The sequence below is a fragment of the Trachemys scripta genome, chromosome 3 (genome assembly GCF_013100865.1).
Source record: "Trachemys scripta elegans isolate TJP31775 chromosome 3, CAS_Tse_1.0, whole genome shotgun sequence".
In the NCBI taxonomy this organism is placed as follows: Eukaryota; Metazoa; Chordata; order Testudines; family Emydidae; genus Trachemys; species Trachemys scripta.
In genome coordinates this window covers 52,708,576-52,852,754 of record NC_048300.1, presented here as the reverse complement: position 1 = coordinate 52,852,754, position 144,179 = coordinate 52,708,576, and the positions used below count along the sequence as shown (strand labels likewise).

Genomic DNA, 144,179 nt, shown 5'->3' with positions numbered 1-144,179 from the left:
CTTCTGCTGAAGCAAAACCAGCTGGGGGCATGTTGTATTTGCTAAACAGCTGGCAGATGTTAACAGTTTCTCCCTATAGAAGAAACCTGTCTGAAAACAATACATATTTTTTAGAGAAGGTGAGAGGTCTTTTATTTGAAGCTGCTACTCTGGCTTTTAAAATGTTTCCCTAATCGTTTTAATCTTTAATGTTTACAGTAGGAAGACTGCTTTTTTCTGTATGCACATCAGTGCAACCCTCTAAAATTCAGCCAGGGTCACAGTTCGTTATCTATAGTTATATGACAAGAGAAGTGTCTCAGCCTATCACAGCACAGGACAATAAAGCTACTCTATTTCTCTTCCCAAACACAGTATCCTTCTTGACTACCCACTCACGTCATTCCTCTTCTACTCAGGCCACTCCTCTGCACAATCTTTCACTGGTTAGTCTCTCCCATAGAAAATTTATCCAAGGTCCTCTCCTTTTATGCGGCATTGGTGGAAAGTCAGAGAAATCAAAGGTTTTCGGCCTTTCAAACCCTTACAAGGTAGCGGGTGCTGGATTTTTCTGATGAGGCTGGTTCCTTGTCACATAATAGGAACAACATTCATGGCAGCGAAGTATATGGAATAAACAATTCCAGCACTTCAGTTCCTCCGCTTGGCTTTGGCGGTCAACCTCAAAACAGTGCATTGCTTTGTATATTCCAGTGCCACAGAATACCCCTTACTTACTAAACACTTCCTACTTGCTGCACAAAAGATGTCTGAAAATGCTTGTGCTATATCAAGGTAATCTGGCTCACTATGTGGAGTTATTACTTTGAAATTTAGACATCTGCAATGAAGAGTTTGTCATGTACAAAACTGAACCACTCAAATATTGGTTCATCATTGCAGACAAATCCTTTTTCTTTTAAACCTCAATACTAGGCATGTTCTTCAGTGCGTTTGAATCTAGGGCCACTGTTGGATGAAATTGCCTACCTATATTTAACTGTCCCTTCCAAGGTGACAGCTGTTTTTAATCCCTGCTCATAGCGACTAATTAGTTATTATGCACAAGTACTTGAAACCATCTGTTTTACTCCATGCATTTTTTTAAAATCTTTTTTCTTTTCTAAAAATGGCTTCTAATTGAGGCTTAAGTCTCGTAACAAACTTCCTCTTGTTATATTTAGAAATGCATGAATAAATAGCTTGATGGCTGGCATTGCGCTGTCATGAATGCAGCAGCAAAGGACAGTCTTTCTGCCCTGGGGGGGGGAGGGAGCGTTTTGAATGCAGTTCCACTCTAGCAAAAATATGGTTGCTGTTTACATTTACATCCCATCGTTTTCTTTAAGATAACACTCAATTTTGGTTCAACTCCCTCCACTTCCAGCTATCTCACATCCTGCAATGGAAAAAAAAAAAGTCTTTTTTGTCTAATTTAAAGGCTTTTTACCTGTCCAAGACTTGGGCTCTTCATTCACGCCTGTAATAACAATGATTGCCTGCTCTTAGAGCCGTAACATAGATCCCAAGTGAGGATTGCAGAGCGCAGACTTCACATCACTAACACACAGACCAGCTGCATTCCTTTCTGCCCTTACATGACATTTGGGATGTCATAAAGTGAATCCGAAACCTAAACTGGAGTCTTGTTCGCTCACATCTCTACTACATTTTTTAAGTCTATTTTGTTACAGAGTTAGAATTTTGAACAGTGGCCTTTAAAGGGACACTATACATCCCATTGAGGCCAAATTTGAAATATATCCTTACTGTGGGAACCAACCTCCAAATTGTAACTTGAATTACTCTCTCTTTCGTGTATTCACCATTGTGTCTTTTTTTTTTTTTAATGAAAAGCCACAAGTTTAGTGGCCTGGTAAATACTACATTTTAGGATTGCCTGACCCAACAACACAGAGTTGCACAAGTTAAGTAAAAACCCCACTTCTCACAAGCAGAGTTGACCTCACTTCTGAGACTGATGTACAAAGGTGGAGATTAACCAAAAAGCCACATCTATTTCTAGATCAATTAGAGACGTAAGAAGGAAAAATTGTTTGGAGCCCAGGTAATAAAAAAGGAGAAAGTTGGTGGGAGGCAGGAGACACCTTGCTCAATAGATGTAATCAGAAAATGGGGAAAACTCTTTGGGAAAATGTTCATTTTCCCCTTCTTATTGAAAATTCACTTTTACCTGGCCATCTTCCAAGAGACATTTTTTTATTCTGCCTTGTTTGTTTAGTTGAAACTCCACACACACAAAGTGCTAGACCGCTCTCTTTTTAACATCTCTTTCCTTTGAAATGTTTTCATTACTGCTGGATTGGAAGGCTCTGGTGCTCTAGGAATCAAACACACTGATCTTTCAAGGGAAGCATATTGGCAGCAAGAGACCTCTCACTTCATTAGCACAATTTCTCAGAGCTACTGTTCTCTTTCCTCCCAATAGCTATGCCTTGGTGCGTTTTATAGTCACTCTACTGGGTTAACATGTCCGTTAGATCACACATTTCTTGAGATAAATGATGTGCTTAACTTGCCTTTAAGGGTGCTGTTCATTTTCCTTATTCAAATGTTTCCTTATCAGAATTGTGGATCTGTTTCTCTTTGCTCAGACAGAAGGTTGAACTGCTCAGTCTGTGTTTGTCACCCAGCTCGTTCATCGGACTGAGACTGATCTTTTTTGCGTTGAACGTTAGTAACACAGGAACCATACGTGGGTCTGCAAGGTGTTGTGTTGATCATACTAAATGTAGTCTGTAATTCTGTGCACTACACCAATCTCAGATGTTTCCAAAAAGGAATCTGTGTTTTTATAGCTTCGTTTTATAAGTGCGTTGTATGAAAACAAACACTGGGATACAACAAATCTACAGAATAGCCTTAGTTTTCAAAGTCCACCGATACGTTAGAATGTTTTAGCCATGTATCTGTTACTTTCTGTACAGCAACAATAAAGACTTAGCACATTTACATGTTTCATTTAATTGTTTTCTGAGGTGTAATATCAGTTCTATCAGGTGAAAGTATTCCACATACATCTCTAAGGGACAAACCTTCTCTCCAGTCCTGCAGCCTTTTATTAACGGAGAGTGATTGCTATTAAGGGCTTCAGTCAATAGGGTATGGCTGTTGAAATATTTCAGGGGTCGGCAACGTTCGGTACATGGCTCACCAGGGTAAGCACCCTAGCAGGCCGGGCCAGTTTATTTACCTGCTGACACGGCAGGTTTGGCCGATCGCAGCTCCCACTCGCCGCGGTTCGCCATCCCGGGCCAATGGGGGCGGCGGGAAACCGCGGCCAGCACATCCCTCTGCCCGTGCCGCTTCCCGCCGCCCCCATTGGCCCGGGATGGTGAACCGCGGCGAGTGGGGGCCGCGATTGACTGAACCTGCCGTGTCAGCAGGTAAATAAACTAGCCTGGCCCGCTAGGGTGCTTACCCTGGCAAGCCGTGTGCCGAACGTTGCCGACCCCTGCGATATTTCATTATATACCTTCTGCGGCGTGAGGGAGACCCTGGTGCACGTGTATCTGGAGTGTGCCAGGTTGCAGCCCCTATTCCAAAGAGACACGATCTCACCTAAGGTCTTCCTTTTAACTTGTTTGTGGAAACCCAACACAAAAGAATACACAGCATCCCACAATCACAGATCCAATTTTTGAGTTTTGTTCCCAGGACTGAGACACCAACACTGCTAGGAAACAGCTGTGGCCTGGAAGAACGTGCTGGGTATCGGCATACAGATCTCGTTTCAGACTTATCCTATGCATGAGACTTCAATATGTTTTCACTGTGGGATGTTAAAAAGGTCTTTCTTCTTGTTACCAGTAGGATCAGGGACAAAAAATAAGTCTGACAAAAGGTTCTAAAATCATTAAAAATCCATTTTTAATTCATTTTAACTCGTAATTAATTTACCTGTAAAGTCTCAGAAAACTAATTCAGTACTCAAAGAGTAAGTGCTTGAGGAGGATACACTGTGTTCTTTGTATGAAACAAAGGGGTTGAATCTCTGTGTCAAGAGCAAAACTCATCCTTAGCCGCAGCCGTGACTGGCAATTCCACACTAGAAGTGTCCTGCCCCCTCAAGTAGCCATATACCAGATTGAAAATGGAAAGAACGGGGACCTCCTAGTTATTTTAAAAACAGGTATAAAATTGAATGACTTGGGACTTTTTGACAGGTTCAGAGCATTCAAATAACACAAAGCAATTGCTGCTACACCGTTGACTGGGTTGTCACCTCTGAAAAGATATTGCTACCTCCCTTTCAGCCTAGATTCAGTTTCAAGTAGCATCTTGGATGCTGTAGGTCATCTGCTTCACATGACATTCAAGAAAACGGATGTAGCCCGGGGGTCCCGCTTTCCACAGCCCCAAACTCTTCTTGTTGTTAAAATTCCTTGCTGCTATCCCAGTAGTAGATGAGCCCTTCAATCCCCAGGACCGTCAGCTCTGACTGAAACTTGTTAGGTCAGACGTGCTTCCCAGATGAATTTTTAGATTTTGGTCTCTGCACACAGGAGTTGGTTGCTTCCCGACGAGGGAGGAAAAAATTGGTTCCTATTAGTTGCCCAACCACAGGTATGTGCAAGAGTCTGCAGCCAGCTGGCAGCTAAACTCCTACAAAGGTGACAGCGGGCCTCCACATCCATCTCTAACTCGGTTGGAAAGATTGCCTAGATTGTCAGGACGAACAAGCCACTGAGACTGACAACTGTCCTGTATTCTAAGTATCGCCAATGGGGCTCCAGTAACATTTCTTTTAGTTAAACAAACTTTGCCACAGCATTAAATATGAAAAAGGAAACTAACCTTTTCCTTGACTTATTGTAAGGGAATAGGGCATGAGCCAGACACTTTCTTACCTGTTCTTTTCATGCCTCACTGCTAGCTCAGAATTGTTCCCTATAGTTAATTCCCATGTGCTTTGCATTCTTGTTTTACATGGTCCACAACTTCCCTTGGGAGACTATTCCACAGCCTCATTGATTTCACCATTAGGAAACTTTTACTAATAATCAGCCTAAATTTTCCTTTTTAAAAAAAATGTAATACTTGGCCCTACTTTGTAATTCTTTATACTATGCCAAGAGAGTCTTCTCTCACCTTTGGTCAAGTAGCTATTGACTGTTATGTTTCTGCTTAGTCAAACTATACATATAGAGGGCTCAGTGCTGCTGTTCTTGAAATCTCTGTCAAAATTCCCAGTGACTTCAGTAGGAGTTGGACCAGGTCCTCAATTTTTACATATATTTCCTCATAAGTCAATCTTTCCAGCCCCTATATGTTGCTTTTTTTCTCGGTATCCTCCACTGTGTGTCTCTCTGTAAGGTACTGAGGTTCCCAGAACTGTGTGCAATATTCTAAAAGCATCCTCACCAGAACCAGTGAGAGAGGGACTATCTGACGTCCCCAGGATGTGCTACCTCTGCATGGGAGTTGGGGACAGGTGCTAGCAGGCCTGGCACTCCTACAACAAGGATTGCTCACCAACACAGCATCAGGCGGTGAATGCATTTTCTTCCATTCCTGCCCCGAACCCTGCCCAAGTATGTAGCAGGTTAGTGGGAGCAGATCCTGGGCTGGAGGGAAGTGAGAACATGTGGAGACCAGTGCTGAGTGCAACATTTCTGGCGGCCAGAACCAGTGGGCCTGAGTTTCCATCTCACCTTGTCTGTTAGTGGGGAGGAGAAGAGGGCAAGAGAAAGCTCTTCTTGCAGACCAGGGGAAGCTAACCCCCTGGTCCTTTAGAGGGAAGGACCAGGCAGGACAAAAGCTCCCCACTGCTCTGGCTCCCGCTCCCCATCCCCTAGCCATCAAAGGGAGACAAAAGCTGCTTTGCTCCATTGTGTCTCCATGGACAAGGATCCAGGGGGAGGAGGAGGAGAAGGTGGATGGAGCAGGGAGTGAGATGCATTGTGGGATTAGAAGGGGAAAGCATGAGTAACGCTATCTGCCACGTTCCTCAGTGACTGGACTCTGGAATAACACCCCGAATGATTTTGTTGCCCTTACTTGCCTGCAGTGGTCCCTCCCCTTAAGTCACTTTCCCTGCAGATCAGCCAGCAAGAAGAATGCTTGATGATAAGCAAAAAATACTCTGCTGGTTAGAAAAATGATTAATACAATGAAATAAACAGATTAATAGTTAGAGCTACTGAAAAAGCAAAGTATGTGGAGGAGGTGAATGAGGTAATCAGTGGCAGGGGAGGACGAAAGGATTCTAATTCTGCGTCTGGCCTTCATCTTGTCTGTGGTTTTGCTGCTTCTTTTTCAGCCCCAAATTTCATTGGCCTCTTGAGAGGCAGAGGGGTCTAGTAGACTGGGAACACGCCTGGAGGCCAAAAACCTCCCAATTCTAATCCCAGTTCTGCAATCAACTGTGTGACCTTGGACAAGTCACTTGGACCCTGCTTCAACAGCACACTTAAGCATGTGCTTTAATGTTTTGCTGCACAGGGCTGGACTTTAACATGTGCTTAAAGTTAAGCACCTGCTGATCTGCCTTGCTTAATTGAGGCCTTAATTGCTCTGCCTCAGTTCCACCATCCTTAAAATGGGGACAAAACCAATTCCAGAAGTGTCATGAGAATTCATTAAAATGTTCAAATGCAGTGAAGATCCTGGTAAGGATTCAAATTGTTTGTCTTGGCAGTTCAATTCTTCGAGTGATTGCTCATGTGTATTCCACAGTAGGTGTGCGTGCTTGCCACGTGCACCAGTGCCAGAAGTTTTTCCCCTAGCAGTACCCATAGAGGAGCACCCCAGCAATCCCTGGAGTGGAACCTATATGGCGCAGTATAAGGGGCGCTGCGTGCTCCCCCCACCCTCAGTTCCTTCTTGCCAGACAACTCTGACAACTTCTTTGAGTGATTGCTCATGTCTATTCCACAGTAGGTGATTCCAAGCAATATCTGTTGGAGGTGGGTAGGAGTTCCCAAATTCTCGGGACGGAGCACAGCCCTGCCGAACCCTGCGTCCTCCCTGGTTTAGGAGACGATCGCATAGTGCAAGGTGAACATGTGAACTGAAGACCATGTAGCAGCCCTACAAATGTCCTGGATGAGGACCTGGGCCAAAAAGGCAGCCGACGAGGCCTGCGCCTGAGTCGAGTGCACCTTCACAATTGGTAGCGGAGGATTCCCACCAGGCCATAACAGGTACAGATGCATAAGGTGATCCAGTTGGAGAACCGCTGAGTGGAGATCGCCGACCCTTCATGCGCTCGGCCGAGACGATGAACAGTTGCGAGGACTTTCTGAATGTCTTAGTTCACTCCAGGTAGAAAGCCGGAGCCCATCTCACATCCAGCGTGTAAAGGTGGCGCTCCTCACTGGACGAATGGGGCTTGGGGCAGAGGACCTGCAGAAAAATGTCCTGAACCATGTGATGCACACCTACTGTGGAATAGACATGAGCAACACATATTGAAGAACACCAGTTACGGAAAAGGTAACTGTCTTTTTTTTTACGCCTAACAATCTAGGCAATGTCCCTTTCTATTTGCTCCTTTTCCCCCTCTTTTGGTAGGCAAAAACATGTTCCTGCCTCTTGTATGCAATGATTTGCACAGGAAATTGGGGGCGAGAATAATAAACTTTAGCCCATTACATTGTTACTATCTGACTTGGAAAAAAAAATCTGTAAGATGCAATATTATTAGCAAGATCTGGAAAGAAAATGTCAAGAGGAGAGGAGGCAGGGGGCCTTACTACCCAGCTCAGTGGAGACAAAGGCAAAGTGCTTCATCATTTGCTAGGTCTCCACAAAAACAATGTCCAAGCTGGGTGCCTGATTTGGAAAGGCAGATTACAATACTGTGTTGACAATTACTAGTGTAGATGACCGATAAAAGCAGCACCTTGGCAGGTCATCATTAATTATCCATGTACATTTATGTAGCAAGCTTAAAAAAAGGTTTGCTGCTCTGGGCTATGTGTTGTCTCCATAGAAATGTAGGCTGGCGTTTCCAAAGAAACCTAAGGGAATTAATCACTTACTCCCACTGACATGTCATTGAAAGACCAACTGTCCCTAACTTCCCTTTGAAACCTCAGCTGCGGTGTTCATCGCTCAATGACTTGGCAGAGTACAGCTGTTGTACTTCGGGTCTGAGAGAGAAGCTCTGACCCAGGCCCTTACGAAGTGTTGCTTTTCTTCTTCTCCCTTCTTGTTGTTGTGGCTAAACTTCTTGTACAATTTCAGAGACTAAGTTCCTGCCCCAGTCTTTAGGGAAGAATAATAGTGGGGGAAGGGTAGAGAGGGAAAGGAGAGTCCATCCCCGAATTGAGGATTAATCACTGGGAACTAGATAATCTTTATTGGCCTCTGCAGCAAAGCTGTGTCATAGCTAACTGTGATCTCATAAGGATGCAAGGGAAAACCTGACCTCAGGACTGTTCTGACGTCAGAGTCAGTCAATAACTGTATGTGGGTAATAAAGAACAATGAATCAGCAAAGGGATAGTGTGCTATTTCTGCAGCCTTAGCCCTACACATGGTGAGTTCAGCACTTCTTACAAGCTAAGCAGGCTTGGTCACTGCTTGGATGGCGATCTCCAAGTGAACATCCAGGATGCTGCAGAAAGTGGTGTCAATGCCCCCCCCCCCACCCCAAAAGAGGCAATATTCCCTCTAAGTCAGTATTGAACAAGTGCCCAAGGGTCAAATTAGGGAGCAACTGTGGTGCTGCCTTTCAGGGAATGTCTACACTGCAGTCACGGGGTGTGACTGCACCTTGTGGATACCTGAGCTAGCTGTACCCTAGCTAGATCATGTCCTAGAGCAGTGATGCTGTGGCAGCACGAGCTTCCGCACAGGCTAGTCCTGTGCGTAATTACCCAAAGTTCCCAGTGGGCTTGTACAGCTAGATTCTGAGCCACTGAGGTGGCACTGTTGTGCGGTAACACAGCTGCAAATGCCCCGGAGAGAATTCCCCTGGCGGAAGGGAAGTCCCTGAATCATCTATGCTATTTCCAGGACCTGCGCCTCTGGCACCACCTCCCTCAGCACGGGGGCTAGAGAAGGGGGATGGCAGAGCTCCTCTCCACCAACCCTCCACTGGTGTAACTTAGAGCTGCCTGGCAGCAGCGCTACACAGGGGCAGGGCTGGGCCTTGGAACTTGGGGAACACCCTTTCCTTCCACCTCTCTGGTACAGAGAGAGCAAATATGCCCCATAGACTAAATAGACAAGCCAGATGTCAAGTGTCTTCCAAATAGGCCAGACTATTGCACTCTAGGTGGCTGAGAGATTGTTTTCTTTGCAGGAGGCATTAATAAGGTGTTAGGTTCCTGGCTCTGTCGCTCACTGTCTAAACTGGTACCTCAGCATCACCATTGGCTCAATGGGGGGGTAATGATACTTCCCTACTTCACAGGGCATTTGTGAGGCTTGCTGGCTTAATGTTAGTCAAGCATTCTGAGATCCTTAGACGAAAAGTGCTCTAGAGGCAGATACTACAGTGTCCTCCTGGTCCTAGCTGTGTATCTTATGCTTGTCCAAGCTGCCCAGCTTGCCTGTGTGTCTGGAAGTTATTGCCGGTCACTTTTCATTTCAGCTGCATTTAAAAACAGGGAGTGAAATCAATCTTGGCCTAGTAGAAGTAGACAAAGGGAGGTAGAGGAATTGTATTCCCAAACTCGGGAGAAAGCATTTCACCGGGGAGTTTAGGGAAGAGTGTGGGGAACCCTACAAACAAACAAACACTCAACAGGGTCCCTGTATGACACTTGAACTGTAGTCAAGTATCAGAGGGGTAGCCATGTTAGTCTGAATCTGTAAAAAGCAACAGAGGGTCCTGTGGCACCTTTGAGACTAACAGAAGTACTGGGAGCATGAGCTTTCGTGGGCAAGAACCTCACTTCTTCAGATGCAAGATCTGAAGAAGTGAGGTTCTTGCATCTGAAGAAGTGAGGTTCTTACCCACGAAAGCTCATGCTCCCAATACTTCTGTTAGTCTTAAAGATGCCACAGGACCCTCTGTTGCTTTGAACTGTAGTGTTTCCATTTTCCATCTTGCTGTCAGTCACCCAGCTTAATCAATCAGCTTATAGAATTCATGGTCCCGTTCCAACATGAGCTCTGCTGCTCCTGCACAGAGCACAAAGATAACTCTGAACCTGGAGTACTGCCAGAGATGCCGAATTTACTGAGTCATTAATTAGGTAAATATGACAGGAAGTCATAGAAAGTGTAAGGTATTTGAAAAGCCAGCGAGGCATCACTTCATACGCTTGGCATAGGTACTTCCCATTTATATTCCCCTGCACGGCGCACAGAGCATGGAAGGTGCTTATTAGGCAGGATATTAATTAAGCGAATCTATATTTATCAAGATTGCATAACACACGCAGATCGAAAGTCAAATATCCAGCAATTGGGAAAATGTTAATTTCACACGTTGAATCAGCACAGTGGAGAATTTAAACAGGGGTTTAGCTTCCAGAAGGACACTTCCTAGTGCGTAGAGCAGGGGACTAGATGTCAAGACAACTCTGGGTTCTAGTCCCATCTCGGGTACTGGTACTTGGAGCCACGGCGAGGTCACTTAGGTGCCCAGCATCTCTGAAAAATGAGACTCTAAACTTCTCTGGGCCTTATTTTGCCCATCTATAAATTGAGGCTAACCCATCTCTTACACGAATGTTGTGAAGTTTGATCGATGTTCATAGACATTAAAGAGGAAAAACAATCTAGAGGTTCAGACGCTGGACTGGGACTCAGGAGCTCTGGGTCCAATTTCTGGCTGTTGCACACACTTCTTGTGTGACCCTGGGTAAGTCGATTAGTCTCTTTGTGCAGCAGTTCCCCAACTGTCTAGTCTACTTAGCTAGCAAGCCCTTTAAGGTAGGACAGTACCTTGCTATTTGTACCCACCCAGCGCGATAGGGCTTGTAGACACTACCATTATACAAATAAATACTCATAAAAGCGCCTTTGATGAAAGGTGTCATAACTGTGTTTCCATTTCACCTCTAATCAACTTCTCCCTTTGGGGGGAAGACAGAATCACAGCTCTTTGCAGGTTCTCCAGGGCTGAATTATATGCAGAGGGAGTATTTACCTGTGTACTTTTTGACAGTGACTAAGTGAACCAGGGACATGATGCTGTTATATTGTACAATTCTTGGGGGTGGGGCACCCTAGATAGTGAGAGAAAACCATTTAGTATCATCTTGTTTCCTGAAAACAGTCAGGTTGCCCATCTACTAAGGCCATGGAAGTCTTTAATGTTTCACACCTACATCAACTGATGGCACACGCTTGCAAGAAAAGGGCGGGATTTGCCTAGTTCTTAGGAACATAGGAAGTCTCATTCCTGATCAGACTGGTGGGTTTATCTAGTTCAGTATCCTGCCTCTGACCAGTGGCCAGCACCAAAGAAACATGTAAGATGCCTGAAGCATTGTACTAATAAGTCTGCTGGAGATACTGGTATGGTGACTATATCAGTGCCACAGTGCCTGTCGCTCCACATCTCAGTGCAGATCCCCAGAGGAAAGCCTGTAGGTTGTATTTCCTCTACAGAACACAAGCTGCTGACCCTAAATAGAAATGGGCCATGACTTTCTCTTTAGGCTGTGGTACCACTGGGTATGATTAATCTCATTTAGGAAATACGACAGCCTTTGTTTCATAACAAACATGGAAACTGATTAGCGCCATCTATGTTCCTTTCTCCTAACTTTGTTGACAGGAAACTTTTCATTTTACAGCATCCTACATCTTGCTATGACTTGATCTAGGTAATGCATCTGTCTACTCTCCTCCTCATCCTGTCATATTGGGAATGCCGTATGACCTACAGAGACAAGGTGAGTGAGGTAATATCTTTTATTGGCCCAGCTTCTGTTAGTGAGAGAGACAAGCTTTCGAGACAAGCTCACCAACAGAAGTTGGTCCAATAAACTATATTAACTCACACATCTTGTCTCTCTAACATCCTGGGACCAACACGGCTACAACTACACTGTATACTATAATCTACAGTCATTTTGACAGCTGCTCAGACCAGTTGGAAGGAGCCACATGAAACGAGAAGTCTGATCAGGTTGCATTTGAGAAGATACCATATTATGAAGACTGGTACGGCCTGTTTACCTTGAAGCTTAAGGCCTGTAAGTCAGTTATGCAGCTTCTGCCAGGCTCAGAGATATGATAATATTCCCTGGCCAAGAAAACCGAACAGGAATTTGTTGTCCCCTGAGAAACTATAAGGAGCAAGAGTGAGGAAAGTGCTGTAACCAGATGCAACCCAGTAACAGGTGAACAGGGATCATCTCAAGGTAGGATGTTGTTAACCTGCGAAAAACAATATATGGGCGAGAAGACAAAGTATCCAGGGAACTGCCAGATGGGAGGTATGGCGCTAGCTGGGACGCAGAGTGTGTATAAGGAAGTAGATGAGCCTAGAACGAAGTTTTGCCCAGCAGATTGGCAGAGAGTAAAACCACCGAATCCAGGGGAAGCATCTGCTCTAAATGCTGACCAGAATAGGAGCAGTATGGCCCCCGAGGAACACTGGGTTTTATCTGGCCAAGGTTCAGATGATCCCTTGTTTAATAAGGGCCCACTTAAAAATGCATTGAAGTCAATGGAAAGACTTCACTTGGCTTTGAATCAGGCCTTACAACAGAGTGCTGCCTGTGGACCAAGACTGAATCCAAACTGCAGGCAGTGGCTCGCAGTTGCAGGGGCATCTCCATTATATTGGAGAGTTCGAGTTATTTCCCACACAGAAAGGTACTCATGGTTGGGGCTGCAGGAACTCTTGGGGCTTTCAGAATGGCTGGAAGCAAATAATCAATTCTCTCTCTTTACTTTGTGGTGATGGTGTTGAACACGTATTGCAGTAGCTCCTAGGAGCCGCAGTCATGGATCAGGATCCCATTGTGCTAGGTGTTATACAAACATAGACCAAAAAGCACACCCCCCTTTGCAGTTTTATATTGTGCATGTGTAAGCAGGAGAATGGTCTCGCTATTGTGGGGAACTTTCCTGGCTTAGTTAGTGAAAGGATCTGAGTCCTCGCTCCCACCCACTTCCTTTACCCAGAGCCCTGCCTGAGCTCGAGGGCTCCCCTTCCACTCTCCTGTCTGGCAGAGTCCTTGTAACCCCAACAAGGCTGGGCCCAGGATTCCTGGGGGGCTCAACCCCCAGCCTTGTTGTGGTCACTTAGGGCAGAGGCTAGGGTGTCTCAACTCCGGGTGCTCTCTCCGCACTGGATGCTTCCCTGACCCACTGATCGTTACATACAGTTCAAAGCAAATACAATTTATTAAATAGCAATCAATTTAAAAACATAAGGAAAAAATGGGAAAGGTTAAAGAAAAACATCACACCGCTCTGTGGCACGGGGACATCACAACCAGCGTCTCTGGAATGTAAGGGAAGTTCAGTCTGTTCCTCATACGTCCCAGGCCTCCTGCCCAGGCCCTGGCTGTGCTGCAGGGATGCTGCGGGTCGGACACTTGCTCTGGGGGTGGCCACACGCTCTCGGGCTCTAGGTGGCAGGACCCTTCTTCCTAGAGTTGCCCCCAACCCGTCGCGGTTACGATCCCTCTCCAAGTCTGGCCTGCAAAGCCTCTTGGCTAGGAGTGTCTCCCTGCGCTGGGCCCATTGCCCAGGGTCCCCCTCACTCTCCCCAGCTGCTCACCACACCCAGCTCCGGACTGCTCCAGCCCCAGCTCCAGCTCCAGGACTCTCAGTTTCAGCTCCGCTCTGCCTCCAGCTCCCTGGGCTGCGTCTCTGGCCCCTCTGGCTCTGGTTGCTGCAACTCTGCTCCCAGCACAGGTCTGCTCTGTGGGCTGTTTCTGTGACTCTGCTCCCAGCATTGACCGGCTTCCTGGGCTGCTCTCTGGCCCCTCTGGATGTGGCACAGCTCTGCTCCCCAGCTCAGCTTGGCCCCCGCTTTCTCCTTAGCTCGGCCCCACTCTGTCTGACCCAGGCAATTCCAGCTCACATGGAGGACGGGACCCCCCTTGGCCTGCTGACTCCCTGATTAGCCTGACCACCCTGTCAATCAGGCTGACCTGGAGCACTGGCCTCTGCACATTGTCCCTGGGGAATGTCAGTCCCATCGACCCTTCCCCTTTCTTTTGGTACTGGGAGCTAGCCAACCAAAAGACCCCCACTGAGTTTTAGTAAGGGGACAAGAGTCCCCTTACACATGGGCAGTTTCTAGTGTCTGAAATGTTACCTTTCAAGCTTCCGAGAATTATGCTTGCACAGAAACATATACTGGGCCAAATTCTGCCTTTGATTATACTTGGCCAAACCCACTGACCTCCGAGCTGTGACAGAAAGCAGAATCTGTGAGTCTTTGCTAATCTTCTAAATCTCTGTAAGACACTGTACATCCTTGTTCTTCTGTCAGTAATTTCTTCAGCCATCTGAGCTCAAGTGCCACTTAACTAATTTCAACATCCTGCCCATCACAGGGGACAAGCTGATGAGTGTATTTATTAAAGATGGTTCAGATTTGGTTATGCGAGATACATGGCAGCACTAAGCCATTCATTGCAGATGTGCAGTGAGGCCCTTGAAACACACACGCATGAAGGCGAGGCACATTGTACTACCATTTGGTTAGTTACCTGTCACAACCCAACTGGCATTAGACACCCCAAATGTTCATTGCTATTTAGGGGATACAAAAAAAAAGACTCCAAAACCTTCATCGCAAATTCTGGCCAAGCAGGAACTGCAAATTCTTTTTGAAGTTTAAAAAAAATTTGATCTTTTTTTTTTTTTAAGTGTTTGAAAATCAGTCCTGCCTCATGAGTTTCAGGGTGGAAGGGAGCCCCCATAAATGATCAATGGGGACCGCCCCCATCTGTGATTACTATTGTTCATTAGTGCCCAGAGAGAAGGGCCACATTGTGCTAGGTGCTGTTCAAACAGTGTAAGACTGTCCCTGCCCCAGATAGAAATCAGAATAGCAAGATTGTGACCAGCCCAAAGTCACAGAGGGAGACCGTGGGTAGAGTTGGGGATTGACCACAGAGAGAGGCTGGTCCAGTGCTTTGGGCTCTAGCCTGGAATTGGGAGCCCTGGGGTCAATGCCATGCTCTGACACAGATGTTCCATGTGATCTTGGGCAAGTCACTTGGCTTCTCTGCACCTCGGTTCCCCGTCTGTACAATGGGCATAATAGCACTGCCCTACCTCACAGGGGCGTTGTGAGGATAGATGCATGAAGAGTGTGAGTTGCTCAGAGCCTAATGTGATAGGGGCCATATAACTAGCTAAGCTAAATCTTCTAAATATTGGCCCTACACCTTAGCCACAAGACCGTCTTTCCTCTTCACTGTGGAAGTCAATGCCATCCTTGGCTGCTTCGTGAGGTATGACGATTTCAGCAAGCTGTACTAAGCATGCAGACATGTCTGACTCCTCCTGAGGGCTCTTCCCCCCTCCCTGTGGTGGGAGCGTCCTGCTCTCCTACTTCAGCTCTCTTACTTGCTAGCTCCCCTTGCAGGCAGAAGAAAGGGGATGGAGAAGAGGTGGAGTATTGCAGATGGACGTTCAGAAGGCCTTCCTAGGCTCCTATAGAGCTCTGTCGCTCTGCCATTGTTTGCCCACGATCTGTACTGTACGGTGTCAGCAGCACCTGCTGAAGTCAGTGGGACTCTTTCCATTCGCTTCCGTGGGTATCGGCTCAGGTCCTCGTTGCTGTTCCTAGAGCTGCTGTCAGCACCGCACCAGAGCAAGGTAACCTGTATTTTCAGTGATTTCCAGGACTGCGGAGGGCGCTCAGCGCCTGCCAGGCTTGGACTGTGCTCAGTGCCGCCATGACTCTGCTTTGCACAGCTCCCTCTGTGCACTACAACTGACATGTCGGGCCCAATCCTGCGAGGCTTTAAGTGCCCCTCCATTTCCCTGGATGTGCACAGGCCTCGAGGCTGCTCAGCATCTCACGGGATCAGGCCTGTGAGATCTGAGCCTTTTTCACTGGCGTCAACGAGATCGTTCCCACTGACTTCAATGTGCGCAGGGTTGGTCCCAGAGTGACGAAAGAAAACGCTTGACTCCAAAACAGCCACAGAAGCTGTTCTGTAGGTTGCATGTTTCTTGGGGAAGGTGATTTATCCTGAGGAAGGGTTGTTCTTGGCAGCATTCTTACGGCACATTTTTCTCTTCCCTCTCGGTTCTCTCTGTAGATAACTCAGTTGTTCTCCTCTCCCTCCCGCCGCCCTTCCTCCACTCTTTGTCAGCACGAGGCACCGAGGCACCGTCCTTTCCTGCAAAGGCTGCTGAAATTGCTTTTTATATTTAAACCCCTGGGCTACATAAGAGCCCCCTTTATTGTTCTCCTGCGGCCCCTGCAGCTTTGTGTCTCCGACAGACACAACTACGGCTCATCGAAAGGGAGGTGACACACACGAGGGCAGAGGGAGACGTGGTTGCACAATGAACACACAGCTGGCCCCAGTTCCCTTCTACAATAGAATGTGAATTCCAAGAGGCTGCCTCATCCCTTATGGGGTGTCCGTCCTGAGCAACAAGAATGACCAGCCTGTTCCTCTCCCCTGTAAAGGGATGAGGGGAGGGGAATACATTCTCACCAGAGCCCTGTGGCAACAGGCAGGTTTTCTCCTAGCACTGTACTTAAAAAAAAAAATGGAGTTAATAAAGTTTCTGCAGGGAAAAGAGATTATAAACTTTGCAATCTTATTTTCTATTTCTAGGCCGTATTTCAATAATCCCCCTTTTTAATTTTGCAGCCTACGCACTGACGCAGGAGTTCTTTCGCGCTCATCGGTCCCCTTCCTTTCGTCAGCGTTGGTGCAAGGAGATGCCTGCGGGAAATGAGTTCTGATGAACGGTTGGATCCAGAACCAAGCTTGCCCCACGGTCAGTTGTCTTCGGATCTGGGGGGTTGGTTCAGCCCTGGTGTATGCAGAGAATGGCTAGCCACAACGTTTAGATCCTGAGTGTTTAGAGGCATTCATCCCTGGAGGTTTGTTTTGGACAAAATGACCCTGTCTCCTTTGCATGTAGTGGTGAATGAACGTGTGAGGTTCAGTTTGGCTGAACTAAGTACCAAACATTGCAGTTCATTGCAGCTGCAAAATTGGCTTCTACATTTTATGACAAAAGGCTTCCTGGTAAGTTTTCTCCTACTTCCTGCTCAGGATTATATTGTAAATACAGCTCGAGAGGATATGGGCGTGCCCCACGGCATTTGGGGGCTTTTGCTTCTGGCTGTGGCCAGAATCAGGACTCACCAGCTCTGCATGTCAATCAAAAAACAACGAGGGGCAAACGTTATCCCAAATTTCCTACACTTCAAGGACACTTTCTTTGAGTCTAGGGTGAAGGTTCAGGGAGGCCTCTGATTTCATCCAAACCATCTGTTTATCTATGGCATTTATATAGCACCGGTCACTGTAGGATGGACACTTCACTCATCAGTGCTCTTCTATTTTCAGCATATTGTGCTATATTCCTTTTCCCCCCCCTTCCTTGAATGTCACTCAGAGATCACTCACTTGTCACTTGGATATAAGACAGATGGAACATCAGATCTCCTCAACCTAGATACACACACAAAAAAGGCACTCGCCGTGATAAAAATAAGGGTAGCTGAGCTGATTTGGCTAAGCCCTGAGGAAAGAATATCACACTACGCTACAATAGGGGAGCAAAATGTAACCATTTAGGATAAAGAGAGTGCAGGGCCTTGGGCCCATACGCTGTATTCTAGAATATTCTGGAGCTGTGCCTATGGCTAAACTCAAAGTGCTGGAGGCGAGTCAGTATGTGGGCACTTCACTGTGAGTCTATAGTGGTCTAATCCATGAACCGACCTTTTTCCATCTTCCAGAAAAGGCTGGAATTTGGCTTACTAATTGGGTAAAGCTTCAGGATGGCTCTTGTATTATCCAAAGGAGTGCCGCCATCCCTAATTCTGCACTCACTGGAATGACAGAGCCTTTTGCTCCTCCTCCCCCAGGCTCTTGTGGCTGCAGGTGTTTTGCTGTCATACTCTGCTGTCTTGAGAATGGTGGGCTGTGCATGCTAGAAAGCCATCTGGCTCTGCCCATCTGTCTCTCCTGGGACTCCAGACTTGCCCGTAGGGCTGCTCGTGCTGCAGATGGTGCCAGACCTGAATTTACGAATGGCCTGTAGATTGCAGGGCGCTAGGCTAACACTACATCTCTGCATTGATCATGGCGTTCGTGTGACTGACATACGGCTTAAAAAATCCAAACCCTTCTGCTCTTTTGCCTCTCACTCAGTGAGAAGGCAGCCACGAGGAGAGACCTCATTCTAATTAAAACAGGAGACTCTGGGTGAAGGTGGCCTTTTTGCAGTAGCAGCTGCTGTGTGGAGGAGAGGACATCCATAATCTACTACTAGGATGATCATACATCCCGTTTTGGCCAGGACAGCCCCCTTTTTAAGCCCTATTCCAGACGTCCTGACTTTTTTTTTTTTTTTTGGCAGAATTGGCCATTTGTCCCATTTGCTCTTGCCAACTGATCATCAACTGATCATCAGTTGTTAAGAGAAAACGGGACAAGTGCCCAGTTCTGCAAAAGAAGTGGGGCATGCCCCCCTAATGGGGTGCTGAGGAACGTTCGGGGGGAGCGGTGTTCCCAGCCCCATGCGGAGGGACTTGAGTGAGCAGTAACACCAGGTGGCTCGGGCCAGACCCACATGGCAGAGCTCGGGTCAGCCCCGCACAGTGGGTGGACAGCTTGGATCAGTTCCATGTGGCGGGGATAGCTTGGGCCAATGGCTCGGGCCAGCCCCCCATAGTGTCCCATTTTCACTTTGAAAAATATGGTCACCTTACCTACTACCATTTTCCTCTTCAGCTCAAGTGGTAGAGACCTGAGTTCTTGATGCCGAAGGTTCCAGGTTCTATTCCTGCAGAACAGAAGGAGGGGAGCAGGTTAGTGCAAAGTAACTATGACACAACATTTAAATGAATTCCCCTTCCCCTCTGTAACAGAAATATTTCCCCCTAAGAATCCCTTGATTAATTCATATTGAAATTGACAAATCAAAGAAGTGAACGCACTAAATTCAATTGAAACAGATGAAAATCAAATTATGCCTGGTCTGATGCAGACAGCGATGTCACAGAACAAAATGACTGCAGAAAAATAGGACCTCGTCCTGGAGGAGCCTTCATTAAGATGTGCTGAGAGTATTATTAAGTAAAAGAACATTGATTTGGTTTGAAAGATTTGGCCACTCATATTAAATATCATCTCGGTAATGTAATCTTCGTAGTTGCTTTAAATGTCAGCCTCATTTGGCTACATCTGCTTGCTAGGACTGCTGCCCTGAAATGAAAACCAAAGCTTCAGTCTCCATCAATAATTGTACCCCATAAGCAGTTTGAAAGACTGTAACCACACAGGAGACAACAATTGCATTCATTTCCTATGGATATTCCTGGTGGAAATGCATACTGCGATAGTCCCAGTATGTGAAATGTGTGACAATAACAAAAATTAATTACAACTATCATGGAGGTAGCCAATGTAGAGGCTATTTCAAATGCAGCAATCTGCATGATCCAGTGTATTTTGCCTATATGTAAAAGGCATTTGACTGAACACTGGGTCACATTGTCTGCTGTTATAAATGAGAATAGCTCTGTTGACTGTACCTCATTATAACTAGAGATGGGCTTGAACCAAATATCTCCACACCAACACCTCTTATATTTGGAGCGTTGCAAAAACCAGTCTCAAGTTCACATCAACGTTTCACGAATGGGCCCTGTGTTTGTAACAGACCAAACCAACTTCACCATCAAATCAACCTCTCATTCTGGGATGTTTTAAATCTATATCCAGATCTAGACTGTCTCTTATCTGTGTGGAGCCTTGATGAACACATGGTGGGTCTTAACAGACTGAACAGCTCAGGAACCAACAAACTAACTGATATTTGGGCAGGTTCAGATGAATGCATCAAGTTTGGGAAAGGATCACCTCCTCCATCTTTTGGCATCGTGACACACTAGATGTCCTTTTTGTGACTTTGCAGCTTATTCTGTTGTCTAGTTGTTCTTACAATTAGAAATCCCATGGTATATTAAGTGTAGCAGATGCTCATGTATCAGTTACGCTCCGCTCCTTCTTCAAACTATAGGCGCGAGATGGTAGCACTATCATGTCTTAGTTGGGAGGGTATTCGCTGCTCAACAGCAGTGTCTTTGGAAACGGAAGGAGCAACGTTGACAGGCTTCAAAGAGCATCTCAGTCAATCATTCTCAACTAGGGGCATGCTGGGACTAGACTACATGGCCATCCAAGGTGGAGGACAGTGGGAAAGAGTTCAGAGTCCACCAGTGATACAAAGGACACCTTGTCTCACCAGGAAAAGTCCTACCTCACATTTAGGATCCATTATCTTTGCTTTCTTCCAATGAGACCCCTTGATCCACCACATCAAAGGACACTCACAAACCCACAACCAAACACCCTTATCAAGAAAAATAAACAACTACATATTCCAGCCAAGGCCAACTCAGTGTACTGTGTGGCCCAATTGAAAATGTTGGTATATATTGTTTTCCTGGAAGTGGTCTACATCTCTGCAATCGCCCTTTCAGGTTTCTAGGACAAGAACAGCAGGCTGGAAACTGAGATGGAGGGTCTGTGGTCTCAAGAGCAGTTGGAACAACATCAGAGAAGCCAATGGAGGATTTATGACTGAATGAATAATTGTTTCAGCAATTGTTTCAGCAATGGCAGGGTGCCCGTTTAGGCAGGCAAGCCGGTGGAAGGCAAGGGTCCAGAGAGCAGGTGGTCAAGTGCCTTCGCTGCAAACACTTTCACTCACTCTGATAAAGAAACGTCATGAAAGCCATCAAAACATTTTCTCTGTGAATTAGACAGTGCCCGCACAATTCACAGCTGAAGGCACCAAGCAACTGCGCTGTAATGGAGTCAATTTTCTCCTTGAAAGTACTAAATATAAATCTTTTCATAGGTATCCACCGGCAGAGCTATTTTCCCCCTGCCAGCTGTTGAAAACCATTTCTGTGAGTCCATATCCAAGCCTTCCCCTGCTATCATACAGCTTTTGTGCAAAGCTTGAAAGCATAGATTTCATCACTTATTGGAGCACTTGGGAGCTATATGGCACACAGGAAATCCACACTGCCATGCTTTGCCATAGGGGGAAGTTTCCAGCTAGTCCGCCAGCTGGCTAGACCTCATCAGTGGGTTCTTCTGTTATTGCTCTGTGTCAGCACAGCTGAAGAAAGTTCCACTGGCTCCACATAAAATGGCACAAGAAGCTTTGGAGATGATAAAATAGAAAGCAGTTGAGGTACCTGGTATAAAGAGATGGATAAAGGTACTCTACCAATATGTGCGACCTAGGTTCCATCTCATTTCTGCTGTCCTCCCACTGACTATCTCTTTGGAGACGTCATGATGTAATGCGCTGGCTGATAATGTGTACCACTGGCTCTTAAGGGACGGACCTCCTAAGTGTTGGGGAATACGTCTCCCCTGAATGGTAGGGATTCAAAGAGGTTAAGTCCTAATAGGTGTACAGCAAAGCTGATTTCATTTTTGAATTAAGTGCTGGTTTTTGTGTGGGTTGCTGCCACTAACCAGGCAGGGAAGGGCCAGGTTCAGAGCACTATTCCTCATGCCACATGCTGCAGGTGGGGTTCAGCTGGCATAAATGCACATTTATCTAATTAGCAAAAGGTTTTTAATGGATTCAGCCCTTCTCAGCAGTATTGTTGGGTTGCTACACCATATGAAGTTGAAAGCACTTACTGCATGCCAACCAGTAATTCGTTAAGAAGATATGAGGCCGGATTCTGATCTGACTTAAACTGAAACAAATCAGGAGGAACCCCACTGAAGTCAGTGGCGCAACACTGACATAAAGCCAGTGTGAATGAGAACCCACTTCCATTTGTTGGGAAAAGAGAAATGAGTACTAGACGCTGAAGACATCAAACTGGTTACCAGAAATAGAGCTGCTTCTGTAGCCAGGATGTTGGTCACTTTACATTTATGCATCAGTTTATTCAGTGTTTCAGAGTGAAAGTGGCTCTGCACAGCCTACAACGAAGTTGGTGAACCTCCCAGAGTTCCCTGTTAATCCCTGAGCAAAATCTGAGCAAACAGGTGGATCACTCACCAAGCCACTGCCCTCTCCTCATTCAAGTTCCCGCTAAAGATGCATTTCCCCTGTGATGGCCCTGGGGAATCTATAACACAGCTTCTGAAAACACCATGTTGCATAAATTGCTAATAAACCAAATCCTTCCTCTCTCTGGGTTTCCCAGTGCGTTCTGTCTTCCCTGGGTCTGTCTTGACATTGTCACCTCTTTGGGTCAGGGATTGGCTTTTCTTCTGCCTTGCACAGGTCTACAAAGATTGGGAGCACTTAACAATAAAGATATCTTTGCCGGGTCAGTCGGGGCTTAGATGCCAAGTGTCTTGTGCTCACCTACACAGGGTTCAGCTAGCTACTAAACTTGAGGCCAAGAAGAAATTTCCACGTGGATCGTTGACCTTGTGGTAGGGCAGGGACATTGCCTTTTCCTGCAGCAATGAGCAGAGATGTAACAAAAACAGCTACATCTGCTAGGATCCAGTAGGTGTGTCCCAATGGATCCCTCACCCATGAGGATGGGGTGCATTGAGCTGACTTGCAGTAGCTTGTGTTTTGGGGCTCCCTCTTGTGCTCCATAGTCTCAGCCCTTATTTTTAAGAAATGACATCTCTAGTCCTTATAGTTGATAAGATTGACCTCAAATGTGAGCTACATGTAACAGTGCTGCCAACTGTCGCAAGTTTATCAGGAATCTAGTGGGATGTGATGTTTTTCTTAAAGCCCCCAGGACGTGCAAAATGTGACTACCTCAGAAATTCAACCTTCATTTTTTTTTTTAAATAAATATGAGTTTTTAATCCTTTGGCTTCAGGATAAGCTTGAAAACTTAACCCGTCAGCTAGACAGCAAATAAAAAAGACCAAAACCATTATCTGGGGGGTGGGGCTGACCCATGATTTTGGAATGTTTGGGGTTAGCAACAATGAATCTATGGCCCAGAGCCTGAAATGCGAGCTCTCTGAGATGCAAATTGGTCAATTCATCCTGCTGGGTTGTTAACTCTGAGACCTATCTGTGATCATTTACATGGCATTGTTGCCTATTTCACTGCTGATCAAAGGAAGAAGAGGGACAAGTAGGTTCCCAAGTTCTGCTATGAGCTGGATCTCCTTGTGGCATCTCACCTGGGTGGAGCTTGGATTGTGGGCAGAGTTTAGAAAAGTCCAACTACTACTTCCCACCACCCCCCAGTTCAACCTCTGCCTGTGATGTGGGAGCACCTTGGTACATCTCATCTTCTTCGCTTTTGTGAAAAGCCGTAAAAGAGTTTCTTCAGTCCAGATCCCCCTTAAAATGTACTATTATTTAAAAAGCGTAGCCCATTCTGCTCCTAGTGAAGGCAGTGGAACCGGATTGGCCCAATGCCTTAGGTTCTTGCTCTACTGCCTACATTTTCTCAGTGGAAAGTGAAGAGCCTATTAAAAGGACAGGGTAGCAGAAGTCAGCCTATTGGGGCTGCATGTGGCTTTCTATGGTGGAAAGAAAAACACAGCCTCCCTCAGGACAAAAGCGGCAAGAAAAGAGATTTGTGTTGGTTGAGTGAATCTGGTAGTTTTGAAAAGCCACAGAGAGCAAAGGGGAAAATACACAGGGAAACCAAAATACAGACTCTTTGTATAATGCCAACAATTTTCCCTTTCTTTTCTGGGAAAAAAGAAGCATGAATGTGCAGTGTTGGGATTTGCTCTTTCAACAACTGAGTCAAACTCCATCTAAATTACACAGAGAGATGAAGGACATGTAATGACAATGTTTGTCATTCTTCTCTGGGACTTAGACGGATGTAGAAAGGGGGAAGGGAAAGAATTGCATTAGGATTCAGATAGGATTTTGATGGCAGCCATTAAATGAGATTTAGGGGTTATTTTTAAACCTAAACCATGTGTGCTGCTCCAAACATGAGTTAACTGGCAAACGATTTGAATTTTTCCATTTTCTTTATTCCTGGGGACATGCTTGCCACATATGCAGGCTCCGTACACTAGAGAGAGAAGATAAAGGAAGAATTAGTGTTCTGCTGTGTACCAGGGCACAATAAATAGCCACAGAGCAACAGCTGTTATTCATACTCCAGTACAAACATTCTTTGGGAAATCTCCTTTTCCTACCTTCCTTGGGGGCAATGAATAGGGATTATTATTTATCACCAGGAGTTTGCTCTTCCTGTGAGTTTGCACAGCACCTAACACAATGGGGCTCTGATCCTGAATATGGTCTCTGCAATACAAGTAATAACTATTCTTTATGTGGCCCTCATAATATTCTTTGTGCTGTATAAGACACTAAGGGCCAGCTCCAAAACCCACTGAAGTTAATGGAAAAGGGCTTTGGGTCAGGCCCACCATGAAGATGGGTCCTGCTGTGAGCAGTTTATGATTTAGAAGACAGACACAGAGGGGACAGAACCAACTAGGAAGACGAAAGGAGGAAATAACTTGGAGAATTATTGTCCCAGGGGTTATCCATTAGAAACATGTTGGTTTAATCTTGCACAATCACATTCCACCATTGGGAGGCAATTTCACTCTCAGAGAAGAACATCCCACCTTCTTTACTTATGAAGGAGAATCTTGTGCTTAGAGCACAGGATGGTGAATCTAGAAACCTGGGTTCTGCTACTGACGCCCTGTAAACCCTGGGCAAACTCACTTCACCTGTTCATGCCTCATTTTTTTCCCGTCTGTAACATGGCGAGAATCTGGAAAGAGGATGCCTGGATTGATTTTGTTTTTATTATTTTTAATATCTTATTTCAAAAGAACACCAGAAAAAAATGTTTCCCATTTTGAAATGGTTCTTTCAGGTGCAGCTGCTGCACTCCCCAGACTAGTGGTCTGTTGGCCAGGGATGTGCTGCCGTTCTGCTACCTCCATAACAAACGACGCTGCTGCACGTCTCGGAGCCGGAGCTGGATCAGAGCTTTCCCAAACTGCAGGTTCTTCGGACCTGGTCCAGCCTATGGTATAAATCAGATCCAGAAGATATTCAGATCCAAGGTGTTTGGATCATAGTCCCGCTGGGGTTTAAGTGATGCAGAGCCCGCAGGCTGCCTCTCTAACAGAGGTGATTTTCACCCCATGTAGGTAGAAAATGGACTACCTCTCTCTGAAACAGCTACAATTAGCCCACTTCTTTGTAACCTCAGGTGGCATGTGTCCAGGATTCATCACTGAATTTGGTCCGCTGATTGGATCATTAGCTTCCCCGGCCCAGGCTGGATACTGACGGGGAGTGCGACATGAATGCCGATCCATGCCCCCCATCAGCCCAGTGTCAGAGGCAGACCCAGTGGGGTCCTGGATGTTAGAGATGGAAAAGAATTATTAGATCATGCAGTCCATTCCCTGCAAACATCGACTGACCAACAGCAGCATTTCAAATGTATAAATATCCTTCCCATAATGTGGCACATCAGAACCACATTGGCCCTTTTTGCTGCCAGGGTTGCAGCCTCGTCTTTGATTTAACCTTTCAGATTTACTTGTTTTCAGGCTTCCCCTGCCCACTGAATCCCTGTAGTCTGGATTATTTTTTCCTCCACTTGCTCATGTTCAATCTGCATTTAGTTTCAAAACGCTCTAGGATCCAGTGCAGTGTTTTCAGTCACTCTAGTATTTCCCAATGTCTCCTGTTCTACTGTCCTCTGTAGAGCTGGTCAAATGTTAGTTGAGAATAAATCAGTTGATGAATTTAGCCTTTTTTTTTTTTCATTTGAACATTGATCAGGAACCGATTCTGATCTCTTCAGTTGTGTTCATGGCCAAAACGAGCCATCAAATGTACCTAGCAAGCTTTTCTTCTGTGTACCCTTCCCCCTTACTGCTTGTGATTCTTTCCCATCTTCAGACACCTGCAGCAGATACTCTTTATGCAGCGGATAGGAGCTCTGATGCTCGCCTGGCAAATGAAGAGAGGTGGGAGGATATTCAAGGTGTTTTCAGTGTTCCTCAGCTCCCCAGCAATTGTTTCCAATAGCTAGGGACAGTTACTGCGGGAGGTCTGTTTGACTTCTGCACGTGTCTGAATCTACACACACACACGCACACACACCAGCACGGCAGCAACTGGACATTAAGTACAGAATTAAGAATTGCATTAGTTGGTCCATAAAGGATCCTGCCTCTTCTGACTTCCTGGATGTAGGCAACTATTACAATTATATTTCATTACAGTTGCTTCAGTTACTTGCTGCTGCTGTTATTATTATGTATCAGTATTACATGGTGGGGGATTTAAAAAAAAAATAGCCTTCCCAACATACAAGATCTTTAAACATAAAAAGAGGAAAGCCACTGTTGCAAATTTCCCTATGAGTTACCAATAAATCCTGACCATGAACCAATTCTGTAGGTTGGGATAACCAGTTTTATTAAACCCTCCACAGAATTCCTGCATTTTAGGTGCTCAGAGGCACTCATTTGCCGTTCACATCCCTTAAAATTCTCATGGTGCCTATTAATTAATTTATAATTATTATTATTAGTAGTAGTAGTCTTATCCTGGGGAGCAAGCTGAGGCTGAAGGTATGAGCCCTGGGAGTGGGATGATTTGAGAGTGGGGAGGGGAAACTCTGCAGCATAAAGACATTATTTATGAGGCAATGACAAAAGAACTAGCCAGAAGACCTGTACTCTCTCTCATCCCTTTTGCTCATTCCTCAAGAGAGAGGCTGCAGTTTCATCCTCTTAACCATAAGCCTTGTCTAGACTAATGTTTTGCCTCAGTTTCAGCCATCAATATAGCTTTGTCAGTGCAACCCCGTAGCATTTCAGCCAGGGGTGACCTCCACTGGTACAAAAGGCAGCTCTGCCTAGGGGCTGCACTGAAGCAGCCAAACCCCTGGCTGTCCACTGCTGGCTGAAAAGGGAGCAGGCCCCCCCCAGTCTAGATAAAGCCCAAGGCTCAGTGGCAGTTCTGCTCAAAAAGATAATCAAATAATGATCAAGTAAAATACATTTACCTTCTTCCCAGTTCTAGGCACCATTTGTGGCTATTAGCTTCCTACTGTGTTGCTTCTGTCTTCCAGGTGAAGGATCCATACTAGGAAATTGGGGATGAACTAGTGCTCCAGTGCCCCAGACACATGAGGGGGTCTCCAAAGCAACATGTCAAAGTGCCAGCACTTAAGCAACCCGGCAACTGAAGCAGGTATGTTAGGGACACTGGCAAAAGCGTCTTTAGGTACTGAGCCCATGTAACTAACCCCCACCGGGGCTGACAGTAGGGTTGAAAGTGGGGGCTGTTAGACCTAAAAAAAAATAAAGCCTCCATCGCTCGAGCAGAAGGACTAGCAGGAAGCAATAGCAGACCTGTAAATCTCTCATGTGGAGCAGCCAGTAAAGGGGGACGGGCTCAGACTCTCTTAGCGTATTATGGCTCACAGCCTCAGCGCTGGGCACAGTGATTGGTGTCTGCATGCAGATACGGGTGGCTACAGTGTCCCGATTAACTGTCTGGCCTAGAGCTGCCACTGCTAGGGCTGCTATCCGGCCGTGAACCCCTGCGCTGACGCCTGCTGTGTGACGTCGAATAGAACCTGAAATAAAGCCGTTCTCTGCAGGGCTAGGAGAAAGTTATGAGAAGTGGAATAGCCAGAGAGAGTCCCAGAGATGGTGAAAAGAAGGACAAAATTGTGAATTAAGGCCCCTGCGCTATTAGTGGCATTTCAGGATATTCCTCCCTCACATCCATGTATGGAAATAGCCTACAGGCTGTGTCCAAAGTGCTGAAAGCCAAAAGCCTTACAGACCAAACTCCCTTGAGGTCAATGAGCTAAATCCCGAGTCTGTACACATCCCTCCCTGCTTAGCGTCATTAGATTGTGATTGCGGTTGTGCCCGTGAGGTGCTTTCCAAACTTGTAAGAAGGTCCAGGCCCTGCCCCAAAGAGCTTAGAGTCTGCAAGACAGAACCAGCCAAAGGGTGGTGTCAGGGAACACAACACACACACGGGATGGTGGGAGTGACAGCTGGAGCGCACTTCGGTTCTTTCCCCAACTGCCCTGCCTCCTGACTATGAGTCGGGTCATTTCCTGGAGGCTTCATGACACATCAGGCTTGAGGGAAGGGTCTGACCAATAAGAGGGAACCAGCCTGGTGTGGAAACTTGGCCTTCCCTGCCTACGGGACAGAGTGGAAGAAAAGGCAGAGACGACTGTGGGATAGTAGAATGAGCAGGATTTCAATGGAAGGGGGCATGGAGTGCCAGGAAAATAGACCGGGCCAGAGGAGTAGGGAGGGGCAGAGATATGGAGAGCCTTCTACAGGGTGACAAGATGACTGGAGTTTGATGTGGCAGAGAAGGGGGAAGCCAGAGGAGGGATTCAAACGGGGTGATGCAGTCAGGTCGAGGGGCTGGGAAGATGACCTTGGTAACTGCATTTTGCATGGATTATGGGGGGGGGGGGGCAATAAAAGAAGAGGTCACCGTAAATCAAGGCAGGATTGAGGATTAGAGTTTTTGATGTTTGGACAGAGAGAAAAGCTCAGATCTTGGAGACAGAGCTCCCATGGGAATCAGTGAGGCCAAATCCCTGAAGTCTGTGCTCAGTTTTTCACTAGTTATTACTCAGGTAAAACCCCACTGACATTAATGGGAGTTTGCCAGAGAACAAACTGGAGCAAGTACTTCCGAGTTTGGCCCAATAGGAGCACTGTTTTAAGTTGCAGTGTTTTGGATGGTAGAACTCAGCGGTATATTTTTATAAGGACCTTTTTCTGTTCAGCAGCTAAAATTCTTGTGAGTTCTCTCTCGTGTTCTCATGTGTGTGAAGATCATGGGACAGAGTCTCTCCTGTGCTGAAAAGCTAGTTGGGGAAGGGCTGTTAGGGAGTCAGTTATGGTTCCTTGATCCTCAAATTTTCCCTGCTCCAGTGCAAATTAGAGTTGCCTGTATGTTGCTGTAACTGATGACAGTTGGCAATGAGCCCTAAGGGACTGCACACCAGCTGGGAATTAGCAAGTGGAGCATCTGTCCCCAGCTAGCCGGTCTGCCCTGTCATGCCCGCTACTCTGAGAGGAGGGGAGAGTGGGTGTAGAAGCTAGCTCTGCCAACAGTATGGATGCTGAGACCCACACGGGAAGAATCCTCAACCAGCCAGCTGTGGCCAGATCCTGGATTCTTCAAGCCACTTAGGCAGCATCAAGGGGATAGAAGTAGGACAGAGAACTGGGCTCAGCTTTGGTCAGCAATATTATAAAATAGAAGCCAAAACTAAGATACAGCACATCTCTCTGTTTCTCCCCAGCTTTCCTTGGTAAGTGGCCCAAAAAGCCAAGTAAACATACAGATCCCCTGGGATCTGCTATCTTAGCAAAACCCACTGCCCAGAGGTGGGACACCCTTTCCTTCTCTCTGTCTTTTCTATTTTGGCCTGTGCACATTGACTTCTAGCTGCATTTATCTGATCTGTGTGTTGAATGGTGATGAAGTGACATCACCATGGCAACCGTGTTGATTTCCTGGTCCCTAGCAACCTGATGCAAGATGATGTAAAATGTGCGCTTGTTTCCTGTGCTGGCTGATCTCTTTTGATGTATTTATGAGATTTGGTGTTGTGGGTTTTTTCCCCTTGGCTGTGCCATGACATCAGAAGCATGAAGTGTGGTTTTATGGAGGGTGGAGCCAGTTCTGTATAAAACAGTTTATTTTTCTCTGAGATTAGTTCTGATCCCAAGTCTTATTGTGCTTAGGGGCACTAATATACCCAGAGCCCTTTTATAGTCCTGACTAATTTTTATCTTTTGTTTATTGTATTTATCTGAGGTAAAATAGAGCAGAAGCAGAGTAAAATACTTAAGTACCTTCAGTGGGTTTGTCTCAAAGCGTGGCTCGTGTTTACCATGGGAGAAGTAGAGTAGTGGACATTTTAACACTATTATTGTGCTTGGGTCACTTGTAAATGAGTCTCATTTTCTAAATATCAGCATTCTGATGGGCAGCTGCATTCTGAATTTGTGTGCACTATTACTGCAGATGGGATATTTGCATGCACAGATGGCCAGTTAGGTGCCTAATTGGCCATTCGCACATGTAGCCCACACTGATCATGGGAGTCTTTGTCCTCTCTGGTGGTTGGCCCAGAAGATAAAAGCAGATAAAGTCTACTACAGGCTGCCAGCTAGGGGAAATTCTCCTTTAATTTAAGCAGGGGAAGCTTATACCTGTAGTTCAGATGGTCACAAAGTCAAACTCTGATGATGGCCCAAGCATTCTGGTACCTACAGATCTAAAAGCATGCATCTCTAGCACTTAAGCTAAAGAAGTAACTCAGTCCAGAACAAGAGGAGGAATGTATAATTCTTCAGATTGTCCACTAGAGGGAGACATGATCACACAAGCTCAGCCAGTCTCTTACAGACGGATACACCATATGTTTTTGCACTTGCCATGTGGCATCTAGGTATTGAAAATCTGCCCTCAGAGTAAGGAGCAAAATTAGAAATATAAGAAGTGAGCTTAATACACATCTTATTTTAACTGCAAAACTGGGAGCAACATTTCTGGGCTTTCAGAGACCCCCACACATTTCACTCTCCAATGGAATGCCAAGCACAGCTCACACAACCAGAGGAGAAAAAGATAGGGACGTTACAACATGAGAACATACTCTGATTGTCTGGTCACATCCTGAGACTCTAACATTGAACCAAGTTCATACAGGCACAATTTAGGTGTCTCAATCTGGTCACAGAACTGGTACAGCATTGGCAGGGCAAACTTCTTCACACTTCTCATCAAAGTGTCTCCACCATGGTCGAGAAAGACAATCTGGAGATGATGGGGGAGGGGAGGCAGGGATTCTGTCTCCTGGCCCATCTCTCCTGAGACAACCAACAAAAGAAGCGACAGTGTCATGGCTCTTGTGCTTTGGGGCCCACCAACTTGTTTAGCACAAGTCAATAAACACTCATCAGATAGTAACAACTTTCAGTCATTATCACTGGATTAGAACTGGTGATATATTTCTTGCTTAATATTCCATTTCTCATTTCCTGAAACATCCATTTCCTCTTGGGTCTAGGACTTCACTGGTCTTGAATGTAGCATGAGCAGGAAGCTGCCCATTAGATCGGGAAGAGACAATTATTTTAGGCACAAATCCTATTCCTCTCCCCACCTGAGCAAGTGGGTCCTGAAAGGCAGTGGAGAAATGGGGTGTCATTGCAGGTGGGAAGGGGAGGGAGAGACAAGCTGTAGATAGTCTGCGTAGGGAGAGGCTGCAAGCCCTGAATGGAACGGAACTGTGCTCCATGAACAGTAGCTCAGAGGAGATGCGTTAGGCGCAAAGTGAAGGGTCTTGGTATGACCAGTAGATCCATAACTACTTGGATCAAGCAGCCAAATACCTCTGCTTAAAGGAGCCCACGAGCAGTGGAGGTGATAACAGTAGCTGAGGGGCAGTGCTCCAGCTTGTGGGTGGAAAATTCTGACCGCTGTGCAATAACAGAACAGAAAGCCCAAGCCTGCTAACTTTTGCTTTGCACAGGGAGGGAGGTTTGGGTCCTGACTGAATTATCCACATATCCCTGCCACAACATCTAAGGAGTGCTGATAGTAATAAACACCTCAAAGAAACTCACTTGCGGTTTCATCAATACGGAATGGCCTGACTGTGAGGAAGTGCATTAGAAGAGCCATGACAGATTTGCTTCTCGGGTTTCCCCTCATCAGATCCACATGCAGATGAAGGAACCTATAAGGAGATTGATCTGCAAGCTTTTATCCTCCCAAAGCTGTATTGAGTGGCTGCATGAACCATTTCTCAAGGACGCTGTGTGTTATTTAGAGACGGCATTCTCCAAAACAGCCCCTGCACGTCAGTGATGGTAACAAAGAAAGTCCTCATCGATGTTTGCTATCTGGCATTCACTCAACCATTTTTTATAGTGTTTGCTCAAAGGGCAAAAAAGAAAATTGCTCAAAATGTATTTATTTGCCAGGAAAATACACAGAAGCTTGAAAACCAGCTCAGCAAACCAGTGATGCTTTTTCTCAGTCAGCTGGGAGGCAAGTTTTCTAGGCACTGGCCCCGGTAGAGTTTCAGATCCTAATTGTCATTTCCTGTTAACATTTGCTTTGGAGCCAAGAATGAATCATCTTCTGACTCTACATGTTCGTTGCTGCTTTCCAGGAACCATGGTCACTCTGCAAGTTACTCATTTGATGGCTGCTCTGGGTGTATATGAAGTGGACTGGAAAAGCCTGCCTGGATATCTAGTTGTTGGCTTTCGGGTGTTGTGTATGCGAATACATGACCCCAGAAAAGCTCTCCTTGGGGACATGTCTCTAAGGGGTTCTGGCAAGATTCTGAAAAGCTGTCATTGGTTTGATTTGGTGGCTGACTCTTCTCCTTCTCCTCTCTCACCACACCCTTCTCTCCTGCTTTGAAAAGCTCATTCCTGGCTCCTCCTCTTCCTTCCCCTCCCCATTTCCACCTTATAATTCTTTTCTCTTATTTTTTTGCTAGAACCTGGAGTTTTCATCCCATTGTTTTGTTTCTGTGTTGATTTTGCACAGCCCCAGAGAAATATGTTTGGAGTGGCACCTGCTCCTGCTAATCAGCTCAGGATGCTGCAACGCTTGGCCCTAGTGGTTTGGATCAGGTATGCAGTAGTTACTAGGGTTGGTTGAAAATTTTTGATGGAAATTTTTTACTGGGCTAACAGTTCTGAAGGAGGCGTGCCTCTTTAACGTGCCTAACTCCAAGAGAGGGTTGGCAGCTGAGACTTGCAAACAGAGACAGGGGCCAAGCTCCGTGAGAAGGGCGGGGCTTAGCACACACCCCTCTCTTTGGCATCTCCCATTGTCTAGGTTAGGCCGCTCTCCACCTAGCAAGCTGGTTTTTGTGGATTGCATTCTAACTCCTCTCTCTCCCCATTCATTGTAGAGGGAGCCTGGGATCAGTGGTGTAGAGGTAATAAAAAAAAGAAGTGGGTAAATGAACCAGTGGTGTAGCTAAGAGTGGAAATTTGGGTGGACCCCGACTTTTGGACGGACGGGCAATGACAGACTGTGTTAGCTCAGCTTCTCCCCCGACATCACACCCTCTTCCTAGCCCTGCTGCCCCAGACACAGGGCTTCACCTGCTGAGCTGGGCACAGGCAGAGGGCGGCTCAGAAAATGGCAAGGCAGAACTGCCAGAGCATAGCTTTCTGAAGGGCGGGTGCATCGCTCCGTCCTGGATTTCAGGTGCCCGAGTGACGCTCCAGGCCGCTGTGGCAGCACTACACCCTTGCTCAGACTTGGGTGGGCCTGGATGCTAAGGGGCCACCCATGAACCTAAACAAAACTCCATGTTCCCCAAATGAGAAGTGGGTAAACACCATCTTCCTTGTTGCCTAGGCACCTAACTCAGGCCTTGTGGATCGCAGTGTTGTTCCTGTGATTTTTCTTGGTGCCATAACGCCCAGCATCACACCACCTAAGTCCATTTGTGAATTCAGGCAATGGTGACTAGTTCTAGGTTACCCACAGTCAAGTGGCAGAGCCAGCAATAGTACATAGGTTTCCTGAGTCGTTGGCCACTGTTCTACCCACTAGGCCACACAGCCTCCTTAGGAGGGGATGGCCCTGCCCTGAGGAGCTCGCAAACACAGGCAGTGGCTTAGCAAAATGGCGACAGTATAAATCTTACTTCCTTTTACAAGATTTTGATTCCCCTCCCCTGCTCTCCCTTTGTCCCACTGCCTCAGCCAATGCACTCTCTCCCCACCGGCCCAGCATGCCCTTCTCTGCCCTGCCCTCTCTAGTCAGCTTGTGTGTTTTGGTATTAATGCCTCCTGTTGTATTTGCCACCACATTTGTTTTATTATCAATTCCCACCTCCTATAGTTCCCAGCCTCTCCTTTCCTGGTTCACCCGTTCTCTCCTTTGCACATTCAGAGCTCAGCTCTGCTTCTATCAGAGGCTATGGAAAGCATCCTGACTCTCTACAGGGATGTGCTCACCCACGTGCTGCTGCTCTAGCAGCCTTTCCGGAGCACCTGGGGGGCTGTCCCCCAGGAAAGGAGGCTGGTAGGCTTTGACCTCGTGTTTCTGGGGAGAGACAGAGGTCTGGGAAAGAGTCGGGGTTGACCAGCTGGCTTGGCTTCTCCCACTGCCCTTCTTGTTGATGCCTTTCACTGATTTTGTCCAGGGAAGCAGGAATTTTGTGGGCTAGTATCTGGGGGAGGAGGTTGGCAGGCCCTGCCCATGTGTTCTGGGTGATCTGAGTCAGGGGAGAGGCAGAGGCCTCTAAAGGCCTATCGACCCTAGAACCTGGGGTCCAGGAGAGGTGGGGGGCAGCAAGCTTCCCCTGACTTACTGCAGCTGCCTCTCTGGGCCAAATTTCCCAACTACTGTCTGCATTTGTGTGCGTGGAAACTGGTTGTGCTGAGAGTTTTGGCTCCCTTTGACTTGGGTGGCCACTTGGGCAGCAGCGGTGGCACGCCAGAGCACCCCGCCCAGAGCAGCAGCCGCGGGAGCCCCCTCGCAGAGCACCTAAGTTTTAGTCAGGGGATATTTATATAGTGCAAGACATGGACAGGTCATGGGGTGTGACTTTTTGTTTATTGCCCATGACCTGTCCATGACTTTTACTAAAAATACCCGTGACTAAATCGTAGCCTTAATTATCGTGTGACAAAGCATTGTTCTAGAGGGGACTGAAACTTTATATCGTGGCCCTGATTTTCAGAATTGCCTCATCTCTGCCTCCAGTGTAGCACCTGCAATTTTGTCCCCACAAATGCAGGTAAACATCTTGTGGGTGCAATCAAGTCATTAGCAGCGACAGTAATATACAATCCATGGGCTGATTTGTAGGCACAAACCCCTCAGTTCTCAAAACCAGAGGCCACTTTTCAAAAGAGTAGGAGGGGTCTTTTCTATCTAATTTTATAGCTGGCTGTATACATTATATCCAAGCGATTCATAGTCTTTCTAGCACTCTCAGATTAGTTAAATGTCTGTGACAATATGTGCGAGGTGTATTTGTGTGCGTGGGGAACACACGTATTTACAACAGCTAGTCTCTCGGCGGTTATTTTTGGATGAATGGTTTATTCTTTCCTGTCTAATTGCTTTGCTGTCCAATTCATTCATAGAAATATTGGGAGCTGAATTTGTCTGCTTCCCCACTGGGAGTGACAACGGCAGTGCCCGGAGAGGCCAGAAATACATTTCCTGGGCAGGTCTGATATTTTCAGGGAGCAGATTTGTTGTTGTGTTTTTTTTTAAAGGACTTGTTAAAAAAAATCTTTCTGCTTCAAAATTAATCTGCTTGGTTGGTTTGTTTGGCTGATTGATTTCCTGGAAATCTTACACAACTGGATTCGAGGCCTTTGGGTTTTTGTTTTTTCTCCCAACACAACGTTTGTCTGGAAAATAAGCAGCATTTGTGAACTGAAGTTAACGATCCAGACAAAGAAAGATCCAGGCATCTCCTTAATAGATCAGCGGCTCCTTTGTGCACATTTCAGACTATTAGCATTCACCATCTGGTGGACTGCATTGTCCATGTTTGTTGTAATACCCCATTGCGCTTGTTTCTTCCTGGCTTCTTTTTGCAGCACAACATGCTAAGGCAACAAAACTTGAGTCATCCACTCACTGAGCTGTGCAATGCCACCATGGCCGAGTGGTTGGAGCAGGGCATTGGGAATCAGGACTCTTGGCTCGTATTCCTAGCTCTGTTGCTATCTCTGGCTTTGGGTGAGTCACTTGACTTCTGTGTCTCACATAAAATATGGAGATGATGATACCTGTCTCAGAAGGATGTTGTTATTACCATCGCAGGTAGGAGTCCCAGTTATAGACCACAACCCCATTATCTAGGTGCTGTACAAACACCAAACAGAAAGAGGGTCCCTGCGGCAAAGAGCTTGTCTAAAAAAGTGTTGTGAGGACAAAATCACTAACTGAAAGTGCTTTGAGATCCTTGGATGGAAGGTGCAAGAGATGAGCAAAGTATCATTCTAATCAGGCTGCAAATACTATGGGGAAAGCCTTTCCCGCGCAGTCCTGGGCAGAACTAATGAAATGCAGAGACTTACAAAAACAAATAATAACAATGATTGAAAAATTCAGCATCTCCAGCATTGAGCAAAAGTTCAGGTCAATTCAGTTCCATCTCTAAACTCGTTCTCCTAGCTCTTTCCTCTGACCCTAGAGCAATGGTGCCCAAACTTTACCTGTGCTGCCCCCACCCACCAGTAATGCATTCTGTCCATGCCCCAGGCCCCATTACTGCACAGTTGGCTTAGCAGAGGAGCTCAGGCTGAAGGCAGAGCTGGGGGCAGAACTGGGGATGAGGGAGGAGATGGGGCTAGAGGTGGAGCTGGCCTGGAGTTGGAAAGGGAATGAGGACAGAGTTGAGCTGGGACCAGAGTAGGCAATGGAGTGAACCTGTAGCTGGGGCCGGAGCAGGGCTAGGGGAAGGAAGCTGGAATATTTTTTATAGTGGGGGTGCTGAGTGTCCTCATGCTTCTCTGTGTTAAGACTGAAATTTTGGCAACTTTGTCAGCATATTATGATGGCAAATTTTGTGTGGTAGACACTTCTCCACTAGGATATAGGCTGAGACCGAACAAATTCATGCCAGTTACTGCAGACTAGGGCTGGGTTCAAGCCAGCCACCATTTAAGTCAGCACTTCCCAAACTATGGATCGCAGTGCCAAGCGGGGTAGCACCATCAGCAAAATGGGATCTTCCACATGGCATGACCTCACATGTATAGTGTGTGTGTGTGGTCACGCTGTGCGGAGGATGACATTTTGCTCTACAAAATGGCGACCTCCATGCTGCCTTTGGGGTGCAAGAATTAATAAAGTGTCAAAATGGGGGTCATAGAGCCAAAATGTTTGGGAACTACTGATTTAGGTGAAAAGCTCCTTATCCTATTACAGATTCCCTACCCAGTCATTTGTCAAGCTTTTCCCTTTTCCCAACGTGCAATATACATTCTCCAGGAGCTATGGGGCCAGATCCTCAGCTGATGTAAATCAGCCTAGTGGAGGAACCATCTCATTGTTCCAAATTGTTGATTGATTCCCCTCGGTGATCTGGCCTGTGAAAATATTCTCCCCCTCAGAGATGCTCTGTTATAGCATTGTCACAGATTAATCTGTTGTTTATTTGTGATTTTTTTTTCATATATACAAACTGAAGGATGGTTTCAAAGTTGAATTTCACATTGATTGTCTTCATTTCATTGCTTGATTTAACACTGATTGGGCAATTAAAGAAATGAAAGGATAATCACTTGTTCACTGAGGAAGTAGGCCAGCAGTTAGTTACTCATTCCCCTGTGCTTCTTCCTCTTGAATGGGAGGAAGAATTGTCTAGTGGCTAGAGGGGGTTGGGGTGGCAGGAGACCTGGGTTCTATTCCCAACTTGAAGCTACTTCTGTATTTATGCCATTGGTACCCTTCTTATCTCCAGGGGAGTTGATTGTACACATATCCAGAAGTGTGTGCAGCATAGTAGAGCAGGCAAGATCATTTAGATAATGGCGGGGGGATGTTTGCTACTTTCAAAGACAGGACCAAGAAAATGAGCTGCAGATGATCTGAAGTAGTCAGAGTTTTACTCACAAATTGTCCTTTGGACTGTTTCCCCCTGCCCACATCATAACACCCCCCCCCCCATCACAGGGCTCAGACTTCAGAGCAGGAACTATCTCTTCCTCTCTGCTTGGAAAGAGCCTGGAACAAATTGGGCACCACCGTAATCTTAACAACTGGTTCCGCATCCACTGTTGCATCAAATTCAAGCTTGTTATCACCACAGTCAAAGCTAACTCCACCCTTGACACGAATTGCTGTAGATTCTGATCTCCCATCTTAGGTAGACTAAAACGTGTACTTTCAATACATGACTGATCATTCTGCCATAGTAGTGATTTATAGTATATGCTAGCTTGGCTTCATTGTCTCCCACCCCTCTGCTTCATCGCTGCTATCTCTTTGTTAACTCTTTGTGGTGACGTCTCTCCTGATTAGCGTTCAGGGCAAACTGTGCTGCTCAATAGTACATCTTGACCATCTTCAGCCCAGAAGAGGAGGATTAATTATCTTCTCCAGTGCTAGCGGAAACATCAAAACCTTGTACAGCACGTTCTATCACAATAGATCGATCTCATAAGAGAGCTAAGGAGGTCATGATTTCTCTCCTAAGGCTGTTTGGAGACCACAGGATTGCTAATGACGCACAACAGCCCTATGCTTGTCCTCAACCTGGTGTAGTCGTGAAAAACAAGAAACTGCTTCCTTCCAGTGAGGGTGAAGCTGAGGAGGGACTTCTTGGGCACCTCACAGTGCAAGAGAATCACCTAAAAATTGCTCACGTCAGAATAAACAGTCACATCCTGTGTATTTCTGTATTCCTGTAGATCACATCCTGTGTATTTCTGTTTACCAAAGGTGACCCTACTGCTCCAAAACAAATGGGCAAATTCAAATATTTCTATCCTCAGGATCTTTTTAAGAATAATAAACAATGTTCTACATTTTCAGAAGTAACTAGTGATTTGGGGTGCCTCAATTTGCCTGACTTGAGACGCTCTGAAGAGGCCCGATTTACAGGGGGAAAGAGCTCAACACTGATGGAAACCAGACCTCATTAAAGGGTCTAAAGTGGGACACCCTAAAATTGAAGCATTTAAAGTCATTAGTCACTTCTGAAAATATAGGGCAATATATTTGGTGGATTTGTATAGCACTGTACTGTTTTTCCTGTGTGCTCCTCTTTTGTTACCTCTGCACTGATAAAATACTACTACAAGTAATAAATACTTAGCATTTATATATACCTGCTGACATATTTCCCTACACCAGCTACAGGAGAAAGCTGCTGAACAACAAATGCCCCTCTACATTGTCTTTCTCAACCTTAGTAAGGCGTTCGACTCTGTCAGACGCGCTTCCCCCTGGTGCCTTCTTGCAAAGTTTGGCTGCCCAGACAAACTAATCAACCTTATACTAATCAAGCTTCCATGGCAACATGCAGGCCCATGTATCCCCGGGTGCTAACTCATCTGATCCCTTTCCTGTAGCTGATGGGGTTAAACGGGACAGTGTGCGTGCCCCTACATTATTTACTTTGTTCTTAGCTGGAGTGCTAGAAGTCACAGCATGTACTACCACTACAGGTGTCACTCTAACAACACGATTCAATGGCAGACTTCTAGCTTCAAGGCCAAAAGCAAATCCCAGCAAAGTGAAGTAAAGGATCTACTGTATGCTGATGACTCAGCATTTGTCACCCTTTCAGAGAATGACCTCTAACATTTGCTGAATTCTTTTGCCCATGCTGTATCCCCCTTTGGCCTCTGTATTAATGTGAAGAAAACAGAAATCCTGTACCAACCATCTCCTGGCAGAAACCTATTACCACCATCACCACCAGAAATAAAATTGAATAGCTGCCAATTAAACAATGCCAAGTCCTTCTGCTACCACTTACTGACAACACCAGCATTGACAAATAACATTCTGCACGCTTACAGTCCGCTGCCTCAGCTTTCGGTCATCTACAAAAAGAACTATAGACAAGATGGGAGGTCGAAGTGCCCACAAAATGTCATGTTTACAGAGCTGTTGTGCTCTCTGGTCTTCTATAGTCATTAGAGACCTGCCCCCTTTATTGTTGCCATATCCAAAAACTTAACTGCCTGCCACAATGCCATCTATGCAGCATAGAATCATAGAATATCATGGTTGGAAGGGACCTCAGGAGGTCATCTAATCCAACTCCCTGCTCAAAGGAGGACCAATCCCCAGACAGATTTTTGTCCCAGATCCCTAAATGGCCCCCTTAAGGATTGAACTCATAACCCTGGGTTTAGCAGGCCAATGCTCAAACCACTGAACTATCCCTCCCCCCATAATGGGAATCAAATGGTCTGACAATAATCACCAACATGAAGTACTATGACTGGCAGCCATGGTAAGTGTGGAAGCCATGCTAGCGTGGAGGCAAATGACCTGGGTCGGCCATGTCATACAGATGGGTAACAATTGACTACCTAAGAGAGTTTGGTACAATGAATCTGAAAAATGCAGTAGGAAAGTTGGCCGTCCCAAACTCCACTACCAGGATTGCATCAAGCGGCACATGCAGTCTGCCGGGCTGGACTTAATGACCTGGGAGGATACGGCCCAGGACAGCCGAGCTTGGCACTCTGCTACAAAGGAAGCAGAACGAGCAACAGAATATCGTCCCGCCCTCTTGGCCACCAGTAGGATGGAACGTAGATGCCAGCTTGTCCTGGCACATCTCCTGAGTCCTACATGTGGAAACTGATTTCCAGCAGTAGTCATACTCTAATCGAGCGGCAGTCATTATATATACGTGAGGCTTTCAAAGCATCTTACAAAGCTGAGTAAATATTTTATCACCATTTTACAGCTGGGGAGGCACCAATGGCATGAATGTGACACTACTGGTTAGAGCTAGGAAAGGTGACCATGTGGTGAAGGTTCTACACTGCACCTCAGATTATCTGGATTCTAGCCTTGCCTTTGTCACAGGCTTCCTGCGTGGCCTTGGGCAAGTCTCTTAATCTCGCTGTCTCAGTTCCCCATCTGTAAAATGGGGGTTACTTTCTGTGGTGTCTATTTAGACTGAAAGCTCTTTAGTGCAGGGCCTGTCTCTCCTGTGGTTTTATACAGCACACAGCACAGTGGAGCACCAATCTCCATTTAAGAGTCTATGGGTAACGTAATGCAAATATTAATAATGCATTGTCCCCTCCTAACAGGACAGCTCTGAGTTGGGGATGAGGAAAGGACAGATTTATCAGCTGAAGTCAAGGGAGATGCACCCAGGGTGTAACTGGTCTGAGCTGCTTTCTTGACAGCTGTCAGTGAGATGCTTATACTTTGGGGGAAGTTGCAGGGTGAAGATGAAAGGAGTTGGGGAAATAAAAGATGAAAACAAGAGTAAGAGCAAGTGGCAGTTATTTACCTCCCAAGCTGTTCATTCCGTACATGTTTGAAAGCTGTCTTCAGATAACATATAGGTCTATATTTGTCCATGAGAGAGAGCGAGTCAGGATATTTTTGTACTGAGGTCATTCTGACTCACTCTCTTCAAATGGTAGCTCTTTTCTTCAAGAAAATCAATGCTCTCTCTCCTTCCCTCTCTCACACCAGCACCAGACTCATAGCAGAAGCATTGGATTTCTCTCTCTAATTACATTCTGCTTGTTTCAAGCTCTAAACCTCACTGCCCTGCTTCTCACTGGGGAAAAGTTCCTTCAGGCAATTCAGGTGGCACTAATCTCCTCTTCACTACCTGTTATATAAACCCATGATCCAGCAGGTCTCCCCTGTTTTCAAGGCAGGTAGGCAGTGTAATAAGAAAAGGGGAAGTAAAAGACCTCTCCCTAAGACAAGTTCCCAAGAGGCTTTGGCCTAGTTTAAGGGAGAAGCTGCTGTGACATGAGGAGTCAAAATGATTTTGTAAAATACCTAGGGTGCCACTCACTCCTAGCTGAGTGAAAGTTGTGGTTTGAGCTCATTTCCTATTCTGAGGTAATTTTGAAAGGTGTTTTTAATGAGGGGCAAAGTGTTAGTCAGTTACCTTACCTGAAAGTACTACTCAACGTAACCTGAAAAGTCAGTGAGATGCCTTGTTTGCTTCACGTTACCATGAAGAAGATGGCAGTGCAAAGAGGACTGGCCTAAAACAGAGGCGTCAAACTCATTTGGAGGAGGGGGACAGATTGTGTGTTTAATTATGGTCTGTGAAAATTGCAGGGCTATAAACTCCCACTATGTATAGGGACAGGGGAGTTCACCCCTCTATGTCATTGTTTCAGGCTGTCTGCAGACTCAGGCAGATCTCACTGTATTGGTTACCCTTGGTTCGCATTTGGAAGGTCATCATTGTAGTCATGAGGGCTAGAAATTTACTTGTTATTTTAAATGAAAGCTTAGATTCAGGTGAATCTGAATAGGTCGCGTGATCCACATAAATATATAGTGTGGACCACATCTGGCCCTTGGCTTGTATGTTTGTCTCTCCAGTTTAAAGCTAAAGATGGAGAAATTTGGGCTTGTCATTAGTCCTTGATGGTGTCAGAACTCAGCACTAGAACAAGCTACAACTGAGCATAGACCCATGATACATATGACCAGTCTGGCCAGATAGACTAGATAGTTGACCCTAAAACACATGCCAGTTTTACCTAAGATAAAGATAAAGGCACCTACCTCATCTTCTGCCACATTCCTTTATACTTCTCTGTACTAACTTCAGAAAATACCTCAAGTACTTCAGATACTTCCTTTGTTATCTTAGGCAAATGGTAAATTTTGAAGGGCCCTATTGTAGATAGATGGGTAAATACTGATAGGTACATATATATTGGGGGTGGGGGAATATTGATAGACCGCTATATACCAGCAGCTAGATAGATAGAGCATTTGGATCCAGTCAGGATTTTCCCAAAGTCTGGGGGAGTTGGGCATGGTCCTCTGGGACACCTGCAAAGTTTGGATCTGATTCCAGCTTCTGAACTTCCCACAAAGCTCAGGGAGGTGTATGGCTGAGGGTTTCAATGCAGGTCCCTCCCTAACAAGATTCCATTTCTAACATCTTCTAGGATGTCAAGAAAGCTGTGGTTCTTTGTGACACCAAGAAGCGGTGATGAACCTCTTTGTTTCCTCCTTTCTTGCCTTCCTGTCCCCAGTAGCCTGACAGCATTTTGAAACCCCCTTCCCTCAAGGAGAATCATACGGTAATGCTGACATTTCCCATCTTCAATGCACTGAGCCTACAACAATGCAAAGCTGCAGTTCTGCAAATTAAAACAGCTGCATTCTCCCTCCCTTTCATCTTACATTCAGGTTGTGACCCTTTGCGCTGAAGATTACATTAACATAAGAGAAAAGGTCAGGGATGAAAATTAAATCTCATCCTAGCCCAGCTTGCAATCCAGCAAGTGGCACAACCAACAAATCCAAACCATCAGTTTCCCACACTGAGCAGGGTATGTCTGAAAGAGTGAGAAAGGCTCTGAGAACAAGGCCATGATCTTCTTTGGTGTAAAAGAGAAAGCGGGCTGTTAGCAAAGACTACTGATCAGCTGAATTTCAAAGGTTTGGGGATTTGGTTCAGATAAGCATCCAGAGCTCTGGATCCCTATCCATACCATCCAAACAGCTTCACACTGCAGTGCACTAGGAATCGCATTTCAGCAAGCTTTCATGATATTTTAGCAATGCTGCTCCCAGGCCTGGCTAGGACTCAGAAAGGCACAATATGAATAATGTTAAAAAAGGTGATTTGAACATTGCTGAACCTCAGAAAAGGTCCTGCTTGACTTTAGGGTAAAGGTTGAGTCCGTTCTTCTTTTATCCCAATCAGGTCATTTTATTTTTCCTCCTACCTTTCTCTGGAGCAAAGAGATGAGGTCACTCTCATGCCCCAAAGCCTTTGTGATGCCCAGGCATAGAACTGCCAGCTAAATTGTACCACGGAGATGTTTCAAGACCCTTTTCTTCCAATACAAAGCAATTGTAAAAAAAATATACATAACCAGAGGGTTGTATCTCGTATGTGCTCTGGTAAGACACACCTTTGCATTTTGGGGTCTGTAGAGAACTGGGCTTGGATTGTAATTCCCCAAACCCACACCTGGTCATAAGGTTTTGTTTTGGGATTAGATCTAAAATGAGAACATGGTTCCAGTTTATATGAAGCCTATGTCAGAAATCTCATGAGATGGGTTGGTCTCTGACTGGGTGGACTAAACCCAGAGGCCCCCTGCTGGAGGCCTCAGGGTTCTGCCACACCCAACCCAGGAAAGAAGCAGTGGAGTCAAGTCTTCCAAGCAGTCTAGAAAGGCTGCAAAGGGCTAGCAAATCAGAGAGGCTGCAGGGAGCAGCCAATCAGGGCCCAGGAGGGCCATATAAAAAAGAGCTGCCAAAGGTAGGCAATTCCTTGCTGGAGCTAGAGGAGTGTATATGGTGCTCCTGGCTGACCAAAGGGAACTGCAGAACCATGGACAGCTCATTGCTGGCAGGGACTGGGGGAGCGAGGAAAAGCTCTTGGCTGGCTGTTGGACCTGAACATATAAGAGTTCTGAGGTAAGGGTGAAGCATTGGTGAAGGCTGGAAGTGGCCCAGGGAACTGCAAGCAGTTTTGTTAAAGGGACATGGTGGTGTGTGGCTTCTATTCTTAGGGTCCCTGGCCTGGGACCTGGAGTAGTGGGTGGGTCTGGGTCCCCCATATAGGCCACTGGGGAAGTGACCTACAATTGGAAGGGGTTCTGAGCCATTAAGAAGCCCACCTGGAAAGGTGGGGCCAGAACAGACCAGAGATGGTGAAACCATTGCCTCCAAGAAGGAAGTCCTGGGGGGTACAGCCTGATACCAGGGCTGGGCCTGTTTAAAGACTGCAGACACATCTGACCGGAAGTAGGTGCTCATAAGTGGTGGTTGACATGCGGTTACTGTCTCATAAATGTCTACCATGTGGTGCTGAAAGTGGATAAGATTTTGGCATGGTTGAATTTGAACCCTAGCCCTGACTCAGCTTCATCTGGAATCTGAGCATTGCCCCCTCAGTCCATGTTTAGGCATTACTCACATACACCTTCCTTACACTGGTAAGTGAGAGCCTGGCCTTGACCTTCTTGTATGGCCACAGTGGCTAGGCCTTCACTGCCACAAAACGGGTGTGTTACGTGTTAGGTATCCTGCTGTTAACCACTAGCTTGCTGTAAAATCCTAGGTGACAGGGACATCCCCAGAAATGGTTCATATGGAACACACAGCTGAACCATTCTCACTTGACTTAGCATGGCACTGCTCAGGTTTGAGCTGGCTACACCTCCATTGTGACATAGGGGCTGCTAGGCCAAATGTCAGTGAGTAGCACTATGACCTGCTGCATGGGGTTGCAGTATCACTCAGGCTTGACCTAGCAGCCATTCCATTGTGATAGAGGTGCCACAGGACCAAATTTCAGTAATCCAGGTCACAAATTACCCCTTTGCCTTCCCTGACACATTGGCTGCCTTGCTTCTGTCAATGGTATGCACTGTGCAGAACATGCATAAAGCTGTGGGTGCCATTGCTAGTGGAGACAAGGTTCTGTAGTTTTTCCTGCAGTGTAGCTAGGTGAGGTGGGGAGGAGGGGGTATAGTGGTGGTCTCACCTAGCTACACGCTGGTAAAAACTTCCTGTGCCTTGTCTCCACTAGGACTTTTTACAGTAAAAAAAAAAATCCACTTTTTTTTGGCAGTGAAGAGACAGCCCATGTTTCCATTCCAAGCCATCATCACAGTCCTCCTGGAAACTGAGATATTTTAGAATAAAAGGGGTGAAGCACATGGTAAGTGTTTTCCCCAGCAATGGATTTAGGCATATAAAATCTCTTGGTTTCACAAAGGGGAGGGTGGTGGTGGTAGTGTAAGGGGTTGTCTACAATGGTATACTTACACCACTACCCATGCGTCATTGTAATGTTTCGGTGTAGACACTACCTACGTTGATGGGAGGGATTCTTCCATCACTGTAGTTAATCCACCTCCCGGAGAGGCGGTAGCTAGGGCAACAGAAGAATTCTTTTGTCTACACAGGGGCTTCAGTAAGTTTAACTATGTAGGCCAGGCGTGTGGATCCCTGACCCACACAGTTAAATTGACCTAATTTTCTAGTGTAGACCAGTGACCCCTGCAGTTTCATCCCAATCTCACCCTTGGAAGTAATGGCAAAATCAGGCTCTGCCCAAGACACTCCCTGAAACATATGGGGTCCTGATTGGGGTCAGTAAGGACTCAGAAGGGAAACACCTCTTAATGAATCACCATCACCACTGCCAGAAGCATCCCATATTTTTGTAGAGCTCTCTCAGCTAAACTCTAATCAAACCCATCAGTGTTTTAGCTTGAGAGATCAGACAAGCTCAGGGCCCCTAGTATCACAGCTGCACTCAGACAAGGATCTCACACACAGTGGAGTTCAGCAAAGGTCACGGGGGACCTGACACTTACCTCCTTCCCCACCCCATCCCATTTCTTGTGCTATGAAGCTCAGATATGTTATCTGGGTCTGTTCTTTGTCTGTATCACATCAATCATGGAGGAAATACATCACACAAATCAGATATTATCTAATGCTTGCAAAAACAATATCCTGCATAGATCAGGGATTCTGCTGGTGTTTAATGTACAGTGTCTGCCTCACAATAATTGAGGGATGAAACTTAGTTTGTATAAATAAAAGAAATCGGATGATGGCCTGGAGGTTGTAACAGAACGTGAAACGGTATTATCCTGTTCCACCACTAGGTGGTGTCATGTGTCACAGACCTTACCTGAGCTGATACTAGCTAAGCCAGGAGTGCTTTAAGGATCTCTTGGAAGAGACAACTGGTATATTTCTCTATAAAGGAAGCTCTGGTATATGAGTCTGAGCTGCTAGTGGCAGCCCTTCAACCTACTGTGTACATGACATACATGAAAATGAGGCACATACATTTAGTGACCCCCTTTGAACATTTTGGTTTCAGTTACTTGCCCAGCACCACATAGCAACTCTATGTCAGAGAGGGATAGAATCTAGTCCTCAATGGTGTCATTCAGTTACCTTAATCATGAGACCACCCTGTCTCTCTTGCAATCCCCAGCCTCATTCACTACACACCTTCCAACTCTGACTCCAGTGCACCGGTGTGGTGTTTGGAGGCACTCTCATTGCTGGACATGGTTTCTCTGGTATGCTTGTTGCCTGATCTATGGAGTGTGTATTAGTTGTATTGATTACTTAAGACTTCCCAGTTAATACTCTGAGGTTGGATAGGTTCTTGTCCCAAGATCAGCCCCAGTATTAAAATTATTGGCCAGTGGGGAACCCCGATGTGCATAGTTGCAACACTCTCACTTAGGAAAACCCTTTTGTATTTGTAATGGTTTTAGTACAGTTCACAGAGTCACCAACACTCTAACCCATCAAGGCAGATACAGCTAATACAGAATGTACAGCTCAACAGCCATATACTCTCTCCAGCCCTGGCAAAACAACCTGAAATGTTAGTCACTATCTTCCTCATCACCAGTGCCTGTCATCCTGGCACTGCCCCCGCCCTGCACCTGCAAGGGCTACATCTCTCTCTCTCCAAGCACACAGGCTGGGATACAACTCTTATAATACGTTATGCTGGTATCACTATGCCTAATGTATATTTAGCAGGGGTTTCCTCCTCTTCCCTTATTTGTATTTCCTCACCCTACTAATGTTGGGGTGCCCTTATCCCATAGGTTAGATCTATTAATGACCTCCACTTATTATCATATGTCAATTTGTTACCATGGCACTCTTGTGATCAGATATCTGTGGATGTTTCTATTCTAAAATATCCAAAAGCTGGTATCAGTTCAATGTCCTTGTGGCTATTTGGTAAACCCCTAAACATTCCTTGCCCAGTTCCCCAACACTCAGAGTGACTGTCGGGCCATCTATCTGCACCAAAGTTCATAGGCTTAAAATAGTATGCTAATTGCTTAAGCTTATACCTCGCAGGATACAGCCCTGTAGGTTCCTTGTGTTACTGTCACACAAAATACATTTAAGCTAGCTCTATAGACTACATGCTGTAGTAATACAAGAACATACAGGCAATAGATATTTTTACAAGAAAGACGTTCTGGATTAGACTTTTTTTATTGTTTTGCTGTTTCTACAGGCAGCCGCTGTCTATGCTGAGGAGTAACACATCCAGCAGGGCCTCTGTTTGGTTTGGAAGGCATCTGTGTGGCAATTCCTTGCTCATACACTGAGCCCCGATGGGAGAATGTTACAGCTGCAGTCTGGAAATATGGCCAGAATGCAATTGTGTATCACTCACAGGACACTTGGCTAGATGCTGCCCATAAAGGATGCACCCAATGTCTAAGTGGCATGTTGCATGATCCAGGAGAGTGATCAGAGCACTTTTACTTTCATTCCAGGACTACAACTCATGGCTGGAGCAGTGAACAAGGACAATGGCTCAATATGATCAGTAATCAGCAATGTTTTAAACCAGTTGTTCTTAATGCAGGACGTGAACTTTTAAAAGTCTCCCGTCCCCTATTTCTGACCTGTTAAACAGAGTTCTCTGCTGCCTTGTTTCAAATGACTATAGTCTACTCATGTGTTGAGAATGTGTGTGGTATAGTGGTTTGAACAAAGGAGATTAAGACTCAAGACTCCTGAGTTCTATTCCCAGCTCTGAGAGGGAGTGTGATCTAGTGATTAGAGGTCTGGGAATCAGGATATTCTGGTTACAGTCCCAGTTTTGGCACAGGGGTTTTGTCATCCCTAGTTATCTTCTCCTTATGAGAAACATACAAACCTTTTTATAGTCCTGAGTTGGAGAGAACAAAACTCACCTATATCTGGCTATCAGTGTGAGTGAGCAAAACAGCCCTGCAGCTCAACACAGGGTCCCAGGACCGAGAGCCAGAGTCCTGTCACACCATTATTGCAGAAGTTGAAGATTAGGTGACAAGGTGCACAATTCCCATTGGGATAATTCCTTCCTAAAACTCCTTGTCCCACCCTGTCCTGCAATAAGTAGATACATGGTCCTTTTTCTGGTCCTGTCCTAAACTGTTGCATGGATTTGCTGCTAATTGCCATATGTCACCAAAGAGATGTCTGCATTCCAGCACTGGGGAAGTGATCCCTGGGCGGCACTGATGTGTGGATGGTTAAACAGCTGGCACACTTGACCTCAGAGGTGGCTGCATTTTAGTCCTGGATGAATTGATCCCTGACTTGAATTGAGTTCTGGGATCCCTCTGTCTGAAAAATGCAGGCTATTTGCTGTATTGTTGGTTAATGGGAGCTTCTTAAAATGAAGGCGCTGAAACTGCAAGGGCCTCCATACAATACTGATTAAAGTCCTGTTCTAACTTATGCTGGGCTCAGTGTAAAATCCAAAGGGTGGATTCCTTCTAGTTTCCTTTATCTCTCCAGCAGCTGGAGGCTCAGCCAGGCCTCCCGGCTACAGAGCTTCTCCAAGGGAAAATCCAAACTGGATTTCAAATTTTTAGATTAACAATTCAGTTCAATAATGTGTCTAATTCCCAGCTGTGTCCCAGGGCTGCATTTGATTTTTGGAGTGATTTCTACCCCCTCCTATCCCCCGCCAGCTTTGCTTCCCCTTCTGAAGCTTTTTTAGTGGTTGGTGCCCCTACAGGCATCAGGGAGAGAACTAGGCTGAGACAAGCCAGAGGCAAAAGGAAAAAGTTTGTCTCCTGCTTCACGTCCTTATCAGGTGTCTCACTACAGAGATGTCTCACTGTGTGGGCAGAGAACAGTTTTCCTCACAGCCCAGTACAGACCGGGTCACCTTGACTCCCTCCCTCAGGCAGGACAGGAGCCAAGCAGGATTGCAAAAGAACTGGCTCTGAAGCAAGCAGCCTCCCATCTCAAACAAAGTTTCCACACAGTTTGAGTTCCGCTTTTGTCTCCTTTGTTTACCAGGGATCACTGCTTGCTGGGAACTCCAGACAGAACATAAAGATATCTAGTGCTCGAATAATATATTGTAGTGAATATATCATTACACTGCCCGCCCTGCCTATTCTTGTCCCCAGCCATCACTGGGGCAAGCTCTGTTTACTCCGGCCCAGCCCACCCAGATTCTCTTTCCTTTACATTACATTAGTGCTCCCACTATTGCTACCAGCAGTACACATGCACGGGTGTCAATGCAAAGATGGAAGCTTTCCCAATAAAGTGTAGTGCAGATAAGGCAAAGGTGATTTTCAAGTAATCAAGGGGCTTGAATAAGAGCTGTAAACACCATACTTGCCTTTCATAGATGAGGCTTTAGTTAATAGATCATTTCTCTCCACCCCCTCCCCCCAATTTTAGAAGCTCCTCAGTACATGTTGTTGCTACCCTGGGAATGAATTGAAGCAAAGGAGACCTCACAACATTGACATGTGATTTTTAACAGAAGCACCTCTGTTGCTTAGGCCTGGTATAAGAACAGCAGGAATCTGGAGCAATCACAGCATTAGCTGCTGTCTAAGAGCCAATGCTGGGGAATATCACTGTGAGGTCTACTGGCGAGAGGGTCCATGTTCTATCCCTGACTTCTACTGGCCTGTAGATAATAATGTTCAGCATGTTGACTTGCAGAAAGGTCTGTTAAAGTCGCCTTAAACAACAGCGATCATTAGCTCTGTCCCCGGGTTCTGGCTGAATATGGATTTTAATCTTAAATACATGGATGTGATTCCCATAGGTATCGGAAGGCAGAACATGAGGACTTGGTAAAGAGTCTGTAGCTTTCATGGCTTCTGATCTCTTATAAGCAGGACAGCAAGCTGGCTCCAAGTTGGCCTCGCAGCCATATTTCACTTTTTTTAGGCTACTCTCACCTGTTCTGCTGTCAGTTAAAGAACCTTTTGTTTTCTAGTGACCAGCTCTTCTGCCTATATTAACTGTTCTCTATAAGCCTTATCAGATGGTGAATTCTTTGACCATTTCAACTTCAGTAATCGCAATTCTAATATTAACAATTACCCGGGTCCATTCAATATAGCTTTACATTTATATCATGGTTTCCCTTTGTAATGGGTTCGATCACAGAGACCCCCTTGGGACTGCTGCCTGATGTGCTAAGACTATCTCGGAACCTGTTTTTCCCTGCCAGCTTGGGACTTCAGTACCCTGTTTTGTTAAGCCAGACACGCTAGCCTGCTGCAAACAGATCCAGGTCTGAATCATGTCCCCCAAAAGTTGCAGACTTAACTGAAAACAGCTTAAGAAGTGCTCCTGTCTCTAGCACCCAGACACCCAGCTCCAAATGGGATCCAAACCCCAAATAAATCTGTTTTACTCTGTATAAAGCTTATACAGGGTAAACTCATAAATTGTCCGCCCTCTATAACACTAATAGAGAGATATGCACAGCTGTTTACTCCCCGAGGAATTACTTACTTACTCTGGGTTAATTAATTAGCAAAAAGTGATTTTATTAAGCATAAAAAGTAGGATTTAAGTAGTTCCCAGTAATAACAGACAGAACAAAGTAAGTTACCAAGCAAAATGAAACAAAACACACAAGTCTAACCCTAATACATTAAAAAACTGATTACAGATGAAATCTCACCCTTAGAGATGTTCCAATAAGCTTCTTTCAGAGACTGGACTACTTCCTAGTCTGGGCCCAATCCTTTCCCCTGGTACAGTCCTTGTTCCAGCTCAGGTAGTAACTAGGGGATTTCTTATGACTGGAACCTCCTTTGTTCTGTTCCACCCCCTTTTATAGCTTTGGCACAAGGTCTTTTGTCTCTCTGGTTCGCCACCCCTCCTTCTCAATGGTAAAGCACCAGGTTTAAGATGGATTCCAGTACCAGCAGGAAGGCTTGCAAGTAAAAAGAGCCATCTACATCAATTGTCCTGGTTAATGGGAGCCATCAAGATTCCAAAGCACCATTAATGGCTCACACTTTGCATAATTACAATAGGACCTCAGAGTTATATTTCATATTTCTAGTTTCAGATACAAGAATGATACATTCATACAAATAGGATAAACACACTCAGTAGATTATAAGCTTTGTACGTCTCACAAGAGACCTTTTGCATGACGCATATTCACAGTCAGCATATTTTCATAAAATCATATGGAGTGCAACGTCGCACCCTTTTTAACAGATCCCACACTGCTTAAACTGATCTTACTATTAATCACTCAGTGATGAAAGGCAGCCCTTCTAGTGTGCAATGTGGTAATTGTTTACCAGGTCACAACCCAGCAAGTCCCCTGCTGCCAGTATACACTGGCACGGAATGGCTTTGTGTGAGTGAGTGATCGCAGCATGGATACTATTGACAGGTAGAGAGGTTCTTTTCTAGCTGAAGTGTCAGAGGGCTTTAGTTTTGCTACCGTAGGAAAAGGGATCCAGTCCCAAGTCTTCATGAGTGTGATTTATATACCAGTAATGGTGACTTTTGTTAGCAGCACCTGAATTTCATTTCACTTCCCTCAACCAGTCAGGGAATAACAAACTCACTCCTAGGAAGCTTCCAATGGACATTCAGAGGCAGAACTCAGACATTCAGCAACGTGAGCACTAAGAGCCTTGTATGGATTCCTAGGCCAACAGTGCTCAACCTGAAGATGAGTTTCTAACGAGAGTGGAGGTTCTCTAGCAATTAATTACCACATTTTTGACAACAACAAAAAAAATCAAAGAGTTGGGACTACTTCTGATCTCACTTAAATCTGTTTAATACTGATGTAACTCCACTGAGTTACTCCTACTCTACACTGGCCTTCTGTTTTTATGCAGCAACACCACTGCCAGAAGAAATATTAGATGCTTTCCCACCTAAGTCCTGACCCAATCTACCACAGTTTAGCTGGGGCTATTTGACAAGCTCCCAGCCCCACCCAGCAGTGTTATAGGTTATTTTAGTGAAGAATCCAGCAGCATATCCTGTGATCGGCTCTAAACCCTGACAGTTATTCCCATGGTCAGACTAGATCAAAGGGGTTGGAAGTATGCAGCAAAGCAGGGGCTGGCAATTATGCAGCTAAGGGCTGCTCTAAATGACCAACCAAGCCTCGAACTGAAGCAGAAACGTTTGGTTAGCTATGTTTGGCCATGAAAGACCCTGGGCCATTTTTTTTTTTTTTTTTAGAGACTCAAATGTGCTCTTGAACTTTAGGGACACTTCTCTGAAGTTCATCCATCACTAAAGGGAGATTTTCAAAGGCACAATGAACCTGTTAGGTGACCAACTCCCACTGAAACAATGAGCCCACCGCTCATTAAATCAAAGAGAGATTACATATGCATTGACAGCCTGAGAAAACTAGCTCCCTTTGGAGGAGAGGATTGGCACCAAATATAACCCTATCCATGAGTCTTCAAATCACCCTAGAAGCCACACAATTCCCCAGGAAGAGCAGCATAAAGTATTCATGGCCTGCAGTGTCTCAGAGCTTTGTGTTGTGCAGCAGCTGCCTTGTTGTTTTGGCACCAGCAGGTAGCAAGCAAACAAGCAACATCTCATTTTGAATGCCGTGGCATTTTACAGACCGTATATTTCCCCCCCTCCGTTTGCAGTAGGCAGGCAAAGTGACACCGAACAAGGACAATTATAACTGTTCCTTAGACACACGCTTTCCCAGGAAGATGCCACTCAGTAATTTACCTTTTTAAAAGCTTCTGTATTCAGAGCATGAATAGATGATTGATGTTCCGATTGAAGGAGCCATGTCTAAAAATGTCTCCTGGGCTGGCAGTGATTTGGTGAATTGTTCTTTGCGTTTCTCTCTTTGAGCAGTGGCCAGAACCAGCCCAGAACCTGTTGCCTGCAGATTTTTTCCCCTTTAAATATTTTATTCCTGCAGAGATCAGTGGGTTTTATTTTAAAGTGCGAACCAGATTCAGTGCATGAGGAAGATGCTGGACTGATAGCTCCAGTGCCCGAGGCCCTGAATTCTCATTCTACACAGGCCCCTTTACACTGCTCTGGCTGTGCAAAGCAGCCTTAAAGGGGTGTAAACATAATGTGCTTCCACCTGAAAGTCACTGTATGCTACTTGAGCAGCATAAAGGGGATGGAGACTTAGGGCCTGGAGTGTTTTAGGGCAGGATGTGTTGTGTCCTAACTGAGCAGGAGCTGCTGGAAAGAATCACACAGACACTGTAAATAGTTTCAAATTAAGATTCCACAGACTACGTGTTTAATCCTGCAACTCGCAGAACACAGCACGCACCTTCCTGGGCCATAACTAGCTGAACTCCAATAAAAACCCAAAGCCTGGAATGGACTAACATGACCTAGCTGCTATACTCAGTGCTCTAAAAACAACCAACCAGACAAAACAACCCAGCATGAGTCACGGGATGAATTCTCCATAAACACTGCAGTATGATGCAATGGACAGGGCACCAGACGAGGAGGCAGGGTACCTGGGTTATATTCACAGCTCCGCTACTGGATTCCTGCATGGCCTTGGGCAAATCACTTCACTGCGCCGTGCCTCCATTTCCCACTCTGTAAAATGGAGATAATGATACTGACTTGCTTTGCATATTCCCTAGACTGTAGAGACCATCTTTGGATAACTTACTCTGCCTACACTACAATGGGGCTGAGCCAAAGATCCACTGACTTCAAAAGGCTTTGGAGCAGGCCCAGTAGGATTAAAAATTGTAGTGAAATGGGACCTAACTGTATCTCAAAGGTGGGTAACATTTTGCTTTTAACTTGATTCCAGAGACAGCTTGGTCCTACCTAAAGCTGAGCAAATAATTTCGTTTTTAGGGTCTGAACCAAAAAATTCCCCCTCCCTCTGAATTTGGTTTAGTTCAAACCAAAACTGATTTTTTTCCCCTCACCAAAACCGGACAAATGATTTGGGATTGTTTTGTATTCAGTTTTTCATTTCATTTAAGCTTGGGGTGTTTTTTTTACTTGTTTGTGTGCAAATGTAGCAATATTTAGTTACATGAAATGTTTTGGAAGGTGAAGTCAACACATTTTGTTTGGAAATGATCAAAAGGAACTTTTGACTTTTTTGAAAAAAATATTTTCCAGCTGAAACTATTTGCTGAATTCACAAGTAGGTTCTGTTCTCAGGAAAATGCATTTTTGGGGGGTAAATTTGCTATTTGCTAAGAAGAATTCACCCAGATCTAGTCTGGGTACACTACAGCTTTTCATGTGCTGCAGACAGGCCTGAAGTGCAGTGTATTGTAATACTGTATCAAAATGAAACAAGTCTACACCTGCACACTAATAACAATTAACTGGCTCTTCTCCAATGCCTCTTACCTGGAGATTTGAAAGTGGCTTACAAACATACCACCTTGGGAGGTAGATATGGGGTATTCTGTAGAGAAATACATTTGCTCACCATGAAAAATGCAGCAGCCTCTAGGATGGAATATGGTAGCTGTTTAACAACACACAGCCATGCTCCATGACCGTTTAGGACAGGAATTGAAATACTTTACCCATTTGAAATTGTGGGACAATTTAGCCAGGAGGAACATAGCTACTGGAGTTAGAATTTGACCAGTACACTAATGCTAACATGTTTGCTCTTATACATACATGCCCCTACACAGGCAACTGTATATGGATTTCAACACGACTATGAGAGATTTTGGGACTGCAGGATTAGAATGCTGGCTGCAGACAAATGCAATTATAAAACTGTAGTTCAATAAATAGAATTCTGTTCCCCCCCCCCCACACACACACAAAGGATTAGCCATGGGATTTGAGTAAATTTAAGATAATGCAAAATTGGGCCCTGACAGCGGAGATTATAAAGGACCTGGACAAAGGCCAGTGCATTCCGCAAAAGGAAAAATCCTTCTTTGCTTTCTTGATTTGGTCAGAATGCTTCCATGAGTTCCTTCAGTGCCGAGTCAGCACCGGACCAACGTTGAAGGCCAAGGCTGGACTAGAGAAGGGACTGGGCCTCTTTCCCCATTGGAGTGTAGATGAAACTACTGGACTCTGCCCAAGAGCATATGAGAAAAAAGAAAACATCAGTTTGGCCCGATTCTTATTTATCTTGGGGCCCATGAAGTTGGCGTGAGCATAAAAGCCCCTTTCCATTGCCAAAGCTGTGTAAAGGGGCCTGAGGGTAGATGAGAATCAAGCCTGTCTTTTTTTTTTTTTTTTTTTTTTTCTTGACAGTTTTCTGACCATGTGGGTTTTTTTCTCTAGCTACAGTACAGAATGAGATGAAACAGCTGATCTGGCTCACTATTAGTTTACTAAGTTGGACCAGAGTGAAGTGACCAGAAATATCTGTGTATGTTTATGTTAATTTTCTGTAATAACTAAGGAATAAATATGAATGGTTTGCCCTTTAATAGTGCCCTTCACCTGTGGTTCAAACAGCACATTAAAACAGTTCATTCTCATGGCACGCAAGAAGGGAAGTGATTCACAGACAAGTTAGCAGTCTTGCCTAAGGTCACACAGTGAGTCAGTATCAGAGAGTCCTGATTCCCAGTCTCATGCTCTAGCCATTAGGCCTCTGTGCCTTTTTAGTTGAATTTGGGCCTAAAAATAACTGTCCTGGGCTTTATGTGAAATGGCTGGACACTGCCCCGCTCCTTTCCTTCTCCAGCGTTGCACTGTGGAATGTTTCTTTACTCCTGTGGGAGGAAAGCTGGTTGTTACCAGGCCTTATACCCCCTCAGGTCTTTAGACTCTCCCTTTGCCAGCAACACCTCGTGAGCAGGGGCCACACACATCTCTCACCTCTGAGCACTGCTTAACCCTTTACCTCTTTCTTGATTCCCCCTCCTTCAGGGTCAGAAATGAGGGCCCTTCTCGCTGCGTGTCAGACATTGCATGTCATAATTAACACGCACCACTTCTGGGACTCTTAAGGCCAAGTTTGTGAACGACTCTCAATTTTGTTAGCCAAAGCATTGGGATTACGCATGCATGACGCACAAACCATGCATGTAATATGCAAATGTGTCCTTAACAAGGCATAATACGTGCACATTCCTTACATTAAACCTTGAATAACTGATCCATGCACGAGATGTGCATATTCATCAGAACAGCCAGGGGACAATGGGTTGCAAACCTGGTCAGCTTTAATTAAAAAAAAAAAAGTCAAATATATGCGAATAATCGCAAGTGGTCTTTGGCCAACGCCAGAGAGTGGATAAACCAGAGCAATTAATGATACAGTCACCTGCATTGTATCTAATCTATGGCTCCAGGATGTTAGTAACAAAAAAATGGTGCCAATAGTTAGTCAACCTTGTCACTTCACCAGCTAGAATGTTTCAGTGAGATGTTGCAGTTCCTAGTCTATTTATTTTAATGATTGCATTGTCACAGCACTGCAGCAAGAACAGCAATGTCTGGTTAAATAGGGGCACAGGCCCAGTTAATGGGCACCATTAATGGTTGAAAGCTGAGATGCTCATGTAATCACTTGACTCCAGGGGCTCAGATGTTAAGAAAAACACCAACTATCGTAGCGCTTATGATACACATAATGAGAGTTGGTAACCCTGCGTCCCTTGTGCTTAGATAATGTATTTTTCACAGGGATTTAAAGATCGCCAAAGGGAGGGGTGTGCTGAGCTTAGCTCACTGCTCAGTTTCGGAGATGCTGCCCATGTTTTTGTTGCTGTTGAAAGTATTTTGTTAGTTGCTGTGAGACCAAACGGGATCTGGGCACTGACTCTGCAGTTCAATTCTGCCATCTGCAGGTCATCTCTGAACTGCCAAAGGTTTTTGAATCTAGCCTAAACAAGCCATTATTTGTTCTAAAGAAAGTGTTGGTGTTAAAATGCTCAAGGGGGGAGATACAGGTTTTTTTTTGGTTTTTTTTAAACGAGCGTATACTGTATATACTGAAAAAATAATCGTTTGCCTGGCAAATGCACAAGGAGAGATGAAACACGCATAGCCCATTTCAATCATAAAGCAAACAGTGTTTCCTTGTCCCTTTGGAGTATGATCCTCATTCTGTCAAGCACTGTGTGGACACTGGTGCGCAACAGTATCTCCGCGTTAAAAAAAATCATGCACAGCTGTCTTCCATATTCATGTCCAAGTCCTGTGGCGATGGGGACAGGACAGTGCTGACCGGAAGCTCGTAGTTGCGGACTGGCACGCAAGCGGAGGCTGTCAGATGGTCATTTGGACAGAGGCACTAGTGCAACTCAGCTGCTGCAACTGTGACTGAACAGCCATTTTTAGGACCGACTGCTCACCCCACATAGGGAGGGGGCTAGAAAAAGTGCCCTAAACATAGTCTGCCTCGCCATCTCCTGACTGGACAGCTGCATCCAGAGGGATCACCTTTGAAAACTACAGAAAATGGGAAAGGAGGAAAGAATGCGCCACAGCCCGACTCACCAATCCAGATCTGCCCCTTCTGCCGGGAAATGTCTGTCCCAACTGTGACAAGATCTGTGGATCCTGGACAGTCTCATTAGCCAGCTGTGTATCCACCAGCAATAACTGGCTATCATTTTATGGAAGACAATCAAAGTGAGGGTATACCCTGAGACATGTAAGTGACATCATAGGCTTCTGGGTTTTGTTTCTCAGTGGCTCAAACCCGAATCTGCCCAGTGTACAAGTAAAACTAAAATGTTCGTTCCAACATCCCAGCTCAACCCTGCAAGCTCAACCTGAGATCTGAAATCCAACTGATGTGCTTTCTGACTCATGCAGTGTTGCTGGTCATTGTACCGATCTGGCATGAAACAGAATAGAAGCCTATTCACTCTCCCACATCATGGACTCTGCCAGAGTAAAAAGCATCCAACGTATTTTAATTGGTAAAAGAAGCAGATATGACTCTAAATGCAAGAAGGAGCAAAACAGTTTGATAAGGAGGTGTCATTTCCCCGTGGTCAATTTTCTGACCATAAATGCTGTAGAACATATTTTTTCCCCCAGCTCATGAACCCGTTCCCACGCAAAAAATGTTTGGGCAGCTTTTTCTGGAGAGATGGATAATCCAACTAGCTGTATCATCAGGAAACGTGGCCCAAGTTTCCAGACGTGACTAGTGATTTTGGGTGCCCAACTTGAAACATCTTAAAGGGCCCTGGTTTTCAGAAACTGTTGAGTATCCACAGTCTGAGAATCAGGCCTCTTTAAAGGATCTCAGTTTAGTCAACCAAAGTCACTTAGTCACTTTTGGAAATCTTGGCCCTGGTTTCTATTGCTGGCTCTGCTACTGATTTACTGTGTGACCTTGAGAAGGCTATGTCACTTTTCTGTGCCTCCATTCCCCCATCTTTAAAATAGTGATAATTCATTTGAACATGCTTTGAGATCCATGGATGGATACTGTTATGAAAGAGCTAAGTATATTATTGCATATATTATAACTTCTAGTAGTTCTTTCTTAGTGTCTCATTGGAAAAAAAACCCTGACCTCACAGGAAGCAGTCTAGCCATCATAAAGATGATTTTTCAAGAGTGACTCATGGATCCCTGTAAACTGGGTCACTCTTGAACATGTGCCAACACTTTGCATGGCACAACAATACAGAGAACACTTACTGAGAGGACCAGCTGGGATGGATCTGCATGCATGCATTAGTTACCCAAACCTTTCCTTCACCACAATACAAACAAGTAGATTATAGTTGTCTGATTTCACATTGACAGTTTTCAGAGTGGTAGCCGTGTTAGTCTGTATCAGCAAAAAGAACGAGGAGTCCTTGTGGCACCTTAGAGACTAACAAATTTATTTGGGCATAAGCTTTCGTGGGCTAAAACCCACTTCATCAGATGCATGCAGTGGAAAATACAGTGGGAAGATATATATACAAAGAGAACATGAAAAAACGGATGTTGCCATACCAACTCTAACAGAGACTAATTAATTAAGGTGGGCTATTATCAGCAGGAGAAAAAAAACTTTTGTGGTGATAATCAGGATGGCCCATTTCAAACAGTTGACAAGAAGGTGTGAGCAACAGTAGGGTAAAAATTAGCATGGGGAAATAGTTTTTACTTTGTGTAATGACCCATCCACTCCCAGTCTTTAATCAAGCCTAATTTAATGGTGTCCAGTTTGCAAATTAATTCCAGTTCTGCAGTTTCTCATTGGAGTTTGTTTTTGAAGTTTTTTTGTTGAAGAATTGCCACTTTGAGGTATATAATTGAGTGACCAGGGAGGCTGAAGTGTTCTCTGACTGGTTTTTGAATGTTATAATTCTTCACGGCTGATTTGTGTCCATTTATTCTTTTACGTAGAGACTGTCCGGTTTGGTCAATGTACATGGCAGAGGGGCATCGCTGGCACATGATGGCATACATCACATTGGTAGATGTGCAGGTAAATGAGCCTCTGATGGTGTGGCTGATGTAATTAGGTCCTATGATGGTGTCCCTTGAATAGATATGTTGACAGAGTTGGCAATGGGCTTTGTTGCAAGGATAGGTTCCTGGGTTAGTGTTTTTGTTGTGTGGTTGCTGGTGAGTATTTGCTTCAGGTTGGGGGGCTGTCTGTAAGCGAGGACTGGTCTGTCTCCCAAGATCTGTGAGAGTGAGGGATCATCCTTCAGGATAGGTTGTAGATCCTTGATGATGTGCTAGAGAGGTTTTAGTTGGGGGCTGAAGGTGACAGCTAGTGGCGTTCTGTTACTTTCTTTGTTGGGCCTGTCCTGGAGTAGGTGACTTCTGGATACTCTTCTGGCTCTGTCAATCTGTTTCTTCACTTCAGCGGGTGGGTATTGTAGTTTTAAGAATGCTTGATAGAGATCTTGTAGGTATTTGTTTCTGTCTGAGGAATTGGAACAAATGCAGTTGTATCTTAGAGCTTGGCTGTAGACAATGGATCGTGTGATGTGGTCTGGTTGAAAGCTGGAGGCATGTAGATAAGTATAGCGGTCAGTAGGTTTCCAGTATTGGGTGGTGGTTATGTGACCATCGCTTGTTAGCACTGTAGTGTCCAGGAAGTGGATCTCTTGTGTGGCCTGGTCCTGGCTGAGGTTGATGGTGGGATGGAAATTGTTGAAATCATGGTGGAATTTCTCAAGGGCTTCTTTTCCATCGGTCCAGATGATGAAGATGTCATCAATGTAGCACAAGTAGAGTAGGGGCGTTAGGGGACAAGAGCTGAGGAAGCATTGTTCTAAGTCAGCCATAAAAATGTTGGCATACTGTACCCATAGCAGTGCCGCTGACTTGAAGGTATACGTTTTCCCCAAATGTGAAATAGTTGTGGGTGAGGACAAAGTCACAAAGTTCAGCTACCAGGTTTGCTGTGACATTATCGGGGATATTGTTCCTGATGGCTTGTAGTCCATCCTTGTGTGGAACATTGGTGTAGAGGGCTTCTACATCCATAGTGGCCAGGATGGTGTTTTCTGGAAGATCATTGATGGATTGTAGTTTCCTCAGGAAGTCAGTGGTGTCTTGAAGATAGCTGGGAGTGCTGGTAGCATAGGGCCTGAGGGGAGAGTCTACATAGCCAGACAATCCTGCTGCCAGGGTGCCAATTCCTGAGATGATGGGGCATCCAGGATTTCCAGGTTTATGGATCTTGGGTAGCAGATAGAATACCCCTGGCTGAGGTTCTAGGGGTGTGTCTCACCATACTCAGTGATCCTGTTTGAATTTGGAACAGGAAGTGAAAATACCTTCTTGAGTTGAAATTGTAGAAGGTTGATTTAAATTAATAGAATGCATCAAGCCTGCTGAAACTGACACATCTACTTTTACAAAAGGGCCATTTAATGGAAAGGGTTCAGGTCTGCTCTTTTACATCACATCCAAATTTCACTGCTTATATTCACTCAGAACATTTGACTTTAAAAGCACGTTACCCTATGTAAAAATGTTCCTGCAGCCCTGTTAGGGAGATGCTTAACTTGCATAATCTGCTGTTTAATGGAAAAGAAGTAAAAGGTCTAAGCAGCAAAGGTTGGTGGCAGAAGATGCCTCTATCCTCTTGCCATGCAGCTCTGTCACATTGTAGATATTCTTTGCAGGGCCTATAACAGGATGGCAGGATTTCTGACCACACATAAGATCTCCTCGGTTCTCCACCCTGTTAGCATAAAGCTGTTGAGTAAATTCTGCTGACTCATTGTGGCAGGTGTAGCTTGTTGATTCTAACTGATTGAAAAAGAGGAGGGCGTGACTGTTTGATTTCAAAAAGAGCTGGGGCAGTGATGGATGCTGTAGGAAACCCTCAGAAAAAGGTCAAGGTTTGTGCTCTATTATTACTGATTTGCCAATAAATCCTAGCCTGAGGAAGGGAGTAAGTTTGACCTTGTAGGCAGGGGCTGGGGTCTTTAAGAGAACCTAAGGGAGTTAAGTTTTGCACCATTTGAATCCCCAACTATGGGGTGTAAGCTTTGTTTAGAGCAGGTTGGGAATGGCACCTGATTCTCCTCTTCCTTACAGTAGTTACTCCAGTGAAGCCAATGGCGTTAGTGTGTGAGAGCAGACACATGCCTGAGCTGTCTCTCTCTTGTTATCTTGGCTATTTCGGCACCACTCCCCTTGCTGCTGATCCCTCCTCGGTTCTCTTCAGGTTTAGCTGGTGCTTATACAATAATCCTCACGTTTCATCCTGCTCAGCAACCCATGACACCTGGTTGGCCAAGTTTTGACAAGCAGCGTTGATCAGCTGTGACATGTAGTAGTGCATTCATGGAATTGCTAACCAAGAAAACATATAGGCTAGGATGCTTGGGAATGCAGGATGGCATTGGTAAACAGCTCACCTGTGTCCGTCCAACTCCACCTTGCTGATCTTCACCTGAAAGTGGTGAGTGTGAGCTGACCTCTCTAAGCCCCAGTGTCCATTTTCTCTGCTGTTTTGGTCTCTAGAAAGCAGAGCCCAGTAAACTAAGGTGATTTGTCTCCACAATCACTATGTATAACTTCCTATGCCACTTCTGGAATTCCCTTAATACTAAATAAGGAAGCATAAACAAACGAGTAGTCAACATTTCTATAGTGCCTTTCACTTGAGGCTCTCAAAGCTTTAAACAAATAGTCTTTGCTTAATACTTAGAACCCTCCCACCCCCTGAGAGGTAAAGTATTCTATCCAGATAAAAGATGGAGAACAAAGGTCTGATTTGTAGGTGTTCAGACCCCCTGCAACTCCCTTTGACTTCAGCTGGTGTTGTGAGTGCTTAGCATTTCTGGAAAAGCCATGTATAGGACTTTCATAAGGTAATTTAGCAACTGATTGGCAGATCCAGGACTAGAACCCATGAGTCCTGATGCCTCATTTCATGCTCTGATCGCTAAACAGCACTTTGTAACGCTCTTCAGAGCTTGATCAAAAGCCCCTTGATATTGATAGGAGCTTTCCCCTCTGGATCAGGCCCCTTTGCCTTCTCTAGTTTGATTTCTAATGAAACGCTCTGGTGTGACTTTCTTCCTTGGATGTGTATATTTATCAGCTTATCTAACAGGAGCACCATGGTCACTGACATAGGAGAGCTCAGGAGATTGGATGGAAGATACAAATGGCAAAGGTGCAGGGGAAGTTATTATCGAAGGATGTTTTGCGGCTAAGGGCATGCTTTAGAATGAGGTCTCTGGCTCCCTTTATAGAAGAAAGGCCAGGAGCTGTTTGAGACTTATACCTACATGGGCTTCTTTTTAATGGCTGAAATGAAAAGCATGAGAGGGTAGAGAATGGAACGGCTTGATAGCTGCATGCTACGTGTGTTGTAATTAGTGATGGGTGAGTCCAAAGGCTTGGAGGGCTGGTTGGAATAATAACCCCAAAATCTAGCTGCTTCTCTGAACCTCTTGGGTCTGCAAGCTGTTGGTTAATGCAATTCTGCCCCCTCCCCGCCATGTTTCAATTGTATCTGTGCCTAGAGCGGTAGACTGGTGAATTGATATATGGTGGAAACTTAAAAGAGAAGGAATCCCCCAGCATTTGACATTTTCTGAATGAATAATTGTGTGCCCTCAGTCTGGGGCTTTGTCACATGTTAGACCTGTACTTGGTCCTTGGCAGGTTGAGAGCTATAGTATGTGACTGAGTTTGTAAAATAGCAGCAAACCACTTTGTCCTTTTTGAAGGTGGAGATTAGGGCTGGCTGGAAAATAGTGAGGTGGGTTTGTTTTTTTTATTCACTCCCCTCCCCTGCCTACGTACCTACGTACTCTCCTCTCCCCTCCCCCCCCCCCCCCCCCCCCCCCCGGCCTTACAGAACATGCCAATGAAAATTAACTTTTTGTGGGGGAGGGGTGTCAGAATTTTCAGTGGACTTTTCATTTAGGAAAAGCAATAGCTTTTGGCTTTAAAACATCTGCTAAAATCTGAAAAAAAACTTTGAGGAAAGCAGATGCTTTCTGTGAAAACTTTAGTTTAGTTTAGTTTTGTCAAATCCTTTTCTGACCAAATATGTATTATGGAAACTTTCCAACCAGTCCTAGTCGAGATCATCTCTCTCTTTTAACCCTACAATTTAACGCCAAACCTGAGAAGGCAACTTGACCGTTCCAGTTAAGACTTCTTCCCCGTGTCTGCTACCTGTCGCCTCTGAGACAACACGGAGTCTGAGTCTTGAGAATAACATGCACAAGCGGATCCTTAGACAAATAACTGTTTTAAGGCTTTGAGATCCCAGCTGCCTTCAGTAAATGACGCACCTTTCTATTCCATGGATGGTCAACCTACCTTCTGTCCATCACAGATGAATAAAGAGGCTTCTTTAGCCTCTGATACATGTGGATAATGTAGAAGGCTGATTTCCACAGCAGCAGTTCTCACTTTTAATCTCTGTTTGTTCCTTCCACTAAATCCAGCAGCTATAATTATGGGTTCCTTTCTCTTTCAGTCAAACAAAACTATAGGATATAATACATAATAATGGGTGTGGAGGAGGGAATTTAGTCTGAGCTGAGAGCCATCTGAATGCTCTGGCAGTGATGGCTCTCCTCTTTTCCAGCCTCTCCCCAGGAGGTATTTGGCTTCATTTATATTTCAGCACTTTGAGAAACTTCCTTGAATCATAAGTGTGCCCAGGAGACGACCAGACAACAGCTTACGTGTGGCAATGTGGCTGGGAAAGTCAGCAGCAGTGACTCCCTCCCACTGTACCTCTGTTAGTCACCCTTGTGCAGCAAGAGAAAGGATCTTGATGAAGGATTTGGTGGCAGAAGGAAGGTTCTCTCCTCTGGCTGTTTTCCAATGTTCAAAATGATGTTTGCTTTCATTTTTAAAGTGAATTTAGTGTGGTGGATGGTGCCATTCTCCCAGCCACAGAGAATGAAGTCCTCTGACCACAGAAGTGATGCAGGATTGGCAGAAGCAATGGAAGGTTTCTTCACCCCTGATCCCAACTTCATTCAGAAGGAGGGTGGGGAAGAGTTCATTCTTCAAGTCCTAGGCAGACCTTGGCTTCTTTGCTTATCATGATAGTGAGGGGTGGCAACTAGTGCCAGTTGTGATTTTGTGTTGTGGATGCTTTTTCTACTGGAACTGGGCCTGGCCACCTAACTCAATTTCCACAGACAACCAAACAGCCTTCATGTGGGGGAATAGTTTTCCATCTCTATCCAGCCCACTCTACATCTAATCAAAAGCATATTCTACAGACTCATCCTCCCATGGCCAGATTCTGTTCTCTGTTACACTGGTGTTACTCCACAGCAACTTCACCATCTCCAGTAATTACTCTAGATTTACATGGGTATAACAGCCAGTGAAACATGGCTATGAGTGGCTAGCTGAACAGAGATAGGGAGAGGGATTTGGCTGAAGATGACCGACTGTGAGTCAGTCTGGGTGAAATGGAAGTGATACTTGTTCTGTTATCAAGCCCTTGACCATGTGTCCAGAGGGATCTGGCAGACAGTATGGTTAGAGGAATAGAGATATTTGGTGTCTGCACCATAATGGTTCACAATCACTTCTTTGGTCCCCTGAACCTGGCCTGGCTGCTCAGGTCCTCTTGAAAGTTGCAGTAACTTCCCATAGCAACCAGTGACTCCAGCAGGCAACTTTGACAACCAGAAATCCCTGAAGTACGGGGAAGGCCTGCGCACATTGCCTTTTCCTGGACATGTCCCCTGTGCCAGCTGTAGGGTGTCTGGAGTGGGATATGAGCCATTATGCTGGTTTTGTGCTGCAGGAGGAGATCCTAAACAATTGGAAGAGCCTCGTTTGGCTGGCTGTGCTGAATTTCAGGCACTTTGCACTGATGAGGAGGCACAAGGTAGCCTGAACACGAAGGAGAATCTAAGCATTGATCTCTTTTCCAGACCGATTTGCAAGTCAATGCCGTATTAATCTCGTGGGTACAAGTTTCTTAGGAGGCCATTCTTATGTGGGCATTAATATGATCCAGCCATCTCTATATGGTAGGCATTTTACCTCAAGGCTATTGAATGTCTCAGGGGAGTAGGTAGATGATGAATTGGTTGTGAAAAGGGTAGGGCTGACACTATACACTTTAATCCCTTGCTTGCACTTAATCCTTTGACCCACTGGAAGAAATTTATTGGCCTGATATTAGTTTTTAATCTTACGGTAGATAGAATGAGGCGCAGGTTGAGTTGTGGTCCATTTTGTAGCAGTTTTCGGACTGAGGCCAGATTGAAGTGAATATAAAGTACTGCATGTAAAGCAGGCAGATAACTTTTCCACAGGCAGTATATTTTACATGCTGCCTAATCAGCATTATAAAGGCATGGTCCAGAGTCTGCCTTTTAGGGAAGGCATCTGAGTCAGCTTCTCTGAAACAGCCTTGTGCCTGGTCACATTTTGTACTGTTCATTTCCGTAAGATGCTATAAAAGAGTTTACTCACGTTGTTGCTAACACAGATACCGTTGTAGTTGTCTGGGGGTGAGAACAATATTGTTTGTATGTGACGGAGTAATTAGCCCTTCTGATCATATTGCAGGGTTTCTGGATGGAAGGAGTACTTTGTCTACAGTAGTTTAACCTCCCCTCACATAGGTAACAGTGGTGTGTTTCTGCATCCGATTTAATAGACTGTCTAGGCCACAACATTTCATAGGATAAAGATCCAAGAGCCTCCTGAAAGGCTTCTGCTTGGAAAGACAGTATATGGATCAAGAGACAGCAGCTGTGATTAGTCTAAGCAGCCCCTAGGTGTCACTCTCACTCCACACATAACAGCTGATCATTGCAATCTAACTGGGTTTACACTGACACCATAATTGAAAAAAATACCTGAAACGCAGCTGATTGTGAATGCTGTAGGTAGCAGTGAGGCAAGGGAGGGAGTGGCAGACAACAGAGGGCTGGAAAGTGCCTCTGTGACAGGTGATGGCAGTGTTGGGCAGAGGGCCTTGTTAAATTTGTTCAGAAAAGTCCGGTACCTTCTCTTTCCTCTCGGTGCCCAAAGAGGAGCAGCTATTATAGCCCCACTGCTTGGTATAAAATGGTGATTATGGTGCCTGGGTAGGGCTGACACTAAATTTAGACTATATATATGTATGCTCAGTGTGCTTAACTTTTAGGGGTGACTCTTGCTCCATTGCCCTCCCCACAGTTTGTGGGGCGCTGTCCCTTTAAGGACAACTCCCTGCATCACTGAAGGTAGCAATGGCAGCCAGTAGCTGATGCATTAGTGTGGTTCACTGGACCAGCTACCCCCTCCCCACCAGCCAGGACAGTGTGTCTGTGTGAGATCTATCCCTTTAATGCCGCTCACTTGCCCACACCGAGTAACACAGGTCTCGTGTGTAGCAATGGCCCTGTGACTGGGGCTGGGAAGACGCTAGATGTTGCTGAAATACCTTCCTGAGCTGATGAAGAGACGGCTCTTGTAGATTAGTGGGTGAAAACAGACATTGCCCCATTACCTCAGATAGTCTCTTGCCATGCTGCAGTCATAAATTGCTGTCTAATTTCTCTAGGTATTTATACCATGGAATACAGTTTCACCAGCCCCATGCATTTAAAAAAAAAAAACCCTTGAGATTGGCTGTAAAATGATGAGATCTTACAGACCATTTGCGTTCTCTTTCTATTTGCCTTCTGGTGGTGGATCCTTTACGGGTCATGTTTTCAAACTTTTCTCCGCAACCCTGAGGGCTAGAAACTTTCATTCTAAAATGTAAGCAGAGATTACCACATAGTTTCTGAAAGCCACATCTCCTGGGTTCATGTAACTTCCCAGATATCATGCAGCTTGTGATTAAAATCGCAGGAGATTGCTGACGCTGGCTGAGCACTTACATATAAGGAGTGGTCAATATTACAAAGTCAGCAATGGACAAAGATAACTACATACCGAGATACCCCCGTTCTACAACAAAGGGGAAAGCTGTTGTAGCTATTGACAAATGTTGACTTTAAAGGCAGCTTGCGTGTGAAAATAATATTATGCCTCTATTTGTTCTTGAAAACATAATCATTGCTGTACTGCGGCCAAATTCTTGTTGTTCTCATTATTGACCTATTTTTTTTCAGGATACTAAACACCTTTGACGCTGCTTTTGGGATAGTTAATCAACAAGGCTGTCAGGATGATGGATTCTTCCTGAATTATTGCTTAATTGGCTTTGTTGGAGGCATAAATCAAGTGGAATACCAATTCTTTTAAAGCTACAGCCAGGCAGCCATGCTGAGCCTGACAATAATGAGTTATTAGCTTCTGCCACATAGCCATATGGGTGAGCCACCTCAGACCCACAAAAGCAAAGGGACTGCAAATTCATTTTGAAGACCCCATGTCCTGCAAAGGCTTAAGCATGTGTGTAACTCTGTGTGTTTGTAGACCCATTGATTTCAGTGCTGACTTGCTTAACTGTTTTCAGGCCTGGGGCCTTAGATACCAAGTGGAAACTGGCCAACATCAGACTGAGTAATGACCAAAAGTCAATACTACCTGGGGCCTGTTCAGTGGCCTATGTGTATGGAGTTACACCATTTGCTTCCTAGTATTACAAACCCTCCACCAGTACAACTGGCACTGATTGTCACATGCAGAGGCCAATTTCAATGGGCCATAAGACCTCGATCGACAAAGGGACTGAGGTGTTGCAAGGCCTCACTTCTAGGCATCTTGAAAATCACTGGAACAACAATGGGATCCAGAAGTGCTGTTAAGTGCCTAGGCAATCTGGACAACGAATGTGGGGGGAGAGCGAGAGAGAGGTGCGTAAGAGAAGGACCCACAAAAGCTAGGTGGCTCCCCACATAAGCTAGCCAATGCAAGCTAACAATGAGAGGGGTGTGTCTTAAGCCTCGCCCCGCTGACAGAGTTAGGCGCCTAAGTCTGAGCTGCAGGAAGGTGCCTGCCTTTGCTTGCAACAACCCATAGCCAGGAACCTCTCTCCAGGGTCAGGTGGCTTAGGTGCCTAAGCTGTTTCTTGAGAGAATGAGTTAGGCACCTGTCTCACTCCATGCAAAACTCCAGAAGGGGCGGTGAAGGAGACCTCCCTTCTACCCGTTAGCCCAGTGGTTAGGGTTCTTACCTGGGATGTGGGAGACCCTGATCTAGTTCCCCTCTCTGCCTGATGAGGAGAAGAGGTTTGAACAGTCCTCCTTCCCCCGCCAACACCATTTGTGGGGAGTGAGGTGGCCTCTGAGCGTGCCAACCAAATCAAGTGTGTCTCCCCCTGTAGGCAAGAGAGAGAGAGGCGTACCTGTCTTCTCTCAGTTCATAGGGGCTGAGGCAGCAGGAGATAGTCTAGATGTCTGCTTGAGACAGCAGTGCATGTTTAAAAGCAGAAACAGGTGTCTAGGGAACTTTTACTGCACATATTCAGGCACTGAGTGAATTTAGGATTAGGTGGCAGCCGATGCTTAATTTGTTCTAGGGCTGAGCCCAGCCCCCTGCTGGACTTGCTGCATCAGTTATGAATGTAAAAAAAAAAAAAATTTGCTTGAGCCATGGCACCTTTTTCATTACACATTAAGCACTGGTGGCAGCCAAGCTGTAGTTCTGTGCCTCACAGTGGTGCCTAAATTTAGGCTTTAGCATCCTGAGTCCCACTGCAAATCTGCCCCTAGGTGCCTAACCTGCCTAGGTGCTTTTGAAGATCACACAAGATGTCTGTCTGCATCCTTAGGGGCCTAAATACCACTGAAATCTGGCCCGTCGAGTGTAGAGGACACATTTAATGGAAGTTTATGTCTAAAGCCCAGATCTCTATTCCTGTACTTAAATGCAGTTTTGTCGTGGAACTTCCTATATTTATTTCCTTTTTAAGTAGACTTGCCATAGATTGCTGAGTTTTGATCTGTGTTATTAGAGGGAAGGCTTTTCATCAAATGTAACATTGCCTTCTTTACCAATGCAGTTTTGTGTAATGGTATCAAAGTAAAGAGATTGCTGTTTAATTCTTCTTAAACCATACTACACATGCCTGGTGAACTGACCATGAGAACTGATAGCTCAATTGCTTTTGCAAAAGTGATTAGTTCATGTAACACAGATCCTGGTCAGAAAAATTGACTTAAAAAACCACACCCTTGAGTAACACAGGTGGGAAAAACATAAGTGGAGTGTCAAAATTTCGACTTATTTTTGCATTCCTAGAGCAAATTAAGTGTAGCTATTTTTCTGAAATGAATTTACTAAAATTAACTTTTTGCAAACAAATCTTTATTTTCTCCAAATTCTACATGTATTATGTACATGTATGGGGGGAGGGAGAGGGGGAGAAGGGCTGTATGCAGTGGTGGGTTGTTGTTTTTTTTACCATTTTTTGGCTTTGTTTTTCAGTTTGGAGGAAATAATTTCTGTTGCCAATTTTGGTTGGGTTAGCTTAGTCACACTTTGAAAAATGAAGAATTGGTCTGCTTAGAAAACTACTGAAACAGACAGGGCCGGCTCTAGGATTTTTGCCACCCCAAGCAAAAACAATTTTGCCCCCCCCATTTTTTAATTACCCCACCACTGGCCCCGCCTCAACTCCGCCCCTTCCCCAAATCCCCAGCCCTGCCTCCTCCCCCCAGGCTCTCAAGCCTAGGAGAGAGGGAGGGAGGGGGAGATCCTGAGCTGCCGCGGCGCACGAGCAGCAGCAGCAGCGGAGGTGAGCTAGGACGGCCGGGGCACATTTTTAGGGGCGGCGGGGGGCGGCATTCTGGTGCTGGCCATGCCACCCCTAAAAATGTGCCGCCCCAAGCACCAGCTTGTTTTGCTGGTGCCTAGAGCCGGCCCTGGAAACAGAACAGTTTTAAGTCTTCATGAACTTTTTTTTATTTATTTGGACATTTTGAGATCAATGAGACTGCCTGTCTGACTAATGCTTTGTGGGTGTACGCTCTAGAACCTGGGTGGCCAACCTATGGCTCCGGAGCCACATGCGGCTCTTCAGAAGTTAATATGTGGCTCCTTGTATAGGCACCGACTCTGGGGTTGGAGCTACAGGCGCCAACTTTCCAATGTGCCGGGGGGTGCTCACGGCTCAACCCCTGGCTCTGCCCCAGACCCTGCCCCTACTCCACCCTTTTCCACCCCCTACCCTGAGCCTGCCATGCCCTCGCTCCTCCCCCTCCTCCCCAGAGTCTCCTGCACAATACAAAACAGCTGATTGGGAGGTGTGGGGAAGGAGGGGGAGGTGATGATTGGCAGGGCTGCCAGTAGGCGGGAGGCACTGGGAGCAGGGGGGGGAGCTGAGGGGTGGCACTGCTGACGTATTACTGTGGCTCTTTGGCAATGTACATTGGTAAATTCTGGCTCCTTCCCAGGCTCAGGTTGGCCACCCCTGCTCTAGAAATATAATTATAGAATATTAGAGTTGGAAGAGAGCTCAAGAGGTCATCTAGTGCAACCCCTTGCTCAAAGCAGGACCAACCCCAACTAATCCTGTATCTTATTGAATGCTCCATATGAGAGACACTTTGGAGTTACTTTAACATGTTAGCTGCTCCAGCATGGAATGTCTGTGCTGCCACGTGAGTAAATCCATTGCTTGCACACACAAAGTCTGAAAGAAACTTGTTTTGTAGGTTCTGTTGAAGTACTCTGAGAATGATATTGCCATGACAACACCGAATAGCCTTCATACACCAATATTTGCATCCTTCTTGGCATTTGCACAAATAGAGCCTGCAAGGGCGAGGTTTTTTTTTTTTAAGTGATAAAATATCATCAGTTTGTTTAATCATCATGGTAAGAGCGGATGAGCAGATTTTGTGCTTGGGCTAGGGAATGTCCATGGTTGTTTTGTAACCTTTGGAGAAAAACTAGTTCCCATGTTTTAAGACGTCAGGACAAAGAGAGAGAATGGAATTCAAATAAACTTGTTCCTTTCCAGTCTGATGCACAGAAGCTAATAACTGGAAAGAGATCTATTGGGCTATCCAGTCTGTCTTGCTGCCAAGCAAGATTGTTCCCTATCGTCAATTTCCTAATGCAGTGTCCAGTCTCATTTCTAGAGGTTCTAAGTGATGGGCCTGCTACCAGTTCTGACTGAATTTGTCCTGGGAGAGGGATCAATATTATTGACTAGCTACAACCTACCTTTTTGTTTTGGCAACCAATATCTCCCTGTTCTGATCAATTTAGACACTTACACACATTTAAAGCAACTAATTTAAAAAAGAACTCCTGGTTTTATCTGCATATGTGATTCATTTCCTCACAGCACAGTTCTGGCATTTAGACTTAAAAAACAAACAAAAACCCAGAAAAATTCTGCTTACACACAAGCATTTTCATTACATTACATTAAACAGTGAGCTCTCTCTAAAAATACAGGCCCCGAGCCTGCTAGCATTTGCTTTACAGTAGTGTACATGGAGTTAATCCTGATTTACTCCAGTTTGTGAGGCTGATCAGGAACACTATCATGAGACCGCTTGCAGACAATACTTCCAAACATCCCTTATCCATGGATGAAATGGGAGCAAATACGTTCTTCCCAAAGCTTTCCTGTCTTCTTCCATGAGCATCTTTTAGTATTCCCTTCCCTACTTCTTCAGATGAAGTCCAGCTTGTCTAAGAAAGAGTCCATGTTCACAAACATGAATACCGCTAATTGTGTATTATTGGTCCAAGAAAGCCCAGCTCATCAATTAGCACTGCTTGGCTTGTTGAAAGCCACATTGATAATTCTTGTATGAAAGGCACTTGGGCTGCAGCACATCAAGAAGCATATGAGCTGCATAGAATGGGGAGGAAGGGCCTCTTAGAGGCAGCCAGAGGGCAATGTCTTATTAAAAAACGAATCATGATACTATTTGTGTCTCCCCTTCCTAGATCATTGCAGTACTGCAAGGCCTGCTGAGAAACCATGTGCACAAGAACCCATGCCCAGATTCACCACTTGATTTCTGCAGGAGCTAGGTACCTTGGTACATTATCTTCTCCCATGGCCAGCAATGGGGTGTCTCTTTCTGAACTCAGTTCTCTGTGTAGCCGGCTAAATACAAACGATCCTCCCCAACCTGCAATCAGATTAATTTGTACAGCACTAAGCAGAGTAGGGTCCCACTCATGACTGGGGGCTCAGGATGTAACCATAAAGCAAAGAATCGTTCGTGAAAAGTTTTACAAGTCACAGTACACAGATGAGTTTGCTGTGTTCCGTGGCATCCTATGTCTTATTCACAAGGATTGGTACAACAAGCAGGGATCTGAGAAAATGTTCACAAATCCCCACAGTTCTGGGGGGCTTAGAGTTTCACACTCAGTGGAGATCAGAAACAATTGTGTGTGACCTAAGTGACCAGTCACATGTTACAGCTAATGAGTCACTAAAGTGAACAATTCATGAGCACCCCATAGGCTGAATTTAATTAATCAAATTATTAGGTGAAAATTATAATTCATGATATTTGCAGGAGTTGGGATCACTTGATGAAAGATTCTTGAATAGAAAAGAGTAAAATTGGTGCATCATTTGTAATGGATAATTCAACCAACTTTACTCCCCCAGGGCAAGGTTCTCCTATTATCCTGGCATGCTATTTACATGAGGATATGTTGTGATGGGATGTATTAAAGCTGTAATGCAAACACCATCCTCTTGCTATATGAACATCACCACAAGGCAGCTTCATTGCACCACGACACCAGACTCCAGCAAAGGGCTTGTGCCTCCGCCTGGGCTCTCACCCAGGAAACTTTGACAGGCCAGATTTTCGAACATGCAGTTGCATGCAAATGCACACTCTACACATCCAAATTTGAGTTGATTTTGTACAGAAGTGCCCACTTGAATGGGCAGACACAGGGTTGGTGCATGCAAAACTAACAGTACAGGTAATAACTTGGAGCAAATCCATCCCCCTCTTCTGTGATTGTGGGGAAGTGGTGTGGTTCTGCTGAACATAACAGGACAAGCTAAGACCCCATCAGTCATAGTTCTGAGTCCTCTGTGCTCAATGTACTTTGTGTTCACTTTAAGTACAGTGTGTCAATAATAACAGAGAGAGAGGCAAGAGGAATTCCATCACAGCTTCTTTTTAATCAGATTTTTTTTGTTATAATTCCGTTCCCCGAGGAAGGCTCACATCAGATGCAGCTTCTGCGTTTCAGCAAAGTTCCTGCTTTTTGTTTATTCGTTTGTTTGTTTTAAACTCAACTTTCCAGCTGGGTTGATAAGGAAATCAAGTGACTTTGCCCAAAGTCATACAACAAGTCAATGACCCAGCAGCAACAAGAACTCAGGAGCCTTCCGCTTCTTCCTAGTCCCTTTTCTCTAAGCATCAGCCTAGACTGCCTCCTGTTTCATCTCTGTTACCTATGATCACAGCACACTGTCTTCCAGTGCAGGTGGTTGCGGTTGTTCGACAGTGTATTAGAGCACAGGTGTGTCACGGCATGCTAGGAACTCTTCTCCTCTGTTTGTACAGGATTGAAGTGACTCCTTACCAGCAATGTAGAGCCATATTGCTGCTTTAGCAGTACATGCTAAAAATCATCCACTGGGAGAATGAAGAAAATGCATTTAGATAGTTACAGGAAATCTAAGTAGTAGATGCATAATAACTTAGAACGTAAATACTGGAGCACAGCAATTCTCATGCTGCGGCCCATGGGGACGAGGCCGGTGACATAATGCTGATGCATTTTCCTTGTTTCCGGCTGCCAAATTGCACTAAATACTTTCCTAATGTTACTCTTCTACGTCAGTAACTGCCAAGGATGGTTGGTGAGGGCAAGTGGAAGAGGAGGTGATCTGCATGGTGGCTAATCAGAGCATAGATAGCTCTAACATGTGGTCCACAAGATGATCACACAACAATGGAAGCTGTGAACCCCTGCTGAGGCACTCTTATTAGTCATTTGTACTGTGCAGGGAAGATGTAATTAACTAAGAGCCATGCTACTGAGCTACCCAAATTGCGGCCAGGTAGTTTTTAGGGGACAGTTCAAATAAGATTTGGGCAACTTCATAAAAGAAAAATATGACAGCATTCTACAGTAATAGTTCCAGAGAGTCTGGGAAGATGCAGTGTTCTGGATTATTACTGTAGCATACGGCAGTGTTTTTAAAATGAGATAAGTTTGGTACAGCCTACTTTAGTGAGTTACCCCTCTGGCGGTGCTTTAAAGACAAAAAGCAAAGGTGCCCATTTGTCTTCTGTTTCTTTCTTTAAACCCAGTCATGGTCACACTCCTACGATGACAGATAAACATTGGGAAAAGAGGGTGTGCCTTGACTGCATTGAAAACTCCGTGTAACTCCACTGGAGTTATGTACACAAAAGAGTGGTGTCAGTGAGAGGAGAAAACACTATATGCATAGGGCAAGATCCTCAGCTGATCTAAGTCTGCCTAGCTCCATGTAAGTTAATGGAGCTATGTTCTTTGTACTCCAGGAAGATCAGAGGTGTCAGAAAGGAGGGAGTTGCCACTTAGTCTTGTGTATGCTTTAATCTAGGGTATGTCAGCATCACAGTCACACTTCTGACTACAGCATATAGACCTAGCTAGCTCATGTACCAATTGCAGCGAAGCTATGGCCACACGGACTTCAGTAGGGGCTGTACTAGCCTGCCCAGAGCTCCAAGTATGTACTTCTAGCCCATGCTGCTGTGGCTTCACTATTATTGGTACCCAAGCTAGCTAGATCAAAGCTAGCTCATGTATGTCTACATGCTGCAGCCGTACCTATGACTGCAGTGCAAGTGTAAGAGACATCCTTAGAGTGAAACCCTGGCCCCGCTGAAGTCAATGGGAGTTTTTCCATTGACTTCCAGTGGGGCCAGGATTTCACCCTGAATGCACAGTTACCCTGCGTAAGAAGATCTTCCACCCCCCTTGTGCTAGCTGTTTTGAAAGTGATTCAGTGAAGAAGGCACTAGTAATGATCCTACTTTGGATCTGAGGAGGAGAACAAGAATCTATTAAGGCAGCAAAGGGCACAAACACAATGAAGGCTCCTCACCTCTGTTGCAGTGAAGCAAATCTTTCCATTCTTTGATAAACTGCGAAATACACCTAGGGAGAACAAAGACAGCTTCACTTCAATAGGAAGAGGTGGGAGGAGCTTGTAACATATAAGAATAAAGTTGTTTCCATTCTGGAACAGCCCAGTTTCATCTAGTCCAGTATTTTGTTTCCTTCACTGGCTGATACCTGAAGATTCTCAGGGAGACCAGATGTCGCAGTTTTATAGGGACAATCCCAATATTCAGGGCTTTGTCTTATGTAGGTGCCTATCACCCCCCACCCCCTGTGCTGATTTTTCACACCTGCTGTCTGGTCATCCTAGGTATGACACATACATAATACATCTCACAATGGGGTCGGAGGGAAATCCTCCCCACCCATACCATCCACTGGCTCCTGGTGATCATGGTATTCTCTGAAGCAACTCACATGTGATCATTAAGTCCTGCACACTTATCAAGTAGTAACTGCAGGTGCTGTCTCGATTCATGTAGTTGTCAAAACTAAAGGTGGTCAAAAATTTTCCAACAAAAGGTTTGGCTGTAGGAAAATGTTGATTCATCAACATCTAATGGTTCCATGGGAACATGGTATTTTTGGTGAAATATTGTTTTAAAAAAGATCAAAGGCTGAAATGTAACATTGATTTTTTTCATTTTGAAATTGTATTTTGTATTAAAATAAAGTTGAAGTGGAAAATTTCAATTGACCAGAACATTTTTTTAAAAATTGCCACTTTGTTTTCATTTTGAATCTGAACAAACTTTAAAATCCTGGTATTTCCTATGACAGGTCTACTTCCTGCCCAACTGTAACCAAAACATCTTTTGACCCCCCCCCCCCCCAAAAAAAAGCTCAAGGCTTCCAGAATCATAGAAATGTAGGGCTAGAAAGGACCACAAAAGGGCATCTCCAGCAAAGACAATGAATTCCCTACCCTGTCAGGCAGCCAGTGCCATTAGGCTGCACTGTCCTTAACCTGTAGTTCTAGGGATATTGTAATATGTGGTTGATGCAGTGTAAGCCTATATTTTCCATGTTCCGAGATCCTCACAGGGCTCTAGTTAGCGAGGCGCATGACTTACTTGCCATGGTTTTGAGACGGATCATGCAGCACACAAAATCAGGGAAACAGATTCTCATGGAGGAATCGCTGTACCTTAGAGCCGTCACATGGAGGAGCTGGTCATCAACAGCCAGGCCTATGCACAAGAGGCATAAAGAGCAGTGAACATGATAGCAACCGGAAGAAGCAAGGTCCAGCCAGCCTCTGAAATGGCAGGGAACTGTGCCTGTTACGTATGCCCAGTTTATACACCTACCAAGTGACCCATCCCTGCTTAATGTCCCCTAAGATGGTAGCTCCCTCCTTGAGGGCCCTCACAAATAAAATCCAGTCAAAATTCCTTCCCAGCCTCAAGTCTGGAGATCACTTTCACTTTGTACGTGCGAGCAAGAATCACAGTAGTACAGCAACTAATCCCATTCCCCTTTGTTAATCCATCGCAGGCAGTGGACATGTAAAGAGTGTTCTGATTAAAGCCTTAAATGCGAAGGACCTGGCTACACTCCTTGAGCCCAGACTTGTTGAAATCTGCCCTCAAGACTTCTAGGCACTGTCTAAGGCTCCAACCATCCCATCTTAAACTGGTAAGTGGTCAGGAGTTTGGTGTGGGCAGTCCTGAGGTATGGCATGTACTTGCCCCTGAAATCCATCTCTGTCAATGTCTCCCCATCCTTCAAAAATACCCTTACCCTTTTAATTGCAAAGGCTTGCATGAGTGTATTCACTTGTTGGCCCTAGAGGGGTTGCCTTTCCTTACTCCCTACCCTCTGCTCTTTCTTTACACTTTTGCTCAGATCCCTTTGGCTGGGTTTGTTAAAGCTTTAAGAGGGTGGCTTTTCATTTTAACTGGTTGGAAATTATTCCATCACGGAGCATCCCAAGCACTTCATCAGGTTGTTGCTTCTGAAGAGCTGGGACCAGTTCCTCATCTGGTGTAGAAGAGCACTGAGCTGTGCGGATTTACACCAGCTGAGGATCTAGCTTATTATCCTTCTAAACATTAAGGCCTCAGTTAAGGTTATTCAGCAAAGCAGGAGCTTAGTGATGGACTCCGGTAAAATGTTTCAATACATGCTTAATTGGGGCCTATATTTAGCAGCATTCTTGGGGTTAATTAGGCCCTTGTATGCTATTGCTGGCTCTGATTATTCTCCTTCCTCTCCCCACCTCCCCAGGTAAGAAAACCCATGCAGGGGGCGAGGGAGGCAGTCTCTTGGGGAGAAGAATCTGGCCTGTGCTGTATGGTGTGTGAGGAGGCAAGGTTGTGTGTGTGTGTGTGTGTCTCCTTCAAAAACTGCCTAGAGGATACAATGTGCTGAATTTGCCATTTTTTAATATTCCCTGTTTATCCCTTCAGTATCCGCATGTGTGCAATCTTCGTCTGTATTTTACACTGTTGTGCCTTTATTACAATAGCGATACATTTCAGATCCCTGAACTCAGAGCTGCTTGCTACACCCTGATGACACATCAGGAATTTCAGTCTCTAGAGGCCATGTTGTATCTTCCTCCTGAAAAAAATCCACCAACTTTGTGGCTTCCGTTGATTACGTTTTGCCTAGAGTTCCCCATAGGGGAAAAATTTATATTCTACTGGCAAATGCAACTTAAAAAGCCATTTAGCTAAATGGAAGGATCTCTAATGCAGATTTGTTGGACTGGCACTTCCTCTGGGATATCCTATCGCATATACAAAATGTAACCAGATATAACTAGACAAATTCAATCACGCAACAGAAACTGGATTGCTTGCTTAAAATTGCAGCACTAGTCTAGCCAACAGAGGTCAGTGCAAACTAAATAAAAGGTCTTTCAATGCCGCTTTCTCCTATACAACCAGTCACAGCCCTGGAGAGAGATTGAATGAACTAACTGGGTAGTGGCTGTTCAAACTTCCTTGCTCCTTTCCCCTACTAGGTGCTTCATCCCTGATCAAGAGAGAGCACCTCAGAGTGAGATGGAAATTAACTCTTTCTTTGGCCTCTTTGCTGAGCGTTATTGGCCTTCCCACCACTTGGCAAATATCCATCATCAGCACCAGCTCAGCAATGCTCCACTCCATTCCTGTGCTACAGGACCACTCAGCAGGGGAAATGGCTTCTTCCTGAAACCTTCTCTTTGGCTTGGTTACACGGGGAATGGCTAGTGATCGCCTTGTCCTTGTGAGATGCATTACTCGCGGATAGGAGCAGGAGCTCACTAGATCTTCCATACAATCCCTCCACCCTCATCTTTCCACCACTCTCCTAATAGCACAGCTGAACATACCTGCTCTCTGTACTGCATTCCTCAAATCGGAGACATCCAGGAATCCAGAACCGGTTCCCTCTACCCTCCTGAAAATGTCCTGGAAACCATTTTGAAAGAGTTCAGCTTTTTACTTTTAAGCCAACGTCAGTGGACCAAACTTGTCCTATGACCTAGCATGTTGACCACTTGCCAATGCATTTCACTTTCTCCTTAATGAATTAGCTTAGTGGAAACTCAGTGCAACGTCGGATAGGGGGACTAGAATAAGAAAGACAACTTTCCAGAAAGAACAGCTGGGTGATCCTTGCTCCTGGACTGAGGGCGCTTACTGATGGGGGGTGGGCAGTGAGGGATTGATGTTAATGCTCCTTCAGAGCATTGGCCTGGCTTAGTGCACTGAGACAAGGGGAGAAAGAAGACAGAGGGGAGCAGTGATCACCTTGGGATATCCCCCTGCCAACAAAGGCACTGATGTGGAAGTGCAGGGTAAACATGTCTGAAGGGTTATAGAGTTGTGACCTTTCGTGTATATCCCCTGCACTGTTTTACTTATTCAGACCAAAGCTTGTATCTCCATGACTCTGCCAACAGAAAGAGCCCATCAATAATGACTCATCTGAAAGAAGAGTTGCAGAACTCATTTCTATGGCACTAGGTGGGATGACATCCTTCAGTACACTCCATATTCTAAATACAATAGGCTATGTACTCAGCTCCATTGACTTTAATAGGGCTATGCCCACTTATACAACAGATGAGGATCTGGCCCAGTATGTTTAGCTTGGCAAAAACCATCCTGTGAGATACTAACCAGGTAGGATGTAAATGGCAAGCATGGAGAACAGTTGTTCAGGATAGCCCAAACAGATCTAATAGGTGAAACCAAGGAACATTGACTGTACCAGAATATTTTTCCTAATTCTGGGGTCCCTTTCTCTGTCCTAGAGTCTCTTAAAGGAAGTGGGGGAGGGGGAGAAGGAGCCCTGTTACAGTATTTGCATTATTTAGAGAAGATAATGGAAAACCAAAGTCTGTATTGGCCAGGGAGCATGGCCTTTCCATTGATTGTATTATCCGGTGCAATGTGACTGGCTGCCATGAAATAGGGCAATAGCCTTTCACAGAAACATGTGGTGGATAATAGGACGACAAATAGGTAATCCAATCTAAGTGCTTGCACTCTTCAGGGATACTCACCATCTTGCCACTGCATCTGAACAACCACAGTCCCATTGACCTGTGGGATTATTCCTGGGTATGTAAGTGCAAGACTGGGACCTAACACCTTCTCTAACCTATTCCTCAGGATCTGCCATAAGAGCAGAGCACTTAGTCCTTGGCAGACCTGTTCTTACCATTCAGAACATTTGATGGGGGCCTCTCACTCCAATATTTGAGCTCCCTACTTTTGAATGATAAGCCAGGTGCTTTATCGTCCGAGCCTTTGTTGTGGTCTTTCCCCTGCACTATTTTAATTTCATAGTGTCTGCATCCCCTTGATTAAAAATGCAGCACTAGCTAAGAAAATGGGTTCCTGACAGTTCACATGTACCTTGTACTGAGCAAGGAGTTTCCAGAGGTGCTTAAATTCTTGCAGGGAGAGTCTTCCATTAGACTTGAGCTGCATGTGTGGTTAAGGCTTAAATGTTTAGTGGCAGCTAATCTTGGGTTTCCTAGGAGCAGGATGCCATTTAGGCCATGGCTTGCCTCACCGAAAACCAGATGCAGGAAGCCCCCGCATGGGAAAAGAGCCCTGCTAAAGGTATCCTGCTGCCATGAAGGTTGGAATGTCAGGCTTTAGGCTGGGGAAGGCTAAGGTATTCCTAGCTCCGAGCAGGGGTCTGAGAGCTATAGAATGCACAAAATAAATGCGACAAACTGTAAATATAACGGAGGGCCATTAAGCAGCAAAGTTATATAGTGCCTTTCGCAGCAACGGATCATGAGGCCGTGGCCCTGTGGAAATGCAGCCACCTTTGGGGAGGGGTAAAAGATGCTTGGGGCCCACAGGGCATTACCTGTAGCTAGATTCTGGGTATGTCTACACTGCAACTGAACTTGATTGTAGCACAGGTAGGCACCTCTGTGCTGGCTTTAATGTAGCCAGCACTGATACAGTAGATGTGGCGGCATAGATACTTAGGTGGCTAGTCCATCCTGCCACATCTACACTGTTAGCATGGGTTACAAGAGCTAGATTTGAGCTAACTTGGGTATGCCTCCCTATCTCGTCTCTGAACATACTGGGGAAGTGAACAGACTTGAGGTGGGAGGGGAGGATAGCTCCTCCTCAGCATAAGGTGTAGAGTAGTCATAGCCCCATTAGTGGTATTAGCCCCCAAGATCTCCATGGACCTCCTGTCTGTTGCACCCTGCTCCTACACTGGCACAAGGCCTTTAGATGTAAGGCTGACAGCAGGCAGGCTCAAACCTGGGACCACTGGAGCTTAGTGCCTGAGCCTCTAGTGCAGGAGCTAAAAGCCACCTGGCTGTTAGCTAAGGCTGTAGAGCAGACTCATCAATCAATCCATCTCCCTCTGCCACTAGCTAGGGCAGAACACCACACCCAGCAGGTGTGGGGGGTTACACACACAGCATCTTCCTGAAGGAGGTGTAATATCTGACCCTCCGTGTCCTCCCACAGTGCTCTGTTCTCTGCAGGTGAGGCTGCCTCTGGCCTCTGCCTCTCTCACAGCACCATGGCTGTGGCTGCCACAGCCCTGAGAAAGCAAAGCCCCCTTACAGTGAAATAAGAGTAAGTGGGTGGTGCTGCCGTCAAACTTGGCTGAAAGAGGCTGCTCCAGTCCTTAAAGGCCAGTATAGGTCACACTGTATAGGGGATGGGTACCAATGTAGTGAATGAAAAAAATCCATCTTGAATAAAAATGGAATGGGGTGGGGGGAAGTGGCTGTGTCAGCACCCTCCACGTGTCCTGCATTCCGTGCCTGTTTAGATGGCAAGAGGGTGCAGTAACAGGAAAGCTGGAAAGACCACAACTGGCTGCTGGTCATTTTTATTCATTTGCTGCAATCTGTAATGGCCTGGCACTGTCTCAGAGTTATTCCAAGGCCTGGAACAAAAAGACAGCACGAGAGCATGCAGCGGGGAGAATTTATGTTTTCATCAAGGAGCGCTCTTGTTTTACAATGGCCAGCAATGCATTTCCAGTGTTGTCTTGTTAACCGTTGGAGGACTATGCCATCCATCTAACTAGAAGAGGTAGACACCAAAGGATGAATAGTTTGCCAGGCGTTCGCCTGTGATTCAGCAGTGAGACATTGCTGCTGGCCACTCCGGCCCTGGCTGATGTCAGGGGAAAGGCAATCATAGCTTCATTGTTCTTGACATAAACTTAGAGCAGCGGGCTTGGAGTTCCAGTTCACAGGCAAGCCCAGGTTGGCAGCCTTAGAGGAAGGATGGGAAGAAGTAGTGTTAGGTTGCGCTATACAGTGGATCTTACTGAATCCCAGCAGTGTCCTGTGTGAAGCTGTGCAATGTCCAGGACTGGGGCCCAGGCTTGTTAACCACAGTGCATGGAGAGTTCAGAAGAAGGGGACTCTGTAATTAATAGAATAGGGTTTTAAAGTAACTAGGGAAGGGCCTATAGCTCCCAGCGAGCTCCTGACAGCAGATTCCACCCCCCAAGGGAGTGTGCATAGCAAAGCCCTGCATACATTGTGGGGAAATTATTTGATGCGTGTGGCCAATACTTATTTGCAGGTTGTCCCAGGGGGAAGCTCAGCTGAGCCATAACTGAAAGAAAGGATAGGCTGCACCGGGGCGGGGGGTGGGGGGAGAGTTTAGTGCCTTTGCTGAAAGGATACATCCATCAGAGCTAAAATGCCTCTGCATGACTCAAAGCAGAATCCTCCGCCCAGGCTGGCCAGACGATCTATAAGAATTGATAAAACAAAAGTGATCAGACAAAGAACAAAAGGCACCCTGGGATAGGTCTCTACCTCCAGAGAGCAGGGCTCCAACCAGGTCACTGTTGGGAAGTGGATCTTAGTCTAGCCCCGAGTGGTCCATATCCCTAAGGGTGAGGTGGGGGGAGGTGTTGTGTGTGTGTGTGTGTGTGTGTGTGTCACACTTCTCAAATGGACCCCTTTGGAGGGATGTCATTCAGCAGCAACCCAAAGGTAACTAGGTCCCATACAAATTTGGTGATCTCTCTCCTCTACTGTTGTTTGACCCCTCCTTTTCAGTCTCTGTCACATGCTGCACCCAATATTTGAGAGGCTGGGGGAGTGGTGAAGGCCAGGACTAGACTTCCACCAGGGAGTGTTGCAGGTGGGCATTGAGCTGACATGGCAGAGCTGTGAGAGAGGTAAGGACTAGGATAAGGTGGGTGCTGCATGTCTGGTTGGAGAGGACCTGTGACTGGATCCCATAAAAAAGCAAGTGTGCGGCCTAAGCAGAACTGTATGGTGATCCAGGCCTGGACCAGCAGGGCACTCCGCAGGTCAGGGCTGTGTGGGGACCCAGGACTGGAAAAACGAAGGTGCTGCTGGTCCTCGTAGAGAGCACTTAGAGGCACAGGGGCATGCCAAAGTTCAGCCGCTTGAGATGCAGCAGCCTCTCTGCTGGCTGTATGCTCAATGTGCTAGGAAAGGCTAAGTGCTGCCCTGGATTGGAGCTGGGCTGTTTCACATCTTCCTTCATGTGAACATTAATTTTTTAATAAAAATTAAGCATAACGGGAATCTCAGAGAGGTTTTTCTATTATCAGAGGTCTACCAATCCCACTGAGCATTTTCCTAGGCCCATCAGGGTTGGTTAGACCTACGACTGCATCTAGTTCACACTAGATCCAGGGTAGGAAAACACCATTAACTGGCTCACAGAGAGCTTTACCTTTCAGGAACACTTCATTGAGGAGCCTTTGCAGCTGTGAGGCATTGATGTCTGAACCCTAATGCAGAACAAAGCACATGAGTTTATAAGCACCAGGCTTCCTTACCCTCGCCCCTTTCCTTATTCTCCACTTGCTTACACCATTGCGAATCAAGAGCAAACCCACTCATGGCAGTAGAGTTACACAGCTGCAAATCTGGTGTGAATCAGACAGCCTGAACAATCATTTGTGTTGGCCATGAACCCTAACCCAAGCATTCCCATCACTGCTATGAGGCAGAGCAGTACTATCCTCCCCAGTGTTGTACGGATGGACAACTCTCTTAGGGAAACCCAAGACTAAGAGATGTTAAGGTCCCACAAGGAGACAGTGCTTGAGCTAGGAATGGAACTCAGGTCGCCTGACTCCCTATCCTATGGTTTAGCTACATGACCATCCTTCCTGCCCGACTATTTTTATTTTAACTGGTAGTGGATTATTTGTTATGGAGAAGCTGATTCCTAGAGCCAAAGGGTCAGTGTCTTTGTATTGGCTGACCCGTGCTCAGCATAAGTCTGAAGGTCCGGAGGAGAGTGGGGGAAAGGCATTGTTTAGCCACATGTGTGTCCCTAGGGTGGCTGGGCACCGGTAAGGTTCCTGGAATAAGTTAGAGCAGCCTGAAGTCTGCTTTATCTTGTGCCAGCTGTCAGCAATCTTCAGGGATTGTTGCCAGAGATAAGCTGATGCAGGAGCACACTAGCGCCTCCCCCACCCCACACACACACACTTCTCTGGCCACGAGGCATAAGAGCAAATACACTGCATTTACACTACTGTACATTTTTGCACTGGTGAAAGCTAGTGAGAATCGGGCTCCTTGTCTCCTGCTCTACATTGATGCTGTAGCTCTCAGCTGCCCGACGCATGAGTCATGTAAAATCTTCCTGCCCTGCCCCTATCGCTTCCCAAGGCCCTCCAGGGCATTCTGTGTGACAGACTGTGTCATTTTTCACCTTTATGCATTGATATAACTATTAACTGTGAGAGGTCTATTGTGTAAAGGCTTTTGGCAGTGATTTTTCTCTTGACTAAGTCAAGGAGTTCTTTTATAACAGTTTATTAAACCATTAAGAGCATCTCCTGTGAACACACACAGCTTGGCTCAGAGAGAGCTGGAATCAATTACTCAAATGCTGACTGATGTCTGCTTTCCAAATGCAGCAAGTGCAAGCTGGAAACAGTTCTGATCAGAGGGAAAAAATATCCAAGGATTATTTCTAATTGCTTGTTTAAATAAACCCCAAACAATCATCCCCTAATATAGTGAGCCGTGCATTCTATTCCAGCTCTCTCTCCCACTTTTCTGTGGATTTTGGCAGCCAGATCAATGCTGTTTTGGAGGTATCCACTTAAGGAATGATAGGCCCACATTTCCAAAGACATTTTTCTACATGGATTGATAGCAAGACGGGAGATTTTTCTTTTACAACTCCACTTGTCTTTTTATTTTTTCAGTAATCGGCTGTATTCAGGGTACCTGTGTAGCATATCTGAGGAAGATGTTTTCAGAGGCGTTGTCTTGACTCTGCTTGGGTATGTCCTGGATCACAGCAAAACATGTACATGTGCAAATTAGTGACAAAAGCCATGGGAGCCAGATCCAGATCCATATTATTCACATAGCTCTGTAGCTGTACTTTAGAATGGACAAGGTATGTACAACAAAGCACACAGTGCTGCCTCAGAGACCCTGCAGTCTAAAGGCAAGAAGAGATACAATAGTGATCAGGCAGGAAGTGGTGTGTGGATGTTATAACTTTGTAGAATGAGGGATTTTTTTGTGGGGGGGGGAGGGAGATTCAGAGGATTTGAAGAAGAGGGGGTGAGCTTGGCCTCTCTTAAGTGGGAAGATGTTTTCAGCATAGGGAACCACATGAAGCCAAAAAGTAAGTAAATGGAGGAGCTAGGAGTAGAGAATTTTAGGTGGAATACAGGAAATGGGAGGAAATCAGGGCCAGTTTGTCACCTGGTGCAAATTGATGTCACTATAGTGAAACCAATGGCTCCCTGCCATTTTAGACCACGTGAAGAGCTGGCCCATAGGCAGGGATAGAGTTGTGGACAGCTTTGGAAGTGGAAGAAACGGGAAGTCAGTGCAGAAATTCAAGAAGAGGAGGGGAGAAGTGATGGGAGCTGCCTGAGAGGAAGATTGCCTAGACAGCAGTGAATTAATACTTTAGGGCCTAATCCTAACACACACGTAGCCTCTGACTCCAATGGGATTACCAAGGACCACCTACCTGTGTAAAGTTTGCAGAATTGGGCCCTATACTTACATATGGCAAAATATAGGTTGTTGGTTAGTGACATTATTTAAGGAAATTGAAAGTTTGTTAGTATAACTGGATAATAGACTAAACAATAAGTTTCTCTCTCCATAACAGGGCTTAATAACGGACTGGAAAATTAATGACTAGAAATGGCTTGCATCTCTCACTTACACCATTAATTTCAAAGGAGTCACTCCTGGTTTACACTACTGTGAGAGAGCAGAATCAGGTGCAACCCAACCACCAAAGTACAAGAGGACTGTATTGTTGAATGCACCAGGACAGGTGAATCATAGCTCACAGAGAGAGAATTCTGCTGCTGGACTGACAGTTATACTGTGCTTGGGCTGTAATTATCTGGGCCTGATTCTGAGCTCCTGCTAGTTTAAGAAGTATAATTCCATTGACTTCTATGGGGTTACACTAGTACAAACCAGAGAATTCAGAATCAGGCCTAGACTCTTGCAAAGACCAATTGTGTCACCCAGTCTGACAATCCGCTTTCCGCAGATCCCTGCCTTATATTAGATGGATGAATCCCTGTGTGGAAAGGGGAGAGAATGCCATGCTGGGGACTGTGACAGTGCTAATGTCTAGAGTGGAATGAATGAGTGATTATTGAGTTTGGTGGCCCAACTAAAGTGAATCAGATGAAAAATTGTTGTGGAAATATTTTGTTTTTTCTCACTAAAATGAAAACACAAAAATTTTGTTTCTAGTCGAATGACAGGTTACATTTACTTTTCATGTGATTTTTACCTTTTAATTTTTGTAAAAAAAATAAAAATAAAAAAAAAAATCTAGCTACATTTCCAAATGGAAAGCTACACCATTTCAACTTTTTCAATCTTCCTTCCCCTTTGTTGTCCAAAACTAGTTATTGAATTTGATTGGAATTCACAAATAGTTTCAGGCGACCCTAAAATTTAACTCAGCTCTACTGCTGACAGTGATTTACTTGATGAAAATGCATCTGAAAAATGCAAATTAAAGATTAAGGGCTTGATTCTGAAACTGTCCCTCACATAGACAAGTTACTTATTCTGTGAGTACTCCCTCTCGTAGCTCAGTACAAAGGTGGCAGAGCTGTACCCAGAGACATAAGAACAGCCGACTACCACCATTGGTCCGACCAAAGGTCCATCTAGCCCAATATCCTGTCTTCTGACAGTGCTCAATGCCAGGTGCCCCAGAGGGAATGAACAGAACAGGTAATCATCAAGTGTCGCCCATTCCCAGCTTCTGTCGAACAGAGGCTAGGGAAATCATTCCTGTCCATCCTGGCTAATAGCCATTGATGGATCTATCCTCCATGAATTTATCTAGTTCTTTTTTGAACCCTGTTATAGTTTTGGCCTTCACAACCTCCTCAGTCAAGGAGTTCCACAGATTGACTGTGCATTGTATGAAAAAATACTTCCTTTTATTTGTTTTAAACTTGCTGCCTATTCATTTAATTTGGTGACCCCTAGTTCTTGTGTTATGAGAAGGAGTAAATAACACTTCCTTATTTACCTTCTCCACACCAGTCATGATTTTATAGACCTCTATCATATTCCCCCTTAGTCATCTCTTTTCCAAGCTGAAAAGACCCAGTCTTTTTAATCTCTCCTCATATGGAAGCCGTTCCATACCCCTAATCATTTTTGTTGTCCTTTACTGAACCTTATCCAATTCCAATATATCTTTTTTAAGATGGGGCAACCACATCTGCACACAGTATTCAAGATGTGGGTGTACCATGGGTTTATATAGAGGCAAGATGCTATTTTCTGATGTGAGGCAGGTGGCAGAAGAGAAAGCAACAGCCAGGGTGGGGTGGGGAGAGGAGGGTTGCAGCAAAGAGACTGGTTAGTGGCTGGTGCCAGGAGATCCATAATGTTGATCACACACCTCCAGTATCTAAGTCATTTTTCACATGTTCCTACCTTTGGCATCACTGGGCTGAGCCTGCTTTTCAGGTCCCTAAAAAACACCACAAGAGTCACATCAGAAAAAGACAGCCTTCTAGCATTTAATTGCAGAGGGAGAGAGAGAGGTGTGTGTGTGTGTGTGTGTGTGTGTGTGAGAGAGAGAGAGAGAGAGAGAGAGAAAACTCAAAGAATGCTTGTGAATCCCAATCCCCCTGTGACTGTGCTGACACTTTTCAGGTGTTTCAGTTCAGAATCAGGCCTTTGAACTCTGTCTAATCATCCCTGCTGCATTAGTAAGCACAGTGGGCCTGATTCTCTGCTCGCATTGGTTTCAAACTGTTTCAAAGTTCCCTGACTTCTCTGGAATCATTCTTGAGTTACACCACTGTAGGGGAGAGGAGAATCCCAGGGCAGTGTGTGCAACAGCAGGACTAGTTTGGCAGCGCTTTCACCACCAGGAGGCACTAGGGGCTCCATCTCCACAGTCAGCTCTTACATGAGCAAAATCTCCTGGTTACCTTAACCTGAGCTGTAACATTATGAAATGTCTCTAATTTTCCTTTAGCACGTGAATACAAGATGGACATTAATAAAAAGGCAAAAGGATACCTGAGGACATTTAAAGGCAAATTTAAAACAGAGCCCACATTTATAGCCAACATAAAATTAACCTGTGGACCTCACTGCCACAGGATGTTACTGAGGCAAATACAGTTGCAACTCCTAACATTCCAGTTTTGCCTTAGATGAAGGAACAAGCTCACCTCAGGCTTTGCAGCATTCCTTATGAAACCCTATGCTTGTTATAGGGCAGCAGTTCCCAGACTGGGGTCCCAGTGGCCCCTAGGCTGAGCTACCTGGTCAAATGATGATAGCTGCTCCTCCATTTTTCCAGTTGCTACCCTTACTGTCCATGAGTAGTAACTTACTACTTAGGTAGAGAAAGGATGGCCCAATGGTTAGGGCACTAGCCAAGGACACAGCAAACCTGGGTGCAATCCCATGCTCTGCCACAGAGTTCCTGCGTGACTGCGGGGAAGTCACTCAGCCTCCCTGTGCCTTAGTTCCCCCATGTAACATGGGGATAATAGCACTGCCCTACCTTGCAGGGGCATTGCAAGGATAAAGATTGTGAAGCACTTTGAGAGCTACTGCTGGAAAGTGCTATATAAGAGCTAGGTACTATTACTACTGTACTCCCAGGATCTGAATGAGACTGTGTGTGGAGGATGTTACTACTGAACCCGAGTAAGAGTGGCAGAATCCCGCTCACTGGAAGAAGCTCAAAATACATTGGCCCCGACTGTGATTCCCTTACTCACAGGGATGGGCAGTTATTCACATGAGCAGTCCCAGTGAAGTCAAGCTAGCTGTTCCAGAAAGACGCAATTGCTGTAGCTGGCTTGGGGATGCTTTGCAATGACAAATGAGAGAAGATGTGTCCACAGGACAATCTCATTAATTAAGCCGTGAGCCATGCTATGTAAAAGTCGTGGAACCCCACTACAGGGTAGATTGAAAATACCAAGGCAATGCCACGGTGCAATATTACCTACGGCAATTTTGTCAAGGGTGAATGCTGTGGCTTAGATTGTTTTTTATGAAGACTAGCCATTTCTATGAAAACATCTGCATTTATGCGGACTAGGATAAAACTTACACCCTGTGCCCCCAAACCTACAATCTTATCTTTGTGGGTGGATCCGTACATCTGTGTGGAGCCCCATTGAAATTAATGGATCTATGCAACAAGTCCACCCACATGGATCAGACATCAGGCACTTGGATTGTAAACTCCTTGGGCTAGGCACTCTGTCTTTGCATACACCTAATGCAATGGAGACCTGATCCTGACTGGGGCCTAGTGGTGCGCCAGCAATATAAATATTAAAGAACTACTAGTACAAGCCATCAGCCTTCCTTTCTTAGAGCAGGTGTCCATCCCAAGCTGGAGGGAAGTCTCCCGCACATGCATAGCATAGTACTGCTCCGTTTGGTGCTCTATAGGGGATACTCTGTTCTGGAATCATTACTGGACTAGATGCTCCTAAATAGACCCTTCCTCTGTTCAGCTATGGCAATTCCTGCGTACCCATCTGTGTGCCCAGTCTGAACTCCTAGCATCCCTGCCAGTACACTCCTTGTCACTAACCTCTCTCTTTGCAATAAGCTTCCACAAAACATTAAAATAAAACACCACATTAATGGCCCTAGTCTTAGATGTTCAGAGACAACCCTGGAAGCTGGAAAAAAGGTACATATAAACAGTATGTATAATGATCTTACTCATTGGAGTCTTGGCACCTCAGAAAGATTCGTAGGAGGAATTCAGCCTCTTGGCCTTCTTCTGATGTGGCTGGAACAACAACATAGGTCCCGGGGCTCAAGTAAAAGTAATTGGTGACATCTCGGGCTGACACGTTCAAACCGCACTTCAGAACTTTGGATTTATACTGAGAGAAAAATGCAACTGGCAATCTGTCCCTCAGGCCCTGGAACTGAAGGAAATGATTAATTGTACCACGGCAGTCCTCTATTCCCACAGCCCCTTTCATCCACAAAGCTCTGAAATAGCTTCTCATAGTCAGTCCTGCATATATGGGAATCATTTCACTCACTACTGCAATGCAATCATCTCTGGGGTGGAACATGGCAGTTAATAGTGCACAGCAGCACTACACAACAGTTAGGGAAGTGAAAAAAAGCTGGGGGAATTTTAGGTGGGTGGAGTGTAGTTAGTTGATCTGGAATGTGCCAAGAGAGTGGGGCTAATAGCCTAATTCCTGTGAAAATTTCCTTGGGGTATGTCACGTACATGAGTGCTCAGAGCCCCGGTTAAACATTTCATCCAGAAGACAGCATCTTTAGCAGCAGTGCCATCCTTGCATCAATTCTCATAAGAAAATAATGTAGCCTGATCTTTCTTTGGTTATTCCAATACTTTTGCTGAGATGAAACAATAAATATAATGTAACAGCTGTTACTATGATGACATGTAAAGATAGCGTAATAAAAACCCCCTTACTAAACAAATTCCCTCAAATACATTGGAGTGTATAAATTCCATTTAGAACGGCTATACAGTGTGACAGTTATTTATGAGCCATGCCTTTGGGAGAAAATAGTATAAATCTGCTATCTTGGGGAAGGGGAAAAGACTGTGTGCTTGTCTAGACAAGCAGTTAGAGAACAACAAGCTGGTGTGTAAATCTACACAGCACTGGCTTGCTGTGCACTAACAATCTGCCTGGACCTTACTGCCACACACTAAAAGTTCCTTAGTGCACTTTGATCTACCCCGCTTTGAAATGGGAGTAGGTGAATGTGCACTAGGAAATGTCCAGTGTGTGATACCATGGTCCGCATGGACAGTTAGTAACAGGGCAGGCTAGCGCGAGGTAGATTTACACCCCAGCTTGCTGTGAAATGAGTGCTCGGCCAGACAAGCCATGTTATAGAGGACATGGGAGCTGTCGGGACTGCAAGGCATTAGGGGACTGATCCACAGTTAGCATAAGCTGAAATCAATGGAGGTGTCATTTGGCATCCGGGTCTTATTCTGAACTCCTGCTGGTGGAACGTGGAAGTATCTCCCATTTACGTCACGGAAACTGGTGTGACATCAGAATCCGACCCTAAATATTTACTCAATTCTATCACACAAATTTAACCCTCCATGTCTGTCTATATATACCCTGCACAGCACTTCTGTTACACTGCCAACACATAACATCCGTTCTGCTTCATGTGGCGATATGATGTGTCTCACAGTGTATCGAGAGATTAATAATGATATTGCTGCTTTGTTCTGGGAGCAAACGTTAGTACATGCTATAGTCAGACCCAGTGCCAGCAGCGCCAATGTAAACTTCTTAGGCCTGGTCTATGTGGGAAAGTTTTTTTGGGATAACCTAAGGAGTGAATCTAAACCAATATAGTTATAGCACTATAAACCCCAATGTAGACACATTTATCCTGGTATAAGAATGTTCAGATTGGGGATTATATTCCAGTATAACTTGTAAAACCTTTCTGTGTAGACACACAGCCTTACACAGTTCTGTTACTGCCCCTTGCTAATGACTTGTAGCAACCTCGCTTCAATTCTTGAGCTTCCCATTATAAGGACCTACATTGTATCACAATTCTGAGGTGTACCAGTATTCATGCTTGAGCTAGATTTCTGATAAGATCTGAGCCATAGGCAAATGTCCACTGGAGACTATACTGAGACCACCAAACTCATTTCACTTGTGATTTAAGTCAAATCTGAACGCAGAGTTCCAGAAATGAATTGTGAGTGATATAGTGGAATAATGCACTGACTGGATTTAAGGTTAATTTGAGGGATAGATCAAACACCTAACATCCAGCTCCTCCATGGGTATAAATTGACATAGGTCTACTGAAAACATTGCAGCTTTCGCAATATGCACAACTGTCTGGTCCCTTGATAGGAACATCAGAAAAGTTTTCAGCACTGTGCATACGTTTGGCATCTTCAGACTTAGGCCACTAAATCATCCCTTTGGACTGCTAAGTATCATGTTTGAAATATCTAGATTCCCTCGACACTTGTGTTCAGAGCTTGGCAGTATTAATTCAATCTTTCACTCATCTCAGGCAGATAAATTGTGTACTGCTCTGAGTACTGGGCCTGATGCTCTTTTAGCTCATGCTGCTTTATTCAGTAGAACCCCCATTGAAGTTAATAGAGAAGTAACAGTTTACAGGAGAATCAGGCCCACTGCAAGTAGGTCTTTAAAATAAGACCTCAAAAACCAAGGCCTTTTCTGCTCCTTCTGGATATCAAAGGTCCTCTGACACTTTTTAAAAGAGCAAAGATTTACCCAGAAGGTCTTGGCCAAAATTCCCTATCTCCACACCAGCATACTGTGTGGTTGTTAACTGCTCTCCTTCCCAGAGAAGGCTGCATTTCAGTGATGCATGTGTATATATGTTTCTATATTTTATGCTCCTGGAATCAAAAGTGCTATATAAAAGTAAAATATTTCCATGTTAAAGTTTGGACTTGTGCAATAGCAGACAAGGAGATCATCAGTGCAGCAGGGGGAAGAAAACTTTGAAAAATGTTAGTATGAGAAAAGAAGTGTTTGCTAAAATATCAGAGTAAATGTAAAGAAAACAATACAGCAAAAACCTGAATGTTAATGCTCATGTTGTCTGTGATAGTCATGGAGAATGCAATGCAAATATATGACTGTGTACATGAGAATATATATGTGATATAGCTAAAACAATATATAAAACAGAGGTGGGCAAACTACAGCCCATGGGCCACATCTGGCCCATGGGACTGTCCTGCCCAGCCCCTGAGCCCCCAGCCCCTTCCCTGCTGTCCCCCATCTCCCGCAGCCTCAGCTCATCATGCGGGCAGCAACCCCAGCGGGGGGAGGGGCAGGGGCAGGGCCACCCTGGGGGGGGAGGGGTAAATACCCCCTCCCCCCCCGCCGAAATGCCGCTGAAGACCCGGACTGCCGCTGAGTGAGTACAAGCGCTGCAGCTCCCCCGCTTTGCCCCAGGCCCCCTGAATCCTCTGGGCAGGGGAGCAGGCGGAGGTGCAGGTGGCAGGAGCACTGGGCGGCTGCGCAGCCGGCCGGAGAAAAGCAGCGCTTTGAAGGGGAAACCGCCACTTCTCTCCAGCTGCGCAGCTGCCCCTGCTCCTCCTGTGTCCTCCGCCCATGTTCACAGGGCCACATTCCGAAAGGGGTGGGGGGGGAGGTTGGATAAGGGGTGGTTAGGGGCAGGGGGTCCTAGGAGGGGGCAGTCAGGGGACAGGGAGGGATGGTTGGATGGGGGTGGGATCCCAGGGAGTGGTTGGGTGGAGAGTCCCGGGAGGGGGCGGTCAGGGGTCTGGGCGCAGGGGGGATTGGATGGGTCGGGTATTCTGAGGGGGGCAGTCAGAGGGTGGGAAATGGGAAGGGGCAGATAGGGGGCTGGGGACAGGCTGTTTGGGGAGTAGGGTGACCAGATGTCCCGATTTTATAGGCACAGTCCCAATTTTTGGGTCTTTTTCTTATATAGGCTCCTATTACTCCCCACCCCCATCCCAATTTTTCACAGTTGCTGTCTGGTCACCCTATTGGGGAGGCACAGTCTTCCCTATCTGGCCCTCCATACCATTTGGCAACCCTGATGTGGCCCTCGGGCCAAAAAGTTTGCCCACCTCGATATAAAAACACACAATTATTAGAGTTGATCAAATTTTTGAAAATTCAGTTTCTGATGATTCCCCTCCCGCATCCAGGTCTGGTAATTATTGATCAATCAAAGAAAAAGAAAAGAAAATGCACATACCTCGGGTTCAACCTGAGGGGAAGAAAGGGGAAAAGCAGGTTTAAAATATAAAATAAGCATGTAGCTGATTTAAAGCTCTGTACTCTATTCCAACTCCCCTAATTAGACAAAAATTTCCTTGGTACTTTTATCTAATGTCAAAGCTGTCAGTTCATGCAAGTCCCCCCACTTCTCATCACCTCCTCTTCCCTCATCCACACTCACACCAGCTCCACTTAATGGCAGCTGATCATGTGTCTCGGAGGACCAGGGCCAGCTCTGGCTTTTTTGCCACCCTAAGCAAAAAAGCCACCCCCCCCCCCCCCCCGCCCCCACCCAAAGTATTATTCTTGCCCCCATACCAGTGGATGCTGCTTACCCTGAAGATCAAAAAGCCGGTGAACAATTTTTGTGCATCTGTCATATTATTGACAGGTTTTCGCATCAGTGACACCACCACATTATACTTTTTCAGGTCAGGCTCCTCCACTTGGATAAAGTACTGGGGGTTCCTTGAAAATGCACCTGCTGTGAAATGATTAGTATTAGTGGTAGTAGCAGTACATCACATTTAAAGGTCCCTGCCAAGATCAGGACCCCGTTGTGCTAGCTGCTATACGTACACATAGTAAGAGATGGTCTCTGCTCCAAAGAGCTTACAACTGAACCAGACAAAGACCAAGTGCAAGAGGAAGGAAATGTTACTATCCCCAGTTTAGAGATGGCGAGCTGAGGCACAGAGAGATTAAGTAACTGGCCAGTGGTCACCCAACAAAGCTGTGGCAGAGTCAGAAATTTAACCCAGATCACCTCAGTCTCAAACCCAGGACCTTAACCACAATCCCATCCATTCTCAAGCCGGTAAGGGCAGTTTCTATTAAAACCCACGTAGACAAGGATTCTCTAATGGAGGAGAGGATTGTGGCTTAGAGGTCATAACTGCACAACCATGAAAAGGAGGAGGTCCAAATAAATTCTCCGCTTTCCCCAGAGAGCTATTGTTCACCAAGAAAAATATAGAGTATCAGTAGCAATGATGCAGCTCTAAAGATAAAGGCCTTTTGTAGACCAGTCAGACAATGGAGCCAAGGTTTTGGTTAGTGGTAAGTAATGGCCTCAAGAAAAGAGAGCTGGGCTAACGTGCATTTTCAAGATGGACACACAAGACTGAGACGAGAGCTCTCTCTTAAGATAGAATAGACCTTAAGTATTAATAAATCACAGGGGCAAACACTTGATTGTGTTGGTTTGGGCTTCAGAGATGATGGTTTGCTGACGAATGGTTGTATTTTGCATTACGGCATGTTCAGTCACAAACTATACTAGAAGGTTGATGGCAAAATATACGTCCATGGAAAGTGGCCTCCTTCTACCTACTGCCAATAGAGTACATCCAGCCATCAGACAGCCACGAGCACTGACGTGTTCATGGACTCTTAACACAGCCGTGCCTATCAGTCTCACATTGTGGTGAAAGTATCTCATTCTGTTTTTTACAATACGTTGACAAATTGTAATCAGTGTTACTAGGCGACTGAAGCCTGTCTATTGCTGAATAATGGAACCACGTTGAAGATAAAAGCAACCCTTTATTGATCACAAGATGCTCTCATAGATTAAAATAACAAAACCAAATAAGAGGTGCAACAGCAAAAAAAAAAACCTGAAGCTCGGCACAACTGAATGATCAGGGCACAGGCAGCAACGCTGATGGCCTCATCTACCCAAAGTACTGTCCTACTACAACAGAACTTTGGCATTCTAGTCAATTAATTCCACATGTATATGTGTTCTGTAATATTATTTCTTTGCAAAACAGGCTGGCTTCTCGCCAGCTCAGACTCTCTAGTCCCATCCTAGCCCTGGGTCAGCCAGGCCCGATATAATGGACCAGTGAGTTTTGATCTAAGAGAGTACAGGGTTTTTATATCATCAGTTTTGACTCAGTGGCCATTGCTGCTTCCTCAGTTCTGCCTGTTTTCTTTGGAGTTAAGTGCAAGGATGGAAAACATCAGGCTCAACCATTTTTAATCAATACTTTTGCAATCCAGTCCTCAGAGTGGCTTATTATTTGTGTGGGTGTGTGTGGGTGAGAGGAGATAATGGGGATGGGGTAGGAGATCAAACTGGGACATTCATTACCATTATGATAGTTGCTTCCACCTGCAGTGAGTCCTCGAGCCCATTGGTTTACATACATGGTCAGGGACCACTTTGTACCATGCTGATCTCCAAAGTCCAGAAATGATGGGGTGTTATCGCAAATACACAGCAAGAAAAATTGCTCTGTGAAAGCTTGATATGACATCCTGGAAAAAAAATGAGAAGTTTGATACATCGGTTGGATACTAACGCTTACACTCGCTGTGTGGGAAAGTGGATCTGTAGCCAAGGCAGGAATGCGGTGTTGCAGACTTCAGCTGATCGTGACAATGCCTTGTGGAAGATGCGAAGTCTCAGAGTGATCACCTTCGTACTACCTAAAGCCCTGATCCTATAACTGGATCCTTGGGGGCAGAGCTTTGTGCCTATGTGGAACCCCATTAAAGTCAATGGGATCCACCTGTACACATCCAGCTCCAGGATCAGGGCCTACCATGGTGAGAAAAGCAAGCCTTGGCTGTGAAGTGGTTGGTCTCCAGAAAGGAAGACGCTGGATCACCCTCCACTCTCCAGTACCCCAGGCCAGCCCCCACCCATACTGCATTCCAGCCCATGTCCACATGGCACTCTCCAGTGCCCCAGCACAGGCCCCACACTGCTCTCTCCAGCACCATCCTGGTCCACATCCAAATTACATCCCAATCTGCACTCTCTCTCTAGCCAGAGCCTATATCCATGCTGCTCCTCCTGCTCTGCTACCCTCTGAGCCTGGCCACACAAGTCTGCAAAGAGGGAGACTTCCCGGTGGTTAAAGAGTCCGTAAAAACTGCAGCAAAGCTGTACCTGAGTCTGACCAGACACGTGAAAAGCTACAAGCCTAGACCCGTCAGGAAAGCCCAAACTCTGATGGCTGGAGTCCTTGCTACTGTACCCTGCTCCTCGCTGCATCCCCGTGGGTAGTTAATCCTTCAGATTTTGTATTTCTTGTTTAACAGGTCACCTACCTTGTGATGGGCAGCCTGGTCTTGTGGCAAGGGCACTGCACTGGGAATCTGGAAACCTCAGTTCTACTCCTGGATCTGCCACTGACCTGGTGTGTGTGATGTTGGGCACATCCCTTCCCCACTGTGAGCCTGTTTCCCTTCCCACCCTCCGTCTGTCAGATTGCAAGCGGGGCAAGGACTGTCTCTAACAAAGTGTTCATAGAGCTTCCAGCACAATGGGGCTCCGAACTGTGACTCAGAGCAGAGACCAAGTTGACGCCTAAGCAAAGTGAATGAGTCATGGGCCCCAGGGTTCTAAAAGGAAAACCCGGAATATCCAAGCATTAATATGAACGTACCAGAATTCTCCATCGTCCTTATCTTCACAGAGATCTCTCTTATATTCAACTGGAACTCGATCCCACTGGGGAGAGCTGTGAAAGGCAACAGAACAGCAATGAGGGGTCTGCCCTGGCCTTCATTCAGTGATTCTCAACCTTTTCCATCCCAGAGTAATGCTCCCATCTAGATCCAGGAATGCACATGAAAAGTGATGGATTGAGAGCCTGACTGGTACCCTACATTCAGCCCCAATACAATGGGAGCATTGACAGCACAGTGTGTTTCCAGCCACAGCCATTGTGAAGTGGTGAAGTTCCCCCCCCCACACACGTGGCAAATTCTGTGAATTTTTTCTGTGAATTTTTTCAGGTTTTTGTTGAAAAAACTGAAAAATGTCCAGTTGCCAAAATACTGAAAAAAGTGGGGTGGGTTGTTTCGTGTTTGGACAAAAATCTGAAAGATTGCTACCAAAAATGGACATTTTTTGGTGAAAGTTTCCATTTTCTTGAAAAACCTTTTTCCGTCAAAAAACCCTCTTTTGACCAGTTCTACTTCCACCTGCTTCACCCTTGAAAGGGGCAGGGGACAGCTGCAGTGAGGGGACTTCTGTCCTCATGGGCTTAGCCAGTCCTTGGGCTGACTTTTAAACCAGAGAACTAGCAGTGATGGTTCTGGCTATGTGGACAGCTATCTGCTGAGAACCAGATTGGGACTGTTACCCATTTCTCACAGGCCAACAACCAGCTATCATGTGGCAATGATTTGCAGCTACTGTATTTGAATGGCCATCTAGAAGTGGAACGTTCTGCATCCCATTTCCAGTTCCCTGCACATACCCTTTGGTATCCGAATGTTTAGTGAACTACTGAGGCTTTACATCGATATTATTTTGCAGTGCCCCTGCCACACAGAGACCACATTAGCCAGTTGGTTGTGTTATTTCCAAACAGCAGTTTTATAATTAAGTGATAATTGTATTTTCTGCAGAGCATAAGATAAATAAACAGAGCATGAATCAATAAGGTATTGATTTATGCAGTTTACCTTTAAGCACGCTCCACCGAAATTTCAATTATAGCGAGGATTATAGTTCACCCTTCCAAAAAGTGGGACATACTGTCTGAGCAGATAGCTATTATCCCAGCCTCAAACATGTCTGCATCACCTACTACACTCCCACCGGCCCATCCAGACGTTAAGTGCCAGACTTATTTTCTCAGCGGAGGAGTTATTAGTGTTATCATCCACAGAGGGAAGGAGAATTGTTGCTATTAAACCACAGTGTTGTAGTGGCACCTGTGCAACTCTCTAGCTAGGAGAACACCAGCTTCAGTCAGTCAGACTGGATTCCCCGCTTGATACCTATGTGCAACAAAGTCATCACAGTGTTTCCTCTGGATCAGTCTCTTACACTTGGAGGGGAGGGTGACTCCCCAATGGAACAGCCAGGAGGTCTGGCCTGCAAAACCCATTAATCCCTTCACATCCATGCTGGTCCTAGAAGATCCATTCAAGAGAAGGGGTATGTGAATGGAAGCTCCATGCCTCTGCACTACCTCCAGCGCTCCCCACCCCGCCCCCTGCCCCTTGGCTTGCAAGCATCCATCCAGCCAATAGATCAGTGCTATCATGGCCACTCCCCCTGCTGGCTACTCTCCTTCCAGATTTGACATCCTGGAGGGGGAAAGCAGCCCAGTTAAAACTGCAGCAGGAGCATTCTGCATTGACATCCTTAGAAAGTTCAGCAGCACACAAGCTGCACCCTATATTGGATGCCTGTGGAGCATTAAACAGCAGAAAATTGCGTAAGGGCATGTCCAGAACCTGTATTAGGTGAAAACAGTAGCTATCCAGTCTGAGATTTACCTGTAATTATCCACTGTGAAAATTGTTAGCTGAGAGAAAGAGGGATGTCTGAACTAGACCCAGTCTGGAGTAAGTATAAAAATAACATTGCATTTATGTTTTCAATCTCAAATTGGGTTCTAGAGGGAGGTGGGTTTGCAGATGGAAAAAGGGCTTAAAGCAGATTAATTTAGAGTTGCCTATTGTAGTCGGCCCTGGACAGAGCCTCCTTGCAGTAAACCAACAAAAGTTTCACCCTTCTTATGAGATCAAATCTTTAAAGCTGTACCCATCACTCCAAGGCCCTCTCCATTCCCCGTGACCCCAAGGATTCCACACTCTGATTATATCTTCCCAGCCATTCTTGTATGGTATCTGTAAAGGAAAAGAATAAAAAGCCAACCATAGTCACAGCCTTCTGTGATCAGGATATACAGTAATACAAATGTATCTTTTTATATATATCTTTGAGGACTCGTTTAACTCCTGCCCTCATTTGGCTGCAGCTAAAAATCAATGTCTCTTTGCTACATTGTATTAGAAACAAAGCATCAGAGAACACTGCACCCATTTTTTCCTTAGTATCATGAGTCAGAAGCACTGACTGCCTTGCCACATCACATGACTGCAATATGCTAATTCTGTACGACTGCCAGCAAAGCCAGTGACTTCGTAGTACAAGGCTGCCCATGATTAAAATGTATCTATATGGAGTGGGGAGATGCACTGCAGCATAATGCTGAGAACAAGGGACTGGGGAACCTGTCTGTCTGGCTATTTGTGGTATTTCTAAGATGCCTGTCATCTGGGAATCCAATCCCTGACTCCTGGCTTCTATTCCCAGTTTGGTGTTTCCCGTTAAGGTGGTGAGCTTTTGTATTCTGCACAAATTGGAGCATCTGGACTTGAGTCTCTTCTTGCTTTCTCTAGTGTAACTGAAGAGTAACTCCACCAAAGTTGGCGGGGGTGGGGTAAACTGGTGTAACTGACAGGAGAACCAGACCTTCTGTGTGGCTTCCAATTCTTGTTCAGATACAAAGAGTTCCTGGAAGTAATGAAGGCCTGGCTCACTGTGGCTAGAACACCTTCCAAGGCAAAGAGGCATCATTTTCTGGTAGGCGTCAAAGTGCTTTCCAAACACAAAACCTCCCAACCCTCCACCCCAACGAGGTGTATTATTTTCCCCCTTGCACAGAAGGGAAACTGAGGCAACAGAAAGTTAAAGAACTTGTCTGTGCTCACACAGGAAGTCAGGGATAGAGCTGAGACTAGAAGCCCAGGTTTCCTGACTCTCAGGCCTGTGGTCTAGTCAGCAGCCATGCCAGGACAGCTCCTCTGCCAGTGTAAATCTTCCCAGCTCCATTTACTTCAGTGGAGCTACACCAGCTGAGACTCTCACCCACCCTCTCTTTCTTTCCATCAAGTGGTCATCATCAGCATGCTCTCATGCTTCCCCTGCTTCACCTTTCCCCACTCCTCTCCCCCACAGGGTCTGGGGTCACAGCAACCCACCTTTACCCAGTGGTAGCTGAATGGGGCTCACCCTGGAGCCCAGCAACCCCATGCTTAGATCAGCCCAAGGGGTCACTGCTGAGTGAGTCACAAGGGAGGGAGTGATGGGAGCTAGGAATCAAAGCTAGGCCTTTGGCAGTTCAAAGCTGTTAGGGCAGCAGGACCAAAAGCCCTTCCTGAAGCACGTGGACTTTAGTGTGTGTGTTTAAAGGGGTCAAACTTGAAAACATTTAGACCAAAAAAAAAAAAAGGCAAATTTTGGAAACAATCCCCTTTGCCAAATGCTTTGAGATCCTGGGATAAAAACTACTGTATCATGTATCCTGTGTCCCTCTGTGAATGAGACTCTTTAATCGCTGCTGAAGGCCACGCCCCAGGAATTAGTCCATGTTACTGTCTGGCTTCTCTTTTATTTGGTCGCTGTTGAAACTAGCCATGTGAGTGACATATTCATAGCTTTCAAGGCCAAGAGGAACCATTGTGATCATCTACTCTGATCTCCTGTATAGCACAGGCCAGAGAACTTCCCCAGAATAACTCCTAGAGCACAGCTTTTACAAAAACATCCCATCTTGATTCAAAAATGGCCCGTGATGGTGAGTCCATCGGGACAGCTTCTTGGGATGAGCTCTGTCCTCACTCCACAAGAAAAGGTGCTGGCTGCAGTAAGTCATTTGCTTTCCTGGATTATTTTGTTGTGCCAAATTGGTCCATATCCCTTCCAAGTCAATATTAATATTTGGTCAGGGGAGGAGGGGAGGTTGTGTGCAGGAAGGATAAGGCTCAAAAAGTAGAGAAAGTCATTTTTTATCCAGCACTGAACTCCTGACTTTAGGCCACAGTTTGAAGCCAGAGAAAGTTTGCTCTTGGATCTGTGAAGTGCAAGCTACATCTCTTGATTACAGAAGATGAAGATGCTACAGCCTCACCCTTAATGGGATTTTATTACCCTTTGTCCAGATTCTTGACAAAAAATATGAAATTTTTAAAAAAAATTTAATGGAACAGAAATTGTGAGAAATGTTGATTCATAAGTGTTGAAATCTTTCATTTTGACATTTCAGATTGAAACAAAACATTTTGACATTTCCCAAATCTATGTTTTGTTTCAGTTTGTTGAACTGCCCTGAAATGCTTCATTTCAAGCCATTCAATATTAAACTACATTTTCCCATTATGGAACGTTGCCTCTAAGGAGCTGTACTTTGGGTTCCTTTATGACCAGGCTCCCTGGCTAGACTACATCTCCCCTGATGCACTCCGAGGCATGTGACTCCCATGATGCACCACACAGAGTTTGGTCAGTGGGCAATCCATATTGCATTGTGGGAGATGTAGTCCTGCAGGGAGTTTAGCCCATAAGGAAGAATGTGGGGCTCAAACTACAACTCCCATAAGACATCGCAATGACAGGAAAATACAACTTTGTTTTATTAAACTGATTCTAAGCATTTCAAATCAGTTCAACAAAATGAAATATTCTGATTCAGGTAAAACACAGGGGGAAAAAATCAAGATTTTTTTAGCAAAATTGAGATTTTTCTCACAGAAAATTTTGACTGTGCAGAAACTGCATTTTCCATCTGGAAATTCCTAACCAGCTCTACTATCAGACCCCCTATTAAACAGAGAGGAACTTTTGCCCCTTCAACAGCAGAATTTCCTCCAAAGTCCCCAACAGTGGCAGCATTGCCATTCTGTCATATCCTAATCACAAACATTCCCTTCCCTGAAAGCCATGCATACATCTCACATGTCCCACCCATTATCACATTCAAATTCTCCACCTATCCACTCCCACTCCTCACCCCTACAATTTAGGCGAGTGGAATGGACAAACCATCAGTATAGAGTAGGCTTCTTTTCATACCTTTCATGTTGTGCAGCTATCACCAAGATCACGTAGGCCTTGAGTGGGAACCTTACAATATATAACATAATGGGCCATAATTTCCCTTAATTTGATTACCTTTGCTAGCCTGGAATTAAATTAACTCATGGACTGAACATACAAGAGTCTCCATGCATTTAATTTGGTTTTGTCTCTTGAAAACCCTGAAGGCTTGCTTATGGTCTTGCATTTTTGGTAACAGGTACCTTTGGCAATATCATTGTCTGTGGGCGACTGAAGCCAGGAGTGTTAACAATGGGCTCTACTCTCCATCGCTTTGATATGTTGCTTGAAAATAGAGAGCTGACCATATTCCCTTTATTCCACACACAATCCTAGACTGCAGAAATTTGGGCCTTGATGCAGGAATTACAGGTGACATTCAATTGCCTATGTTATGCAGGTGGTCAGACTAGATGATCATAAGCATCCCTTCTGACCTTAAAATCTCTGAAAGCAACTGTGAGTGGAGCAGCAGTCAGTGTGCTAATCAGGAGACGGCCATGGAATAATACAGAAAGAATGATAGGTAGGGAAAAGGTCTCAGTTCTTACTTCTCTAGCCCCGGTGACAGTATAGGCATGGCCTTTCACGAGTCCGTTCTTCAACTCCACGTTACCAATGGATTGCTGTGGAGAGAAAGCACAGCCATGAGCTCCCTGAAAGACTTGCAAACATACATTTGTTTGCCCCCCAAACCGCTAGTTGGTTAGTTTGGGGGAAAAAGAAAAATGGAGCTGACTTCACTTACATCAGCAGCTCAGCTATAGTGCTTAAGTGCCTGGTGTTTGTTCCCCTGGTGGCCCCAAGCAAATCCAACCACGTTAATGGAGCTACAAAGACATCACACATCTGAAAAGCCCATAAGGATCCAGTGTTGGAGCAATTTCCACAGCAGATGCAGTTGTGACAATAGCTGGGGTGGGTCATTGGTAGGAATTGACCTAAGCACCAGTCTCAGCACTTGAACTAAAGGGGTAATTCAGTTAGTGGGTAGCAGCAGTTGGCAGCTATTTTTTAGTGAACCAAACACTAGAGGCGGCATGACACACACTTTGCCAGCGCACTGCACAGTCTGTATAAATCCATGGAAGTCTCTTTGCAGCACGCCCGCAGACAACAGGAGTGCTTTTATGATGGCCCCATCAGGCCAGCAGCGTCCCACCAAGCAGCATGATCTCTTTCCCTGTATCTCAGAAGTGTGATTTCAGCCTACGAGGAGCCTGCTTTATTCAAATGTAAACCTGCGATTCTACCAACTGAACTAGCAGCCAATACCCAATAGCTGTCAGCAGCAGACATACTGGGTGTCTTCTCCAAAGACCTCCTTTTGGTCTTCCTGCCCTAGAAACTGATCATCTCAAATTCTGGTCCTGAAGTCAAAAGGCCACTTTCTATGCTGGTCTGAGGCGCCAATCAGGAGCTATCAAAAAACAGTTATGGAATCAAGCACTTTTGAGTCGGAAAACTTCCTTTGGGCTTCGGCATCCACTTTCTATCCAAGTAGCTCAGCCCTAGATTTCTGGCATCTTTGCTGATTAGCCCTGTCAAGTAGTCATCCCTTCTACAATCCTGGCCAGGATTTAGTGAGAGTCTCTTTGGTGATGCTGGGTAGCATAATCTGTCTGAGAGCTTTGGAAACTTCTGGCCAGCAACCCCAATAAAAAAAAAATCCCTTTAGATGCAATACAGCTAAGTATTATTTCTTCTCTACCACTAGGTACACTACAGGCCCCCTCAGAGAGTACCTATTGTACAGGGGTAGATATGGATTCCTGGTTTCCTCAAAAAAAAAAAAAAGTAATATAAATATGGTAAAGGCAAGAAGGCCTGTCCCTCCTGCTTACCCCTCCTGGCGTGGTACAGCCCATCAGGCATTGTGATTTGGCAGCTGCTTTTATTATCTCCTGCAGATCAGAAGGAGGTTTCTGTAAAAGAAACTGCACTTGGACTCCACCTGTCAAGTCTACCAACGCATCGGAAATGTAACCCCAGTGCAAATTCTGATAGGAGCCTTGGAACCTGATAAAAAAAAAAGAAGAAGGGGGAAATGGATTTGTTCCTATGGTCCACCCAAGTAAGCAATGCATAGAAGAAATTAACTGAATGGATGCACATTAAATACTCTCTGTGGTTCACAAACATATTATGAATGTACTATGTGTCATGAGCTGGGGCTGAAATGCACATGCAGATAGGGTGACCAGACAGCAAGTGTGAAAAATCGGGACAGAGGTTTGGGGGGGGGGGGGAAGGTGTTATAGGAGCCTATATAAGAAAAAGACCCAAAAATCGGGACTGTCCCTATAAAACCAGGACATCTGGTCACCCTACATGCAGACACAATGGTAACCCCTAGATTGAATCTGGTTCCTTCAGCACCAGAAGAAGAAACCTCTACCACTTGAGCTAAAGAGGGATTCCTCTAGCTTTCAGAATGTATGAGGCTGTCTAGACATTGGGATCAGCCAGTGGAGGGAGGCATGATCAAATGTGTATGTGCATAGGCACATACACACACATAGCTAGTGTGTAATGCACAAAGAAGGAAATCCCCCACTGTGTAGAGGGCCAGCATGCACCATTTCAATCCCACTTAAGCCCAGAGAAGTGGACTGAGACCACCACTGGTTGTGCATCAGCAACTCAAGAGCCATCTGATAGTAACAATGTTTGAGCACTAGGGATCTCACAAGGCCATATTGCAAGCAGGATCTGTGTTTTCTTATCTTGTGCTTTCATTGCAATTGCAAAAAATCTTGAGTTAGACTGTACTGTAGTTAGAGCATGAATATATACATCATTAAAAACCACAATGTACAGTGAATTTCATAAACTGGAGAATCAGAAAATGAAATGCAGGGCTAATTGTATTTTGGAATGATGTCCTTGGCCTACATTGATGAAAGGAATTTGCCATATGCGCTGGGGAAAACTTCTCAATAGGAATCGCATAAAATAGCAACTCTTGCAAATTCAATTGAATAGCGGTTCAGTTTGCTCTGTTTAAAATCTCACGCTGCAAAGTGGTACCTACTTCAGAGTCAACTTTTCTAAAGTACATTGTGGCAAAATTCTCCACTTCTGTGTCTCCCAGTTATCATTTTACCATTTGTTTATTCCTTGCTGAATTCGTTAAACTACCCACTATGTAACTCCACCAGAGAGGTCCTTTGGGGCCATCTGCCTGTCCCAAGTCAGGATAAAGGAGGAAGGTTGGGAGTGGGGCTAGCAACTCCACCCCGTAAAAAAATTAATTTGCTACAGAAACGCCAACAATAGAGATAACAGAGTCTTTTAGCCTGGAAAAAGAAGGGCCTTCAACTCAAAGATGCATGACACTGGGTGGTGAAAGTCGTGAGGAAGCCACTAAGCCGATTACCCTTCTTGCAACTAGGAGGATTACCATCGGTACATGGAACGTGAGGACCATGTACGAGTCAAGAAAGACGGTGCAGGTCGCAGCAGAGATGAGGAGCAACAACCTGACCCTACTAGGCATTAGCGAGACAAGATGGACGCAAGCTGGACATAGACGATTGTTGACAGGAGAGCTGTTGCTGTATTCCGGACATGAAGAAAGCAATGCACCCCACACACAGGGAGTAGGCTTCATGTTGTCCAAGCAGGCACAGAGAGCACTGATTGGTTGGGAGGCACATAGTTCCAGGATCATCACAGCATCCTTCAGAACTAAAATGAAGAGGATTAAGATGAATGTTGTACAGTGCTATGTTCCAACCAATGACAGTGAAGAGGGGGACACAGACTATTTTTACAACAGACTTCAGAAAATATTAGAGAATATTTGTCTCCCAGACAAAGACATTACCGTCCTTATGGGAGACTTTAATGCCAAAATTGGACCTGACAACACAGGATATGAACAAGTCATGGGGACCCACGCTCTGGGAGAGATAAGTGAGAATGGAGAGAGATTTGTGCATTTGTGTGCACTTAACAACCTGGTCATAGGAGGTAGCATCTTTCCTCACAAGCGGATCCACAAGAGTACCTGGGTATCGCCAGCGGGCACGATGGAAAACCAGATCGATCCTGTCTGTATTAGTAAGAAGTTCAGAAGATCTTTGCAGGACATTAGAGTTAGAAGAGGAGCAGATGTAGCGTCCGACCATCACTTAGTGGTGGCCAGATTGAAGCTGAAGCTGAAGAAGAACTGGATAGACGCGTCAGATAGAAGAGCGAAGTACAGCGTCAGCCTTTTGAAGGATCATAAGATCAAGGAAGATTTTGGACTGACGCTGAAGAATAAGTTTTCAGTACTACAGGATCGGTCTGAGGAAGAGGAAGACAGTGTACCCAACAGATGGCAGAAAGTGAGAGAGACACTTAAGTCAGCATGCCAGGAAGTGCTTGGAATCAAGAAATAGCAGCAGAGAGTGGATCAAAGCAGAGACCTTGACTAAGACAGAAGATAGAAAGAAGAAGAAGGCAGTAGTTAATAACAGCAGGACTAGAGCAGCAAAGGCTAAAGCACAAGAAGAGTATGCTGAAGCCCATAAAGTAGTGAAGAGGAATATTAGGAAGGATAAGAGAGATTATGTGGATGGACTGGCAGCAGAAGCAGAACAGGCAGCATACAATGGTAATATGAAACAGCTGTATAACATCACCAAGCGACTGTCTGGAAAGTTCAGCAAGCCAGAATGCCCCGTCAAAGACAATCAGGGAAAGTCTATAACAGAAATAGAACAACAGATGAATAGATGGGCGGAGCACTTTGAGGAACTTCTAAATAGACCAACACCACTAAATCCACCAGACATTGACCCAGCCAACGAAGACCTTCCAATCAATTGTGATAGACCTACCAGAGATGAGATCAGAAAAGCCATCACTATGATGAAGAACAGGAAGGCGGCTGGACCTGACGATATTCCAGCAGAGGCCCTGAAAGTAGATCTGGATGCTTCAGTGGAAATGCTGTACCCCCTTTTTGAGAAGATATGGAAAGAAGAAGTGATTCCGGCAGACTGGAAAGAGGGATACCTTATTAAAATCCCCAAGAAAGGAGACCTCAGCAATTGTGCTAACTACAGAGGAATCACACTTCTATCGGTGCCAGGGAAGGTCTTCAACCAAGTTCTCTTAGAGAGAATAAAAGATGCCGTCGATCCACAGCTACGAGATGAGCAGGCAGGTTTCCAGCAAAATAGATCATGCATGGACTAGATAGCAACGCTCTGCATCATAGTCGAGCAGTCTATGGAATGGAACTCCTCGTTGTACATCAACTCTGTTGACTATGAGAAAGCATTCGATAGTGTGGACCGAAAGACTCTCTGGAAGCTCCTTCGGCACTATGGCATCTCAGCAAAGGTGGTTAACTTGATTAAGAACTTATATGACGGCATACGCTGTAGAGTGATCCATGGAGGGCAGCTTACAAACAGCTTCCAGGTGCGAACCGGAGTCAGACAAGGATGTTTGTTGTCACCATTTCTCTTTCTCCTTGTCATTGATTGGATTATGAAGACATCCACTTATGAGCGCAGGAATGGAATCCAGTGGACGTTGTGGACCCAGCTTGATGACCTGGACTTTGCCAACGACCTTGCACTCCTTTCGCATAGCAAACAGCAGATGCAAGAGAAGACCAACGTAGTGGCAGCCACGTCATCACAGGTTGGCCTCAACATCCACAAGGACAAGACCAAGATCCTCAAGATTAACTCCATCAGTAATGACCCAGTCACACTGAACGGAAGCCCTCTGGAAGAAGTGCAGTCCTTCACCTACCTAGGCAGCATCATCGACCAACAGGGTGGCACGGACGCAGATATCAAAGCAAGGATCGGTAAGGCAAGAGCAGCTTTCTTACAGCTCAAGAACATCTGGAGCTCCAGAGAGCTGTCTTTGGCAACAAAGATTAGACTGTTCAATTCCAACGTGAAATCAGTCTTATTGTATGGAGCTGAAACCTGGAGGACAACTAAAACAACCACCAGGAAGATCCAGACCTTTATAAATAGTTGCCTTAGAGTATTCTCCAGATCCGCTGGCCAGACACAATCAGCAACATCTACCTCTTGGAGAGGACCCGTCAACTTCCAGCAGAGGAAGAAATTAGAAGGAGAAGATGGGGCTGGATAGGACACACACTACGCAAGCAGCCAACCAACATCACTAGACAGGCATTGCGGTGGAACCCCCAAGGCAAGCGGAAAAGAGGCCGTCCAAGAAACACCTGGCGATGCGACCTTCAGGCTGATAGCATAAAAATGGGCTATATCTGGAACCAGCTAGAGCAAATGGCCCAGGATAGAGGACTCTGGAGATCTGTGGTTGGCGGCCCATATCCCGATTGGGGTGACGGGCATGAGTGAGTGTGAGTGACCCACTATGTGCTTAATGCACTCCCTGTGTTATATAGGTAATACACTGACTTAATTTATGTCATAGCTCCTAGTTGCAGGTCTCAGTGAGTATAACAACTTGCTACTTACTCACAGCTGAAGTGTTCTTCTTTAACTCAGGTAAGACAGGACTTTGCTTTTGATGCTGAGAATCCAAAGTTCGGTCCCCACTGATGACTGTAGTTTTATTCATTATTAGTATTAAGGTAGAAGCTAGAGGCCTCAGTTGAGACTGGGGGCCCTTTCTGTGCAAACACTCAATGAGAGACAACCCATGCCCTAAAAGGCTTACAGTCTAAATAGAGAAAATGTGGGAGGGAAAACAGAGGTGAAGTGACTTCTCCAAGGCTAAACAGCAGATTGGTAGCTGGCCCAGAAATAGAACCTAGGTCTCCTGAGTCCCATACCAATGGCCTATCCACTGGACCATACTGCCTCTCGGAAAGAAAAGCACATAAGAGAACCAGGGAACTTTAGATCTTCAGTGTAAAATCTACAGTCTTTAACCTGTAATATCTGCAAGAATGTGCAGCCACCGTTCATTACATATCCAGTGCTCAAAATATTGGACCATGGTCCTGAACAACACTCCACAAGGTACTTTGTCCAAAGCAGCTGGCACAACATATAGCCACACAAGCACAAGACTCAGCGATGGCAGGAAAGACAGACTTGGCGGGTATACTTACTTGGCATATGCTTTTTCTAGCAGGGATGGCCAGAATTCATTTCTGCTGCACGGTTGAACAGAGAGGTACCTCCCATTGAGAAAAGGCAGCCGGTCGTCTATCACCACATCCACCCAGTCTCCAAAATACCAGAACTGGAAAAAAGAGAAGAAAAGAAAAGAAAAAACTATTGTAAGAATAAATAGTGCTGCCAAATGACAGTCTCCAGAAATAGGCCAAGAGTGAATGTAAACCAGGAATGTAAGTAACTTCTTTGCTTTCTCTCATAAGCTATTTTGTACTGTTGCTGTGTACTGTTAAATAGGTGCTGAATTTCATTTGAGAAGTGGCTACGTTTTGGTGGTGGGTCATTTCTGGACACAAAGAGCTCTGGAATTACATGGGAGGAAAAGTACATGTAGGTGAGTAAGTATTACCATGACTGGACTAAGGCAGGTGTTTCGAAAAGGGCAGAAAACTAAGTGTCCAAACAAAGTGGTACACCTCGCTACTCAGCTCTATATGGAGCTTCTCTTGGGTACATCTCAGCATCAGAGATGCTCTTCACCAAGAGATAGTCTTTGGATAGTCCTTTCCCTCTCTTTCCTGTGTCTGAAACCTCTCTAGATCTAGATCTTTCTAAACTTTGACATGGATTGTACTGGACAGGCAGAGCACAGTTGGGGCTATTATCCATCAGCTTGACAAATGAAAATGAGGCAATTAGCCACTTCAACAGCTGGACAGAACAGGTGTTCTTCTGACTGATCCAGCTGGAGAGTGATCAGCAGGGGTTGAACTAATGGAACTGTTGCTAGAGTCATTAGCAAACTAATGTAGTGCAGCAGGACTTTGATATCACAACTGGCCAAATCCATACCTGTAGTAATGCTAAGGACTTCTGTGCTGTTATGCCAGGGATAAATTTGTCCCAGCATTGCTATATTTCCATGGCTGTGTGAGCAAAAATTACAGGAATGCATTGTTCTGTTTGAACAGTATTGGTATTTGCAGTGGGTACCCTCAGTGGCAAACTAGCTTGGGGTTCTAAATGGAATGCAGGTTTGATAATTCTCCCTAGTCTTTCTCAACCCAAATCTTCCATTTAGTTTAGGTTGAAGATGGATAAGGAGCAGTGTTTTAGATTTTGCAAAAGTAAAACCAGGATTGGCTTGAATGCAGGTTCTATTTTTTCTGAACCACCCAGGTTTGAGGAGAGCCCAGCTGGACAAAAGGCCCTGGGATCAGCCCATCTTTAATTTAGGCACATCTGCACAGGAGAAAGACACAGATGTGAGAGAGCTTGGAAGATCTGAAGCACTGGCCTTCCAAAAGGAGGAGCCCTTTTCTGCCACAGCCAAGAGCACTGGCTCAACAGGGGAAAGCTCATTGCAAGAACCAACCTGCATGCAGCAGGCCTGTAGGGCCAAAGGATTTGGGTTTGAGAATCAGTCACACCTTCATGCAGCACCTCATATGCAAACATAGCAGACAAACGTCTTTCTGGAGTATAAACAAGGAGGTGTCTGAGGAATTACTGCAATTTGAATCCAGATAGACAAAAGTAAAGTTCAGAATGTAGTATGACTCTTCCTGCTGTTTGGGGATTAACAAAGTCTAGGAGGGCATCCAAGTATTGAATTACATTTTCCTTTTGCTAGTTTTCTCTTGGATAAAGGGTGCTGCAGATGTTCTGATTGCCATGCCCTTTCAGGCTGTGACCTTGTCATGTCTCACAAGCTTAGAAGGTCTGGCCTGGCTAGCACTTAGGTGGGAGTCCTCCAGGCAAACCCCAGGATGCTGCTAGAAGAGATGTTCATCACTCAATAAGGGGCATTCTGCCCTCTGAATCCACCCAGGAACTGGTGACCATGGCCTAACCTCTGGCTTTTGGCCCGAGACTCAGGCTTTGTGGGATTTCTGAGAGTTTGGAGGCAGCCCTGAGGAGTTTAGGTGCTGCAGCTGAGAAAGTGACCGTGAACTGAATAGAAAAGGGTCCTGTTGAAGCAGACTGCACCCACTATTGTAATTCATGTAAACTGAAAATAGATTTTGCTGGTTAAAAAAAAAGTCATCCTTTTTATGTCCTTTCTTTATTTGTCTGGAGAGGTGGCAAACTTCAAGGATCAGGAGCTAGGGGCAGCCAAGAAGAAAAATCTCATGCCATTGAACTCTCCGCTGTAGGCAGGGTTGTGACCCACTATGGTGTTAGGAGGTACTTCTTGGATGAACCCTGAAACTGAAGTTCTGACCATTTGTCGTCATTCAAGCACCCATCAAACTTTTCACAAGAACAAGGACATTAATCCTGGTGCCGTGGCTAGTTTCCATCTCAGGCAGTTCCACTCTACCTTAATTCTTCCAGAGGTTTCAACTGGACAAGAAATACTTTTTCATTTCTTAGCCTGAGCTGCTGCACAGGGCTGCAGTATACTGTTCTAATGGCTGCCATGTTCCACTCCAGGGCTAGCTGTGCTTCTGTAATGGGTAAAGGGATTCCTGTACACACAAAGGGCTAATTTCATCCTTGATGTAACTCCATTAACTTCAGTGTACTTACACTAGGGCTAAAATTTGACCCCAAGAATCTAATCCTTGTGAGATGCTGAGCCTCCTTAACTCCCATTGACTGCTTTGGGAGTTGAGGCAGGTTCAGCGTTTGGTAGGAGGCCGTCAGCAGCTCTTAGGACTGTAGAGTGCTTTGAAATCCTGAAGGATGAAAGACACTATAGGAAGATAAGACATGTTTATATCTACTAATGAAAGTGATGCCTTGTTTGTGATGTTACTTGGAACTGAATGTTGAGACATACAATGTGGACAGCACTAAAATATCTTTGCTGGGATGATTTAAGGGTATTACCGAAGAGATGCTTTCATTCAGTCTTTTGTTGTCTTGGCTGCTTGTTGGAGGAAAAGGAGAAGGATGTGTATTGCTTTGAAGGTGAGAAGACAGGGAAAACATATTTTCAAATACTGGAATGTATTCATATTGCTTGAGAGTTAAAGTTTGCTCCTAAATAATCTTTTGGGGAAATCTCATGAAAGAGATTCTAGTTTGCCTCATTTTAATGTATGGTCAGCTGGTTTATCTTGTATAATGCCCCTCTGCATATTGGAGATGAGTCAGGATTGAAACCCCTGGTATTACGAGGAGCAATGGAACATAAGGACTAGCAAGAACATTCTAGTACAAAGCTCTGTTACACTATGGAATAGTCTTTCAAGAGAAATGGTGTAAGCGCCATTGCTAGCATCATCGTCTTTAAACTGGACCAAGTAAAAGAGAATGCACTTGAGAACGATTTTGCATTGGGTATGGGGAAAGGACAAGGTGATCTAATGGTTCATTTCCATCTTTAGTTTCTGGCACTTTGTGATACTCCAATGTAAAGTCTCCCTCTTATGCCAACTCCTCTAAGAACAGATCATATGATACTTGCCCTTCACCCAATCCAATCTCTCAGAGTGCACAGAAAATAGTAACATATCTATCTGGGGGATTCTGAGTATTTCAAGATTAGTAAATTTCAGTTTCTTCCCAAAGAGATTTGTCCCTTAGAATCAGACCCATTTTTAAAATATCAAAACCAGTTATCTGAGCAGTGTTAAAGGGCTGGCAACTCCTGCCTAGCTGATGGAATCGGGTAGGTGAAGCTGCAGAACACAGAAATAAAAAGATCAACTAGACAACAAACCCAGATTTACTATCAGTCATAACTGTCAGATTTGAAACAGAGGCAGGACTTCTGTAAAAAATACATATTTGCACTAATTAATAAGAAGAACAGCATTCACTAGAAATGGGCTCAAACCATAACATTTAGAACCAGGTTCAAATAATCTGACAATTGTGGGTGTCTGGATCAAGGGGGTTGGTTCAGCCCATTAGAAAATAGGGGGCCGTTTGCAAAATCCTGTGCAGGGGATCAGATTTTGAACTTCCCCAAAATTCAGGGGTGCTTGGATCTGGGGTGGTAGTTCAGAACCATCTGAACACTCCACCCAAACAAGGTGGAGCAAAATCACTACCACACATAGTACATACCCGGAAATGAAAAATCCCAGCATAATTCTCTTTGAATCCTTGGTCCTTTGGCAGAACATTTTCCAGAAATTGCCTCTGTAATGTCAAAGATCCCAGGGCAGCCAGAACCCAGCAATCACCTTCAGGGAGACAATAACAAACCAGATGCAATTACATGTATTGCCTCATGATCTCCCTCTGCCTTGCCAGGGTCTATATCTTTCTAACACTTTTCTTTAGGAAACAGGGTTACTGCAGAAGGACTGGAAGAACCAGTTTGGATAAAATAAAAACGTGGGCAGACTGTCCAAGACTCAGAGACACTCGGCCTCAGTGAGCATGCTGCCATCCAGTCACCCATCCATGTATGTTTCTATACTGCACCCATCGCTATGGTATCTGACTGCCATGAAGGAAGAGGGAGCCAAAGGCACTGTGCGGAGGCACTGGGCATCACACAGAAGCTCCTTCCCTTTGTGGGTATCCTAGTTCTACAGGATAGGAAGTGGTGCAGGCAACTGACCCTGAGCTAGGATGAGCCATGTGATGACAGTGCTATTTCTTCAAGAGGAATACTCTTGTTACTCTCAAAAGGAAACATGATCGGTGGGGTGGGGGGTGGGAAGGGATGGAGCTACAGCAGGACAGGGACAGATACCTCATGCATGGATCAGAAAAGCTGGTCAGTAGTGACAATAAAAGAGAAGAGCGTGGAAAAGAAAGGCTGAGAGTCACCAGACAAGGACTTCAGGGTCACGAGAAGGTCACGAGGCCAAATCCAATTCTGATAGAAGAGGGCACACAATGGGAACTGTACCCACTTTATATGAGGGTTGAATTTGGCCCATGGAACTTCATTTTCTATCTGGTCTGGGTCTACCCTTCTGCACCCATAGTTCTGCAGACATAAAGGATGATGGGAGTCATTGAGACATCAAAGTGCCTTGACCCAAAGGTGCTGTAAAAGACAATGGAATTTAATGTCTGGGATGGATTCCCTATGGATTTGTGAGTGTGTGCACTAAACCAAACCAAGCTCTCAGACAGCAGCAAAGGAAAGGACTCCGGTCTACAGCTCAGGCTGGCTACCCCCTGAAACAGACCTTTGATCTTACCTATTTCTCCTTGAATGATATCAAATCTGCTAACACCATCCACGATTAAATGGGGATTTCTCTCAATCATCTGAAAAAGAGGGAACGTAAAGACCAGTGTGAGTATCCAACACTTACCAGCAGTGCATCCTTCACAACCACACAGCCTCTCTTATGTCACTTTCAACTGATACCCTATGAGGTCATTATGTGCTACCTCACCCTCCTGGTGATTTGAAATTCATGACTGTTTAAAAGCAGTGATGGGAGAACTGCAAAAGCCCTGGAGATTTGCTTTACACAGACATCCAAAAGTTCAGATGCTTCTCAGAGGTAAAGTCCAGATCAGGGGTAGGCAACCTATGGCACGCGTGTTGAAGGCAGCACGCGAACTGATTTTCAGTGGCGCTCACACTGCCTGGGTCCTGGCCACCAGTCCGGGGGGCTCTGCACTTTAATTTAATTTTAAATAAAACATTTTAAAAAACCTTATTTACTTTACATACAACAATAGTTTAGTTATATATTATAGACTTATAGAAAGAGACTTTCTAAAACCTTTAAAATGTATTACTGGCACGCAAAACCTTAAATTAGAGTGAATAAATGAAGACTCGGGACATCACTTCTGAAAGGTTGCCGACCCCTGGTCCAGATGAATGATGTAGTGCTAGCATAGTGCTTTGCAAAGAGAAAGCACTATACAAGCACTAAGTATTGTTATTTTTATTGTCATCCTCTAAGCCTCCTGGACAGAAATCACCTCTCTGAAACCACTGTGCCACCTGGAGAGGGAGAAAAAGACCTTGGAGCTCTCCACATGCTGTCGGCCACATGAAGACAGAAATGAGAGATTCGGGCTTTCCTTCCCTAAACCATGCTGCCTCTCACAAGGGGAGGAAGAATTACGTTCTCCCTGGCCTGACATCCACAGCCATTCTGCCTTCCACTGGAAGAGGGGGAGACTTTCTATTTAAATCACAATTTGAGGACTCCAGTAACTCAGGCAGTGGTCAGGGGTCTATTACAGGAGTGGGTGGGTGAGGTTAGGTGGCCTGCAATGTGCAGGAGGTCAGACTAGATGATCATGATGGTCCCTTCTGGCCTTAGAGTCTGTGAGGTTCTTTAATGCCTTCATCACCATGACATCTGGGCATTGAGCAGCTCCAACAAACCATGCTGTTTCCTTGAGTTGGGGAGTGGGTGCCCGTCCTTTGGAGGAGAACTTTACGCCTTCCAATCTAGGAATCAGAAGGTAGGGGGACTTGGGACCAGTCCAAGGGAAAAGGAAGTTGGGCCTGGGTGTGTCTTTCTGTAGAGAGGGCCCCAGAAAGCTCAGATCATTAGCTAGGCATCCCGATTTTGGCTAGGCATCCAGATTTGTGTATGCTTTTCCAGACTAAACCTCTGAGCCTTTTGTGAGTCACACATCCCTAATTTAGATCTGGCTGGGCTCTTTTGCATCATTTCTGTTAATGGAGCTACGGACGCAGGGCTTATTTACTGTGGATCAAATTCCAAAGTCCTTACTGTTGGTTTTTTACTCAAGCCTCACTCAGGCAGAAGCTTCCCTGAATTCAGTAAGAGTTCTGCCTGGATGATTAAAGAGCAAAAGCCTCTGAATTCAACCCTGCATGCCTAATTTTTTTTAAATGTTGTATAATTGGGCAGGGGACTGGACTCGATGACTTCTCAAGGTTCCTTCCAGTCCTAGAATCTATGAATCTATGAATAATTCCAAATCAAAACTTGGTGCAAGACAAGGGGGCATGGAATCACTATTGCTTTTCATCATGTTTTTAAACTAGACATTAAGAATGTTAGACACATTGCAGGGCATGACACTGGATAAGTTAGATTTAAGATTCTTCGCTTATGCAGATAACATCGTACAACTATTAGCCACATTTGAAATAACGAGGATACTCTTTGCTACCTTGGAAGATTGAAATGCAATCGACTTGGATTGAAAGTAAATGCAAAGAAGACAAAGTGGTTACAACTTGGAAAAGGGACGAACCATAAAGTGTTGAAATGAAGCAATGGTGAAGTTGTAGAACAAAGTAAAATCTTATGTGTACCTAGGAAGTTCGATCAGTGGGGACGGTCCATCGAGGATGAGGTTAAAAGAGGATGTCCCCTAACTACAAGGGCTGCACAGAAACTGACAAAATTATGGACTGATAAAAGCATTCTATTTGGTACCAAAGTGAAAATTTATCAAGCCCAGTGTACTAACAGTATTACTCTATGATTTGGAACCAGCTGCATTAAATGAAAGAGACATCAGACGGCTGGAGGCTGTAGAGATGAGAGGGTGTTTTTGAACGACCGAAGGTATAAAAGGGAATGATTTTAAGACGAAGTTATAAGGCGAGTTGGATGTGAAATCAGGGTACAGAATTAGCTACAATCAAAAAGATTGTGATAGTGGGGCCCTGCAGAAGACAAACAGATGACAGGACGCCCAGGGAAATAATGCAAACACAACTGAAGTCAGTCCGACCATGAGACTGACCATTGATTAGATGGCAGGATATCGTGTGCAGGGACATGACCAGGCTGGGCTTACTGGAGGGACAAACCAGGGACAGGAATGAATGGCAATGCTGTACCACTCCCTAGGTCAGTAAAGATGCTTTGGGATTAAAGAGATAATTCTATGGGTTTTTAGTATTTATGATAGGAAAATGCTCATTTAAATATCTCTCTGGGTCTTCTGTATGAGTGACCCTTATAATATCTGCTGGCTGAGTCAAATATTTTACACCTCTTGTGTCTTGTTGTTTGCTTAGACATGTTCATTTGCCTCTGCATTGGGGATTAAACACCATTTCAAAACAGACAGTCTGTTTTGAAATGCTGTTTAATCCTAAATGCAGAAGCAAATGAAAACGCCTAAGGAAACAACAAGACACAAGAGGTGTAAAATATTTGACAGCTGGGGTAAACAAAATAACATAGCAGCTCTTCTTTAAGCTGGGGCGGATGCTCCCTCCCACCCACTTGATTTGACAACCTTCTGCACAAACATGAGACTAGCAGCTGACGTGACTCATGTGGCTGGGTGAGTTGAACTCCGGTGAGACGTGTCAGCTTCCTGAAACGTTTTCATGGTGACTGAAAGCACCCAGGAGCCCATCAAAAGCTCCCCTTCGGGGAGATGGTACAAAGCAGCTCTTCCCAAGCAATGGTACGTGGCACCAGTACTGGTGCTTCAAGCTCTTGTGAATAATCCCCCAGGCTCCCCTAATAGTGAGACTCTGCAGGCTCGTGAAACACTGCGGGTGCCCTCCTCCCATTCAAGAGCAATTGCATGGCTGGGCATCACAAGATTTGGGCTCTATTCCCAGCTCTGCTATTAGCCTGCTGTGTGACCTTGGGCAAATCTCATTTCTTTATCTCTCCATCTCCCTCCCACTCTTTGTCTATCTGCACTGTCAGTTATTCATGGAAGGGACTGTCTCTCTGAGTACGTGTTTGCATAGTGCCTAGCACAATGGGACCCCAATGCACTACTCGGAGACGAAGAACCATAATTAAAAATAACCATAAGTTAATAAATTAATCATTGTATTGTTTCCCCCTTCCCCATTTTTGCCATGAGGGGCTGTGGCGTGGCAGCATAATCCTAATTGTGGAGTCTAAGCAGCTATGGATTTGTTACAGATCATTGCTTGTACACCACATACAAGCAAGTGAAATAAACAGAAATAGCTAAGGGTATGAAACTGGTGGAATGCCTTTTCTTTGGTTCCAATGAAATGGACTGAGTGTTGTTGGAGAGTACAATAGCAGAGCTTACACTAACATTGGAGCCAGAAAGTTCACAAGAAGACTAGAGATGATATGAGCACGTTATGGAGATTCACTCTGAAACTGACCCATTGGACTTAGCAGCAGATTTCAGTGCAGCCCACTGAGATGTCAGAATACTTGGTTCTCAAGTGAGAATTCGGCTGACTCATTAGAGATGCTTCTCGCTCAGAGGCAACCAATAATTCTCTCCAAACAAAGACACTGTACGAAAACAGCCCAACCTACATGCCTCAGTCATGTTTGTAGATGGGTTAGTGATTGTGACACAAAATAAACAAAAGCAAAATAAAATACTCTAAAAATAAAATCCACCCAACACTGATTCAGCTCTAACTCCAATTTGGTATACTTTCCAGGAAACTAACTGAGAATATTGCATAAGTAGAAGGGATCACTTCTTCCAGGGTGCTTGAGTTATAGTATATGTCCTCACCTCCTTTCACAGTTAAAGTGTTACACCTACCAGTACATGGTGTAAGAGAGAGAGGATGGTGTAGTGGTTAGGGCACTAGCTGGGGACTCAGAGACCTGGATTCAATTCTCTGCCATGCCACAGACTTCCCATGTCTCCTTGGTCAAGTCACTTAGTCTCTTTGCGCCTGAGTACCCCATCTGTAAAGTGGGGGATCAGCACTCCCCAGAGGAAGTCAGGAAAATAAATGCATGAAAGATTGTGAGGCTCTCAAACACTATGTCAATAAAGGACTTATAAGTACCATAGATGGGAGGGGTATGGATTTTGTGCTATTCTCATAGGTGTTTTAGAAAAGCTGCCTGTAGGAGGAAGGGAAGACTGAACAGAGAAGTAGAGAGGCTTCTTGTGCATTAGCTTTGCAAGCTCAGGTTAGTGAGAATCTATCAACAGCAGCAAAGCAGGAGCTCATAACAGACCTCAGAGAGGAAGCAAATGCTTCCCTTTGGAATAAGAGCAGCCTCTTTCAGCTCGGAACTGTGTCCCCTGAGGTCAAAACCTGAGAGTGAGGTTGTAATGACAGAGTTAGCAATTCTGAGCATAGCCAGAGTGGAGCTTGCCTGGGGGCTAAAGTGAAACTGGCAGTATCAGAAAGCTTTGGAGAGAGGGACTGGAAAGCGGGTTGCATTTTTCACAACACTGTCCTGGCCTCGGTGGATGCTGGAAACATTTGGAACGGGGCATAAGAAGAGTAGGAGGCAATAGTAGCAGCAAAGAAAAGCTCACGTTGGCAGTGGGTGAAATGAGGAGCGACTGCTGCAGTCTTTGGCTGATATATTGTACTGAGGACTAAGGGCCCAGACTTTCAAAATGGCTCAGTACCTATTTAGGGTTTGATCCAGCTCTCAACCAAGTCAATGGCAAAACTCTCATTGACTGGACTGGGGCAGGATAAAGCCTCAAATTAAGGAAGCAGATTTTCCAGGAGAGTTCACCTTGCCGGGTGCACATTGAGTGCTGAGGCTCTTTGACAATCAGGCCATAAATATCACAAGGGTAAGTTGTGGGATGTTGAGCAGTGTGCCCAACAGAAGCACAACAAAAGAGCTCAAGCAATTGCAATTTGCTAATCAATATGGCTTAAGGGGGAATTTTGCAAAATATGGCAAGGCACACAATCATTTCCAAAAAAAGAACAGGAGTACTTGTGGCACCTTAAAGACTAACAAATTTATTAGAGCATAAGCTTTCGTGGGCTACAGCCCACTTCTTCGGATGCATAGAATGGAACATATATTGAGGAGATATATACACACATACAGAGAGCATAAACAGGTGGGAGTTGTCTTACCAACTCTGAGAGGCCAATTAAGTAAGAGAAAAAAATCTTTTGAAGTGATAATCAAGATAGCCCAGTACAGACAGTTTGAATTGACCTCTCAGAGTTGGTAAGACAACTCCAACCTTTTCATGCTCTCTGTATGTGTATATATCTCTCCTCAATATATGCTCCATTCTATGCATCCGAAGAAGTGGGTTTTAGCCCACGAAAGCTTATGCTCTAATAAATTTGTTAGTCTTTAAGGTGCCACAAGTACTCCTGTTCTTTTTGCGGATACAGACTAACACGGCTGCTACTCTGAAACCAATCATTTCCAAGCAAACCACACAGACATCACAGTCCACCGGCATGAGAAACGCTGAAGCTACACAGATATTTTAAAATATAGTTATGATGATTGTATGTGACGAGGATGAGTGGTTGGTTGACTGTTGAGATAGGGATGTAGGGAGATTTGGATCCATTCATCAGCAGTAACTCCATTGATACTTCTTGTGGTACTTTCACTAGTAGTGTCCACCCTCCGCTCTTTATCTTCGCACTCCACCAGAGTTTTACATTGCCTCCCAAAGTCCAGATAAATTCAGGGTCTGCAGAGCAGCAGCTCCTCCTACCTGGATTTTATAGACTAAACTGGATATCTCCTTCCATCTACTCGTGTGCGGCTGTAGCTACATTGTTATGATGCTAAGCCAGACGGGAACAAGAAAATGACTCAAGAGGCAAACTCCATGCAAATGATCACCAGCGATGCAAAGAGAGGAACACAGATCTATCTTCTATGCAAATACATCCAAAGGATGCTGTGGAAGAGTTGTGAAAAGAGTCATTCCTCAACTCTCCCAGAACACTTTAGACTCCCCAAAGACCAGTATGCCATTTCCTTTGTTTACTGTTACTTCTTTCCCTTCTATTTTCAACTCAATTTCCCATCAACCTGCACTTAGGACAGAAGAATCCCGTGCACTGCTACAGGCTGGGGAACCGACTGACTAAGCGGCAGTTCTGCAGAAAGGGACCTAAGGATTACAGTGGATGAGAAGCTGGATATGAGTCAAGAATGTGCCCTGGTTGCCAAGAAGGCTAACGGCATATTGGGCTGCATTAGCAGGAGCATTGTCAGCAGATTGAGGGAAATGATTATTCCCCTCTATTAAGCACTTGTGAGTCCACATCTGGAGAATCGCGTCCAGTTTGGGGCCCCCCATTACAGGAAGGATGTGGACAAATTGGAGAGAGTCCAGTGGAGGACAATGAAAATGAGTAGGGGGCTGGCGCACATGACTTATGAGGAGAGGCTCAGGGAACTGGGGTTATTTAGTCTGCAGAAGAGAAGAGTGAGGGGGGGGATTTGGTAGCAGCCTTCAATTACCCAAAGGGGGGGTTGAAAGAGGATGGAGTTAAGCTGTTTTCAGTGATGGCAGATGACAGAACAAGGAGCAATGTTCTCAAGTTGCAGTGGAGATTGGATATTAGGAAAAACTATTTCACTAGGAGGGTGGTGAAGCACTGGAATGGGTTACCTGGGGAGGTGGTGGAATCTCCTTCCTTAGAGGTTTTTAGGGCCCAGCTTGACAAAGCCCTGACTGGGATGATTTAGTTGGGGGTTGGTCTTGCTTTGAGCAGGGGGTTGGACTAGATGACCTCCTGAAGTCTCTTCCTACCCTAATCTTCTATGATTCTATGACCCTCTGGAGTCACTGTAAAGGTGCCTATTGATGGAAGGCCAAATTCTGCTCTTAGCTACAAGGATGTTAATCCAGAGTAAGATCATTGCCTTTAACGGAGTTACTCTGGATTTAGACCACTGTAAATGGCTGAGATCACAAACCCCATGGGGCAGGGTCCTTGTCTATCACTGTTTATAGAGTGCCATGCACTTCAAAGTTGCAATATAATACATTATTACTACTAATTGCTATCTTGGAATAAGCCTAGAGAGCAGCCACTTAGCCGGGGAAGAATTGTTTGGTAGTTTGCGTGCTAGCCTGGGACTTGGGAGACCCTGCTCTGTTGCAGGTTCTGTGTAAGATTAGACAAGTCACTTAATATTCAGACCGAGAGTGTCAGTTCCCCAAGAAAGAGTGGCAAGAGGGGAATAATAGTACTTCCCTAGCTCACAGGACAAAGATTGGGAGGTGCTCAGATATTATGTAAGTACCAGAGAGAGGGTGTGTTGTAGAAAGAATTACTGCCAAATAACCCCAGGATATGCAAGAAACAAAATAAGACTCCCCCTCCTCCCCTCCTCCACATAGATATTTACCTGGCTGTTTGGATTGCTCAGTTCAAGGTCCAAAAAGAATGAAAACAGCAAACAGAGAGAATAAATATAGTGTTGTTATTAATCACAGTCTCATGACAACACATCAGCCATATGTGTGAGCTCATGTCAGAACATAGATTCAGCGCTTAGAAGAGGTCTTAAATCCTTTACTTGTGTTAGCTGTGGGAGTTCACTACATAGATTATACTCCTACTTAGTAAGCAGAGAGGTCAGTGAGATATGCAACCCACTAATACAAAGGCATTTAATACATCAACTCTTCACTTTTGTTTTGCTCCAAATCTAGGGTCTCCTATGTGATCTTTTTGGCTGTACCCCATTTTTCTTTATGGACAAGCAGCCGAGGCTAGAGGAATAAGCTATACTCGCAAAACACTTGTACCAGTATAACCGCATCTATGCTCGGAAAGTTTTTCCAGTATAGCTGTTCTGGCAAAAGTTTTGAGCATAGACTAGTCCATGATGTGGCTTCCCTGGTCCAGAGATCAATTGAGTCTGAAGTCTCAGTCTGATTCAATCAGCTTGAATAGGCAAAGATGCCTCTTGTGTGAAACAATCACAGGGTGGAAATGCTGTTTCCACATCATCAAGCTGCTTTTTCAGGCAAACGGAAATACTGAATGGGATCTTAAGGCTCCACACCCTTGTGACCCTCCAAAAAAATATCCAAGCTTGGAACAGCCCAGCAGCCTCTGCTCACACCAGAAGACAGCCCTGTAGACTGACTGAAGGACAGGTAGCACACAACAGCTGCAGTCCTTGCCACTATGTGTTTCCCATATTTCCCAGGAGCTTGGGGCATCTCAAATTAGACTCCGAATTCCTGAATTCTTCTTTTGTGAATGGTGGGGGAAGGGAGGAAGTGGGGGGTATTTTATTTCTTTGGGTTATCGTGCAGCAGTATTAGGGCCACATTTTTAAGGTGGCTTCAAACCAGTCTTTGATTTTGTGCCTGGATAAATGCCCCCCAAAAGCTACGGGCACGCTGCTAGGTGGTCATAGGGATTGTGAACATTAATATTGCCGGCTTCATTATTTGTAGCACCCATCTGATTTTACAGGCACTAGAACTGTGGCTGTGGTAGACGTGGTCTCTGGGTGTGAATGTAGTTAGCCACTCAGGCCTCCACCTGCAAATTCCAGGAAATAAATTATGTCTGTGCCCGGTGCAGAACGCTGATTAAAAAAAAAAAAAATCAATGGGCAGATTGTTTCTTAACAAAGGTGGCACTTTATTTAGGAAGAGGGTGGGAAAGCGAATGCTGTGGATAAGCCCTGTATGCACAACGAGCGAAATAAATCATCAATAACGTAAACTAACAGGCTACATTGTTCAGGCAGCAGGGCTGGGCCTATCCTACCCAGTGCTCAGCATAGTAGCAGCAGTTAGCCAGGGATCAGTGAGACCTGGGTGCGTAGCCGTGTGCACAATGCAACACCTCTGCCCCCGTTCTCCTTCTGCAGCCTTTCTCCGGGTCAGCCTCCAGCCTGGGGGCTCTCTCTGTGCTACATGCCATGGAGTGACCCGTTCCCACTTTGACCCTACCTCCCCCTTTCAGGGGTCCTCTGGCACAGGGAGGCAGGTTACATGAGAGAAGGCCCATAGGAATCTTTGTTCCCAAAGGGCCTCAAGCACCATCTGGAGGCTGGGATGGTGTGACCAGAGAAAACCCGAGTCACCCATTTTAAATGATTCTTTTTACCTAAAACCTACTAATCATCACAAAGCTAGTATTGATAACCACATACGTCTCTCCCTACCACCCTGAGTCATCCAGACAGCCCTTGCACACCCACTTGCTGCGTCCTATCTCACGGTAGGGCCAAACTCCAATGCCCTAACTCATGCTGCATGGCGCTTTCCTTCGTGAACAGTGGGACAATGTGCTACTCAACCTGAGTTAAACTAACTATTAGATTGCTCTTTTGGTGCAAGGATTGCCTTTAAATGTGTTTGCACAATGCCTAGCACAGGAGGGCCCTGATTCTGAATGCGGCCTCAAGGGCTGGTTACAATACAACTGATACATACTAATAGAGAGGCAGCATGCTTCAGTAAATAGAAGCTCTGCCTGAGAGTCAGGAGACATGGGTTCTTTTCTGGCTCTGCAACTGACTTGCTGTGTGCCCTTGGGCAAGTCACTTCACTTCTCTGTGCTTCAGTTTCTCTACCCGTCCTTTGTGTGGCTTCTCTATTCAGATTGCATACTCTTCTGGGCCTAATGGATAGGACTGGGAGTCATGAGACTATCTAGGTTCTATTCTGAGTGAGGTGTTTGTGCAGTGCCTAGCACAGTGGGATCTTGATCTCTGTTGCAGCATCCTGGCACTACACACACACACACATACACATACACACACACACACACTCACACTCACTCACTCCCCCTACATTAAAAGAATGTTTTGAAGATTGCAAAGTCAAGCACTCAGAAATCAGAAAATGTCAGAATTAAAGTTGCCTGTGCAATCTTGATTTAGCCTCTTTGTGCATATGTATTACGCTTAGAGCTGTGCAAATAAGTAAACATTCATTTTGTTGCCTGAACCAAAACAAAAACTGTTTTGGATTAACCTGAAATAACTTTTCTTTGGCAAAATGAACCCTCTCCCAACATTATTTTGGAGTTGGCCAAAATGCTTTGTTTGACCCAAAATGATTTTGTGGGAGGGATCAATTAAATTTAGGCAAATTTCAAAATGAAATTGTCTGAAAATTAAAAAACAAAATGTTTCATTTAAAAAATTAAAATGAAATTTTCCAACTTTTAAAAATTTTGTATTTATTTGTTCTGCCAAAACTATTTGCCGAATTCAACATGAATTGGTTCATAATTTTGGTTAATCTGAAACTACGGTTTTGGTGAATAAAATATTCGTCCAATTTTTTTTGTCCAGCTGTAATTATGAGAGCGTCTGTAATGAGATAATCACATATTATTTTTTCCACAGGATCCTTGCCTAATTCAGTGTTGATCACCCCTATTTAGAACAACGGTGCTTGAAATGGCACATGCAGAACATGTGAACACACAGTTTTGAAGGTGTAAATAACAGCACACACCTTTCTGTGGGCACAAAACCAGAGGCTGGGTCTGAAAACATGGCCCTTAATCTTCACAGCTACTGTTCAAGTGCAGCTACTACATAATCAAGAAAAGCGACAATAAAAATGACACCGTGGTGCTCCTAATCTATTCCCCCTCAAGGACTCCCATATCAAATTGGCTCACTTTACAAGTCAAAACAAGTTGTCTCTAACTGTCACCACTGCCTGGTGTCTGAAAATCAAGCTGTTTTCTTTCTGCTTTGCACATTAGCACCAGATACAAAGATCCCAGACTCTGAATGTAATTGGCAATTCTCTTGATGATGCACAGGGTAAAATAGAAGGCAGCTTGCTCCTCGGCTGCGATATTGGATCTGGAACACTGACAGCCGTAAAAACGATCTGTCACTTAAATAACCAAATATTACGTGACTCAGAAGATACAGAATGAGGAGAGAAGAATAGGACCCAGGTGCTGTTTTTCTTTGCAGTCAGATTTCTAACCAGACTTTAAATGTTAGGGGGAGCCAAGGAAAGGGGTTGAGAAAATACAGTCATGGGGCACATTTGCTGCAAGAAGGTGCAGCTCTACTGGGTGACTGAAAGATGTGTACAATAGTCCTGCCTGGGGAAGTGGTAAAGTCCCATTGCTTGGGACTTTTTTAAAAAGTAGGCTGGACAAACCACTAAAAAGTAGGGGCAATCCTGCAATTGGCATGGGGATGGGAGTGGATAACAGGCTGTTTCCGTTTCTACAATCTGTGATTCTAGGGGCCGAATCCTAAAATGGTGTCAGTTTCAGACCCCTTTATAACACCAGTGACTTCCTTACCCATCAGTAGGAGAAGCTGAAGTAGGCTTGAAGAGAGTCTGAGTGTCTAGATATCTAGGTTAAAGAGAAAGGGAAGGGTCTAATATACACCATTCCCTACATCTGGCCATATGACTTCAGTGGAGTTGTACCCAGAATTTGGCCCCATGGCTTTGCAGAACTAGGACTGATTGCAAAGCTTTCCCGCAAGGTTTTAGGGAAATGATGGAGCAAGCTGACCAATGATCTGAATATGTGCCTTAAAAGCGAGCCAGATCTCAGCTGATGTAATCAAGGGTCGCTCAGCTGAAGTCAGTGGAGCCACATCAATTTGCATCAGCTGAGGACCTGATCCGATATACTTAAAACAACCCTAAATAAATGAAAACTTCAGCTTAAGTGATTTCTATTGACGTCTACTAATTTAAAAGCAGGCGGGGAGGTTTTCAGGGCAGAGAAGAGGTTGTGGGATAAATTGAAAGGACGGCAGGGCACCATCCCATGGGGCTTTGGGACAAATACTTGTAATGAAGTGGTTCAAACTAAGGGCAAGATTGTGGCTGATCCCTGCACAGGTGTATGTGTGGGGGGACACATGCCAGGAACACCCTCCCTTAGTGCCCTTTCACAAGGGCTGGCTGTGATCTCAGTCCCTGTGCTCTCCTGCTCATTGCCCCCATGCGCTGGCCAGTGGAGAAGCACACACGTTTCACCCCCTCACCCTCTAATGGAGATGTAACACCAGGCACCCTTCCCCACAGGCCTGGGAGCCTTGCTCTGTCCATAAGACGCAATGCTTCCCAGTGCTTCCCTCGGGTCAGCACAGCTGGGCACAACCTTCCACGCAGGGATGTAGCTAACAGCCATGAGACAAATCAAAGCTGTTGTATTTTACACTCAGGAAATCGGCTTTGCTATTGAAAGCCATCAGGAGGAACTCACCGTTGGTCTTTTCCACTGTAGGCGACTCAGCTTGTCTTCTGAGAGCAGATTGGGACCAATGGAACTGACATGTGCTGGGAAGGTGTCATCTTCAAACAGCAGGCCTCGGCTCAGGCAGTAGTCTCTCAAGTGGGTGAAGTCCTGATTGTTAAATTTCTGGGGGCTCTGAAGGCTTCCAGTCCTCCCCTTGGTTTGCCAGCCTCGCTCTAGCTTCTGATACGGGCCAGGGGCAGGCATCATCATGTCTCTATCCTGTGAAGGAGAAAGAGTGTCAGCTATTGTTAACTGCCCTCCAAGCACACAGGGAGTGCCCAGAGCAGATTCTGGAGCAGCAACTCACAAGGCTGAAGGAGGTAGTTGTGACAAAATCCTTCCTAGCTGGAAATGCCTGGGGAAAGAGAAAATCCCACCATCTTTATCTTAAACCAGCTCTGCCATTGCTTCAGATTCAATTCTAAGTCTTCCTGGCAGACAGGCAGAGCAAACTATCTGGGAAACACTGAACTACTATATAGATAATCTAAAAGAACATGGGGTATGTGTGTGGGTGGGTTGTGGGGGGCTGGACAACAAGGGAGGGAAGGGAAGGGTGTTTCATGAGAAGCCATAGTAATCTAAGGCATTTGTAGTGGGCTCAAAAAACACTTTCCGCTGTTGGTTACTTTTGTGCACAGTGTATTTTTGTGAGCGTTTACTTTCATTTTCTGAGCTCCTTTGACTCATTTTTGAATGTTTGGTGGCTTAGTCCACATTCTGATGCATACGGCTCCACCATTCACTGTGCTGCTGCGAGTGCTAACCAAGACAAACACCCCTCCAGCCATTGCCCTGCCTTGGGGTCTGGTGCAAAGTCCGTTGATGTCAATGGAAAGACTCAGGGATGGCTGTGTCTTAGGATCAATTTTTCAAATAACTAGGAGGCAAAAATCCAGACCTAGATCAAAATCTGCATTTCATCCACACCTTCCAAAGTCTGAGGGATGTAGATCCATTGATTCAATTGGAGAGCTGAGTTAGGGTTTAGCGTGAAGTTTAGAGTCATATCCAGATTTGGAAACCCACTGCCCTGCCCAGATTTGGGGGTGTTCTCATGTTGTTTGGGTCCATCTCAACTAGGAGTGCCTTTTCTTCTGCGCAAAGAGCAGCTGTCAGCTGGGAAAAGCACTTCCTCACACAGCTGGGTGAGACTCCTCATTGGGTGCAGTCATGAGCTAGATGCATGCAAATGACTAGTCCTGATGCTAGACGGAGGGATTCTGTCTACTTCTGGGCTGATGCAGCACTGAGCAGCGCTGCTGGTGAAGAATTTAAGTCGACGTGACTCTTGCTGCGGGCCCCTTCCCCCTTAGGATTGCCAAAGAGCATAGAAGTAGAACAGCTTGTGAAAGCATCACCAACAGTCAGGAATAATATAGAAGAAAGGTTGAGGGCCACCTCAGAAGAACCCTCTATATTACCAGCCCTGAATCCACTGATATGGGAGCTCAGACAAACAAGTATCCTCCCGGGTCTTCTGCATTATTTTCCAGCTCCGTTCCTGATCCGGCCATGAGATGAGGAGGGAGAGGGGCAGAGGTTTCAAAGGCTCCAAGGCTTTGCCAGAGCTCCAGAGTTTTAAAAAGCAATTGGTTCCTGACTTTGTTATTCTGCACAAAAGCGGAGTGTGAGGATTTTTGTTTGTACCGGTCTCATGGCCTTCCCAAAGTCTCATGTGGGCACAAACATGCATTCACACACTGTCACCTGGGACCTTCTGTTATTGAAAGAACACTCATTCAGAGGAATAAAACCTACTTAGAGCCCCTTTGCTTCACAAAGGCTCTCAAGGGCTTTTTTATCCCAAGCCACAAATTTCTGAGTCACATTTTAACCCCAGTGTCATTCTGGTTTTAACCTAAGCCATTTCACCCTTCTCTAAAAGTATTGAACATTCCTTTGAGTCCTATCCCTTCCAACAAACACAACCCACCTTCCCTCGAATTCCATTCCAGCCACCTTCATTCACAGCATTTTGTTTTTTAAGCCCACTGGTCACTTTGGGCAGATGATTCATAGATTTTGAGGTCAAAAAGGGACCACTGTGATTATCTAGTCTGACATCCTGCATAACACAGGCCAAATGGCCTCACCCAAGTGATTCCTGCACAACGTCTGGCACTTCTGTTAGAGTATAGAATATATTTTAGAATGGCATCCAGGGTTGATTTAAAGACTTCAGGTGACAGAGAATCTACCATCTCCCTTGGTAATTCGTTCCAGTGGTTAATTACCCTCACTGTTAAAAATCTGCATCTTACTTCTAGTCTGAATTTGTCTGGCTTCGGCTTCCAACCACTGGATCTTGTTATGCCTTTTTTGCTAGATGAAAGATACTTCTATTATCAGATGATCATCTTTATTGGTCGATACACTCCCAACACTGGGTAAGGAGAGCAGAAGCACTGCTATTCAGATGAGAACCTGGCTTCTGGTTTTGTTGTGAACATTTCACACAGGATTATTAAAAACTTCATCTAGATTCACTGAAACTGCTAATATAGCTTCCCCATGTTTTAGAAAGCATTATTGCCCTTCTAGGTAGTTAAAGTCCTTTCCTCTTAGGGATTTAACAATCCCCGGGAAAGACTAGGAGTGTCTTGTCTTGTTATTGAATTTAAAAAAGCAATTTCATTTCAAAGAAATCAGATGAAATTCAGAAATAGTCCTCAGCTGACATAGAGAAAGAACATTCCTTTTTGGCTTGCATTTTTCAATGCAATGGAAATAAATCTCATGTAATGTACCATAACACGACAGGGAATAGTTTCTCCTTAACAAATACTCATTTGAAACGGTACCTAGGCCTTGTGCATGCTAAGATCTATTTCCCGCAACAGTGTTCCAGCAAAACTGATTACTAATTCCACAACTCAAATTAAAACTAACAGAGCTTGAAGGCTGGGCCTGACACACGCTCTCTCTCTCTCTTCTGACGGAGAACAAGGGTTTTTAGTGTGCGTGTATGTGTTTAATTACATTGTTTAACACACTGGGAATAATTTAGCAACTGGCATGTAGAAGATAAGGCAGTTAAACTACCCTCCTCTTGCAGAATAACTTCATCAGCTTTGCAGGAATCATGTATGTCTGCGCATGTGCATATCCAAGCAAGATATTTCTCTGTCTGGCTGAAATTCACCCCTGAAAGAGAGCCTACACAAGGCCCATGAACCATGTGAGTTCCACTTAAACTGGCAGGACTCAATCCTTCACCCACTGAAGTCAACTTCAATGCGTAGGAACAGACACTCAGACCCTTTTTTTCTATTGCCTTGCACTGTGCATAGTTATTTACACCTGTGCAGAGGGGGCACAAAATGACACCATTTTGATCTGGCAGCTTCTTACAATTGCTTTCCACTAATGTGAAAGACTATGCAAGGTGCAGGGCAAGGGTGAATCAGGCTCTTGGGGTTTAAATGAGACTTGCGTGTGTTGTGTTCCCCTTGTGCTGGACCCCTCCGCAAGGAGGAATTTCACTCTGAGCATTAGAAGGTTTCTTCAAACCAACGTCTGTGTTTGGAGGGAGCAAAGCATGGCACTATGAAGATCCCGAAACGCCCTCCATCATGGACAACCACAGATTCACAGGGAAAGACGATGCTATCTAGAAGAGGTAAGTCAGATAGGCAGGAATCCTATGAAAATATAATAAGTGATCGTGTAATTAAGAATCAGAGGGGTAGCCATGTTAGTCTGTATCCACAAAAACAACGAGGAGTCCGGTGGCACCTTCAAGTCTAACAGATTTATTTGGGCATAAGCTTTTGTGGGTAAAAAACCCACTTCTTCAGATGCACGAAGTGAAAATTACAGATACAGACATAAATATACTGGTACACGAAGAGAAGAGAGATACCTTACAAGTGGAGAACCAGTGTTGACGAGGCCAATTCAGTCATGGTGGATGTGGTCCACTCCCAATAACTGATGGAGCGGTGTCAATACCAAGAGAGGGAAAATTGCTTTCGTAGTGAGGCACTCCCAGTCCGTATTCAAGCCCAAATTAATGGTGTTAAGTTTGCAAATGAATTGTAGCTCTGCAGTTTCTGTTTTTGAAGTTTTTTTTGTTGAAGTATGGCTACTTTTAAATCTGAGATTGAAGTGTTCTCCTACTGGCTTTTCTATGTTACCATTCCTGATGTCTGATTTGTGTCCATTTATTCTTTTATGTACAGACTGTTTGGTTTGGCCAATGTACATGGCAGAGGGGCATTGCTGGCACATGATGGCATATATCACATTAGTAGATGTGCAGGTGAATGAGGCTGGGTCCTATGATGGTGGCGCTAGAGTAGATATGGGGACAGAGTAGGCAACGGGGTTTGTTACTGGGATTGGTTCCTGGGTTAGTGTTTCTGTGGTGTGGTGTGTAGTTGCTGATGACTATTTGCTTCAGGTTGGAGGGCTGTCTCTAAGCAAGGATTGGCCTGCCTCCCAAGGCATGTGAGAGTGAGGGATCATTTTCCAGGATAGGTTGTAGATTGTTGATGATGTGCTGGAGAGGTTTTGGCTGGGGGCTGTACGTGGTGGCCAGTGGTGTTCTGTTATTTTCCTTGTTGGACCTGTCCTGTAACAGGTGACTTCTGAGTGCCCGTCTCACTCAGTCAATCTGTTTCTCACTTCCCTGGGTGGGTATTGTAGTTTTAAGAACACTTGATAAAGATCTTGTAGGTGTTTGTCTCTGTCTGAGCAATTGGAGCAAATGTGGTTGTATCTTAGGGCTTGGCTGATGGATCATGTGATGTGTCCTGGATGGAAGCTGGAGGCATGTAGGTAAGTATAGTGGTCAGTAGGTTTCCGGTATAGGGTGGTGTTTATGTGACCATCACTTATTTGCACTGTAGTGTCCAGGAAGTGGATCTCTTGTGTGGACTGGTCCAGGCTGAGGTTGATGTTGGGGTGGAAATTGTTGAAATCCAGGTGGAATTCTTCAAGGGCCTCCTTCCCGTGGGTCCATATGATGAAGATGCCATCAATGTAGAGGAGGGGCACTAGGGGACGAGAGCTGAGGAAGCATTGTTCTCAGTTAGCCTTAAAAGTGTTGGCATACTGTGGGGCCATGCGGATACCCATAGCAATGCCACTGACTTGAAGGTAGAAGTTGTCCCCAAATCTGAAATGGTTGTGGGTGAGGACAAAGTCACAAAGCTCAGCCACCAGGTGTGCCGTGGTCTCATCAGGGATACTGTTCCTGACAACTTGTAGTCCATCCTTGTGTGGAATATTGGTGTAAAGAGCTTCTACATCCATGGTGGCCAGGATGGTGTTTTCAGGAAGATCACCAATGCATTGTAGTTTCCTCAGAAAGTCGGTGGTGCTTGAAGATAGCTGGCAGTTCTGGTAGCGTAGGGTCTGAGGAGAAAGTCCAAATAGCCAGATAATCCTGCTGTAAGAGTGCAGATGCCTGAGATGATGGGGCGTCCAGGATTTCCAGATTTATGGATCTTGGGTAGCAGATAGAATACCCCTGGTCGGGGCTCAAGGTGTGTGTCTGTGTAGATTTGTTCCTGTGTTATAGCAGGGAGTTTCTTGAGCAGATTGTGTAGTTTCTTTTGGTACTCCTCAGTGGGATCGGAGGATAGTGGCCTGTAGAAGGTGGTGTTGGAGAGTTGCCTGGCAGCCTCCTATTCATAATCCAACTTGTTCATGATGACTACAGCACTTCCTTTGTCAGCCCCTTTGATTATAATGTCAGAGTTGTTTTTGAGGCTGTGGATGGCGCTGCATTCTGTACGGGGCAAGTGATGCTGTTTGTTCACAATTTCAGCCTGTGCACGTCTGTGGAAGCACTCTATGTAGAACTCCAGTCTGTCAATTCGACTGTCAGGAGGAGTCCACGCAGAATTCTTCTTCTTGTTGTGTTGGTAGGAGGGGTCCTGTGGGTCAGTGCATGGTTCAGTGGTGTGTTGAAAATATTCCTTGAGTCAGAGGTGGCAAAAGTAGGCTTCCAGATCACCACAGAACTGTGTCATGTGTGTGGGGGTGGGGGAGCAGAAAGAGAATCCCCAAGATAGGACAGACTCTTCTGCCGGGCTAAGGGTGTGGTTGGCTAGATTAACAATATTGTTGGGTGAATTAAGGGTACCACTGTTGTAGCCCCCTGTGGCATGTAGGAGTTTAGATAGTTTACTGTCCTTTTTCCCCTGTAGAGAAGTAAAGTGTGCATCGTAAATGGCTTGTCTCGTTTTTGTAAAGTCCAGCCACGTGGAAGCTTGTGTGGCAGGTTGGTTTTGTATGAGTCTCCAGTTTTGAGAGCTTATTCTTGATCTTCTCCTGTTTGCTGTACAGGATGCTGATCAGGTGGTTCTTCAGTTTCTTTGAGTGTGTGTGGCACAATCTCTCACCATAGTAATTAAAGAGAGTCTCATAATGCATATGCACAAGGGTGCTGAATTAAAGGTGCACAGGCAACCTTCATTCTGGCATTTTCTAACTTCAGAGTGCTTGGCTTTGCAATCTTAATGTTTTCTTTAATAGCATTTTTGGTGCAATATTAAGATGATCCTTTACTCTCACAGATCTTGGGAGACAGACCTGTCCTCGCTTACAGACAACCCCCCAACCTAAAGCAAATACTCACCAGCAATCACACATCACTGAACAAAACCACTAACCCAGGAACCTATCCTTGTAACAAACCCCGATGCCAACTCTGTCCACATATCTATTCAAGTGACATCATCATAGGACCTAATCACATCAGCCATACCATCAGGGGCTCGTTCACCTGCACATCTACCAATATGATATATGCCATCATGTGCCAGCAATGCCCCTCTGCCATGTACATTGGCCAAACCGGACAGTCTCTACGCAAAAGAATTAATGGACACAAATCTGACATCAGGAATCAAAATACTCAAAAACCAGTGGGAGAACACTTTAACCTGTCTGGTCATTCAGTGACAGACCTGCGGGTGGCTATATTACAACAGAAAAACTTCAAAAACAGACTCCAAAGAGAGACTGCAGAGCTAGAATTGATATGCAAACTAGACACAATCAACTCCGGTTTGAATAAGGACTGGGAATGGCTGAGCCATTACAAACATTGACTCTATCTCCCCTTGTAAGTACTCTCACACCTATTATCAAACTGTCTGTACTGGCCTAGCTTGATTATCACTTCAAAAGTTTTTTTTCTCTTAATTAATTGGCCTCTCAGAGTTGGTAAGACAACTCCCACCTGTTTATGCTCTCTGTATGTGTGTATATATATCTCCTCAATATATGTTCCATTCTATATGCATCCGAAGAAGTGGGCTGTAGTCCACGAAAGCTTATGCTCTAATAAATTTGTTAGTCTCTAAGGTGCCACAAGTACTCCTGTTCTTCTTTTCACTATTCAATGGCTCTTTCTGCAGTTTTCCACGGAGTCCAAAGTAGAAATAAGGCAGTAAGCAAGAAGGAACATTTTTTTCCTATTTCCTATTTGAACTATTCAGCCTCTTTTATTGCTCTTCAGAAAGTGTTCCCAATCCCCCTTTTAAAAATATTTCCACCAAATGTTGGCCTGATTGGCTCTCTGTCTCTTAGGGGAAAACAACTGAACTTAGCCTTATAGGTTGTTAGAATTCTGGGAAATCAACAAATCCTGCCCACCCGTATTTCCCCTCCCGCACTGTAGCTGCATTTTTAACCTTGACTACAGCCTGCATTATGCAATCACAGGGAAAGTCCTTTTTTCTTTATAGACCCTGTCCTCCAAGGATCTCAAAGCCCTTTATAAACACCAGTGAGCTAGCTTCACAGCGCTCCTCTAAAATGGGAAACCATTACTCAATTAACACACACACACCCCCACTGGGAGGCAATGTTGTGCAGCTGTACATGTGCTCTGTGTGAAAGCCAATAATGTCTCTGGACATCAAGACAAAATCCACAATGCTATTGTAAGTCTAGCGGATGTCAGCTTTCCAGTGACACATCACACGGCCTTCCAACTCTTAACTGTCCATGAGGAATTCTCATATACAATTCACAAAGTCAAATTTCCTTCATTTTACATATATAACACAGGACATTGACAGTTACCTTTTTAGTGCATCATTTAACTACAGCATACTGTGCAGTCATTGTTATCTTAGGATCTCCACTACCAGTTACTTCTGACAACTTACCATTCCACGGGGAGGTTCTTTAGAGGAAAACAAACTCACCTTGCTTCTTTGAAAATGCCGCACTCTCTCGCGCTCTCTCTCTCTCTCTCTCTCTCATTTTGGAGTCATATAAGTGAATCCTCCAGGTAACATTATACCTCCAGACTAAGTTAGAATCCCAGCCCATCTCCCCAAGCCAAATCCCTTTCGATGTGTCTGCGATGCTTTTCGAGTACTAATATTTCTCCTATTTAATCTTTAAAAAAGCAAAGTGAGCTTTTACCTGTAATGCCTCCAGCAACAAGGCGACAGATGTGTGGTTTTCAGTTTCAGTCCAGTGCTGCTTTATACAAGAACTGCCCCACCTCCTTGAGTAAACACTGCCAGGGTGAATCTCAGTTCAGGACCAAGTATAGAATCCACTATGCAGGTGCAGAAGGGCCATAGTACACATCTCTTCTATCTGACCTCCACAATGACCTTGTTTGCTCTCCTATACAAGTTGATGGTTGGTCTCCTATGGTTTTTGTTACAACAGAGCAAGGTTTGTTGACTGCTGCCAGCTTTCACTTAATCGGTTTTCTTCTTGGCTCCACCAGGAAATGCAGGCTCACCACAAAGTGTGAAATCTATGATCGTGCTTCATTCTTCCACCTGTAATACAAGAAGTAGGTATTTCAGGCCAATACCTAGTAATGCTTAAAATCTAATTCTAAATCCTTCGCATAACCATAAGTCTGGTTCTGCATTGTCTTGCTCACTCGAGTAGTTCAATTTACTTTCTATGGTACTGCTAGCGTGAGAAAGGATTACTCATGTGAGTAAGGCTTTCTGGGATTGGACCCCATCTTAACACAGCCTGAAGCCAAGGCTTAAAAATGCACCCAGTAATCGTCACATTTTTGGGACCTCCCAACCTGAGGCATCTGAAAATCTGGCCCTTTTAAGAGGAAATGTGCTCAGTGCTTTCTGAAAATCAGGCTCCCTTAAGGGGTCTTTAATTAGACACCCAAAAATTGAGCCAGCCAAATCACATATCGCTTTTGAAAATCTCAGCCTTCAATTTTAATCTTAACTTAAGGCTAAATGATATATAGGTGAATTATAGATAGATAAGATTAGATAAATAATCAAGCCCTAAAAACAAGTGACTCGCCTCTCAGGTGAAAAAAAATCCAGTGCGCTCTCCAGAGGAGGTGCATACTGGCTTCTGCAGCTGAATCCCCAGCTCTCAGTAGAATAAACATTCTGCCTTTCGAACTAGTGCATCATTCCGGAGACGTTCCATAGGGACTGGAGGAAATAAATAAATAAATATACAGACACTCAAGAAAGGTGGGTTCAAATGCAGGTCTTTGCCTTGAGCCCTTTTCTAGGTGTAATTACCACCCCTTATTCAAGGTAACACGTTTAATCACCATGGCAAGTGCTTGTTACCAGTGATGAGTGATGTGTTCAGGAGTTGCTCGGGATGGTCAGCATTGGGGTTTGACATGGGAAAAAGTCACCCCAATATTCAGATCCTTATTTCCAAACTTATCCAAACTACCTGAAGTGCTTGGGTGTGGAAATCCCTTTGGGACAGGCTTCCTCTTGATTCTGGGTGGGTTGGAATCCCAGAAGCACAGAGGAAGGAGAAAATGAAGAACAGAGGGCATAGGGGGTGGAGCTAGGGGATGCTGGGGTGCTGTAGCACCCCCTGGCTTAAAGTGGCTTCCATCATATGCAGGGTTTACAGTTTGGTTCAATGACTCTCAGAATCCGCACTATACACATTGTTACAGCACCCCTGACAGAGGGGGGGGGGGAAACATTAAGCAAATATTTCAGCCTCTTCCTCAACATTCAGTTCAGGTCTGGGTCATATAGGGGATCACTGTTCCTCTAAAAATGTTGCTCCTTCATAACTACTTCTTACCTTGTGAACATTTGGGGGGGGGGCAGGGGACACATTTCTGCATCAGAGTCCTGCTCTCTGATTTCGGTGGGAAGCGCATCTCTGTAACTGAGAGCAGAATTTACCCCAAGTGCAAAACAGGTGCAGTTTTCCTTTAAGAGCAGTTTTGCACTCATCCCACATAAATAAAAGCTGATTGCATCAAAAACAGGAAGGAAAGTTCCTTTCATTTCATGCAAGGAGCTCTGAGGTGATAAACACCACTGCTGCCAGCTCATCTGACAAGCACGCGTGGTCTGTTAATCACCTGCTCTCTGGGGAAACGGCAGGTATATTTCCCTCTAGGTATTGTGATTCATTGTCTGGAACCAATATCTCTGCTTAAATGGTGGATTAACAATGATTTAAGAAATATTCATTGCAAAGTTGATTAGAAAGCACCATCAGCCGCCTGGCAGGGGATTTCGGTTATTGCAGCATGACACCGTTCTGTGACTGTCAGCTTTTCTGTGGAGGGCTGTATTGATGTGTCCATTTAAGCCACAGTGGCTTAAAAGTACTCAAACCCAGGAAGCAGACAGACTTATTTGTGTTAATGAGTGAGTGGACTATTTGCTCTGTTAAGTGTTTGTGATATTTACAAGAAATCCATGAGATGAATAGACTAATGGCTGAAAAATACAAGACCATGAATCAGGAGACCTGTGTTCTGTTCTGCTATTGACTTCCTGCGTGACCTTGGTCAAGTCACTTAAACCTCTCTGTGCTTCAGTTTCTCCTTTTGCAAAATGGAGAATACTTATCTACCTCAGAGGGGGTGTTGTGTGAATTAATTAATTAATTAATTGACTGCAAAGTGCTTTGGGATTTTGGGAGTGCAAAACACAGTAATTTCTGTGCTGTCTCTGGGTTATAAAAAAACCCAAGGATCAACAACTACTCAACCCTCATTCAGCTATAATTCCTATTGACATCAGTGGGCCAAAAGTGAGAGGTGATGGGAACCCGCAGCTCCCAATGAAGTTAATAGGTGCTCAGCATCTCAGGATTTGGCCAGATAGAAGTTTTTAGTGAGTATGGACTAAGCAAAATTGGAGTAAAGACCTCAGGATCTGGTCTAGCAGTTAGGGCAGGGAGCTAAAAGTTCTGGGTTTGAGTCCCAGCTTTGCCATTGAATCACTGTGCAATTGTGGATATGTCCCTTAACCTCTCTGTGGTCTTAGATTGCCCATGTAAAATACCTGCATCAAAGGGGTGTCATGAGAATTAATTCAATAACCTTCGTAAAGCACCTTGAACTCCTCAGATGGAAGGCACTAGACATGCTCAGTGTGTTATTCTACAAGATAACAGTAATGAACTATCCTGCTTCAGGGTATACAGTCATTATTGCAAAAGCCTGATAGGACTACTCCCCTGACGTACCCCCCTCCCCCCACACACACACTCTGCCCCCTACCACACATTTGGCTTGACGTTTTGGTTGGCTGTTTTTGGGGCTGCACAAGGAAGAAGAGGATGGCCAGTAGCCTAAATCCAGTATGACAAGTTCTGTGCTTTTATCTGGAAATGCCATTTCTGCCCATTTACGATGAACGCCGCAGTAGTGCCATTTCTTTGGAGAGAAGGGTTTTTTCTTTCAGATTGTGCACGAGTGATGTTAGCCATCTCCTCTATCTGAAAAGTGAGATTCCAGGAAGCAGTCTCATCTGCAGAGGAACAGAAGAGCATTATATAGGATTAGAGCCAGTTAAAAGTCTTCTGTCAGAACTTTTTTGATGGACAAGACCTTCTCGACCAACAGGAACATTTTCTGGAAAAATGTACATGACTAGAAAATGGTCACTTTTTTTTAGGCAAAAGTGTTTAAAATGAAAAATTGACTATTGTGGGGGGAAGTTTATTTCATTCACACGGGTGGAAAAGAAATCCCTTACTTTTTTCCAGTGGGGGGAGGGAAGAAATGTAAGAGAGAGTTGTGATGGGGGAAGAACCCACTTACTTTTTTAAAGACTCCCCTTCCCCCCATCACTGGAGAAAGGGAAGGACAATAAAAAGAAAGAGAAAGTTCAGGGGAAAATATTTCTTCGGACTCTTGTACCCTCCTCTCTCCTTTTTTTTATTCTAGTGTGGACAAAAAATTAAAAGTAAGCAGTTATGCGCCCTCCTTTTCCTTTCTCTTCCCTAGTCCCTTTGTTCTTTTATTTATGGATGTCCTTTACTCTTTTATTGCTTTTACTCCTACCTTAATGGGTTATGCAGGGGGAGGGATAGCTCAGTGGTTTGAGTATTAACCCCCTAAACCCAGGATCGTGAGTTCAGTCCTTGAGGGGGCCATTTAGGGATCTAGGGCAAAAAAATTGGTCCTGCTAGTGAAGGCAGGAGACTGGACTTGATGACCTTTCAAGGTTCCTTCCAGCTCTATGAGATAGGTGTATATCTCCATATATTATATTATGTCTATGTAGTGTTGTCTGGTCCTGCCGCTCTGATGAGTTGCAAAATTGCATAATTCTGCTGGAGAGCCCTTGAAACGAGCAGTATTTGGAAACTTATGTAAGCTGTAAGTCATTGACCTTTACGTACTTTTCACTGTTTAGGGTTTTTTTTTTTTTTTATCTAAACCAAACATTTCCTTACAATTAATTTCTAAAGCAATCCAGGACTTTGAGAAAGCATCTGGATTTAAATTATGCCAAATCTGAAATGCTAGCTATAAATTTGCCAGACTGAACAGTCATTCTTCCAGAAAACATTTGGGTACAAATGGGAAACAAATTCTATAAGATAGCTGGGAATTTAAATCTCAAACAACCTAGAAGAGCTCTATGATTTAAATGTCAAGCCGCTACTTCAGCAAATGAACAAAGATCTGGAGTGCTGAAGGAAGTATGCAACTTCTTAATTGGGAAGAATAGCCGCAGTCAAAATGAATAGTCTGCCTAGGATATCGTTCTTGTTTCATAACCCTTCTGCGATGAACCCAGCTGAAACACCAGCAGGAACAGAGAGGATACTGTTAGAATGTACATGGAATGAGAAAAGACCAAAAGAGAGAACAGATACTTTGTACAGAGCCATTAAACAAGGTGGACGAGCTATTCCAAATACTCTATGGTACTAGAGTACCAGCTCAAAGCAGTGGACTGAGGGCACTCTAACCCAGCCAAACACTGGGCCTTTATTGAACAAGAAAATTGTGACCGTGTAAACATTGCTAGGCTACCATGGATTAATAATAACTCATGTCTGCCAGAAATTTACCCACATCCTTTAGCAAAGGCTACTCTATGGGCAGGGCCGGCTCCAGGCACCAGCCCAGCAAGCAGGTGCTTGGGGCAGCCAAGGGGAAGGGGCAGCACGTAGGGCTGTCTGGCGGCAATTGGGTGGCGGGTCCCTCTCAGAGGGAAGCACGTGCCACCGAATTCCCGCCGAAGAAGAAAGTGGCGCGGTGGAGCTGCTGCCGGACACCGCCGATCACAATTGCAATCACAGCTTTTTTTTTTTTTCCCCTTTCCGCCGCTTGGGGCGGCAAAAACCCTGGAGCCGGTCCTGTCTATCGGTTTGGGACAGAACTACAGATAAGATCGGTTCTTTTTCCCTCATCAATGACACCAATTGCAAATAATCCAGATCTTAACTAAAATTACAAACCAGATTGCTTCAAAGATTGGGAGAGCCATGGCATACACACGGTTGGCCAGATACTCAGTAAAGAAATTTTTCTAACTTATTTGGAGATCAAAACTGACTTTAACTGGTCCACTCTCCCTAGGTACCTGTACTTTCAAATCAGGCTTTATGTTTCTCAACTTTCTAGAAAACCTGTTTTATACAGACAGATAACTTTCATAGAAGTGATGGAATCTGGTCAACTATGGGGAAAAAAAATTTCACTGTAAATAATTTATAACATTCTTTGCAGGCGACTCTCCTAGCCAAAAAGAAAAGAAAAGAAAATGCCAGATATGTCCTGCTGGGAAAAGGACCTGGATAGGCAAATTATACCCAAAGGAATGGGATTTGATCTGGAAAAGAGGACCAGCAGTCTTGGCCTATAGAATAATCAAAGAAAATTTCTTTAAAATACTGATTCCCACTCATGCCAGTCAGGTTAAAAAATATTTGTAAATTGAATGGGGATAAATGTTGGAGAAATTGTGGTGAAAGAGGAAATTTTATGCATATATGGTAGACATGTCTAGTCATTAGAGCGCATTGGGATACAATCTGTAACCAAATATCGGAAATTGTTGGGTATTTATTACCAAATGATCCTTTGGTAATCCTGCTGGGGCTTCCTAGAGGAAGTGGCTTTACAAAAGAAAATGAAGAATTAATCTCTCATCCTCATCCTCTAGTAGAGGCTCAGTTATTGGTAGCCTCTCATTAGAAAAAGAAAAATAGCCCAACCACAGAGGATTGGTTCCAAAAAGTATTGGAGGTTATGGAACTATTAACACATCAATTATACATGCCCAGAAAAATAAACAGAGGACAGATAGATGCTTAGATCATAGAATCTTAGAATATTAGGGTTGGAAGAGACCTCAGGAGGTCATCTAGTCCAACCCCCTGCTCAAAGCAGGACCAACACCAACTAAATCATCCCAGCCAAGGCTTTGTCAAGCTGGGCCATAAAACCTCTAAGGATGGAGATTCCACCACCTCCCTAGGTAACCCGTTCCAGTGCTGCACCACCCTCGTAGTGAAATAGTTTTTCCTAATATCCAACCTAGACCTCCCCCACTGCAACTTGAGACCATTGCTCCTTGTTCTGTCATCTGCCACCATTGAGAACAGCCTAGATCCATCCTCTTTGGAACCCCCCCATTCAGGTAATTGAGGACTGCTACCAAATCCCCCCTCACTCTTCTCTTCTGCAGACTAAATAACCCCAGTTCCCTGAGCCTCTCCTCATAAGCCCCCTAATCATTTTTGTTGCTCTTTGCTAGACTCTCTCCAATTTGTCCACATCCCTTCTGTAGTGGGGGGACCAAAATTGGACGCAGGGCCAGCTCCAGCTTTTTTGCCGCCCCAAGCGACGAAGTCGGGAGGGGAGAGGAGGAGATAACGCCATGATCGGCGGCAGCTCTACCGTGCCGCTTCATTCTTCGGTGGCGGGTCCTTCGCTCCGCCAAATTGCCGCCGAAGACCCGGATGTGCCGCCCCTTTCCATTGGCCGCCCTAAGCACCTGCTTCCTTTGTTGGTGCCTGGAGCCAGCACAGACTGAACACAATACTCGAGGTGTGGCCTCACCAGTGCCAAATAGAGGGGAACTATCACTTCCCTCAATCTGCTGGCAATGCTCCTACTAATACAGCCCAATATGCCGTTAGCCTTCTTGGCAACGAGGGCACACTGCTGACTCATATCCAGCTTCTCGTCCACGGTAATCCCCAGGTCCTTTTCTGCAGAACTGTTGCTTAGTCAGTCAGTCCCCAGCCTGTAGCGGTGCATGGGATTCTTCCTTCCTAAGTGCAGGACTCTGATATTTGATAGATATTTGGTTACCTTTTATTCAATACTCGAAGTACAGTCACCAGCAAAAAAAACAGCACACCCATCCAAATGTTTTGAATATTGACATTTGATAGACATGCCTGGTCTTGTATGTGTATATAGAAATTTCACTCAATGTAATAAAATCTCTAGAAACAATACTATCGGTGCTGTAATGATGCTCACCCTGTTATTCGGTACCACCCTGTTAAATAGAAAAATCTGATGACCCTCTTCCTGTGTAATGTCTCTTTAAACAAAAACTAACCGTTGTAATGATTGTTTTGTTTCTGATATTTACATGGCAAGGATTTGTAAACATGTTAAAACATTGTAAATAAATAGCTTTAAAAAAGTCAATTAAAAACTAGTCACAAAAAAGTGAGAGTGGTATTTTTTAAATGAAAAATTGTGGGGGGGGGGGGGGTTGGATAAAATGAAACATTTAATGTAAATGCCCCTTTTTTGTTTGATAATTTTATGAAATATCCGTTTTCCCCCACAAACCGTCTCTATGTAGGACAGCCCCGTGGTTTGTCTTGGCCAATATACTTCCTCTAGCAATGGCCTGAT

The 144,179-nt window shown here is 45.0% G+C and overlaps 2 protein-coding genes across 5 annotated transcripts in view; one reads left to right on the top strand and one right to left on the bottom strand.

Moving 5' to 3' along the window:
• Positions 1-2,952, top strand: part of LCLAT1 (lysocardiolipin acyltransferase 1) — a 205,515-nt gene extending 202,563 nt beyond the window's left edge. For all 4 annotated transcript variants that reach the window (XM_034764741.1, XM_034764740.1, XM_034764739.1 and 1 more), the window contains one exon: positions 1-2,952. This exon is cut by the window's left edge and continues 1,250 nt beyond it. The gene's annotated coding sequence lies outside the window, so the exon portion shown is untranslated.
• Positions 2,953-73,936: 70,984 nt separating this feature from the next.
• Positions 73,937-136,847, bottom strand: LOC117874529 (calpain-13-like). Its single transcript, XM_034764738.1, has 22 exons — positions 136,490-136,847; positions 128,066-128,317; positions 115,425-115,494; positions 114,331-114,449; positions 110,304-110,437; positions 105,085-105,259; positions 103,792-103,866; positions 100,124-100,209; positions 98,007-98,081; positions 96,704-96,870; positions 94,941-95,089; positions 94,583-94,594; positions 90,551-90,762; positions 88,280-88,316; positions 85,559-85,621; positions 84,042-84,099; positions 83,012-83,079; positions 80,739-80,807; positions 79,205-79,283; positions 76,956-77,072; positions 75,866-75,918; positions 73,937-74,399 (listed from the first exon to the last, which is right to left on the bottom strand). The coding sequence occupies exons 2-22, from the start codon at positions 128,306-128,308 to the stop codon at positions 74,373-74,375; spliced, it is 2,088 nt and encodes a 695-aa protein (XP_034620629.1). The 5' UTR covers positions 128,309-128,317; positions 136,490-136,847; the 3' UTR covers positions 73,937-74,372.
• Between the last annotated feature and the right edge of the window lie 7,332 nt (positions 136,848-144,179).

What these genes read in the sequence shown, in the direction of transcription:
- LOC117874529 (XM_034764738.1), bottom strand. Translation starts at nt 128,308, where the DNA reads ATGATGATGCCTGCCCCTGGCCCGTATCAGAAGCTAGAGCGAGGCTGG. An exon ending in CTGGGATTTTTCATTTCCGG is followed by an intron (nt 110,438 to 114,330) that starts GTATGTACTATG and finishes TCTTTTTTCCAG; the next exon opens with TTCTGGTATTTTGGAGACTG. An exon ending in AGGTGCCAAGACTCCAATGA is followed by an intron (nt 88,317 to 90,550) that starts GTAAGATCATTA and finishes GGTGTTTTTTAG; the next exon opens with GGACCTGAAAAGCAGGCTCA.